Source organism: Delphinus delphis, chromosome 7 (assembly GCF_949987515.2).
Source record: "Delphinus delphis chromosome 7, mDelDel1.2, whole genome shotgun sequence".
NCBI lineage: Eukaryota > Metazoa > Chordata > Mammalia > Artiodactyla > Delphinidae > Delphinus > Delphinus delphis.
The window spans coordinates 30,189,796-30,333,068 of record NC_082689.1 but is presented as its reverse complement, the minus strand read 5'-3'; the positions used below and the strand labels follow the sequence as shown (position 1 = coordinate 30,333,068).

Below are 143,273 nucleotides of genomic sequence, written 5' to 3'. Positions count from 1 at the left end.
ACTTCCTGAGCCCACAGTCGCCTCTAGATATGGGCCTGCCAATGAGAGGGCCTAGGACCCAGCTCCACCCACCCGTGGGCCAGCAGCAGTCCCTGAATCCCCTGCGTCCCGGCCCTGCCCACTGGCAGGCGAACGCAAGCTTCAGGACACTGTGAACCCTGTACCCAGATGTGTCAGGAACCACGCCCCACTCCACCCCCCCCACCCCGCCCCCCACCCACCAGCGATCTGACACCAGCTCTGGGATCCCTGGGCCCTGCAGCCAGACTCCAGGAACCAGCTTGGCCGGCCAGTAGTGCGGCACCAACCCCAGGAGGGAGGGGGCAACAGCCCCAGAGTCTTCGGGACCCTGACTCCACCCACCAGTGAGCCAGCACTAGCCCCGGGGCCCGCTAGGGTTCTACAACCAGCCTCCTCGTGATCAGGCCCCACTAAACAGCTGCCAGCAGCATCCACACAGGGCAGGGCCTGGCAACCAACCAGACTAGGGGCCAACCAAGCCCACCAGACCACCCACATGGTCAGCCCACTACAACAGAAGGAGCCACGCAGCCCTCTTAGGGGAAATCCCTAGAGCGCATAGCTTGAGTGATGAGAGGGGAGGGCACTGCTAGGATGCATAGCACATCTCCTACAGAAGGCCGCTTCTCCAAGGTTGAGAAACATAACTAACGTACCACATACATAAAAATACAAATAGCAACTTAGGCAACATGAGGCAGCAGAGGAACACATTCCAGATGAAGCAACAAGATAAAACCCCAGGAGAACTAAGTGAAGTGGAGATAGGCAATCTACCTGAGAAAGGATTCAGACTAATGATCAGAAAGATGATCAAAGAACTCGGGAGGAGAACGGATGCACAGAGCGAGAAGTTAGAAGTTTTTAACAAAGAGTTAGAAAATACAAATAACCAAACAAAGATGAAGAATAGAATAACTGAAATGAAAAATACACTAGATGGAATCCACAGTAGATGAAATGATACAGAGGAATGGATCGGTGAGCTGGAAGACACAGTGGTAGAAATCATGCCACAGAACAGAAAAAGAAAAAAAAATTTTTTTAACGAGGACAATTTGATACCTCTGGGACAACATCAAGTGCACTAATATTTGCATTACAGGGGTCCCAGAAGGAGAAGAGAGAGAGAGAAAGGGGCTGAGACCATATTTGAAAACATAAGAGCTGAAAATGTCCCTTAACCTGGGAAAGGAAACATTCATCCAAGTCCAGGAAGCACAGAGAATCCCGTACAGGATTAACCCGAAGAAGAACACACACCACGATGCATTGTAGTTTTAAAATGACAAAAATTAGAGAATATTAAAAGCAGCAAGGGAAAAGCAACAAATAACATACAAGGGAGCTCCCATAAAGCTATCAGCTGATTTCTCAGCAGAAACTCCACAGGTCAGAAGGGAGTGGCACAGCGTATTTAAAGTGATGAAGTGGAAAACCCTGCAGCCAAGAATACTCTACCCAGCAAGGCTCTTGTTCAGATTTGATGCAGAGATCAAAAGATTTACAGACATAATTCAGGATTTAAAATTGTTTAGCTCTCTGGACATTATAATATGAAATCCTATGGCTTACTTTTTGGACATTTTCCTTTTAAACACATTTTCAGTTCTCATTATATGTGAATTAAAATAGAAGACTGCCTCTACCATATCAGGTAGGTGATTCGTAGCTACTCGTGGACTTTACGAGGGCAGACTACAACCCCTTGGTTAAAACTGCTATAGCAGGAGCAATATCGTCTGGCTCAGTGTTTCTCAGTGCTGGCTGCGTATAGAATCACTTGGAGAGACTAAAGGAGGTATCAATGCCCAGATCCCACCCTGACTAGGAAAATCAGAAAGTCTGAGGCCAGGCGCGAGTATTTTTTAAAATTCCTCCACTGGTATTAATGGGCAGCCAGGATTGGAATTCCTGCTTAAGAGCTCAGTTTTTGGAATCAGAAAGACCCACATTATTACTCACTAGCTGTTTAGTAACAGGCAAGTCACCTGAGCATTCCCTGCCTTAGTTTATTCATCTGTGGGCCAATAAGTAGAGCAGCACTTCCCAATTTTTTTCATGTCATGGAAAACAGAGAAAATACAAATATTTGTAAGAGCATCCCAGGAACTCTAGGAACCAGTAAGCAAATAAGGGGAGGCGACCTTCTCAGGTGCTTCGACTCTCTCAAGGGCTGAGGGGATCAATAGGCTGAGTACCTGTCCACACTCCATCCCCTTCGAGGCATGCCGGTTGGGAGGCTTTGCAGAGAAGAGGAAGTAGGGGGATTTTTACCCAGTCATCCCACCACAGACTATTCAAGCTAAAAGGGGACCTAAGAAAATGATCTGTTCTAACTCCTTCATTTCAAAGAGGAGGAAACTGAGGCTACAGGAGTGGGGTGACTCACTCAAAGAGTATGCCAGATCTGTATTGGGGATTGCCCTTGGTCCAAATCCAACCCCAGCCAGGAGGTGCTTACCCTCCCTTTGATCCCAGGGCAGCCATGGAACAACGCTTCCATGTCTTGTCAGGGGCTCTGACTTGCATCACCCTGGCTGACTCACCACATCGATTCCTCAGTCCCACGCTCTCCTTGCAGCCCGGGAGGCCAGCTGAGAGACAACTGTCTTAAAGTGTGGGTGCCCGTGCAGAATGACAGCAAGCAAGTTTCTTTGCTCTTTGCTTTTTCCTTTTCGATCTGAAAAGCTGCAGTCAATGAATGTGTGCAGAATTAAAGCCAGGAGTACGGGAACAGAGGTATAATCAGAGAGCCACTCAAGACTGACAAGTCCACAGCTCGGCATGTTGAAATCATTTGTCTAGCTGGAGGACTGTCTTCCCCCTTCAGGTTTACTTCAGTGGCGGGATGGTTGGGGTTTGGGGGAGCTGTTTGGGACCTGACACTTGAGCTGCTTCTGCACTGCTGATTTGTAACAGATGCTTGATTCTGGAAACGCTGGTTGCCCGGTTTACATGCAACTCAGAATTCCATCCCCCGCCCACCCCCCTCAATTCCATTTCCCCATGCTGCATGGAGATGAAAACCCCGAATGCAGAATAGAAAATGTGCTGGTGACAAAGAAAGGCCAAGAAGCCACGGGTTACACAGGTTTGGAAGTGGAAGCCAGGTGCACCTCTCCAGTATGGCTGCAGACTGCCTTTGAAACAGATGTCACCCGCTCCTCTGCCATTCTCTCTGCGTAAGGGAGATGCCGAGCTCCAGAATGGGAGACAATAGGCATTAATATCCATTGGAATGACAGCTGTTTATGACTCGCTTTGCTCAGGACACGTGTCCCCCAAGCAGAATGATTAGCGCTCCGGCAGAATACAATATTTGTGGATAATCAAAAGCGAATGGCAAATCGTTTGGACTAATGGGAAGCAGGGTCCTCATCAGCCTTTCTGGAAGTTCTCACCAAGAATAAATAATAACGTGAGCTCATAGCAGTAGCCTCCTTCCCACTTATAACACGGTGGATTTGTTTAGTATATCCTGGGGAAACTTGCCTACCTCGCCAGGGTGTTATGAGAATTAATTAATGTTTATAAAGTGCCTGGAATTCCACTGAAGAAATGTACCTTGTCGATGCAGATTATTATCATTCTATAGTGCCTTTCATCCCAGAATCTCAAAGTGCTTCCCCAACAATTAATTAAGCCTCGCTACACCCCTGTGAGGAAGGAGAGCGTCCTTCTGCCCTCGCTAATACAGCAGAGTTTCTGCACCTGAGTCACAGAGTCTAATGTTCAAGTCTCCCTCCAGGAGGGAGAGAGACCATTAGCAAGCATCCCTAAGTGCTTCATAATACATGACTTGCTAACAAAGCAAGGCAAAGCACTACGCCCGATTCTCATGGCCATAAAGACTTGTTTAATTTTATTTGGTCCCTAATCGTCTGGGCTGCTTGTTTTGTTTTTTTCTCCCTCCCCTGTAAAGCAGTAAGGTGCTTTTCAGATGAGAGCCCAATTAGCAGCTGTAACGAGTTACAGTGTTCTGACTATACCACCTAACCCTGTTCCTTAGCATCTGTAATTCCAGTAACAGTTTGTACCTGTCTCTCACCGTGCATATCCCAGAAGTTGACTTACCTTTTGCAAAAGATTTAATGGGATTATTAACAGGATGGACAGTCAGACGCCATGTTAGCAATCTAGAAGCTGCAGGCTTGTCTAACATATGAGCAGCTCAAGCATGTTCTGTGATTCCTTCTTCATTACAAGTGCAGTAATTCGTAAGCACAAATCTCTTGTATTGGCTCCTTTTAAAAGGGGCCTGGAAATCAAGTGAGCATGGGTAGCATTCCAGTGAGTGCTGGAGACAAATGAGCCTGCGGAGTCCTCACCAAATGTGTTTTGAAACAGAACTTCTGGCATCAGATCTGGACAGGTTTTAAGTCAGGAATTTCCTCAGGAGACCAACGTTCTAGTCATGAAAACCTGGGAGGAAAATCATGGTTTCCAACTCTAATCCTATCTAAGGGGTTGAGTCGCTGTGTGATGTCAGAAACATTCCCTGAGCTCACATAAAACTCCCAATTTCTCTGATGTTCATCTTGGAGCTGTAAGACCTGGGTGTTCAGATGAGTTGACCACTTGCCAGGTATGTTACTCTGGATAAGCCACTAACCTCCCTGAGGCCCCATTTCCTCATCTATAAAATGGGAATAATTATGGCCGTTCTATGTACTTTTCATGTTGTTGTGTGGATGAGATCATTTTTATGGGGAAGTGCTTTGTAAACCATGAAAACTGCACAAATGTAAGTGGCTGCTAAGAGCGGAAAGCACGTCATCATAAGAAACCCACAGCTATATGAGGACAAACGTGTTCATCATCATAATCACACAGAGGTAGCCACCTCCAGGTGTGGCACACTAACTATTATCCATGCTAAGCAGCCCTGATAAGGGAAATGGAAGAGCTCTAAGACTTGAAATCCTCAGGCATTGTCAGATGGATCGTAGCAGTTATGGTTCTGTTGATCTAGCTTCTTTCCTGCTACCCCACACCAACCGCCCTCATCTCCTAGTCTCCTAATTCTGTTGAGAATTCCTTCCCAGCACTGTGTCGTCATGGTGGGGCTTTCATGTATGGAGTCTCATCCTCACCCTCCTATGAGAGTGAGCACGTGACACAGGCTGGCCAATCAGAATGCTCCATCCTCTGGCCTAAGAAATGAGCATCAACTCAGGCATGGCTAATTAGAGCCTTTTCCACGATTGGTGTTCAGATGTTAGGAAAGAGAAGTCCTATTTCCATTGAGATTGCAAAGCTGGAAGGATGTGGGTTGCCTGCCAGCTGAACAAAGCCTGTTTGGGAATGTCACCAAGCAGAAACAAGCTGAGGCAAGAGAGGAACGTTACACATAGTACACGTGTGTACTGAGTGCGGGGCAATGACAGTGCCTTGACCACATTAGCTGGGTCCTGGCCCAGATGCACAGGGAGACTCCTGGTTTCCTGATTATATGAGCCAACGAATTCCCATTTTACTTGAGCTAGTTTGGGTTGGAGTGAACTTACCAATGAAGAACAGACAAGGGCTTCCCTGGTGGCGCAGTGGTTGAGAGCCCACCTGCCGATGCAGGGGACACGGGTTCGTGCCCCGGTCCAGGAAGAACCCACAGGGCACGGAGCGGCTGGGCCTGTGAACCATGGCCTCTGAGCCTGCGCGTCCGGAGCCTGTGCTCCGCAACGGGAGAGGCCGCAACAGTGAGAGGCCCGCCTACCGCAAAAAAAAAAAAAAAAAAAAGAATAGACAAGATTTATCAGTTCACCCTTGGAAGGGAGGTGAGCCTCCTAACCCCAACCTCTGTGATTGGTGGAAGCAGGTGCTTTGTGAATCTTTTCACAGTAGCTATAAAGTAGATAGAAAAGCGATTTGAAATGACCTTTTCATTTAAGAGAAGGTAGTTAACCTCCTCACAGGTCAGTTGCGCATCATGAGAAGTTTGGGGTCCACTCTCTTCGCCTGCTTCTTGCAATTGAAGCCATATTGTCAACCAGTAACTATTCTCCTGATATTAGGTCCTCTGTTTGGGCCTCCCCGTCTCTTCTGCTCTTACCCCGTCAGAAGTCTTTGTTCTCTCTGTTCTGCAATTTGCATCATATAATTCTCAATAGGGTTTGGTGCTGTCTCGTGACTAGATTGAAAGCTCTTTGGGAACAAGGTTGGAGCCCCTAAAAGTATACCATGCTGCCTGATACGTAGTGGGATTTTGCATTTATTAAATTGACATTGGCTGTGACATACTGCTCACTAGATTTAAGGGAAAGCTAAGGCACAAAAGAATGACTTGTTTATTCTGAGATTAATCTGATTGGTTAGACCAGTCAAGATATCTAAGGGTAACTGAAGTGTGTGTGTGTGTGTGTGTGTGTGTGTGTGTTTTAACTCACAGGCTTTTTGGTGACTGGATTGGGGTATATGTATACTGCATGGGTGCATGGTTATAAGCTCCATCTCTGGTTCCAGATGGCCTGAGTTCGAATCCTGCCACGCTGTATCATTTAGGGCTAATTATTGCCTCTCTGCATCCCACTCTCCTTATCTGTAAAACTAGGCAAAAAATAAACCCACCTCATTATTGTGAAAATTAAATTGATTTGCACCAGTAAAGGAGTCAGAACAGTGCCAGGTCATAGCAAATATTTAATAAATGTAAGCTAGTATGAAGAGTGCAATCTGGCCTGTAATACTCATTCAACTGTGGGAGGGTGTGTAGAGACAGAATCGATCAGCACCTCACTGCTACATAGAGGGCACTGAATAGTTTTTGTGACTGCTTTGCCTGTGAAATCAGGTGCTTGTTTCTCCACACTGAATCACTGTCCTGTGGGGTTGGGCAGCAGGTGGCAGGCTCATGACAGCCTACAATGGTGTGTCACCACCATAGCGAGTCACAGATGGTGTCTGAGACGCGGTTCTGAAAACCAGCAAGAGGAGACGCATCAGGTTTCGGTTAAGAATCACAGAGCTCTTCTTTTCGTGCTTGTCAATGTTTTTCTGGCTTGTTCCCTTCGTGAACGTTTATTTTTCTTTATCATGTCCCAATGGTAAGTGTTCACTGTCTGTTTTGGGACATACCACGTTTACTTTTTCGCCAGTTTCCCTCCTCACTAACACTCATCTGATCTGCATTCACATCCCCTTGCTTGCACGAGAAACATAGTTGTTCACGAGTGTCAAACAGACGAAACGATTCACAGGGAAAGTTTATGTGTCCTCGGAGGCCTCCCACAGGGTAACTTCTGACCCCCGTGCACTCTATTCACAGAGCTGTGAAATTTGTTCAGCTCGCTAACAAGTCAGACAGTATTTACAGAGGAGGGATAAGTCAAATGGGGACCATGAACAGATGAAGAAGAGCCAGTTGTTATGCTTCAAGTACATTTCCCACATTGGAACGCATGCGTCAAAGCCTAGCGGTATATACTGCATGCAAGGCACCCACGTAGGATAAAACTTGGTTCATTTACTACCAAGCGCTTTGTTTCTCCATTGCATAATCACTAATGTGCCCCCAAAGAGACAGCTCCTTCCACTTTCCTGCCAACGCTCAGGGTCCATTCTGATCTGTGATAGGGACATACCTTGATGCCACTCTTGTCTGTTGACTTGTCTTCCATGTACCTCACTGGTGAGGTGTGTGTGTTACTAGCCAGATTCCAGAGCAAGCTGGAGACATACAAAGGGTAACTGACCTGATGCCTTTGGGTGTGGAAGCGACTTCCAGCCCCGCCGCCCCATATTCTGCCTTCTCCCTTGCGAAAATCTCTGCTCTGAAAACAGAACTCAGTGCAGCTTGAGAAGGGCCTGGAGAGGACGACCCTTGCCACATTTCCCTCCAAGGCCTTGCTGTTAAATCTCCCGTAAGCTCTAGGAGCCGATTATCAGCGATCCACTTAGCTGGGCCTAAACACCTCAGCTGCCTCTACTGGATGAGGGAAATTGCTTTCAGGGATAGATGCATCTCAACAAACTTGGCTACCAAATGGATTTCTATGAAGAGAATTCCATTTTCTCCCGGCTTCCATTACAAAATTGGAAAATTTGTCACACTGGGGGGAAAACCCTCTCAGGAGACTAAAATGAACTTTGGGGGTGAAAAAAATTCATGTAAAGCCACAGCAATGGCATGTCTCTCGTTGCAATGCACTGGGGCCTGCTGTGAACCACCTAATGGTTCCCTGTTCCTTTGAATCATTGCCAGCATGTTGTAGAAGTGTTGGAACTCATGAACCACACACACACACACACACACACACACACACACACACACACACACACATCAATCTTTTTCCCACCTCGCCCAAATCTATTAGAATTGTCCCCATGACTGAAGGTCCCATTTCCATGTTCTCGCACCTCTCAAAACTTGGACTGTTTGCTCAAATTAGTCTGAATGTGGCATTAGGCTGCAACATAAGATTTTATTCATTCATTCACTTATTTATACCCTGCTTCATTCCTATAAACAATTTGAGGTGGCTTGCAGGGATAAAGATGATAAAATGGTATGTTTGCATTTCAGATTTACTTCTACTTGTTTGCCCTAATTAAGTCAATTTTGACATTTTAATGTCACAAGTTATAGCATTAAATAATAAATATTAATCTATTTGAGTTGCAAGAGTTTGTGAGGTTATCTGGCCCTTCCTCCCTCCCAATATAGCTCCTACCATATCTTGTCCAGTGAAATGGGGAGATATTTCTACCTACACTCTGTAACAGATGACTAAGAAACTGCACAATACTTTTCTAATGAAATGATCTATGAGAAGCCCTCATTTAGGACACGAAGCTTGGTGGGTTTCCTAGTGAGTGAAGAAAAGTTTGAGTCTATCTGGGAAGACTCTGTCACAAATAACCCAGATCATTTCCCACTGCCACTATCAGACGATATAGCATTGATTTCTCTCGATAGCAACACCTGAGGCATTTCTAACTCCTCTTTCAGGTTTTCTTTCTTTTAAGAAAGTTTCCTGGAAAAGTAAATCTTTGCTCTCTGAACCCCAGCTCCACCACCATCCCCTGACGCCTGACAAAAACTGCTTCTCTCGTTGTCACCCACTCTCTGATTCAGTAGAATTTCCTGGACTCTGGCCACAGAATCCCCCTGCCCCAAAAACTTCCCCTTTTCTGGGTCAATTCTCCCAGTTATTTGAAGACTTTGTAACTATGAATAAGGTCCTTCTCTTACCACCTCCTGATTTCCCTGCCCGCTCTGTGGGCCAAGGACACCTCCTTCTGGCAAGGACACATCCTCCCTCAGAACTGTAGTAAAGCCCATCCTATCATGTTGTTCCAGGATCACAGGGGCATCCTCACAATGTACAGTGGATTTATATAATCCGAGTTCACTAGATTACGCTGTTGTCACCCCAAGATCTCCGTGACTTACAGCGCAAAGGTTTGTGTTCTGCTCACAGCATGCGCCAGCTCATATCACCTGCGGCTCAGCTCTGCTCCTTGCGTCCTCTTCGTGCTGGGATGCAGGCTAACAGGCAGCCCTTCGCCGACACATGCCATTCTTGCTCATGGCAGAGGCAAAGGGCAGTGGCTGAACCTCACGATGGATCTCCAAGTGTCTGCTTGCAGGTGACATAGGTCACTTCCACTCTTGTTCCAATGGCCAAGGCACATTCATGGCTGAGTCTGATATCCAAGGGGCGGAGACATAACCACACCTTAGAGAAGGCACTGCACACCACAGAACAAAGAGGGATGTAACCCTTTCGTAGCAAACGAGGTGGATAATTGGGACCAATAATATAATGTCTCAGCTGGTGACATTAAAGCTTGGGGAAGGCTCCCACAGGGGCGCTAACTTGTTTATTCCAACTATAAAGTATCGTGGAGTTTCACTGTCTAGCTTTTGGGGGCATCAGCTCACTGCTATTTCTTCAGGCAGCATCGTGTGTCCTCCACAGAATTTCTTGTCCCTTCTTTATGCCACACTCTTCACTCCCTCCCTCCTCACCACACACACACACACACACACACGCACGCACACACACACGCACGCACACACATGCTCCCTCCCCTTCATTCCCAGGATCTAGTCCTTCCTCAAGCCTCCTCCTGTGCCTTGGAAATCTTTAGGGGTACAAGGCACAGATGCTCTTGCCTGGCCCATTTCCTCTGTTGGATGAGGTAAGAAGAAAGCCTCAGGTCCTTCTGGTGAAGGAAGGAAGGACACAGTGTAGGCTGGACTCTAGGAGACAGCTTAGACAGCTTGCTGTCCTTCACACACTCCCTCTGAATGTCTTTGGTTATGGTCGCTTTTTAAATAAATCAGATATCTCCCGCTGCAAGACTTTATCTTCTGCCAAAGGGTTTCCCTGAGTTTATAGATGAGACTCATATTCTCCCTGCTAGCAAAGCTTTTGTACCTTCTTAGGCTAAAAGGATACCTGTCTCCTTCACAACTTTGGTTACATAGAAATTACTTTTCTGTTAATTTATCCTTGAGAGATGTGCCCAGTAGTTGCACTTTTAAGATTTCTCAGTGTGTGTATGTGCATGTGTTCCTTTTTTTTTTTTGCTCTTTGTACGTTTTTTTTCAGCAGTAAATGAAATCCTTTCTGCCTCTTGGTCAAATGGGAGCCCAATGCAGGGACTCTTCCACATCCGTTGAACTGTCTCACCCCTCCACCACCATCACATTTTCTCCTCTCTGCCAACAGTGCCACTATTTCTTTATACTCTTCAGGATCTTTCTCCTGCCCAGAAGGTGCAGGTACAGGTGAGTCTCTTCAAAGTCCTGTGCCCACGGGTGCTTCTCACAGCATTGCACTGTTCCCTGTCATTCAACCATGACCTCACATCACTGGTTAAGACCCCACATAGTTTAGGCAAATAAATAGCCTGGGATTGTTACCACCCTCTGACACTTCTAAATCATCTCCAAAACAATGCATGTGTGCACCAGGACTTTCCCTTTTCAGTCTGCCAAATTATATTTCTAAAGTCACGTAAAGAACTCCAGCCTGAACACTGCTTACGCCACCCAGTCTCCCCTGGTGCAGAGCCCTCTATACCCGGAGTGGAAAGGGACCTTGAGACTGGCCCAGATCAAGACCCTAGGACCACTCAGGTATGCAGTTGTCTCAGTTTCCATCCAGAAAGATCATGATCTTTGACCTTCATGATGTTTGCAGTCCTGCCCCTGTGTCTAATCCTGCTGCTTTGGGACAAAGAGTGCTAACCTATGAATTGCCAGGCTTTTTCTTTTAAAGGATGAACGACGATTTGAAATAATGTAAAGCCAACCACCTAGTGAAAGAACACACATGGAGAGAGGGCTGTTTACACAAATGTCCATTGGGCTCACGCTTTATAGACTCATGGAGGAGAAGGAAGGCGAATCTTCTAGGGAGACCAGTCTATTCCAATCCCCTCGTTTTATAGAGGAAGATACAGATACAGATGCACAGATAAAGCATTGAGTAAAACTCTGCTTGCAAGGCTGATGAATGACAGAAAGACTTCTCATCCCTTAAAGCAACACTTTCTGCTTTACCATGCCTCCTCCTTGGGCTAATTTTTTCCAGTAATTTTTTTCAGCAACAGGAAACCAACAAAAAGATATTTGAGATATTTCTATTTCTGAGACTGTTACGTGATAAATAATGGCAACTTGTCCCCATTTAGATAGGAGTCGGTTTATTTAACCTAGTTCCCAATGGAGCTAGTAGAAAAAGACATTCAGTGGTTCCCCTCACCCAAGCACACCCTATCTACTTGTTCCTGGAGAGATCTGCCGCACCAACAGTAGGCAAGTTATCACTCGGGTAGGCGTGTGTATCTTACTATCTGGCAGGCCTGGGTCTTTCTCCGTCTTGCTCAATCTAACTCTGTGTCACGGATACCCTGAAGGACAAGCCGTCTCTTAGCATGGCCCCAACCAGGGAGCAATTAGGTGCTTAGTAAATGCTATTGCTTGGCAACATATTTTTTACGACAGTGGTGATACTGTCTTTTTAAAAAAATCAACATCCTGGTGACAGATCCCGTTTGGCCAGCTGATGCTGATTTGCGGTATGTTGCAAGATTTCTTTTGGCATCTGTCCCCAAGTTCTTTTGCAGGCGTGTGGGTAAACAGACCACGTGGAGAGAGATGGGGGGAGCCGGAGCTTGGACTCTGAGTGTTGCGCTGTGGTGAAAGTACAGAACTCGGTGTCAGAAGTTTAGAGCTTAATTTCCTGCTCAGCCAACAAGTCTTTGTGTGATAAATAGACTGGCGTCCTGTACCCATAGGCAGGCAGAAAGACTGTCTACACAGCTCTGGAGCAGGGGGATCTGTTGATTTTGCAATTAGCGAAAGGTAAAGAGTCTTGTCTGAAACATTTAGTAAGGATCCCAGACTTGACACTCCTTCCACTGACTGTAAGCATTGTCTTCCTCTTTAAACAACCCTCCCGCCACCACATTTTAAGAGAGCCTTAGAATTTTTTTTTTTAATCATCTCTAACGAATATCACAGCAGCGTTTGCACACATTGACTTTTTAAAATTGTTTTCATTGGATCTGGGTTTTCTCTGAACATGTTCCCCTTGAACAGAAAGGATCAAAATACAAAAGCGATGATAACCGTATTTCTGATGGAATTGCCCGGGTGAGTATTTTAAAAATAGTAGCAGAGGGCTTTCCTGGTGGTGCAGTGGTTGAGAGTCCGCCTGCCGAGGCAGGGGACATGGGTTCGTGCCCCAGTCCAGGAAGATCCCTACATGCCGCAGAGCGGCTGGGCCTGTGAGCCATGGCCACTGAGCCTGCGCGTCCGGAGCCTGTGCTCCGCAACGGGAGAGTCCACAACAGTGAGAAGCCCGCGTACCACAAAAAAAAAAAAAAAAAAAAAAAAAAAAAGTAGCAGAAGAGGCTTTGATTCTTCCCATCACAATGTTGCAAAAGAGTTTAAATACAGCTTTGCATTCGTTTAACTGAAAGCTGCCATTTCTCAGTGTTGGTTGGGTGTTGCATCTCAAAATGATGAGCACAGTTAACTTCAGTTACCAAAAAATATATATATATGAGTCTTAGCATATTTACGCGAGACTGTCATTGTTAAAATGATCCTACGAAAGATTCCACAAGGAAAAGATCTGCAAAAACCGGAATTACATAGAGAAATGTATGGGATGGGTTTGCATTTGATATGACTTATATTTGGCAAAAACAAGAAACATGAATACATTGAATTTTCCCGACCTGGGAAAAATCTGTCATTAATAATGGGGGTAATAACAACAATAACAATACAAATAAAGATTGCCATAACGTGACGCAAAAGCCCTTCATGATTTTTACACCTTTTGATCTAAACAGTAGTAGTTTCGGAGCTGATTCCAAACAAATAGTTCCAGGTCAATCTATACTTATTGCACTGGGGTCCTTACTCACTTAAAAAATATGGACTCCCTTCAAACAGTGTCTTCTTTTAGATTATTTATAATATACTTCGATTCACAAAAATGTGATCTCCTATGTTCTAGCTCAAGAGCACGTTTTTGCATGAGGCAAGGTACCCCATGATAGAAACACAACCCCATGGCCGTTGCATTGGGCTGCCCTGGGTAAGCAGCTGAAATGTGACTGGGATGTCTGGGCGCTGATGTTTCTTCTTGGTATATGTGTGTCTGCTCTGCTTTGGGAAGGCGGGAGGGGATGGACACAAAAGGTTGGGTATAGCGATCCTAAACTCTGAGTCAGCTTGCCTGGCCACGGATTTTCAGGCAATTAAGTAAATGGACTTGAAAATTAACTCATGGGCATGTGCAATGGGCCCTGTGCGGGTCCACTGGCGCTTGCCTTTCTTAAGGATGATGTGTCATTGATTCCTCAATGGGATCGCCTCGGTCTGGTTCTCCCATCTCAAAGGATGTCAACTTGGGTTCCAGGCAAAGAAGGATGGAAGACTTGGGTCATCTATTTCCAATCAAATGCATAATTTTAAAAAATTATTCTGAGACAGAGAAGCCTACTACTTAAGCCACAACTAAGGAAAAAATAATGTGTGTAAAAGTAAGATTACTGCTGCTTAGAAAAATGTGACTTAAATGAAAACTCACAAGACTAGTTTTAGGAAGCCAGAATTATCTGGATCCCCAGGGACAAAAAATAGAAAAATTTCCCCACTAATTCTTTTCTTTCTGTAAACATCCTAAAGGTTTATTGAATTACAGTTATAAGTTGAAAGAAGGCAGTTTGCCCTACTTGGAAGAAGAACATGTTAAGCTTTTTTTTTTTTAAATTGTAACAGAGTTTCCGAGAATTCTAAGAAAAAGCAATTCCTAACACTGTAAGGGCAATATAAGTTTGAATTTGGTTTACAAGGTTGACATTCTGGAAAAATATAATAAATTATGTTGATACTCTGGTAAGTTATTTGGTAATTCATGTTGCTGTAGTTATTTTAAGACCTAGTGCATAAATATCATGTTTCCATTCATTCAAAAAGCATTTACCCAGCACCAATCATGTGCCTGAAACTGGGTTAAACCCTGGGATTCTCTGATGAGCAATACTACTATTTATTTGATAAAAAGTAAAATCAAGCAACAACTATGCTCCATTGGGCCCCTGCTCTAAAAATTGAATAGAATGACAGAATTTGAGGGCTTGAAAATATTTTAGAGATCACCTAATCCACTGCAACCCACAGAAAGAAATATATTTTACACGTGACCTAGAACACATGTGTTTATGTGTGTATGAAATATATGTATATAAATGGAAACAGGTTTCATGAAACAATAAATGCTCTTATTTCATTCTGATCTATTGCATTTTTTAAAAAGTGTTGATCACAAATTTATAAGTTGATTTCATAACCCACTGATGGATCTCAAACTGGACTTTGAAAAACACCAGTGTAACAAAACTCCTTATCTTAAAGATGAGAGATTAAGCCTGAGCTAGGTTACTTGCTTATTATAGAGTCTTGGTTAATGGAAAGACTAACCCACATTCCCTGTCTGCTGTTTATTGGTCTCTATCACATTATCTTGTTTTGTTTTCCTCTTAGAACTCACTATCACCATCTGAAATGACCCAGCTCATGTTGACTTGGGTGTTATCTATCACTCGTACTAGGAGGTAAATCTCCTGAGAACAGTCATCTTCACTGAGGTGCTCACCATTATTCCACCCATGCAGAACTTGGCATATAGTACCTGCTCAATAAATATTTTTTGAGAGCTCTAAATTGGACCCTGCTTTAGATTCACCTGAATAGTTTGATAAGGCCATTACTTTGGAATAACAACATGGCTCTGATGAGTAAGGAAACAGAATCACAGAGAAATGAAACGATTTGACATAAAACACACATGGCATTAACAGAAAAGCAAGAACCAGAAACTAGGTCTCCTGACCCAGTTCAGAGCCCTGAGTTTCCTCTGACATGTCTGTCGTCTTACATTGTTAATTCAATTATTATGTTATTAGTCTGACTTGCCCTAGAATACTCCTCACCCCCAAAGCGCAACTTTTCTATTTTCCAAGGGCTAGGGTAGCTCAGTGTCAGAGAAGATGAGGCCTGTGTATAGGGTATAGCAACATGAAAACATGCTTCCAAATGTGTTGAAAGGTCAAAAATTACATTTCCTTCTTCTAAATTATGATCAACTCAAATGGGAAATCAAATGGGAAGTGTTTTTACATCCTAGATCCTAGTCAAATTCTAACAAAGAGACAAACTTGCTTTGTAATTTAACTTTGGGGGCTTGTTTAAAGGGAAGTAAATTGCTTCTGGTCAGAGAGGTTTTTGTTTAGCCAAGTTTCCAGTATGACTTTTAAAACTTGTTAGAAACTAAACTCCAGGACTCCATGTCAAAGAAAAAGAGAATGAGAGAGAGAGAGAGAGAGGGTTGGAGAGTCTGACTTTAGGCTACAGATGAAAGCCCAAATTCTGCCAAACGACCACTTTTGAAATAACTCATACGGCAACTTACCCCAACTCACCAAACCTCCAGTGCCCACTTGAGAAAACCCAGCTTCATCTGGCATAGGGTTAAAGGGCTCCTCATGGCAAGTGCACCCCAGGCTTTTTCTGAGTAACCCCAGCAAGCCCAAAGCGTCCCCTGCCCATCCTGGGTCTTCAGTAATTCAATGAGTCTAACATCAGAGGCGAGTGATTGAGAACAAGTGCCTTTGATCCTAAAAGGAAAGTTTCCACTGGATTTTGATGAGTGACATTGGGTGTAGGGTTTGGGACAGGCTGGGAATATTCTGTCTTCTGAATCAGACTCAGAAAATAATAAATACAAGATGCCAGGCATGCCATGTTTTATACAGTGACCCTAGACCAGGGTTTCCTCAAGTTTTTGTTGCCTATTTCAAAGTTGGGGAGGGGAAGTTTGGAGACTAAATGAAAAGTGATCATATTAATTGTGCTCTAGAAGCAATTTTCCATTTCATATTATCCCAGCATAAATGTGGCCCCTGCATTCCATTCACAATGAAAAACATCAGGGTACAGAGCTCCCAAGAGGGCTGGTTTCTGACTAATGTACCCAGGGGGAAAGCCTAGAAAACATTAAAGCGGTAGCTAGGAGTTTTAATGAAGTTAACCTGCTGAAACCAGGGGAGGTTTGCCTGAACAACACCTGAAAGCACTTTGATTATGGCATCGGCTTCAAAAGAAACGTGGTCCCTCATTTCTGAGCTCTGCTGCACTGAGAAATAGAATTGCACCTTTATGTTCAGGCTAATTTCGCTGCTTTGCTGAGGGCCAAAAGCATTCTTAAGCATTCTGAGGATGGAAGGGATGGGGGCTGGTCCTCTGTCCCCACCGGCCACGTCATCACAAGCCCAAATGGACAGAGGGTGCTCTGAACCCCTCAGTTTGGAACAGGTCCTAAGAATGTAAAGTCCAGCATGATAAATGCCTTCCGGTTCAGAAGAAAATAACCTCCCACTTTCTGCTAACATTGAGCCAATTCAGGTTCTACGGGTTGGCTTAAAAAAAAAAATTCAAATAATCCCTAGCCTTTATAAATTTCCCCTCTCTTAACACATAAACTCCCCTTAGCTTTTTAATATTACAACTTCCTGCTCCATTTCCTTTTATTTTGTGATGTGTTGCATTTGTTCAGTTCGGCTTTCTTTTCCATTTTTCTCTTCTGCTGGTCTCTCTCCTAAATTCCTTTCCTTTCACATCTCTTCCTCTTGGATTTTAGCTCTGCATATGCTCCTATTGTTTTCTTTTCTGGTCACAGCTGCCCCCTAATGGTTTGAGCTGCAGAAGGGAAGCTGGGGAAAAATATAAAATGTGCTTTTGCTTTTAACTTGGAATGTAGTCTCGGTATCTCTGGAAGGATCCCCCAAACCTGTATCAATGCGGAGGTGAACTGTAGAGGTGAACTGCAAAACTGAGAGACAGGGTGGGAGGAAAGTTTAAGTTTTCACTGAATACATTTGGTTTTAACTTTTTTTTTTTTTTTTTTGCGGTACGCGGGCCTCTCACTGTTGTGGCCTCTCTCGTTGCGGAGCACAGGCTCCGGACGCGCAAGCTCAGCAGCCATGGCTCACGGGCCCAGCCGTTCCGTGGCATGTGGGATCCTCCCGGACCGGGGCACGAACCTGTATCCCCTGCATCGTCAGGCGGACTCTCAACCACTGCGCCACCAGGGAAGCCCTTGAAAATTTTTAAATGACGTACATGTATTAATTATTCTGTTTTTTAAGTTTAGAAAATAAATAGAATCCAAGTCTGGAGATGGAAACGGAGACCGCCTCTACAAATCATTTCTTGGTCCCTGCAGAAAGCAAGCATCATTCCAATCCCCCTCCCCATCAGGGATCTCATCCGGAAACTAAGAGTTGATTGGCAGCTCAGTAAACTGCATAAGAGTAAATATGAAGTAGGAGAGTGGGAACTAATGACTATGGTGGGTGTGAATTAACCCACCCTGGAGTATCCTCAATAGCAAAAGGTCAGCTCCCTGACACTTGCCTTTCTGTCAGGACTTTCATGCTCAAATTAGCAACTATTGCCATCATAATGTAACAATCACCTGACATGTAGATGTCTAATTAAGGCACCTTAAGTCACAAGCTTACAAATCTGAAAACAGCAATAACCAAAAAACCAAAACCAAAAACACCCAAAACACCTTACAAATCAGTGGGACTTTAAGAGTGTAGGTATGCATGTGAAGGAAGGAAAAGGAATGCACACTCATGGAGGCAGGATGCACGTTTCCAGGAATTTTCGTCTATGAATTTAGTGAGAGAATGGGAATCCTCAGCTCAAAATATGATTTTCCTTACTGGTAACACATTTCAGATCATAACCCTAAAATTTCCCATCCTATCACCTATAAATGCCACGAAGTTACAAATAAGTTATTGGCCTGTGTTTGTGATTGTCAAGAAGAATCTGTATGTTTTTAGGGGTTAGGAAAGGCCTTTGTCCAAAAATCCAAAAATATCTCCTCTGAAAACCCTGCCAAGATGCCTAACATACTTACTTTCTCTTTGTAAAAAGATACCCAATATAAATACTATGAAAACGGAATATCCAGTTAAGCCCCATCCATGCATTTACATCTTCTTGGGGGAAAAAAGGTTATCAGTTTCAACTGCTGATCTGTCTATGAAATTAAGACTAAAACTAGCTTTAAATTCATGAATGAGGATGAAGTGCAGGAAGGTCCCAAGCCAAAATACAAAACTGAAAAGGGGTGGAAGTCATTCAAACCAACCCTTCCATTCCACACGTGAGGAAACTGGTTCCAAACTGGTTATCAGATTTTTCAAGGGTGAGGGAGACCTAAGGCCCATCTGCCCTGACCTCAGGTTTCTGCTGCCCCAACCTGCTTCTCTCCACTGTGGGCTGGAGCTGAGGCCAAGAGCCTGGAACACCGTGAAGGCGCTGATCCCTGGTGAGTGCTCCGGAAAAGCTGTCCAAGAGAGCAGAGAAGGGGCGCGTATAATACAAGCCAGCCCTTCTCTTCCACACCAAACAGACACCATACATTTTCAAATGATACGTCTGCTAATACTGGGGTTCCCTTTTGGGTGAACAAGTGAGGTAGTCTCAGAGACTAACAAGGGTATGAAATTCTAGGGCTTCTATGGGTAATCTCCTGCTCTGGTCTTTTGATTATCTAAACCCGAGCTGTCCAATACATTCAATAGCCCTTAAACTCATGTGGAATCCTCTTTTTTTTTTTTTTTTTGAGAGGCTAGGAAATTAAAATTGTTTAATAAAATTAAATACAATTTAAAATTCAGTTATCAGTCACACCAGGCATATTTCAAATGCCTAATAGCCAGGCGAAGAGCACAGATACCTCCTTCATTGCAGAAAGTTGTACTGGAGAATGCTGCTTTAAAGTGAAGGGTGGGGGCTTCCCTGGTGGCGCAGTGGTTGGGAGTCCGCCTGCCGATGCAGGGGACGCGGGTTCGTGCCCCGGTCCGGGAAGATCCCACAGGCCGCGGAGCGGCTGGGCCCGTGAGCCATGGCCGTTGAGCCTGCGCGTCCAGAGCCTGTGCTCCGCAACGAGAGAGACCACAACAGTGAGAGGCCCGTGTACCACAAAAAGAGTAATAAAGTGAAGGGTTGACAGGCTCCATTTTAAAGCACTGGTGCCTCAAATTGTATAAAAATGAGTGTAGCAGAGGAAGAGCTGCCTCATGCTTAAACCAAACAGAGTAGCGAGAGCATTATGACTTCTGTAGTTTTCTTTGCCAAGGATTTCAGGGACGTCTGAATGAATTTTGCACGTTTCACTCGTTTTGGGGTTTTTTTCCTTCTTTTTTCATTCACAAGTCTCCCTTCTACCTGATCTAGTGTCTATGTCTGAGGAAGAGATGAGAGACACACACAGTTTAGAGTGAAGGAGATCTCAGTACTTTATGGAAATCTGTGAGGATTCTGGAAACCCACCAAAAATAATATCTAATAGAAACTATGAGGTGGTGTTGATCGTTTAAAGAGTGAGTAGGAAAAAAGCCTATTGACCAGAAACCTGGTCTTCAGCTTCAAACAAAAGAGAATAAAAAATGAAGACCTATTACATTTTAACTGAAGCTTTGCCTCTGAGACAGATGCAGCTAAACATTAACTAGGGCAGTGTAGTGAATTATAGATTAAGATGCAATTATGTCTCTTATCTCCCTCTTTCGGGGTGAGAGCTTGTCAATGTCAGGGCTCAGATAAGGGGAAGCACCATGTGACAGGTGGTATCTATTGTAGAAGCATGAAACTTCTGGAACTCTTAGATCTTGTGTTCCCAGGAGGCAAGACCCCAATGTCTTACTTGCTTGCATACCTCCTGCATAGTCATGCTTCCACGAGCATTTAATAAGCACACTGCAATAAACACAGATGGAAAACCACACCTGAAACAAACCTCTAGTAACAACCAATGGTTGAGTGGGTGGGTGGTGAAAGGGCTGGATCCGGCTCCATAAACCCCGCCAGTTGGTAATTTGAACATGTTTTTGCAAACCTCTCACACCCATGAGGTGAGGTTCTTGGTGTTTTCAAAAGGCTCTTTGCTGTCACTTCTAAATAAATGTTACAAGGTAAACCTGGAAACACCACCGCTCTGGCATTTTAAGGGACATGTTCTTAGGGGCTTTTCCCAGATACTTGAAACGTCTGCTCCCTATCTGAAAAGTTCCTGGAGTGGAAAAGTGAAGAAATACTTGTCCAAGGGTCCTTCAATGGAAGGGCATATATCAAAGGTTATGTGAAAACACAGTGTCTCAGAACAGAGGTTCTCAATTCTGGCCTGATGAGCATTTACATCAGAATCACCTAAAACATGTGTTAAAAATACAGATTCCCAAACCCAAGGAATCTGATCTGCAGGAGGATGCTGCCCAGGGATCTGAATTTTTACCACTTTCCCTAGGTGATTCTGATGTAACCTTGGGTTGGGACTGTCGAGCTGGAAATGCCCATCTTTCCACTGGGGTGTGGCTAGGTTACAGCTTTCTCTTAGCATCTTTTACAAACCTGTTTTATGTTCCCCACATCCCTTCTTGTCAAAGGAATGGAATGTAGGATGGTATTATCTATTATTATTTCACAGTGAAGGATAATGACGTAAAACGTCCTAGGTGAGTCAGTGATTCTGCCAGGAATCTCGACTTCACTAGTTAGCTGTTTTCTAGTCAGTTCAGTGTTTCTGTCAACTAGCCCATTGTTTCTGTCAATGCTACTAGTCTTTAGTAGGCAGGCTTCTCCATGGGACTCACACGAGTGAAAAATATGGACTCACAAAATAATGAAAAGTACGGTGCCTGGCTCCTCACCCCTGCACCTCTGGTCGAAACCAAACCAATTGTAGGCAAACCCCTGAGATTCCAGTCTAGACAAAAACTGGGGCTGGCAGGTCTGAGCCAGTCCCATTCTGGAGAATTTCCCTAAAGATTCGTTTTCCATAGGGCACAGGTGGGATTTGCGTTTAGTCCCCAGAGTTCTTGGAAGTCCTGAATTAAAGCAATTCTAAGTCCCCCTGAGTCCATGGGCTCTTGTTCAGAGTGGGCTGGGGGAGATCTGGTCTCAGTCTAAATCTTCCCTGGTCTGGTCTTAAAGGGCTGTGAGCTCCTGGAAGTAAAATCAACGCCAGAAGTGCTACTGCAGGTACTGTTACCATTATTTATTGAGTGCTGCCCCCTAGAGGATTCAAAATGGTCTGGCCGCTGGGAGTCCCCAGGGCTCTGAACCAAAGACTCACCCTCTACCCAACTGCAGGAAATCAGGACTTGACTCAAGTGGACTGATTAGAACTCTTGCAACAGTCCTACTGAGGACTCCCAGGAAGTAAGTTAGCTCCTTCTTAATGACTCCTCTGAAAAATTAAAATCCATGATGCTGGGAATCAGGTCCAGGAACGGAACACTGAGACTGACCCTTCTCCCTACCAGACCAAAGACCCTCGAAGCATCCTGATAGGCACCTCCAACCCTGAGAACCTGAGGGCAGAAGTCCAGAGTTTCCTTCTTATGGTTTCCCAATGGGCTTCAGTTTACTTTTTCTTTGTCTCCCCTTCACCTGAACTCTGACTATAATGTTCTCAGAAACAGAATTCTTCCATGTTCGGCACTTGCTAGATGGGTTGGTGGTGGGGAGGTGATCCTAAATGACTCTCTTTATGAAACCTGTGTCACTGTAGATAATGTTATTTGTCCTTAAGTTAGTACCTTGGCGATGATAGAAGCCGAGATCACCATGTAAGTTTCAAAATCCAGACTGCCTCTTTACTCCATTAAATATTAGGGAGCAGTGGTCTTTCTTTACAACTGACATTTAAACAGGAAAAAAAGTAAACTTGGAGTTTTTAATAATACGGATGTGCTCTCAAGGCCAGGAAGGAAGGGGGGAAAGAAGGACAGGAGAGAGAGAGAGAAAATGAAAGGAGTGAGAGGCAGTCTTTAGGCCTGCCAGGGAACATGCTCACTGGAAAAACTCACCAGGCCTCGGTTAAATGCCCTTTAAAACCAGGCATCTAAGATTAACAGTGTGATATGCAGCCAGTGGATGTACACAGCACTGTAAAATCCTTGCACGGCTTGGCTCAACTATTTGCAAATGGCTTCTGATTCAATTTTGTTTTGGTTATCTCAGTGTAAATAACAGTTAAGTGGGAGTTACAGATTTTTCAAACACTAAAAGTGATAAACAAAGCTAATGGCAAGTCCAGATAAGGAGGAAAACCACCCAGAAGAATCCACAAGCACAAGCAAAGAAATAAATGGGAGAGTCAGATGCGTGTGTGTTTCTTGTCACCGAAACTTTATTTTTCTTAATCTGCAGAGTGGCAGAAAAGGTATCCGCAAAGTGTTATTTAGACTGTTCCTGTTAAGAGTCTGTATGATAATGTAGTAATAGGTGCCTAGTGAAGCGAGACGGTTTGAATCCACAAAGCCATCCCTAGAAACAAAGATACAAGTGTCTTCCCAACTGTTAGCTCGAGGCTCCCTCTAAACAGGCTTCACGCCTCCATTTAAAAATAGTTGGCATAATGCTGTTTTCCTTCTCTCGGCGTTGTGTCCACATCTCCGTGGGGAAGTGTGAATAGAAGTAGTTACAGTAGCATTTCGAGAAACCTTCATGTACCTGGACTTTTTTTGGAGAGTTGGGGGAATCCAATTTGTTTACCTGAAAAATTTCTTTGAAGAATGTCTTTCCTCTTCTTCTGATAGTTACAAGTTAGGAGCGCAGGGGAAACTACATCCTCACCCAGAGGAGAGGAGTATGTTTGGGACACAACAAAGGATCCGAGTAGTAAACGCAGGGAGTGTTTGGGGTTTTATTCAGCCGGGGCTGACCGTGTGTGTCGCCGCCACGCACTGCTGCCTGTGCGAACGCATGGCTGAGCTGCCGCCTGGCTCCCTACTCCAAACACCGTACGCCACCCAACTCCTCTTGTAACGCCATTGCGCGTGGCATGGTGTTGGGTTCTACGTGTGTGGCACGGGAGTCGGGGAATCGGGGGAGAACAAGAATTTCCTCCGTTTCCCGCGGAGTCTTCCTCGGGCGGGGGCCAGGCGGCCAAAGGCAGCGCGCCCTGGAGGTGCCCGGGGGCTCTCCTTCTCCAGGGCATTACGCACGGGCGGCCCGGCGCAGCCAGGCGCGGAGGTGCCCAGGGTGGGAGAGTGGTGGCCGGGTGGGAGAGTGGTGGCCGGGTGGGAGCTGCCTTAACTTTGATCCGGCCGCGGCCGACGGGGAAACCGCCGCCGCCCCGCCCGAACCGGGTGCCGCCGCGCTCTGCTCTTCGCCGCGCGCCTCCGCGGCTGCCTCTTTAATCAGGAACACAGAAGGGGCGGGCCCTGAGCCGGCGCGTAATCGGATAGCTCTGCCGCGGCTCTGACATCCACCCGCTGCTCGGCCTGAAAAGGCAGGGGGGAGACGGAGGGGAAGCAGAGAACGCGAGCGAGGCAGCAGCCCGCAGCCCGCCCCCAGCACATCCTCAGACGCGCAGACACTCGGCAAGGCGCTAGGCGAGGTGGAGGTGAGGGCGGGCGCGAGCGAACTCGGAGAGGGGCTCGCTCGCTCCCAGGCGATCCCAGCCGGCGCCGCTGCCGCCGCAGCAGCAGCCGCCGCCGCCGCAGCCGCCGCCGCCGCCGCAGCAGCTTCCTTCCTCAGACTCCCCTCTTGAGGCTGGCCAAGCGGGTGTAGCCTTTGGGGGAGGCTCCCGCTAGAGGAACCCGGTGAGGGCAAGAGCTGGGCGGCCGCCTCCCGCTCGGGCCGTCGGGTGGTCTGTGCCTCCACCAGCGTGTCGGTCCCGAGTGCCGGGGGATGTGTGTCAGTTTACGCCTCTGAGATCACACAGCTGCCTGGGGGCCGTGTGATGCCCAAGGCAAGTCTTGGCTTTTATTTTTATTATATTTCCCTTTTTTTTTTACGCTTGGCTTACGGAAAATACTCGTGATGTTGTAGGATAAAGGAAATGATACTTTGAGGAACTGGAGAGGGCATAGATGCGTTTTGTTTTTAAGAGAGGAAACCCGTCCTCTCTTCCCGGCTTGCTCCCTCTTTGCTGATTTGAAGAGCTACCCTCCTCCTGGTGAGGTGGGGATCCAGCAAGGATAAAGGTGAAGACGGGCCGCCAGGACCCAGGAGGGAAACACTGACCAGTAGAAACCTTTGCAGAGGACACTGTAAGGAAGAACATAAGAGAGAGAAAAATACAAAGACTTGTAATTAAACAAGAAATCTACAAAAACAGCTCTGGAGAAAGCTGCCTTCTCCAAAATGGATATGTTTCCTCTCACCTGGATTTTCTTAGCTCTCTACTTTTCAGGACATGAAGTGAGAGGCCAACCAGGTAAGCCCCTGAAAGTTGTTGTTTTTTGTTTTTTCTATTCATTTCAATATGCCTTTACCTTTAAAAGCAACTGCTAATGCAGGGGGCCACACGCAATGGCAAAGAAGGAAGATCTCTCAATACTGAATAATTTAGAGAGAGATCCCAGCCGGCCCTCCCTACACCACCACCGCTGCTAAAACCCAACTTTTCTCTCCTGCTAGGAGTGTGTGAGTGTGTGTGTGTGTTTTGAAACATAGACAGAATTTGGCGGTGTTCAGATGTCACATATGGACTGAATCAAAGGTTTAAAAATACTACAAAGCTTTTGCATTACAGTTTTGGGGAATTTTTTCCCCCTGTCTTGAAGCAGAACACATCTCCCTTGAGTTTCTTCAACCTAGCCAGTGAAATATAAATCATTTGCGTTCCCTCCCCTTAGCCACATTGAGCAATGTTAACTGAAGGGCTTGGGAACTGCAAGAGTCTAGTTTGGGTTTTCCAGTGCTGTAGCTTGTTTGCAGAACGTGTGGATGGGTCTCAGGATCACTGGGCTGAGGCTGATGGAGCAAGTGGTCTTGTGGCTGAGCTCGGGGCTTGGGGCTGGGCGCTTCTGGCAACCGAGGCGTTTGGTCATTCAGCTCTCTTTCCTGCTGTATTTTCTGGGGAAGAAAATCATGTGTTCTTTTAAAAATTATTATTAGATAACACAAAGTATGTTGCCCTCAAAGGTCTCTCATTCTTGTGAAGTGGTCAGAAACTTTTGAGTGGAATTTGTTCTCAACCACTGCCAAAAAGGGTGCGTGGACAGACTGCAGAGATAAGTACTGCAAGGCCCAGAACAGTGTGGGGCCAGTACTTGTGAGCTAGGGGCACACTCTCGGAGAAGGGCTGGTTCCAGGGAATCCAGTGGGGCATGTTCTTGCTTCCGCATACCACTCTCCCGGGTGAGCCTCTCTCCCCTCTGACAACAGTGTCGCAGTCTGACAAAACTCTTAAAAGCTGCTACAGGTGATTGAGAGTGGGGAAACCATGCCGGGAGGAAATGGGGAAAAGAAAGAGAGGAGAAAAAGCCTTCCTGAAGTGCCCTTACCCGCAGGCACTTCGAAGTCTGCCACTGCAGCGATAGCACTAACCCCTTGCACCCTCCCGGGCCCTCCCCCATCACAGCGGGCTAGTGGGAGCCCGCTGTGGGGGCCCTGGACTCTGATTCTCACTCCCCAGCACTGGCACGCACCCCACTCGAAGCTTGGGTGATTATTTGAGGGGGAGAAAGATTCGCGAATGCCCTTGTTATCCAAATCCACACGTTTGCTGCGTCTTCTCGGCCATAACTTGTCTTCAAAGCAGTTGAAAATCGTATCAAAGAGATGGGTGCAGGTCCCACTTGGGGAGATTTCCTGTGGCTCCCCATTCCCTGTTGCCTTAATTCTAAGTTCCCAGCTTGAAGCGAAATTAAATTACCTCCCACAGACCTGAAAGCTGCATAAATTATGTATGTTTGTGTGATTCGCTGTGTGTATATGTGTGTGTGTGTGTGCGTGTGTGTGCCCGCGCGCGCGCGCGCGCAGTGAGGATGCCCACGGTACATTATGTATTCAGGCACGGACTCTGGTAGGCCCCGGCGCGCGAGCGCGGGCGCGCGCGCGCGCGCACACACACAACTTCAGGTTCCGTGTGCTCTGAGGGGCGGGAGGGGTAGTAAAGCCTCGGGGGCCATCTCCTACCCCAGATGTTCTGACATCTGTCCCCGAGCACTGCGCGGAGTGTGTACGTGTGTGTGCGACGTCCGCTCAAACCCACTCCCGCTCTGCCACCTGCCTTCCGCGCTCTCTGCAGAGCCCCCTCCCACCGCAGCCCCGGGCCGCGCTGCGTCACTTCTAGAGAAGCCCAGAGGCGTGGAGCACAGGGCTGGTCGCCCTCTGTGAGGCCTCAGGCAGCCTCGGACCCAGGGTGGGACCTCCTGATGGGACGCGGAGCTGGGACCCGCCCGGGGTGGGTATTCTCACCCGAAAAGGCGATCGCAAGCCGCGGGCCGTTCCGGCTTTTCGTCGGAGCAGCGGACTGGCACCGGGGGAGCCGGCAGCGGGTGGCAAAGGGCGAGGCCCAGCTAGACTTCTGACTCACCCGGTGCGCGTCGGCCGGGAGGGGGCCGTGCCGGGGAGCAAGTGAGCAAATAACCTCGTGGCCAAGGCGGGCAGCCTCTTGCACTGGCGGGCGGCTGGGAGGCCCAGTGGGCGTCGCGCACCAGGCTCCCCCGTCCTTGCCACACCGACCGCCTTGCCAGCTCGCAGCGCCGCCGCCCGCCTGTCTCCCTCCCGCCCCGGCTCGGGGGCTCGGGGACTTGGGACCGCTCGGAGGGCCCTGCCCGGAGCACCCCCTCCTGCCTCGCGCACTCCACTTTGCGCTGCATTACCCCTGCTGCCCCCAGAGAGCCGGCTTTGAGGGGCTGGGGGCCCGAGCGCTGGACGAGCTGGGTGGCGGGAAGACTGGGTGGGATTCGGAGCGGAGGTTGGAGGCGCAAAGGAGGCAGCTTGAGCCGCGGGAATGAGAGCAACTTGCGCGGCCTCTAGTAGCGCTGCGCGCCGGGCGCCCGCGGGTGCGCGCGAACAGGTGAAGCGCACGCGGCGCGCGGGCATTCCACGTGGTGGGGACGTGGTGGCCCCCCAGCCTCCCCCCTACCCCGCGCTGTCTCTAACGCCGCATCGATTTGTTTGGGCTACGCAGCAGAAACAGAGTCGAGCGATCCATAAACATTCTATTAGGCAAAAATATTCCCAGCGAAAGCAAAACCGAAGCTCAAGCCTGGGCTAAGTGGGCCGCCTCCAGCTCCTGCAGCCTTGTCCCCTCCCCCTCCTGACTAAGGACACCTCCAGGGAGAAGCTTGCGGCATTTCCTTAACGCTGCCCATTGCCAGAAAGTTAAGTCGCCGCTGCGGTTCTCCGCCTGGGAGAAACCTCTGCAGTCGCCGGCGAGTTCTGCCTCCCCTCCCCCACCATCTCGCTCTTTGCTTTTCCGCTAGGGAAAAAGAAATATTCACGGCCAGTGCTTCATTTTCACTGATTGATTTCTCTTTGATATCAACAGAAGTTAATGGAGGCGGGGCGAGCTGTGATTAAACGGCTGCCTCCAGCCTTCGCCTCGGGCTAGCGCACCTCCGTTTTTCCCACCAGGTCCCCGGCGGCTGGATGGGGGGGCATCCACAAAGCTAATGTCCAGGGGCTGGCGGGGGTGGTGGGGTGGCATGAACCGCTCGCCCCTCCGGGAACCTCTGCGGTATGGGGGTGGGAATCAGCTTTCCGGGCCAAGCTTAGGGGATCTGGCTCAACCGTGTCACCGCTTCTGCGGCTCCGGTTGAATTTCTCTGGAATGGGAGGAGATCGGCGCTCTGGTTTACTGGCGTGTGCTCACCACTCGCCTCCCTCCCACCACCTCCCTTCCTTTCGGTTTCAGACGGAGAGGAGAGCCCCCTGGCGCTAGCCATTCCCCGGTCAGAGCCTGGCCGCGAAACTCCCCTTTGCTGGACTTAATCTCGTGGTCAGCGGGGGGACGGGCTTTTGCTCAGGAAATCATCAGGCCCTGACAATGGGTTTCTTCAGATAGTGGCAACTCCCAGCCCTAACGTTTCCGCACCTCCGGGACACACTGCTTGGGGCCAAAAGAGCCCGGACCCTGTAACCAAAAACCGCCCCTCCCTTACCCGCCCCCCCGCCCGCCCCTTGCCTGGAGAGCTTTGATCTGTGCTTGAGTTTAACACCATTGCCACGGACACTGGCAAACGCAGTCAATTCAACCTTCCGTCTGGACTGGATGATCAGATAAGAGGTGTAAATTAGCTGTGGGAGACAGGTCTGGTTCAAACAAATGCTGAAAGAGAAGCAACGGCAGTCTAGGCTCCGGATAGGAGTTTGAAGAGGGTTCCCTTTTTAGCCTGTCTCCACGAATGGCGGGATGGCTGTGGGCAGGCATAAAAATTTGCCAGCAGATCTATAAACTCCTGGATTCGGCACAGACAGCCTGCTCTAGGCTCTGGGGACTGGTCCCGTGCCCGCATTCAGTAGGTACGCGGTCAACTTTATCCCATAAGCAGCCACTGGAGGTAGTGAAGCTAGCGCCAGTTGCCAACAGAGCACACAGTGCAAAACAGTGGAAAGAGAAGAGCTCCCCATGAGGGCTCCAGGGCAAGCTCCTTCTTGTCCAAGTTGTGCCTGGTAGAATTGTGTATGCCCAGGCAGCACCGCAGGTCTGGACTTTTCATGTCATGCCGTGGAGCCCTCAGATTAAGCCACAGAGCACCCAACTGGCAAAATGAAATGTTGGAAGGCTGCAGTGACTGAGAACCCCAGGCTATCCAGACAGGACTCCTGCTGTCTACTAAATGGCTCTCATCTCCTGCTGTTGAATGTATAGTTCATATTCTGCACCCCAAAGGTCAGTTCCTATCTTCACAGTGTAGTCGAGTCTAGGGGTCGAAATGCCAGTTCATATGCAATGAGGCATGAAAGCAAATAACAGCTGGGGAGAGGCCCCCGGGGATCAGTGGGGAGAGACACCATAGACTGGATGGTCCTGAGGACCCTGTCTGGTGTTTTTCATTTGACTCAACTGCTTATTGAAGGAGCTGACTTTGGGTGACCCAAGTGTGAGACAGTTCTGCGTTGACACAATTCAGAGCCAGGTTCATCGGTAAAGAGTTTTCAGAATATATTCCCCAAAGTCCAGTTTGGGAAGACTTTAGGAGCAGAAGCATAATATCTTTTTAATTTCTTGCACTGATGAGAAAAGACTTGAAAAGTGACATCTGGGCAGTAGTTTGTAGTATCATTAACATATTTGAGGTATTTTATCATGTGACCATCATTTGCCACTGGATAAGCTGTGAGGCACCCTCTTTGAGTGTCAGATTTGTGTTTGATCCCTGGAAGTTAGTCTTTGTATGGTTCCTTCCAGGTAAGGCATTCACTTTTTTTTTTTATAATTAACCCATTCGTGGTATTGCGGAAGTTTGTCCTAGAGAGCCTACAGCCTTTTCCAAAGCTTTATCTGCTTCGATGAGAAATGGCTGAAGGCTTAATGGTCTCATTACCTAACAGGATTCAGTGGGGTTGGATTCCAGGACACAGTGGCCTTGTAGCATGGCTGGCCCTCCAGGAGAAAGCATCTTCTAAAGGTTTAGGAAGCTGTCAAGTTTAGATAAGGCTGAGCTCTGATCCTAGGGGACCTTGGTTGTATTAATAAGGAGAAATTAATTTTTAACCACTGGGAACATTGCCAAATTATGTGACCTTTGGCAGACCAGCTGTGCGGTAAAAATAAATCCCCCATCTTTGAAAACGCTGCTCCTCTCAAGTAGAACAATACCAACGTGGCATTTAGGATGGGGAAGAATGGGGTTGAGGAGACAGGAGAGAAATGGCAGCTGCGGAGGAAAAAACCCTCTGATGTTGTGACACATAGTTTCAGACTTGAGCCATCTAGTCACACCCCTACCACACCCTCCCCCCAGACACACACCCTGGTTTCCAGGACCCAGGAAAGAGGGCCAGGATGACAAGCGCCTGAGGTGCAGGGAGTGGAAACTGTTAAGTGCTTGCAGTTCACTCACACCCCAGCCTCAGACACATCTCTCATTGTTCACACACAGATTCCTGGCACGGGGCAGAAAAAGGAGTTTTCAAACAGGCAGAACATTTTTCTTGCCCTAAATGCCACTAAATAAGTTTGTCACTGAAATGTTTTGGGGAGACCTTCATCGGACTTCCCAGCTTCTGAAGCATCAGAGCCAGACCACCTGGATTAAAATCCAGCTCAGCCACTTGACAGCTCGGTGATCCAGAATCCTTAATCTCTCTGTACTTCAGTGTCTTCATCTGTAAAATGTATTTGATAATAACAGCTGATTTCTAGGGCTGTTGGGCTATGTCAGATTACATAGAGTACTGTTTAGTACATGTTAAGCTGTCTATGCAGAAGTCATTTAATCTTCAAAACAGCTTCAGTGGGGTTAGCAGTATCTGGTGATCATAGAAAGATAGAAAGGACACTAACACCCATGTGGTAAGTGGATGTTACTTTTATGAGTTTTTTTTTTTAAATAAATAGATAATTTACGCATTCTCAGCTCTTACCCCACTAAACCTTTGTCTGGTTTTATAAGCGTCAGATGATCTCTCGGCACACTGTTCTTCAGAGACGGATGTTCTCTGCTGGGTTCTCATCTTAGATTTATGTCTGTTCTTTGCATTTTTTTTTTCTCACCTGGGTTTTCTACTTTCAGTGTTCTCACCTCTACTGATTTTTTAAATCTCTCTCTTTCCCTTCCCTCCTCTTCCATTCTTCATCCCTGAAAAGGTGCTCAGCAGGGAGTGCTGCGTGGAAGGGGCTCCCTGAATGTGTAATAACTTCTACTCTGGCATTAAGGCCCCTCACCAGCTGAACTCAAAAAAGTCGTCATAAAGACAAAATAGCTTTTACCCAGCAAGATTCTTGATAATCCCATTTCCCTCTGGGTCTTCATAAAGGAGTCATGATCTAATCCAGAAAGAAAAGGGAGGAGGCTGGGAATAACAAAAGGAAGGCGTGCAGTGGGTAGGGCTGCTGGCCAGCTGAATGCACACAGCCAGTGATACCCTGCTCACCGCCTCTCGAGATCCCGTGATAGCCAGGGATCCGGGTTCTGGCCAATCTTTCAGCGAAGAAGATAAAGGGAATTGCAAATTACTGGACCAAGCGGCGATAATAATTGTTTTGATAAAGGGGAAAAATAAAACAGATGTGCCTAAAAGGCATATTGGGGGCCAGGGAGGGGAAGGGAGCCGGGGAGGGATGGGTAGAGAACTAAACTGACACCCAGCAAGAGTCTAGTGAGGAAGCAGTAGTTTGAATCTTCTTGGCACTACTGAAAACAAATATCTAGAGCTTGCCTTTGGGAGGGTAGGGGATGGAGTGAGGGGGCAAGAAAACCCTCAGATAAATTAATTTTACCATCATTAGAATTAAAATGTAATCTCTTTTGAACTTCATCATTATTATCTGAGGTTATTGTGTCCTATGAGATATAGTTCACACTAGCTCTACCCTGTGACTAGGTATTATCCCAGACAAGTCCTCTAAACTCTCGGTTCACCAATTAAAAAACATTTGCATTTACTAGGAGCTGTGGGTCGGGAAGGAAGGGGAGTAGCTGGATAAGCAGAACAATTTGTGACGAGGCTTTCTTAGAATTTGTGATACCTACGGATACTTTTGGTGTTACGCCAGTCAGTTATTAATTCATCAAGCCTCACTGAGTCTGACTTTTGGGAAAGACTCTGGTTTTGATGCTGTGTGGTTTGCCAAAGATGAACAGGTGGTCCAGCAGCATGGATAAGGCTCTCTCACACCTTAGAAGATGCTGAAGAGCTTCAACCTCAGAGGTTGGGAAAGGTCACTCGTGGTGTGGGGAGATCAGGGAGGGCAGAGGTGCCGTGGGAGCCTGGATTGAGAGGATAGACGATTTAGAGCTGGGAAAGGCATACCAGGGGAAGGGGAACTGGGAGCAGAGAAGGGAACACTTCTTGTCTGGGGAATACTCAGAAACTGCAGATAAGACGGTGTGGAGGTAAATAATTGCAAATCAGGTTGGATATAGTAGCTTGTGCCAAATGCAAGGCCCAAATTGCTGGGCCGGGGGGTTGGATTTCATTTACTAACCAATGGGGAGCCATGAAAGTTTCAACAGAAGCCTTTAGTTAATCAAAACAAATGAAAAAAATTATATTACCTTTTGGAGAGGCCCTAAAATTATTCTTCTTCTATTTCCTTCCCCAAATGTCTGTTGAAAGGGTCAGGAATTGTAATCCCAGATCTCTCATGATTGGCATCAAAATTGCATTTGCAATGAGGGCTGGGAAAGAGTGGACATAAATATAAACTAATGATATTATATTGGCTGCCCTATTGGAATTGTGTTTGCTTATGATATAAGATGACAAATAACGAGGTTACCACAGGTGGCATGATTTGAGGTCAGGGAAGGTAATCGCCTCAAACTACATTTTAACGATTAAATGAAGGTTCATTTTTCGCATCCAGACTGAGGGGAGGAGACTTCCCAAAGGCCCTATTTCCAGACCCAACTTCCAGTTCTCTCCTTGGTGAATTCATCGGAGGTGTTTCAGAAGAGGAAGTTTGCCTCATTCCTCACTTCTTTTTCCTTGCTCATCTGCTGGCTTCCTGTCCCCCTCTCTGATTCCCTCCATCCTGCCCTCCCGGACGCTTCTTTTATTCAGATTTTGAACCTTATCATTGCAGAAGTTCATAGGGATTTGCATTTGCTGCGCCTTCAGGAGTGGATCGCTCACTGCCACCCAGCCCCATAAATTGAATAGATTGCATCCCTTCCCAGTTGCCTTAGGAAGTGGTCAAACAGCCGCATTCCTGGGCTGATGGATTGGCTCATTTCTTCCCAGCTTAAGCCAAGATACAGATTTTATGAGACTGTCTTGTGACAGGCTGAAGTCGCTTTGAATAAAACAAAATCCAGCCTCAGCCCACAGAAATCACTCTTTAAAAGCAGCTTATCCAAGGTTAGTGAGCAAAATTTGGTTCAAACCCTGAGCACAGGACTTAGATGATTTGAGTGAGAGATTGGAAGAAACTCTTTTTTTCTGTCTTTCTTTTCATACATCACTGTTGTTGAGATGCTCACACACAGAACTGTGTATCCCTAATATTTATAAATATACAGCCACAGCCTCAGTTAAGAAAAGAAACCCACGTCGGTAGAGCTAATGTGATTGAAAGAGACATTTGAACTCTCCATAATGCAGGACAGATACTTTCATCTGAAGAACCCTGGAGTTTTGTTTCAGGCTTACTAAGCAAATGAAACAGAAATTAACACCTTGCATAAATATCTTATTGTCTAGGAAGGTAGAGAATCTTTTAAATTTCGGGTTCATCTATGGGTTACAGGATTTTTGCCCCCTCCTCATTATACAGGCTTTGAACTTTAGAACTGCAGCTGACCTTTAGAACTACTCCCCTCCGTTTATAGATGAGAAGACAAAGGCTCAGAGTTGTTTACTAACTTACCCAAGGTCACACAGCTTGCCAGTGGGGAGACCATACTTGAATAGCAAGGCTTCTTATTAGTTAAGTGGCAAGACTTCTCTTTTGAAATCATAGAAAGAGCTTCTTCTTTTCCTTGCTACCAATAATTAAATAAAAACAATGCTGTGGAAATAGGAACAGGATGGGATTGTGTTGTGAACAAAGGATAAATTATCAAGTAAATAAAGCGTATTATTTTGGGGGGAAATGAGACTGCTTTTCTCCACCAAGTGCCCTCAGGTATATGTATGAAATTGATGTCTTCTAATCCTTCTACTCTTTCTCTTTTCTATGGCATTTTAAAGTAACAAGGGAACTGAGATTTAGTGGGTTTCAAACCCACTTCCAGGAAGTCCTGATGTTCTTACAGAGAAGCCCCATCAGAGAGGAGGGGAGGGACTTCATGGCGGGGATACTGCACTGATTCTGGTCACCCTCCGTCCCCACACCCAAGAAGAGCTCCACTTTTAGCTGCTTTGCCCATTGGAGTTCTGGATAGAGTTCTGATCAAGGAAAACACAAACACTTCTAAAAATAACTTTGAAAACTACACACTTAATTCAATCCTCTCAATGAATTACAGTTTAGGAAGCTGAGACACAGGAAGGTCACAGGGAGTTGAGAGTCCACGTGCTGCATCCCCTCTTCTTGCTAATGTCAGCCCCCCTCCCCTCCTAGTAATCTGGTCCCCTTACCCCAGACCCACCTTTGACATCACCTGACTCTCCAGTCCCCTATCCAGCCAGCCTAAGTTTCCTGTTTTTGCCAAGGACTTTTACTTTCAGTTCAGCTAAAATGAGTGATCTGATTCTTCTACTGTGGGACAGCCCACAGCCTGTTGCCTGGTGTCACCTGGTGTCTCTGGCCATGGCGAAGTAAGCCATTGTAATTGATTATTTTCAAGTCCTGGCCATCCAGTGTTTCTTTAAAACAACTCCAGCTGAATTTCCTTAGGAGGCAGACCAGATTTTTAAAGAAGATCTGTTACTCCTTCTTAATAACTACTTCCCAAATATCATATATTACGAAGGAACCAGTGCTTCGTCTTAAATTGGGTTCTGTGGGCGGGTGAGTTCTTTCTGAAACTGGCCTTAGAATTGTAAGTGGATGGGTCCTGAATCCCTTTACCTGATCCTGGGCCGGGTTACCCCTAGGCAGCATCAGATGGTGCGTAGCTCACCAGCAAACAAGGGCATGTGAGAAATACAAACAAAAAAAGAGAAGATAGGAAGGTCAGAAATAATCTGACCTTTTATATGTCAAATTAAAACACCTAAGTAGTCATTATGGGGGAAAAATCAAACCTTTGTGACTTTAGAACTTAGCATCCCCTTGATTTCAAATTATGTCTAGAGGTGTCACTTGAATCCTTTCATCCGTGGGCCTCTTTATCTGACCTGACCTGGCCCATCCCTTACGTTTCCTTCCCAGATGTAGGAGAAAACCCGCTCTGAACCGTCCAGGCCTGGGTTTGCCTACTTCTCTTTGGGAAGTGAATTTGCCCCAGGTGAAAGGCTTTCACAAAATAGAGAAAGAAGTCAGTCGCTTGTCAACTTGCCAAACAGGCTCAGTAGCTAAAAATTCAACAGGGTCAGCTTCCCTTCTGTACGTGGAGATTGGCCTAAAGGCGTTTGCCCTTGAGTTCAGCCCCCTTTTGGCTGGGCTGGACTCCTCTGAAACACGATAGAGAGCACTTATGCTGTTCCTTTTGGAATGCAACAGAGACCTCCCAAGCCCTGGATGGTGTAGCTCTTCAGAAAAAAGTCTAGCTCATTTCTATTGGGAGCGTGTTTGTATTTCAGAAATGGAAGGGTTCCCAAACCTGGAAATGAAAGATCAGTGATTAAGAGGAAGTGTAGAAGGATTAAGCGTGTTTTCCTTACAATTTTTACTGATGAGAGATTTCAAGAATTCAGTTCTCTCCAAGCAAAATAGAGACAGAAATTCTAGTATTTATCTTGGTGGATATATGTCTGTGCAAATGATGTGTGATATTTTATGAGAGGGTGTGAAAGTGTGTACAGGACTAAAGTGTGAATTTCTAATATGTATACGTACCGGATATATGCTCGATATCTATGTTTGTGTGTGTTTCTGAGTGTGAGTGCCATCCAAACACGAGTGTGAGTTTATAAATGTTTGGATATTGAAAAGGTTAACAACACGCAAGCAAAGCAGATGTTTTAATGAGTTTTTAAATATTTTAATAAGTGCCTTGATTTTCTTCAGGTAAAGAAAGAGCAGGAAAAAAGAAAGGGGTTACTCCTTTTTCCTTTGGCTAAGTGAGTTTTAACAGCCGAAAATGCAGACTGTCCGCTATGGGATATATATAGTTTAATTTTTTTTTAAGTGAGGAAATGATGACTCCTGGTGTGGGTGAGAAATGAAACCTTCCTATGAGGAAGTTTCCTGTCTTTATTGCTGATTATGTGTGCCTGGTCTAATGACTAAAAGCTTAAACTTGGGGGGGTGGGGTGGAGGGGGCAGGGAACTGAGGGAGAGAAGTTCTTTCAAGAGTAATTGGAGGGAAGCAGGGAAGGGATAAAGAAGGAGGGAAGGAGTTTGGATGACTTGGTTACAAGACAGGAGCTCAGCTCAGATTCCATCTGCTGAGTTCCAAGGTGAAAAATGTGGTTTGGGGTGAGTTGGTGGCAAGGCTGCAGTTTTCAGCAAAACGGCTGGCAGAGGAGCTGTACCCAGCAGAAAGTTTCCTCTCCCGTTAGCTTGGTCCGAGCAGCTGGTGATGGGGAGGGGTGATCCCCACACCTCCACCTTTTCAGAGGGCCACCACTCTCAGCCCTATTTCGCGCCCACGAACCAGGAGCAACGGGCCACAGTTTGACTTGCTGGAAGTCGTTGGGTGCCCAGCATGGTGGAGTGGTGTGGACACCTGGAAAGACTGCGGGACTAGCCGCAGAGGAACGGGCGGCACCCGGCTCAACTGCTGGCCTCATCTCTGTCTGGGCGGGGAGGCTGGGCCCATTGTCCTCCTGGACTGGGGAGGGTGCGGGGTCATTAGTTAGAGGATGATGTGGTCTCTGCAAACCAGAGGAAATGGCCTGCTTTTGTTTTCCACCCAGTAGGAAATGGAACCTGAATCCATTAGATTCTGGGCAGTTCAACGCGGCACAGTTTGAGCTCTTAGAGGCGTGATGCCTAAAAGACTACTTGTGTGGATTTGTGTGTCCCAACCATCACTGCGCAGTGTGCCCATCTTTTATGCGTTTAAAGCCTGTCAGGCTGGTAATCTAAAGCAGAGGTCTGGACGACAGTAATGCCAACAGACACGGGGAATAGGAGAGTGCACCTGTAGAGTTAAAAAATGCATGACCCTTTCCCTCAAAGAGCGAGCACAGGAGAAAGCCCCGTCCTGTGGGGTAGCTGCTGAGCCCGAATGCATAATTCACGGACCCCGTGCTGCTCCATGCAGATGGCGATATTAAATCGTGATTGATGCTAAGAGAGGCACACATCTTAGGAAGTTCTCCTAGAGGCTTCTGAATATTTCCAGGTCTCTTGTGCCTTCCCATCTTCTGTTCTACCATGGTATTGAGCCAAACCCCTCCATTTCCCAGGAACCCCTCCTGGGGATGACAGAGCTTCACTCCCAAATATGAGATGCTTCAAATGTCATCACCCACCTCTTCTGCCTTTGAAGATCGCCCCCTTCCCTCCTGGCCCACATGAAGCTGTTTACCTCCAGCTGGGCACTGCTGAGGGGGAGGGGAGCAGCTACTCCCCTGCAGCCTCCTTTCCAAGGCTGGTCACCACTGGACAAAGCAGCAGCACACTCTGGTGGTGGTGACCAGGCAGGAGGGACAGCGGCAAAAAGCTTGCAGAAAACACAGGCGTCCACTCAACACAAAGCACTTTTGTCAAAACTCTGAGGTCAGAGCCATTGGATTCTCTAATGCAGATTTTTCCACTCAGTGTATAATGAAATAATAAATCAAATTTGTGGTGTATTTGGAATTAAGTGTTTGGGGGCTTTTGCTTTTTCTTTCTTAAAAAAAAAAAAAAAAAAAGCTGAAATCACCCTCCAGGGTCTGTTCTGGCCCAAAACTGAAAATGCTTCCTCCGCATCACATATAATTGTTACCAGGCTCACTTGTGGGTCGGCACCACAAAACCACTATTGTCAGTTCCCGGAGTCTTTACTTCTGACTCCCTGGGCTGGGCTGGGGAACACCAAATAACATGAAGGATTTATGAGATAAAGATAGAGATGCGAGGTTTGAACGAGGAGAAGATGGGCCAAGCAGGGGAGACAGGAACAGGCAGGGAGGCACGTTAAGTTTTCAGTTTTGTTGTTTTTTTAAAAATCTCAGACCATGTAATTGGGAATATTTATAAGCATTTTCTGGAATATTTTCGTTTGGCAAGAGTGTGTGTGTGTGTGCGCGCGCGCGTGTGTGTGGTTGGGTGAGTGGGGGTAGGATGAGCTGAAATAATCTCTTCCACTGAATGAGTAAGTAGGTTAGTCTTCTGGACTGCCATAAAAGGTCTGTAAAACTGTTTTAATCAGCCACTGGTAGAGAGGAGAAACAAGGAAAGGAAAAAAAAAAACACAGACTGTAACATATTTGAAGTTCTTTGCTTCGTGTGTCTTCTCTTCCAGACCAACCCTGTGGAGGTCGTTTGAATTCCAAAGACGCTGGCTATATCACCTCCCCGGGGTACCCCCAGGATTATCCATCCCACCAGAACTGTGAGTGGATTGTTTATGCCCCCGAACCCAACCAGAAGATTGTCCTCAACTTCAACCCTCACTTCGAAATCGAGAAGCACGACTGCAAGTAAGCACCATCCTGTGCCATGTACATCCACGAGACACACCCCCCCCACCCGCTCCCCAGGCTTCTGCCATACCTGCCGCCTCGTGGCAGCTCCCCTGGCCCTAGGACCTGCTGAACAGTGGTGATCCTGGCCCCAGAGGGAAACCTCAAGAGATTTATTTCTTTCAGTGGAAATAAAAGCCTAGTTGATCCCATAGTATGGAGGAAAGCGCCTTCCTGAGTGAAGAGTGTAAAGAATACACCCTAAATTCAAAGGCTGGCAGTGGAGGAGAATTCCACGTAGGGGCGGGGGGGGGGGGGTGGTGGAGTACACAACGCCAGCTCTTGACTTTAAGATTGACTTTCCCCTTGGAGATCTCCCCATTTCCACTGCCTCTCCCACATGTAGGAACCCCAGCAGCTTCCTTGAATAAAACAGTAGCCAGATTCCCCAAGTGGAGACTTCCTGTGTATCCAACCCTGGAGAATCAGGCTGTTATTTTAGGAAGCAGTGGCAGGTTTCCTTATAGAGAGAGAGCTAAACAGCTGAGTCTATACTGGTAGGTCTGAGATTCGCATTGATTCTTGGTATCCGTGCTGTACAGGTTAGAGTCTCAAAGCAGGTGTTACGGATTTATTTAACAAACACTCTTCTAATTGCTTTGTAAATATCAATCCATTCAGTTCTCACAATGGCCCTGGGAAGTTGGTGCCTCCATTTTGCAGATGAGAAAACCAAAGCCCAGAGAAGTTAAGTCACCCGAGGTGACTCAGCTGGGCTCACAACATTGGTCCTGCCATCTTGGAAATGTGTGGCTTAGGAGAGACCAAGCAGACGTTTAGACATCTGTGAGTGCTTTAGAAATGCGATGTTGCGACTTCCCTGGTAGTCCAGTGGCTAAGACTCTGCGCTCCCAATTCAGGGAACCCGTGTTCCATCCCTGGTCAGGGAACTAGATCCCACAGGCCACAACTAAGGGTTTACATGCCGCCACGAAGACCCAGCACGGCCAAATAAATAAATAAATAAATAATTTAAAAAAAAAAAAAGGAACGTAAAAGAAACACCATATTAACACCAAGGTCCCTATAAGTTAACGTGAGGGAGGAAGCAGCATTGTAATGTCAAGAGTGTGAATGCCCTTTGTACTGTCTAGTGGGCTCCACCTTAAAGTCTTTCCTCGCTGAAACCAAAGTGAGAGTTTTCTATACAGGATAGAATGTGCCAACGATCGTGTCCTGCTCCAGACGAGTGCCTAGAACATGCCACTGCTCTGATGGGTGTTCAGTGGCCCCTTATGGTGAATAAATAGTCTGAGCATTCCTTGTGAGCAATGCATTGTGAAGGCTGAAAAATTAATAAAGGAATCAGCTAGCAGGAGACGTACAAGGGAGCAGGTCTAGGTCTGGGCCTGGCTACCTTGTGGAGGAGAACAAGGCTCCTCTTTAACCAGAGTTCGATCGGGAGGCACAGTGAATCGATGTCATTGTTATCCTCCTAGGACTCCTTTGCACCTTCATAATGGTTTTTTTCCTAACAAGAGGTAGTCTTTGTTGAAAACCGAAGGGTTTCCCGGGTGGACGCCTCATGTGACAAAGAGTCATAAGATGGAGTTATAATCCCAGATCCACTCTTGACTCCATGGATGACATAGGGTAACTAATGAGTTCCTCTTTGTCTAAGTGAAATGCACAGCCTGTGTATATTTGCACAGCACCTCAAGGCTGCCAATTCCCTGCCAGTGAACTTGACCAAAAATTTCTGTTAGAAGAGCTTCTTTATAAGGTATAAGGCTTCTGGTGCCTCTGGCTGGGTTACAGAAGGTTGGCACAGACTGAAGCGTGATGTACTGAGAGCTTGGGTCTGAGCTCAGAGAACTTTGACTAATCACCTGTCTCAACAGAGGGCCAAAATCTGTTATGCTTATGCCAGCAAATCTCCCAGGAAAATTGCTGGGAGGTCATCTCATGTATATTCATAGTGGCAGAGAGAGAAGGCATGGCTTTGGGAAGGGAAAACTCAGGAACTGGTGAGCATGACTTAAAACATGTTGGAAGCACACAAGGCCAGGGAAGCATGTTCCTGCCCAGTTTGGGGCTGTGGCGTACCCCTTGCCCTCAGGACTCAGCCCCAGGGATGGAGCGAGCACAAGGTCTGTGAAGCCACTGGGAACAGAGGAACCAAGACGTTGCCTCTGGCTGGAGTTGGAGTAGGGGAAGCAGGTAAGGTACAAGGTTATGCTGAAGCTTCTGGTGCTTACCGTCAGTACCAAGAAGCTTCCTGTTGTTCTCCCCACTCCCCCAATTCCATGCTTCCAGCGTGAACTGAAAAGTTCAGGGAGGTCAGAAAAAGATCCTTCTGGAGTCTCCTTGCCCCAGTGCCAAAGTGTCAGCAAGACGCTGTTGGGGTCACGCCTCTGCTACTTAACCTCATCCTTAGTTCTCTTAGCCTCCCCCATTTCTCCTCCACTCCCCATTTCTCTCTCATCCTCATTAATTTCTCTACTTAGAAAGACACATCCGGTTCTCTCCATCTCTCACCCTGCAAGGTATTTTTAACAGTCTTCACTGCCACCTGCGTTCAGGGTTAAATGGGTTCCTCCTCCCCCACTGCCTTGTTTCACTTTCTTGTGAAGGGGACAGTCCTGAAGATTCTGTCCTGTTTCTCTTCTCTCCCGCTCTCATTTTCCTTCCAAGGGAGCTCCCGGGTTGGAAAGCACTTACTATCAGAGGAAATTAGCATCCTTTCTCTTTTCGTTTCGGTGCATGTTTCCAATTGGGTTTGGCTCTCAAGGCCCGCAGGGTAGACACGTACCAAGAGAAAACGGCCCAAAGGGCCTTCCGAGGAGAGCATGCAGCAGCAACATTCCCTGCAAAACGAAATATGAGTAAGAACGTCAGGGAAAAAAAAAACAACCAGCCCCGCTGTGCAAAAAGGGCAGTGGTCAGCATGCCTGCCCTTTTCTGTTTTCCCCTCTTCTTCCTTTGTGCAGGATTAACTGCAAAGATGGCCCCATGACCTGGGCATGGGCCCTGCTATGAGAGGATTAGCCTGGCTGGTGGCCCCTAAGCCTTTGGCGGCTTGTCCCTCGAAATCCACATCCTAAAGGTGGAGCCGGTGGGTGAATAAACCCCAGACAGACAGACCTTTTCCCCTAACCGTCGCTTGCTAATTTTGTTCCATTTAAGTCTGCCGTCTGCTTGGAAACTTTCACTCACCAGCCCCGGTTTTGCCTGAGTCAGTACAGTCCGAGGCCACCATCTGCAGTGAGCTCCCAACTCCTCCCTCTGGCCGTCCGCAGGAATCCAAGCCCCAGCACCCACAGGCTGCTCTGAGGCCTAGTCACCGACTGCAGGCAGAAACCAGAAACCCCTGTGGACAAAAGGGCAGGACTCAGGGCCATCTGAGCAAACAGGGAGAAGCCACTTCATTCCCCGCGGTGGGCAGGAGGACCGTGCCCCTGCCTTTCACTTGAGTCATCAGACAAGTGCCTGAACCTTAGGGCTTTAGAAGCACATGCATGCAAACCTGAGTATTCTTTTTTCCCTTTCTGAGATCTAAAGTGTATGTATTCTTGAAAACACCCACCTGTGTAGGATACACGGCTTATTCGCGAGCCCTCGCACGAGCCTAGCATCCCAGCCCATCCCGGAGGCCCAAAGAAAACCAGAATCAAGAGTCTAGGTCCTTTCAAGAACTGGTTATTTCCAGATGGATATCTTGAAAAACATGCTTCAGAAAGTGCGAAAACCACTAGGAAGACTTGACAGAACATTTCTTAGGCTGAAAAACCCACACAGAGACCTATACTGATCATTTGATGTGTATGTTCAGCACAACGAATCTCATTTACCATGCCTCATTGAAATTTCCAGGTTCTAAAACATACTCCTCTAAAGTTGCAAAGGTTCCTCTTTAGAAAGACTTCTGATTAAGAACATTCTAAGTCATGTGCCGTGCTTCCTTGTCTTCTTCAACAAAATTAATGCTAAGGTGAGTCAACTTTTCCTCGATGATTCAGGCTTCTAATTCTAAACTTGACAGAGGCTGGGTAATTTCATGTTTGGGTCAGATAGATCTAGATATGAGTTTTTGTTGACATTTTAAACTTCCCAGGCCTCAGTGTCGTCATCTGCAAAACTTTGACAATGGTAACTACTTTGCAAGATTTCAGTCTCTTGTTTACGTAGATACACAATAAATTCGCAACTGGGTTAGCGTCTTTGTACGTTGGGGGAATGTGTGACTTTTTTCTATCGATACTCTTGCTGTCATCTTCTGTTATGAGTATACCCCTCTGACCTCTTTTTACCCTTTTATTGTGGGTATGGATTTTGCTTCAGGAGGTTTCGGTGTCTGTTGCGAAGTGTTTAGTCTGGGGTCTAAGCTATTGTCCCAGGCCAGTGCAGTCCCAGGGCCAGCATGTCTGGTTTGCTTTAGTCAGCCACGCTCATAGCAGAGTGCGTACTAGGGTGGTCTCCCGGGGACAGAGTGTGAGAGCATCAGTGCATGGAGTCCTCGGCATTAGTTGAGCTGCTCACCATCTTTTCTTCTGAAACTATCCCCCCACGCCGCCCCACCCACATTCTGGATATTTGAGGTTTGGGGGGATATTGGGCCTCTAGCTAAGTGTGCTGGATAAACAAAGTGCCCTTGTGTTTATTTACGGCCAGAGGAGCTCTCTAAATCTTAGAAGATGCGTGTGCTTCTCCCAAAGTAGGGGATGCTATCTTAGGAAGGGGGCACTTTCCCAGGTTGATAAGTTGACTACGGGCAACAGAGGGAACATACCAGACCTCAGTAATCTGGCCCTTCCCCAGCGGGCCAGCGAAGATTCCCTGTGCTCAATAAACGTCCTCCACATACAACCACATACAACCTTACTACATCTGCAGGAGACCCTGTGAGGGCCAGGGGTCAGACTCTCCTCCCTCGCCCCTCCAGTGCCCCACGGCACGCTCCCCTCCATTCCCCCTTGGAGTCCTTGATTCCTCCAGCTCTCTTTCAGGGCCCCCTACTCGGAACTCCCCAAGCGTTGCCTATTGCCCTGATTCGCTTGCTGTTTGTTCGTGCGTGGTCATCCTGTGTTCTGAGCACGTAAGTTCTCTAAGGGCACGGGCCACGTGTGTCTCACCTCTACCCTCTAAGGTGCCTAGTCCTAGAGGGGGCTGAGCAGGGGCATGCAGATGATTGTGTCAGTGAGATTTTTACATCTGGGTTGCCAGGATGTAAGTCAGCATGGCATGAACCCGCATTGGAAGGTCAACAGAGGTGTCTTCCCTAGTCGTCCATCTTATGATGTGACATAATGACAGCAGGAAGGTAAGACACGGGATCACAGAAGTCACTAAGCTCTCTGTGACTTGGTCTTTCATCGGCAAAGTGGCAATAGACCTTTCATTCGTTCCTAGTTATTAAACATCTGCTGTGTGCCAAGCATGATGATAGCCTTGGGAATTCAGTGATGAGTAAGTAAATTGTACTCTTTGACCCTATGAAATTTAGAGTTTGGAAGGAGGAAGCAAGTAAAAAAATACGTGGTTACTGATGATAAAGTTGCCACATGTGAGCCTGACACTGCCAAGTGCTTTACATACATCATCTCATTCGATCCTTGCAACAAACCGTGAAATGGGAAGTGGTTGTTACTCTTCCCATTTTACAAATGAAGAACCTTGGGCTCAAAGAAGGTAAGCAACTGGCCCAAGTTTGCACTCTTGAAGGTGGCAGAGAATGGGATGAAGTGAGAGAGTGGCATGGACATATATAAACTACCAAATGTAAAACAGATAGCTAGTGGGAAGCAGCCTCATAGCACAGGGAGATCAGCTCGGTGCTTTGTGACCACCTAAAGGGGTGGGATAGGGAGGGTGGAGGGAGATGCAAGAGGGAGGAGATATGGGGATATATGTATATGTGTAGCTGATTCACTCTGTTATAAAGCAGAAACTAACACACCATTGTAAAGCAATTATACTCCAATAAAGATGTTAAAAAAAAAAAGTGCAGAGAAGGGATTTGAAACCAGAACACACTACTTTGCAACCTGAGCTCTTTACTCTCATGCTCTATTGCCTCCGCCAACACCATGCATTCTGACCGGGGACGTGATATGAGCCCTGGGATCTACCCTTGGCTGAGGAGATCAGGGAAGGCTCCCTGGAGGAGGCGATGCCTACACTGATCCTGAAGAAGTTAGCCAGGCAAAGGGGATGGCGGTAGCGCTGGTGGCCCAGGCAGAGAGCATCATGTCAAAGGCAAGAAGGGGAGAGACTTTGATGTCTTCAGGAACCACAGTAATGTAGGGCCATCCTAGTGGCTTGTTGATACAAACCCCCTTCTCGGTGAAGAGATGACTGGGCAATGCTATTTAATTTTATTGCCTGGCCAGACAACTTCCAGCATCTCAGCGAGGGGCTGTGGTCAGGAAGCAGGAAAGAGTGAGATGATGGGGACTCTCTGCTGTCCCACTCTCCCTGGTCAGAGAGTTTCTGCAGTTTCATACCCTATATCCAGGGACCATCCCCCCCTGCAATTTAATGCCTAAAAGTGGGGTATGGCCTGGGAAAGTCTGGGTAACACTCTGCATTAAGCTCCGCTCGTCAGTTTACTCCTACACAAGACTCCCTGTGTACACACATCTCTTTCCTACGAATAGAGGGCAGGAGGGCACAATGCCCAATTAGACGCGTGGCTTCAGCTGGTCTCTGGAACTCAGAGCAGAGTGAGAGTTCTCTGTGGTTCAAGAGGGTGTCTTGCACTCGGGAGAGATCCTAGGTTGATTACTCATGACATTGTTACAGATTTACTGCCCGCTCAGCCACAGAAATATTCTGATTCCCCCAAGGAACCAATGAGCAGCAATACTTTTCTGTATCACAGCAACCCTGCTAATGACAGAAACAGATCCCCTCCAGGTACGCGGTGCAATAAACGGGAACACTCCTGCCGCCTCGAGCTCAGCTGGCAGCCAACCCCACACTCACCAGCCTTGACCAGGGACTCCACCCAGCAGCTTAGCTCGCTGAAGAAGTGGGGGAAAACACCGCAGATTGTTCTCCGCCTACCAAGGTTAAAGAGCAGTTGGGACAACGGTTATTTTTGGCAGTTTGTTTTTAAATATGCTGTGTTGCAATCGCAACTCTCCAAATGCAAGCTTCACTGTGGATGTCCTTCCTAACAATGCATTTTTATCTTCTCATTGAGAAAATGACTTGAGGTTTTCTAGTACACAATCCCACTGTTCTGGCTCTCAAGCCTGGCACCTTCTCTGAACCCAGAGGTCCCAGAAGCCCAGCATCTCACCCCATGTAGCTCCATGTAATTCTCCCATCTAATTACACCGGGTGAGAGTCTGTCTTAAGAAATTCATTGGGAGCTCTGGGTGTGGAGGGGTAAACAGGAGAAGGAAATAGATGAAGTAGAGAAATTAGATTTTTCTAAAAAGGGATTTGTGTGTTTTCTGGTAGTCATGAGTCGTTTAGAAAAAAAAAGTATTCTCTTTGTTTTGTCCTTTTTAGTGGCGGGGCAGTTGAAACCTTTGGATCAAGAGAAACTCAACAGAATATTTAATTCCATTCTTCTACTTTTGCCTGGATAAATCATCCCAGAAAAAAAAAAAAAATTAGCTGCCCTTGTCTTTCCTTCTAGAAAAGAGCTTCCATAATCGTCCTTCATTATGAGACCTGCGCCTCACACCTCATCTCAGCTGATTGCAGAGTAGATGGTTGTATTTAATTTACATAATCAAAACTTTTTTTCCTAGAAGGAAAATCCGTGAAAAATGTTAGCTGGTTCAAAGTAAAACTTGAAAAAGAAGAAGAAAGAAGAAGTGTGAGTTGGGCTTAGGTTTAGGAGGGCAGCAAAAAACTCCACGTGATAAAGGAAAATTCGCATGATTTTTTATGCTTTTTCCCTGGCTTTGTAGCCAAGCATCTTGGCAGTCTCTATAAATGTTTCTGCTCTGCCCCATTAGGGGCTCCATCGTATGTTTGTAGGTGGTATGGAGGGATTGTCAGTTGGACAATAATAGCAAATATTTATTCAGCTACTGACAGGTGTCAGGTGCTACTACACCAAGAACTTTCCATGTGTTACTCTTATAACAATGCTTTGGGGCTGGTACTGCTGTTATTCCCATTTAACAGATGGGGACACTGAGGCCCAGAGAAATCACACAGATAATAATGGTAGGGCTGGGATTTGAAGCCTGCTGCCCAAAGCTGCCTTCGTATACCTGTGTCCTTGTGCCTAGAGCTGTCATCTGCTGTCCCAAGGCTTAGGTATTTGGGGCCTCTCTGATTTCCTTAGATATACTTGACAAGTCTTTTCTTTTCCTTTTCTCTTTCTTCCTTTTCTTTACCTCTTCCTGCCACGTGGTCACCTCCGGGTGCCGACAGGGCAGTCAAGGAGGGAGAGAGAGCTTTCTGTGTCTTTAAATGCGAGCTGGAGGCCTTCCTCTCAGTCAGTTGTCTCTTTCTGCCTCTCTGTCATCCACCTCCGCCCCTGTCCCGCACAGCCCCCCTCGCCGTCTTCTTCAAATTCCCTGTCATTCCCCCATCACCTCACTCTCCGTCTGGAATCCGAAGATGTGAGGGCTAGTAATAGAGTGTCAGCGGAAGTAATTGATTCCTCACACAGAGAGAATTCTCCTGCCTTTAGTGTCAGTGGCGCTGCACCGGAGTCGTGGAGGGTGAGTGAAGCCTGTAAACAGCCCACGGCTGAGCTGTCAGGGTGAAGCCAGACACACTGGGGAGTGAGTGAGAGGGAAAACGGTGGAACAAATCATTGTTTCGTTGGAAAGGAAAGGAGTCAATAATACTTCAGCCCAGGAACTGGTAGTTTGAAAGAGATGGTTGAGACCGAGGAGCAGAGGGAATCCGTGCGGCGGGTTTTAACGGGAGGATTTTTCTTGGTCTCAAGGTAGGAGGTTTTGTTCCCGCCCCATACCCCCTCCGCCCCGTTATCATCATTATTATCATTAAAATAATTACCGTAACAATTACAGTTGATGAGACCTCGGGTTTATAGAGCACCTTTCATCTAAATGTTCAAAGTGATTTATCCCTGTGTCATCCCTTTGAGAGCAGTAGGAGGGTAAGAAAGTATCGTTATTGTTTTGGTCTTATCTGCTGGGAAACTGAGGTCCAAGCAGATACAGGATTTAGTCCCAGCCCCCGGGCAGGCCGCTGGGTTAAACGTCGGGGTACTGACTCCTCTTCTGGGGTGGGTAGGGGGTCGGTCTCTACTGCCCTACTGCCCGCAAGGGCTCTTCTCCTTGTGCAGCCCCCAGAGCTCTTCCCTGGCGCTGATGCTGCCTCCCCACGCTGTGAGGACCCTGCCGGCCACCGCAAGGAGGTGGCCTTCGCGCCAGCCAACGGCTCTGCACGCAGAGCAAAGAGCGTGCTCTGGCTGTGGGATAAATAGAAGTGCTTTAAGGTCTGACTCACACCGTTCCCATCCCGTGAGGAGACTTCCTGCAATCTGGTTCCCTTTCCTGCAGGAGCTGGTTCCTTTCTAGGCATCTTTCTTTCTGGTCTGACTGAGCCTTCAGCCAAGAGCATCCAACATTCTGCACCTTCACAGCTTCTACTCCACCCCACCAAACGGCAGCTGCTTCTTTCGGAACAGAGGGGCGTTTCCATGGTGGGGAGAGGCGAGCGCTTTCATGCGTCCTGCGTGGACAGGCCTGCTTTTGCTCTGACAGCCCCGGGGCCTTCAGAACACAGCCATCAGCGAAAGCTTACCAAGCGGCCGTTTGGAGAGGTGGAAGCAGTCCCAGCTGTCTGGCCCGCGAGCACTGGCCTCAGTCTCCACCCTGGCGTGGCAGCAGCCCCTTCCTGCTTGGATGTTAGTGCAGACCCATCATTTCCACACCACCGTGCTTTCTGCATTTGCACAGTAGTGACAAGTTTGCCCCTGGAGCCGGGGCGAACCTCTGAGCTCTGTAACCTGAAGCTCAGGGTGAATGAAATGCAAGGACAGGGCCCGTCACACCTGCCACCTACTCCCCAAGCTGTCCCCTGCTTGCATTTCCGCATGGCACGTTTTTCAGACAAGTTTTGTACTTTCTGACTTTTGTTATGGAGGCTGGATGCCAGCAAAGGGGGATAGAAAAACGACTGGGAGCCTTGATCCCAGGAAAACACATAGAAGACTTTTTCGATGCTGTGATTGATTCCCTAGTGCCCAGCACACCTCGTTCCCAGCAGGCTCCCATTTTTCAGACAGATGGAGAGGTTATGATTCACTCCCACAATCAGACCCTCTGGGAGCCAGGGTTGGTGAGCACCTGTCCCAGAGGGAACTGTTCACCTGGCCAAGTTCAGGGACGCTGCCGGCACACCAGGCCGAGGAATGGTGTACTCTGATTTCCCCTCAGTGGCTTACCCATCAGCCCTGAGAGGCACAGAGGCGTGGTCCCTGTAGCCATTTATGAGACGAGGCAAACTGAGGCATGTTCGATTGACCCAGGCCAGCTTAGAACAATTCAGCAAGTCTCTGGCCCTGCTGCAGTTCACCTTCCCATCTGAGCACCAGCCTAGTGGTGAAGGGACACAAATTGTGGGCTACTCTTGTCTGCTTTCTACCCTATATTGTTACAGAATGCTAGCATGGGGTCCTCTGAGCTGACTGCAGAGGGTGAGGATTTTATAGATGCACAGAGCAGACAGAAAGCAACACTCAACAGTCCTGCTGACAACAGCCTGCCCAAAAGCCTTAAACTTCACATTAGCACCGGTTGCTTCGAAAATCCTTCCTTGCATAAGCAAATACGTCCCATCCAAGCCTGTCTGCAGGAGCAGAGGAGGTCTGTGGCCACAGGACCCGAGGAACGTGCTTGCTGGGGAGCCGGTCAGTGGAGGGAGTGGTGTTTGGCCAGAGGGTCAGGGAGAAGTGACGCCGGCCTTGCTGTGTGCCCTTGATTCTCTGAAAGTTCATCTACAGTGAGACTTATCAGACGCGGTGTCTGGAGCGGCCTCCTTCCTCACATTGCGAGGCGTTCTTGGCAGCCTGCTCTGCAGGAACAATGAGACCGGCGGGCCCTCTCCATCATCCCAGGGCTTCTGCGGAAAAACCACCAGCAATTATAAATAGATGTTGTTTGTAGTTTCCATTTTCTTGCCTTCAAGGTTTTTTGGAATAACTCCTTCAGTTTGTTTTGGGTTGTTCTCTTTGCATACTTCCTTTGCTGGGTGGTCAGATTTCCTCCCTTCTAAAGAGCCCTGGTGACCCTGGCTGTGAGGGGATTGCTAATAAGCTCAAAATATCAGAGATTCGGGATGGGAAGAAATAAAGGAAGAAAATGAAAGTGCTAACAGCTGCTATTAAAAAGGCACTCGGCACCACGCAAATACACAGACCGATGCGGTGTGTGAGTCCTTGGAGTTAGAGAGCAAATAATGGTAATAAGTTAGGTAAGACATAATAATGATATGGAGTCAGACAACACAACAAATGATGATAGCAGCAGCAGCAATAACAACTAACATTTATTTATTGAGCATTTACTATGTGCCTGGCCCCGTGCTGAGCTGTTGACATGCATTAACTCACCAAATCTAGGGAGGTTGAGTGCCTAGCTCTTCAAGACCCAGCAAATGGGAGTGGAGGTGGTTTTGAACCCAGCCTGGCTGGCTGGTTCCATAGCCTGGGTTCGGAAACATGAGACTGAAACGAATTCTCAAAAACTCAAGTGATGAAGCACTGTTGATGGGTTTGTACAGGAGGAGGATTTTTCGAAACCACCCTCTATAGCACTGAGGTTGGGGAACACTGAGACTGTCTGTAAATTTATTACTTTTCATTTCATCTTCACCTGTTCAGTTTCCAAAGCATCGTGTGTATGTAACTCTTCTCTCCCCCAAGTCTGCCATCCTATTTTGTAGAACCCAGGTAAGAATCAAAATGGCCAGTGCCTTGCAGGCACTCTCTAAGGCACCCAGTGCTGTGCTGGGCCTGTATATACCTTCACGAACCTTTCAACAATCCCACAAGGTGGGGCGTATTATTTCCATTTTATAGATGAAGAAACTGAGGCTCAGAGAAGATCAATGCCTTGCCTGAAATCATACCACTAGCATGTGCCAGGAACCAGCTGGGTCTGTCCACAAAACCCATGCACTGCATTTCCCAGAGTACGCACAGCCCTGTAGACAGATATGTTTCTGTGCAATTAAAAAAAATTTTTTTTGGGTCCCAGACCCCTTCCCTAGGAAAATGTGTGTACACACAAACACACAAAATTTCTGCGTAGGATTGTAGGGGTTCCCCAACCTACTGAGACTCATCTGTGGACCCTACTGGAAATCCATGGGCTGAAAAATATCTGCTCTAGATGATACTATAAGAGCGTATAAACACACAGGATACTGTTTTCTCACCCAATGGACCATATGTTCGCCTATGGGTATATATGTACTTATAAAAATACTTCAGTTACAAAAATTAATATGTTATCCCATCTGAACACTTACAAGCTGGATTTCTACTGGATGAGTCTTGAAACCGTGAATTCCAAATCTGTTCACTGCATCTATGGGTGATTTGTCTATTAAATTTGGCGAGTCCTACAGGCTTTGTTTAAACAAAACAGCTAGATAAAACGAGTGAGATTCTGTTAAGTCTCTAACTGAGACGGAGAGGTGTCTTTGCACCTGGCACCTTCTAATGTTACAGTGTTCTGGCAATCTGGCATTCCCACTGCTCTCCAATCTTCATGCAACAACGAGGCCAGAGGACAGAGGCGAGGTCCGTGTGCCCTGGAGTGAAACCGCCTGGGCAGAGCCTGCCTCTGGCCTTTCCTTGTCGCGTGACTTTGGGCAGGTCGCTTAATCTCCCTGAGCCTCAGCCTCTACATCTGCAAATGGATGGTAATCATATCAGGGCCTGGTGTGTATTAAGTGAGGATTGAATGAAATACTGTCTACATGGAGTGAGGATCTAGCCCACTGTGAAGGCTCAGTAAATGGGAGCTCTTCTCATTGATATACCAGCTTCTTATAAAAGTGGTACCAGTGAAAGGGAAAAATTCAAGGCTATAAAAATGGCTTCTTAAAAAACCCGACCTGACAGCTAGCTGATTTCTCCATAAGAACTGGATGTCCCTACTAAGCTGGAGACCAGGCGACCTGGCTTTGGGCCTGAATGGACCAGAAACTTCGGCATCATGCAGACCTACCTCACAGCCTCTTAGGCTCTCAGGCAGCTTCTTTGTGGAGAAAGTTGTGCATGACAGTGTTGTTTTTTCCTCCTGTTGTCCCTGCAGGTTTTAATGCAAGGATTAATAAGACAGTGTTTGTAGATGTCTTTGAGATTCCTGCAAGAAAGGCACTCCAGGAGGTGGTAAATTCTCTGGCCTGGATAATCTACTCATGAAATATGGAACTTTGAAAGTGTGAGAAAAATCTCAAATCACTTTGACAGCATTTTAATTATAGTTGATTTGTTTGCCGCTAATAGAGAAAACGCTGTCAGCATGATTTGAGATATTTCTTCCACTCAAAATGTTATATTTCATGTTTTCAAGTCACAAGGCAACATTTTGGTTTCCAGATACAACCAGAATAGCTGAGTGAGTGTGTTGGTGCCCAAATGCAGAGTGTAAAATGGACCGAACCCCTCAAAAGCAGAGTTCGTTCTTCTTAACATGTAACGTCAACCTCAGGTCCCTCAATCATTTATTCACTCAACAAAAAGTTAGTGAGCCCTCCTATGTGCTGGGCACCGTGCAAGTATTATAAATTCATCCGTGAAAAGGTGAGGTTCTTACCCTCGTGGTGCTTATTGTCTAGTGGAGGACACAGATTCTAAACAAAGAAAGTATATTGACAAAACCTTACAGATTATGGTAACAGCCAGAAAGGCAATGAGAGGGTGGTGAGGTAGAAAATAAGGGCATGCCAGATGAAATGAGGTAACTAGGGCAGGCTTCTCAGCGGAGGTGACATTCGCACTCAGAAGAATGAGAAGTTACCAGACAGAGCAAAGGCTAACAAAGAGTATTGCAGGCAGAGGGAAGAGAAAGTGCAAAGCCCAGGGGCTGGAAAGAACTTGCCATGTCCAGAACGTGATGGCTTAAACATTCATGATGCAAGTAGCATGAGAGGAGGTATTGCCTGGCTGGCAAAGTTTATGGCTTCAGGACTTGGTTGCAGAGGTGCTTAGATGTGTAGAGAAATCCCATAGAATGGGCACAGCGTTCTTCCTTGGAGCAGCTAAGTACTCTGCCTACGATATAGAAATCCCCTCACAAGCAGTTCTATGTGACATCCATAAAGGTAGACTCTGGATGGGGCTAGACATTATCCAGCCCTGGGAGAAGGGGCCTCCACGTGGTCAATCTTCCAGCACAGCCTCGGTTGGCTGACCCAGCCTTTGGTGGCCTGCTGGGCAGCATCAAGTGTGGGTAGAGTTATGGAAAGTAGAAAGCTTCTTTTCATGTCTGCCTAGTGATGAGAAGAAGAGATGAGACTGTTGCTTTTTCATATCTCTCCTGTGGACTCTTATAATTAATTCCACCATCAAGATTCCCACGCCCAAAATGTGGATTTGGGGAGAGAAATTAAGACTTTGAAGTCAAGAAAGAAAGTACAGAAAGCATTCATTAGACAAATGCTCAACATACAGGTGTCGGAATCTGTGAAAAGTAAAAAGGTACTTGGGGAACCATTTTAGAGAGAAAAAAAGAACTGGAGTAGAGATGGCTACTTCAGCTTAGGAAAGTAAATAAATAAAATAAGAAAAGGTAGTGTTAAAGCTTTGAAAGGAATTTTTTCATCTGAGGGAGATTAGGAACAATGAAATGCAAACACAATAGTTAATATGTCTGTTAGCTGGTTTCTGTCTCCTTCCAGAAGATGAATAAGAGGAATGGCTTTTCAGGTTATCCTACATGACTATCGTTGGGGTGAGCTCTGAGTTTGCAGCCCAGATTCCTTTACCAAACAAATGCTGGTTATTAGATGCTAGATGCAAAGTCAGATCTATTCCAAGGCCACAAAGTTCCTAAGTCTCCGCTAGGTCTTCACAAATGAACCTGACAACACTGAAATTTCTAAGGAGATTTACTCCAGCTGTAGCAAATCCCCGATAAGAAAAAATTTCCCCAAATGAGTCAGTCACACAGGAGGTAAATGAGACATTCTGTGTGGAGTCAGCATATCAGTTGGAATATGCCCTTCATACAAAAACCCCAGCCAGAAGACCTGGTGGTTAGCTGGGGCTTGTCTACAGGGCAGAACCCCGACACTGAAGGGAAGGGCGGGTGTTAGCTGCCTAACTGTGACTGGTCGCTTTCCCCTCAAGCAAACTAGATAGGAAAATCCAGCTTTTCTAAGAAGTTGAAGTAAGGACTGATTATTTACTTCACAAAAGGACTCACCAGAGGGGTCCTTTAAATAACAAGCTCAGAGGGCTTCCCTGGTGGCACAGTGGTTGAGAGTCCGCCTGCCGATGCAGGGGACACGGGTTCGTGCCCCGGTCTGGGAGGATCCCACAGGCTGCGGAGCGGCTGGGCCCGTGAGCCATGGCCACTGAGCCTGAGCGTCCGGAGCCTGTGCTCCGCTAATGGGCGAGGCCACAACAGTGAGAGGCCCGCATACCGAAAAAAAAAAAAAAAAAAAAAACAAGCTCAGAGAGAAACTGTATGATATGATTAATTTATATAAACCTTTTCCAAAAATGCCTCTCTTCACTATATGTGTACGTAGTTATGTAAGGATGTATTTGCAGCTGGCCGCATTACCCAAAAGGATTTGGGTGGTATATCCGTTGAGTACATTGAGGCAAGTTTATAGCTATGACATGTGCTGGGTAGCCTTGCTTCATCTCTGATTCTGTTAATCCCCTAGATTACTCCACAGGTGTTTAGGCAACCAGATAAAACCCTCCGCTTCTGATGAACAAGCCAGTGGGATGTCAGGGCCTTTTTTTGTCCTTCCTATAGAAATTGGCAACACAAACACTGGAGCTATCTGGTAGTCTGTAAAAACATTTTTTTAAAGTATTCACTGAGTGTGGGCCATGTCCCTGGTATTATTCTAGGTGCTCCAACAAGCTATGTCTTATTTAGTCCTTACGGTGATTCTGTGAGATGGGTGATGATTGTCATGATGATGATGGCATTTTTTGTCTGCAAAATTTTGACAACTGGATTATTTTTCTCAGCTCTTCTACTTTGGAAAAAATTCTTTATGGAAGTATCGTTATTTTACATATTTTAAAGAAATGCAGGCTCGCTGTAAACAATTCAGATAATAGAAGAAAGTAAAAATTACAAATTATCCCACCATCCATATATATATTTCACCACTGTTAATATTTTAGTCTATATTCTTTTTTTTCAATTTCTTTCTTTCTTTTTGGCTGCGTTGGGTCTTCGTTGCTGCACGCAGGCTTTCTCTAGTTGTGGCGAGCGGGGCCTGCTCTTCCTTGCGGTGTGCGGGCTTCTCGTTGCGGTGGCTTCTCTTGTTGCGGAGCACGGGCTCTAGGCACACAGGCTCAGTAGTTGTGGCTCACGGGCTTAGTTGCTCCGCGGCATGTGGGATCTTCCTGGACCGGGGCTCAAACCCGTGTCCCCTGCATTGACAGGTGGATTCCTAACCACTGCGCCACCAGGGAAGTCCCTATTTTAGTCTATATGCTTTCAGACTTTTTCTGTATGTATATGCAAGGAAATATATATACCTATATATATTTTAAAGCATACTTTTTAAAAAATCTGCTTTTTTTCAATGTAACAATATATCGTGGACATTTTTCCTTAAAAGCAAAAAAAAAAAAAAAAAAAAACTAGACCTATAGCACTTTTACTATAGCAGTGGAGTGTTCCATTTTATAAATATCCAAAATTCATCTACCCACCACTGCTGTTGGACATTTAGACACAATGCTGTTTATAAACAGAGCATCTTTTCACTTTTCACATGCTTTTTTTTTTTTTTTTGCGGTACGCGGGCCTCTCACTGCTGTGGCCTCTCCCGTTGCGGAGCACAGACCGGGATGCGCAGGCTCAGCGGCCATGGCTCACGGGCCCAGCCGCTCCATGGCATGTGGGATCTTCCCGGACCGGGGCACGAACCCGTATCCCCTGTATCGACAGGCGGACTCTCAACCCCTGTGCCACCAGGGAAGCCCGTTTTCACATGCTTTTTAAAATATATACACACAAAGATGCATATACATCTTTGCACAATTGTCTGATTATTTTCCTAGGAAAAAATCCTAGCAGTGGGATTGCTAGGATCAAAGGATGTGTACATATTAACTCTTTTCACATTTTTGCCAAAATGCCTTCCAAAATGTTTGAACAGATGTACATTCCCTCTTATACTGCATCTCTGCTCACTTGCTCTGTCTCTTAGAGAAAGTCGCTTCTGCACTACGGCTCAGCTGCTTGTCCTCTGAAATGTGAAAATACAAGAAATTCCCATGAACACTCATGAGGCACGTGCTGGGACACTTTATATAGATGATGTGGGTCACTTAAATTTCAGAAAAAACCCTAGGAGAAAAATTCTAGTAGCCCTATTTTGCTCTTATTTTCCCCATTTCTGAGGCTCAGAAAGGTTGAGTGACTTGCCTGAGGGGACCCAGCTAATAAGTCTGAGCTGGGATCCAAACCCTGTTCTGTCTAATTCAGGGATGAGGGTGGGCTAGAGGGACACTGGCTCCTCCAGGCAAGCTGGGTAATGTCTGCTCCATGGATATAGGTGCTTCTCCACCGTTGTGCACCCTGGTGAAGAAGGCATCACCAATACTCAGCTGAGAGTGACTGTCCAACAGTTCTTACCTCATCGTGGAAATACAAAGGAGGGGTTTTCCAGAAGGTTTGGGGGAATTTCCTTTGAGAACAAGCTAAGTGTCTTTTCACTGTTGTTTTGAAAGTGAGGAAGCACACTTTCAAAGTCAGCACCATCTCCCACACTGAAATCACAAGACCTAAACAGATTCCCCCACCCACCCCCGCCTTTCCCAATCTGTGTCCATCTCTTCAGAGCTCCTGGGGGAAAACCCTGCCATCTCCTCTTCTCTGGACTCTAACCAGCTTCTGCGATTCTTTGGACTGTAGGATTCCAGCCCTCTGGGGTTTAAGAATGAACTAACCCTGGTCTGCTCCATATACTCCCTTCGAAGGCCTATTTATCGGGAAGTGGCTGAGCCATCTGAAACATGGCTCCCAGGGGCGGTGGTGAGGCCTCAGGCCACTCCAGCTCAAACAAGCCACTTCTGCAGACCGCCGGCTCCCACAGACCCTGTGTGTGTGGCACATCCCAGGGAGGGTAGCCTTCCCGGTCCCTCTCTTTACCCCAAAAGAAGAGATTTCCGACATGTTGTTTTAACAGGTTGATGCAAAATAAATAAACAGGGAGAGAGAGGTAGATGGATGGTTTTCAGTAAATAATGGTACAGTGGCCAGCAATTTGAGGGAGCTGGTGGGGAAGAAATGTTCCACGTCAGCAGTTGTGACAGGAGTACTCCCTGGGAGCCCAGACAAGGAGCACAGACGCCGGACAGTGAGGATTGCCAGACCACACATTGAAGCTGAAAATGTGCCTCTGTACTGATGAAATGGCACAGTAGGTGCGCCGTCCCGTGGACCTAGCCAAGGGTGTCTTTGAGGTGTCTTCCCCAACCTGGGCCAGTTTGGTTCTCTTTGAAATGAACTCAGGCCTCAGGGTGGGGAAGGCAGCCCGCTCTGCCTCTTGCTGAGGCTAATAGTTATATGCTCAGAGATGCTGGGTCCCCAGGGACTCACCCCCTGCTTTTGGAAAAAGGTTTTTTAAAATTTTTATTTATTTATTTATTTTTGGCTGCATTTGGGTCTTCGTTGCTGCGCACGGGCTTTCTCTACTTGCGGGGAGCGGGGGCTAGTCTTCGTTGCGGTGCGCAGGCTTCTCATTGCGGTGGCTTCTCGTGTTGTGGAGCACGGGCTCTAGGTGCACGGGCTTCAGTAGTTGTGGCACATGGGCTCAGTAGTTGTGGCTCACAGGCCCTAGAGCTCAGGCTCAGTAGTTGTGGCTCACGGGCTTAGTTGCTCCACAGCATGTGGGATCTTCCCGGGCCAGGGCTGGAACCTGTGTCCTCTGCACTGGCAGGCGGATTCATAACCACTGTGCCACCAGGGAAGCCCCTGGAGAAAGGTTTTTATTGCCTTATCTAATGTGGTGCTGACTCCTTTTAAAAACATGTTGTTAACTAGATAGACACTGCTGTTGTGAACTTTGCAGAGTCATCTCAGGGAGGCAGGTGGCCCACGGTTGGGGAGTCTTTGTCACTAAACGTTAAAGAGAAGAGCAAATGACCCAGGAGAGAACTGAACTTGGGGAAGAGGCAGGAAAATAAACAAATCTCTCTGAAACAGCCCCCATGTGCCTGACTCGGTGCCTAGCACCTTCCTTACGTTTTTTCATTCCATCTCCATCCCAATCCCCTGAAGTGGATATTTTTATCCTCATCTTACAGATGAAGAAATTGACGCTCAAAGGGGTTAAGTAACATGCAGAGACACAGAGCTAAGAAGAAAAGACTAAGATTCAGAGAGATCATAATGGAAATAAAAATGGTGCTACGGCACAAAGAAAAAAATATTTGAGACATTTGATAGAATGACGCTACTGCTCTTATGTAAGCAAGAGACAAGGCCTTAAAGTCTAGCCATCCACTGAGGTGCTCGTTCTGTGTGGCTTTCAGAAAGCAATGCAACTTCCTATATCTATGTTTGCCAGTCTCTACAAGCAAACGTAAGTGCCCTTTGATGAATACAAAACACCTGAATGTCTAGAAGTGGATGGAGGTACCTGAGCTGGAGGGAGAAAATTGTCCTTTTCATCTCCTAAAACTGGTCTTTTCTCATATGTGCCCCTTTGTGCCATCCGTACCTAGGTATGACTTCATTGAGATTCGGGACGGGGACAGCGAATCCGCAGACCTCCTGGGAAAACACTGTGGGAACATCGCCCCACCCACCATTATCTCTTCGGGCTCGGTCCTCTACATCAAGTTCACCTCCGACTACGCCCGGCAGGGCGCAGGCTTCTCCCTCCGCTATGAGATCTTCAAGACAGGTCAGTGTGGTCATGGTGGAGAGAAGATGGGACTCCGCCCTCTGTGTCTGGCTACGGGGCGCTGTGTGCGGGAACTACGTAATAGTTATGTGCTCATAGATGGAGCCCAGTGGGTTGACACAGGTGGTAAGGGTTCTAATTTTATCCAGCCTAAGTAAGTTGATGGAGGGAAGAGAGGTTCAAGGTGAACCTGGAGACAGCCTGAGATGAAAAGCCAGTTTAAGTTACCAGCCAGTTTAAGAGGGCGAGCTGCCAGGTTAGTGCTTGGGTGCAGCATGTTGGGCAGATAAACATTGTTTGTGGCAACGAAAGAATAGGAGAACCTGTTACATAGAAAAACACTTTTGGAAAGAATTTGATTTTCGTGTGTCTTTTTTAAAAAATCACAATAATCTTCATGGTAAAAACAAAACTTGGTTAAACGTCCTCCTAATTACTTCATGATTTAACACAGCCTTTCTTTGGAATTACATGGGACGGAAGGACATCATCTTTTCAGTGTTAGGAGTCTAAAAATCTTACCATGACCCACCACCACCACTACCACCAACAAAGTCACACAGTTGCTTTTACACCCAAATATGGCTCCTAGGAATTCCTGCTGCTGTTCCACTGCATCACGTCTACCCATTGAACCCACACTTCCTAAATGCCGACGAAGCCAACACCCTGATAAAGATAGCAGAAAGAGAGGAGAAGCACATTGCCTTTCTTTTAAGTTGACCACTTGCTTTCCATTAGGTCCCCCTTAGATTACTTTAGATCCTGAGAATATGGGCCAATGCTTAATATCCATAACTGGGTAGAGACAACTTTGATTCACAAGTCGCTGGTTCAGCATCTCCATGGAAGCACTCCAAGCAGCGTGCCCTTCCCTCCCATGTGTGAGCTCATTATCTTGAGGCTAAGTGAAGTTTATCCTCCAGTTCCCTTCACCCCTGCCCATCCCCCCACCTCAGGGGCTCCCACCCCATCTACGACTGTGTTTCCCTCGCCAGCAGCCCAAGTTTTACAACTCATGGACAGAGTCTGCTGAAAGGGGAGGCTGTCAGCCTTGTCATCAAGGGGCCCAAGTCCGGCGCCTGTTGAGTTCAGTGTGAGGGGAACTATTCATATATATTTTCTTTTTCGCCAAACAATTCTTGAAAGGAAGTGGTAGCTGCTGAAAGCACTTTTTATATCCACTCTGTCTAAATATTTGCCAGATTTGTCTGCCTGAGAACAAGATCGTAGAATCCAGTGAAAGGTTGGAGCCAGAGTGGGAGCCGGGAGCGTCCCAGGGCACGAGTCCCAGGAAAGACCGTCTGCCCCGGGTCATCATGCAGCTGACTACATGAGGTCACAGGGACTGACAGTCTGTGTGTCCAGTGGCTCGGGCTGGTGTGAGGCACCCAAATCGCCTCATCCACATTCCCCTGAGTCCTGTGTGAGATTCAGATCAGTCAGTGCCACTGGCACTGATGGACCCCTCATTATGCCATCCTCTGCTGGGGACTAGTGGGGAGAGAGAAGAGAGAAGGAAGGAAACGGGGCGTTTGCCCTCTTCTGATTGGGGAGACAGTGTGTAAACCCACAGCACAGAACAGATGCACAGTCTATGTTATTGGATGAATGTGTAAATTGATAGGTAACTTGCAAGGTAAACTATTGTTACAATATGAGGCAGAGTGAATAACTGTGAAGGTATGATTGACATGCTGTGGATGTGAAAATGAGGGAGCTGCTGAGTGGTTTGCCGGTAGGTTACCTGGGAAGTCCATTAGGTAGCTAGGTCCCCAGTGCTGAAGCTGCCGTTCGGCTCCACTGTGCTGACCACGAAAGGAAAACAGCTCCAAGCAAGGGCATCCAGGGAGCTAGCCGCCGGAAGTCAGAACAAGGGTGCGGAGGACCATTCCAGCTCATCTCTGTTTCATGTTTCCCAACTTAGTATTTCACAAAGGATGGTGCCACATCCTCCAGAAATCGACACAAAAACGTGAATGTTAGCTCTATCCATCACGCAAATGTGAAGAGTCGATCTTAAAAGCCAAAACACACAGAAGGTATCATAACTCAGCATTGCTCTTTTGAGGACAGGCTGACGTAGGATTTTGAATGAGGCAGCAAGCCTAGAAACAAAGGAGCCAGCCAAGGAAGGTGGCTTGGGCATGGAGAAGTGGGGCAGTCTACTTTAAGGCCTGGGATTGCCTACAGAAGGAAGAAAAAGATTACTGCAGCAGCGGGAGGTAACAGACCGCCGACAACAGCCATTCTTCTGGGGAATGTAAGAAAGAGGTGAGAGCCCAGTGGCCTCGGCGCTGTTCACACATGCCATCATGCCCATTGGAAAGAATAGCTCTCAGCCTGAAAGTCAACCCTCGTAAAGCACGTGTATGTGCAGGGGGCGGGGTGTGCCAAGTTCAAAACTGAGAAGTTTAGGAAGATGAGTATTCTTCCAGGTGCCACGTCCCACACCCAGATCTCCACTGTTGGAGCCCTGAGAGAAAACACGCCAAGTTATGTCATCCACAGAACATGAAAGAAACGCATGAACATCCTGAAGAAATCTAAACAGCACACAGTTGTGTTTGCTAGTCAGATTCATAAAGAGAGAGAGGGGGGAACTGTAAACAGATACACAACTGTACAGAGGACTCTGGAAGCCTTCGACAGCACATCGCCCAGGCGGGGCTCTGCTGCAGAGTTATACTGACAGAAATAAACTCACAATTCAGTACAGATGGGGGTGAGTGGCTGGAGAGGGAGGTTCGTGTCTGCCCTGAATGAAGTGGCTTATGAAAGAGTCTGTGTATGACCAGACGGTCCACATAGAAAAGGGTAAACCAAACAACTCGCTGACTTAAGTGATCCCAAGTCACAAATCATAAGCAGAACAGAGAAAGGAATTTTAAAATAACTTAAAAAGTAACATTGAAACTGAATCACTGGAAAATGTGGGGGGTTTTGTGTGTTTGTTTCCTGTCTTCTGACCAAAGTTCAAGATCAAGTTTTCTTTTGTGGTGCCCAGTGACATTTTGGAAACTGAAATCTCGGGTTCTTCACAGACAGAGAAAACCTGGGGTGCCCCCTACTCCCACTTCCTAAATTGAAGAACTGGATTTACCCTTGTGGTCAGCCTCAACTCATCTTGGGATAAATCCACCATGTTTTCAATAGCCTTATGTGTGCAGATTCTCCTTCTGCTTGCAGAGTTATCATACAATTTACAGTGAAAAACCACGGAGTGGGCATTTTTCATACCAGAGTCCTTTGGTATGAAATCATTCACTGCAGCCAAAATCCCCCAGCTTCTATGGACAATTTTAGCATTGCATAAACTTGAGTATTTATTGACTGAGCTATTTTTTTAACCTTTAATCCTTTTAACACATTGCAGAAAAGCCTCTTGGATTAGGTAGATAACTGCAAGACTCAACCCTTGTCCCAGGGATGGTCACCCTTTCCTGAGATCTCTTCTCCACATTTGATATTCAGCTGCCTGCCTTCTGACACTGACCATAGTCCAAACAGCAAGATGGTGCAATTATAGATGGATGCACGATTGTAATGGACAGGCTTGACTTTTCTGCATGAAAAGGATAAAACTGTTTTTCTACTTCATTCAAAATAAGCCACAGGATACACCCGTGTATAGCCATATGTCAGAAGATAGATACACACTTTTTTTTTTCTTTTTGCCTTAAGGACGTCAGATTGAAAAAAGTCTCTCCAGTCCATTACAGGACCACAGAACCTTGGAAACTGTGGGTACTTTAGAATCTCACATTCTCCAGGCCTCTCTTGGGCTTTCTAAGTGTCTTTGCGGAAGCGCCTGTCCCCCATGGATGACAAGGACTAAAGAAAGATTCCACTATAAATTCCCCACTCCGGGGGGGTGAGGGTGGGGGGTGATTCCCCTTGCCTTGGAAAGGAATGACAATAGGGCAAACGCTAGGAGGGAGTGTCAGGATGCCTTTTCTAGAAGCAACTTGTGAATAGGGTTAATTTCCTCTGGCAAAGTGGCCGGGCAGCCATAAATGCTAACCTTTTCAAAATCCCTCTCAGCCACCTGAAGACCTGCCAGCTGGCTTGGCTTTGCTAAACTGCCTCATCCTGGACCATGGAGGAGGCTTTCAGAAGCTGGGGTTCTGATAGTAAAAACAAACTGGGGGAGAGGTCATCTCATCTCCTGCCTCCAGGCCTGGCTGCCCACTGGGCCACCTGGCCTCAGAATGATGGAACGCAGAGCCTCTGGGATGCAGCATTAGAGAACCTCTGAAGAAGAATCCTGAAAAGATTAGCTCTCGCCCCAGGTGTCCCAGGTTCCCACCCTGCCAAGGCTCTGCTGGCTGGAAGGGCGGAGGTGATGGAAGGGTGAGCAGGGATATTGGAACTTCCTGTCTGATGCTAAAAAAAAGTTTCCATCCCCTCCCCCACTTATTTGCATGGCACCTTTTCCAAGTCAGACATTTGCCACTTTCCAGAAAGCCATCATCAATAAAGAGACCCGTCCAGGGGCTGCTGCGGGAGCCACGGATAAAGACATTGCTGCGGGCTAAGATCACTGTATTGACATCACGCAGTTATATTTCAGTGGGATCCCCAGAGGACACTTCCTGCCAGTAAACACCTAGTTTATCTAGTATTTCTGTGTTTTTTCTTCATGCTTAGCGTGCCTATTATTCCGCTCATAAATCCTGCTCCCTTTTTCAATTTTAAAATCAGAACGTAGCGAGATCAATGCTAATTGGGCAGCGTTTACATTCATCGCGATAACTTGCAAAACTTCTGGCTCCGTGCAGTTCCCTGGGCCCGTGGTCTGGGCTGCAGTGTCCTGGGACCGTCCCAGGCGACCCTGGCAAATGGTGGCTGGGTTACAGCACACGAGGGCCCTTTTAATGTGACTCCACCTTGAGGCATTAGGGGAGACAGTGGCTGTAATCCTTTTACGAGCTCCCTCCCGCTGCGGTCCAAGCCTGCACCAGGATGCGAACGTGCGCAGCGTTTAATAAGACGCCTCCGTGAGCCCCGAGAAAGCAGACACAAGAGCTTAGGAGAGAAAAACGGCCGTCCCCACCACAAAAGAACCAGAAGCCTTCCAAATGTCAATGCACTGCCACATTTTTTCCAAACTTGCTGCTGGAGCGGCCTTTAACATCCCCAAACCCTGCTGTGATCCACCAGCTACAAACCTCAATTGTTAATTGTCTGGCCGCTACAGAGCCGCTAGTTTTAATATAGTCATGACATGAATGAGACCCGAGCTCCCCTTTGCCCCTCCCCTGAGGCACCTTGGATCTTGGAGGGAGTTGGGGGCACCAAGTTGGCTCTGGTACAATGGGGGCCAGTGTTGAGGTCAGCAATAAATAAGGGGTAACATTGTTTTCCCTGCTGGCAATCAGCAAGCCTTCCTTGAGGATTGAAATAACTTACATTTCTGGAGCAAGCAGCTGAGTAATTGAGAAAGAAGACTCTGTTCCTCTTTTCAAGAGAATCCATCTCTCTCTCTCTCCCTCCCTGTATCTCACACACACTTCTTTCTACACCACCCCCCTCCCAAATCCTCCACTGCTGCTGTTACTCTAATATGCAGAGCAAGCCTGCTCTACTCCCTAATTTCTCTCCTAAAGATGGTCTAGGCTTTATGGCTTGAAACGTTGATGTGAAAAGTATGTTGCTTCAAGGGCCACTCCAGTGGAAACAAAAACTTTGTGAGGAGGGAGATTTGGGCCCAAACATTTAAATAACCCACGTGACAGAGACCACAGAGAAAGGCATCCTCTTCCACTCTCTTAACGCTATCGTTCTCATTTACATACAGGCTCCGAAGATTGCTCAAAGAACTTCACCAGCCCCAACGGGACCATCGAGTCCCCCGGGTTTCCCGAGAAGTACCCACACAACTTGGACTGCACCTTCACCATCCTGGCCAAACCCAAGATGGAGATCATCCTGCAGTTCCTGACCTTTGACCTGGAGCACGACCCTTTGCAGGTGGGAGAGGGAGACTGCAAATACGATTGGCTGGACATCTGGGATGGCATCCCCCATGGTGAGTGATGGCGCCGTCACCAGGCATTTCTCAGTGGCTTCGCCTTTGCCTGCTAATTGCTTTAGGAGCAATAAAAAAGAGAGAGAACAAAGACTTTAAAGTTCCTCAGGGTTTATCTATGACCCATGATGACTTTCTCTTCTTATCCTTCGCCAAGGATGACTTCAGAGACATTGTAGAAAGACAGTTTTCTCTCTTGGAGATATTTCTTTGGAGAAGGATAGGAGGAGACTGAGTAGATACTTGGATGAGGATGAGAAAACCTATAGGTAATGTTCTTTTCTGCTCCGAGTCATCAGGCTTGCCATAGAGAGTGACTCAGCGACCACCCTCTATGCCCAAATAGGACTCTAGAGCCAGACTGACTAAGTTTGAATCCTGGCTCTGATATTAGCAGCTCTGCAACCTTGGGCAAGTTCCTTAACCTCTCTGTGTCTTATCTGTATAAATAAGCTGCTATTATCATCACTGTAATTACTGTCATTTTATTATCATTTATATAGTCATAGATGCATAAAAGGTGCATCCCCCAAGGCCAAGAGGAACCTGTACTTCTCAGGTGGAGACCAGCATAAGTCTGGGGTATATTTGGGATCAGCAAGGAAACCAGTCTTTCACTTTCGTAGTCTTTCTAAGTATTTTGCACTGTAAGGAAGACTTGATGGCTAAGCAATTTCATTTCCTGAGAAAATCATAAGATTTAGTCAGGAAACTTGGGTTGGAGTCCCAGCTCTGCTATTCCCTAGCTGTATGAACAAAGAAAAGTCACGTGCCCTCTCCAAACCTCAATTTCTTCTTCTGTAGAAAAGGCATTATAATGATACCTTTCCAGTCCATCTCCCAGGGCTGTGAAAACAGAATGAGGCCAGGTCAGTGAAAATACTTTCTAATGTGCAGGAAAAACATTAGCCATTGCTCTTAAAACAAATCTCTGGTTGCTCTTTTATGCCAAGGCATCCAAAGTGGTGCTCCATTGAATGACTTGTGATTGTGGGAAGGGAGAATGTATGGCCAATGGGGTTTGGCATGTCCATTTCTGTGACCTCTCTTTGTCCTGCATGTCCAGTCGGACCCCTGATTGGCAAGTACTGTGGGACCAAAACACCTTCTGAACTCCGTTCGGCCACTGGGATCCTCTCTCTGACCTTTCACACGGACATGGCAGTGGCCAAGGATGGCTTCTCTGCACGTTACTACCTGGTTCACCAAGAGCCGCTAGAGAGTGAGTTGGGAACCTCTGTCCTGTCCTCCTATCAGGGCTGTGAGGGTGTGTGGGGAAGAGAGGCTGACCTGCAAGAGAAGGAGGTGGGAATTCTCCAGAATTTGCAGTGACATCTGAGCTCAGGGGATGGGAGCTGTGTCCTCTTGCTAGGCAGAGATTAATGAAAATAGGATAAATGTCAATCTGGCTACTCATTTCTTTAAAGAAAAGGTATGGGGACTTCCCTGGTGGCGCAGTGGTTGAGAGTCCGCCTGCTGATGCAGGGGACGTGGGTTCATGCCCCGGTCCGGGAGGATCCCACGTGCCGCAGAGCGGCTGGGCCCGTGAGCCATGGCCGCTGGGCCTGCGCGTCTGGAGCCTGTGCTCCGCAACGGGAGAGGCCACAGCAGTGGGGGGCCCGCATACCGAAGAAAAAAAAAAGAAAAGAAAAAGTATGTATACCAAGAATCAGTTATTCCCGTGGAATGTCGCAGGACCATCTCAAGGTTCAGAATGAAAGGGAGGTTAGTTAGGATATTTATATCGAGTCCCCTCCTGTGCTAAGATTTTTTGAGTCTGGGGCCATTTTCTTCCCTCTTCAAGCCTCAGTGACCATTGTCAAAAAACTGGGCAATTTTCAACCTCTCTCTATATATGTATGTTTTGACATTAAACATCTCTCGCCCTGGCTAGAGTTTCTCTCACTAGGCTGGTACACTGCTTGGACTTTCAGTTCATTCTTCTAATAAACACAGTTTTTTGAGCTTCTACTATGTGCAAACAGAGAAAGTATAACCCTGACCCCAGTGGTCATGGAACCTGCTGTCTTTGAACCCAGACCATCACTCTCTTGCCCTGAGCTACGTCTTTAAATCAGCTCCTCTTGGATATGTGCTTAAGATATGCTGCCATTTTCACCAAGCAGCCCAGATGATAACTTGAAGGACTAAAGGAACACTTTCAGGATGATTGGAGCTGGGCAAATCCTGCTATGGCTGTAGACAGCTTACCACATGCATACCTGCAGACATGGCAGCCTGGCCGACTGATGGGTTTTGTTCTGAGTTTTGCTTTTGTTTTTTTCCTCAAAGAGCTCATGAAGATTGAGTGACAAGAAAACAGTATTGTGAGTTGCACCAAGTTCTGCAAATGGCCCGTGTGGTCACAGAGCTACAGAGTAGGTTTGATACCTGAAAAAGATTGCTGGTCCTTATCTGACACATGCACACACAAATATTGACCAGTGTCCGTGGAATCCATAGGAAGGACAGCAATTAAACTGACAGCGCAAGCCCAGGGGAAGTGACTCCTGGGTCCATTTGCCCAGACAGGTGGTGCAGGATAATACAGAGTGACACACTTCTGCTTACAGAGAGGTCTCCCAAAGACAGGTATTTATTGCTTTGTAACGTCTGTCTTCTGTGCCAGAACTCATGAGACAGTTGAGTGAAACAAAGAAAGAAACAAAAGTGCCTCCTGGGTGTTTATTAATAAAGCAGGCTTCCCACGATGTATCAGCCCACCCAAGTCTATCACGCGTTTACCTGTATTTCAATAAGAGTGCATCTGGAAACTGTGAGCATCCGTAGCCTGTAGCACTAACAGTTCTTGTGCTTTAGTTTGTATTTTTAATTTGTATGATGATTCTTATTTATCCAGAGCCTGATTTCTTTTAGGTCAAATTTAGTTCCTTTCAGACCCAGAGGGGGTGTCAATCTCTGTGACTTGGCGTAGTTGTTTTTAAAATGTGAGTGTATAATTAGGTCTTTAAGATGAGGGAGTGCCTGCAAGGACTCATCCCTAGAAGGGAGCAGCGTTCTGGGGGTCCCAGGGGTTTAAGATGGAGAGACCTAACTCTGCCCTTGACCATTTCCATCCCCCAGACTTTCAGTGCAATGTCCCTCTGGGAATGGAGTCTGGCCGGATTGCTAATGAACAGATCAGTGCCTCGTCTACCTACTCTGATGGGAGGTGGACACCTCACCAAAGCCGGCTCCATGGCGATGACAACGGCTGGACACCCAACTTGGATTCCAGCAAGGAGTATCTCCAGGTACTGACTCAGATACCAGAGGGTGTGCAGAGTGTGTGTGCATTGGTGGGCAAGGGGGCTGGCTCCTTCGCTAGAGTGGACAAAGAAACACAACATACTTGAGAACTTCTTTCATCCATCCATCCATCCACCCATCCGTCCATCCATCCATCCAAAGAAATCCATATTCCAGCCACAAATAGACTATACCAGGCACTGTGCTAAGTGCTGGGATAAAATAGCAAGTCAGATGGACACTGCCTCTGCCCTTGTGAAGATTACCAGGCCTTGGAGAAGTTGCTTGGCTGGGAAGCTGTTTGCACTGTCACTATAGTTATCCAAGGAACTTCCATAAACAGTTACAGAGCGTCCTCATTCTCAGCATAGGGAGGCATCAGAGACTTAGGGGGCATTTTTCCTAAGGGCAGGCATGAGAAGCACGGCAGCTTCTCATGATCTTTGCTGTTCGGAGGGAGCCCTCCCAGGAAGGTTTTGCCTATAGCTATCAGGAGAACACACGGGAAAATGTCACTGCCAGGAGTGAAACTCCAGTTGCTCCGATGCCCTGCAGCATCTTTTCAGACTATTGTTTGCTTTCCTTCTTTCAAGACTTGCAGCTCCTGTTGAGTAATCCTCCCTTGCACTACACACTGGTCCAGCTCTCATCCCCAGGGAAGAGCAAGCTGCTAGTTCCATGCTAGAGCAATGACTGCTTTCATGACACACGGCAGACAGCCTCGTGACCCACTGACAAGCCTGTCCTAGCTCTGATGCGACACGGCGACCTCTGCTCTGAGAAGGACGTCACAGAGCAGACAACAGGAAAGGGAGAATGACCACTTAGAAACTTCCAGGGAGTCCACAGAGGTTCTAACGCCCAACCCTAAGGCCATCTGTCACTATCTCTCCTCTGCTTCTCCAATAATGCTTCTCACCTTGCAGAGCTTCCAGAAAGTTCTCCTTTCTAGCCCGCATCCTGTTGATTGTAGTCCTCGTTTTGGGTCCTAATCATATACTTTCTCTGATTGCTCTCCACCTGTTTATGATACACATACACAGCATTGCGTACTCCTTTCGAATGCTTAATGGTGCTGAGCACATACTAAGTAGCCAATAAATGCTTACTGAATCAAATTTTACCGGTGTGTGCTGGCTAAATTTTGATCACGCAGAGATTGCCACTAAGAAACACTGTGGTCAGCAAAGGAATAACATCCAGCAATTTCCAAATGTGCTTGGTGTGGTGGGAGGGGAAGTGCCTCAAAATGTTGGCCCTCCTCATCGGGCAAAAGGTCAGGACGCGGTGCATAAGCTTAATTGCTTGGGCAGACTCTGCATGCCCTCTGACCCCTTGGTGACCTGAACCACTAAATACACAATGGAGTGAGGAACTGAGGGCAGGGGAAACAGCTCCGAGCTGAGACTTTGGCAACTAGGGCATCGAAAGTGAATTGGCTTGAATTGGACTGGAGCAGAGCGGAGTGGATTGGATTGGATTTAGCCGTTGTTCCTTTAAACCAGCATCCACTTTCACTATCCGAGGCAGGTCGTGGTTGAGTAAGAAGGGGTCGTGGTTCTAGATGTTCAGTCATTCCTTTAAGATAAACATAATCCTGTCTGTTCAGATTTGCAAAAAAAAAGAGAAAAGAAGAAAAAAAATCAAGTTCCAATTTCTAAAGGTGTCCAATGTAGTTCAAATATATTGAGTTCAACTGTCCAGGGGACGCAAACAGATACTGATCACCAACACCTGTGAGCGAATCACAGACACGGGTTGTGAGCTGAGGATTACACGTGTGTCCTTTGAAGAAAAAGCCAGATGCAGCCCTGTGTCAAGAGAGTCAAGGCCCCCTTCCTTCTCCGCCTGTCTTCCTCAGGTGGACCTACGTTTTCTAACCGTGCTCACGGCCATTGCGACGCAGGGAGCGATTTCCAGGGAAACCCAGAATGGCTACTATGTCAAATCCTACAAGCTGGAGGTGAGCACTAATGGTGAAGACTGGATGGTGTACCGGCACGGCAAGAACCACAAGGTAAACCCGTTTCCCCGCTGCCTGGGCACGCCGGGGTGGGGCAGGCGGGCTGGCACAAGAAGGGCTGCAGAGCCACCGCACATGGCCAAGGAGGCCTTGTTCCCTGAGGCTCCAGTAATTGATGGAGGCATCAGAATGCTGGCCCTGCAAATATTCTTTCTTATGCTAAAGTGATTGGAAAACACCTTTGTCTCTCCGACAGCCTGGCTGCTGTCACATTGCACAGCAGAGAGAGAAAGAGAGCTTGCACGGTGCTCTCTGACTGCAAATGAAGGAGAAAATGTGTTCCCCGTCTGAGTCTCCCCATACAGGATTCATTGAGCATTTATGGCCTGAGTCCCTTCCACGTGCTGGGTTAAGAATCACAAAACATCATGAGACTGCCGTTCGGGAGTTACCGAGGTCTGGGAGTAAAAGGGCACAGATCCTGAGAGGGAATCACAATGTCCCGAAGAAGAAAGAGGATAATAAGTAATGAGGAGAAATTCGGTGTGTCGGGGATGGGATCTGAACTGGCAGTCGTGTGGCAGCGAGGCATTGAGTTCGCTCGGCTGGTGCCTTCGTGTCTGGGGCTCTCGGAGGTGTGTCCGCACGGGCGATGTGGGGCTTTTGTTGTACATGTGGACGAATGTCTGGCACTCCGCTTTCCTAGGACACGTGGCACTCTGGCGGTGATCAGGCCCGCAGCTGGCGCCCGCAAGGTGCATACTGGGTGTTAGACTCAGCATATGGGGGGCTTATTGGAAACGGCTGGTTGTCTCACGTGGGCAGGGCAAGAACTCCATTCGTTGTGGGTTGGCTCTCGGGTCTCAAAGGAGAGCGTCATCCTTCCCAGTGGAATCGGGAACTGAGGGAAAGGGTCTCTCCTCTTACTGCCACAGTCCCAGCAGCCCCCTGGTCGGTCAGGTGTGAATTATCAAAAGGCGACACAGGTGGTCCAACCTGGAGAAGCCAAAGGTCTTTTCCAAACAGGGCCCCCTTGGCTCCTGTCACTGCCCCAAGGCAGCTTGCTCTTGCTGGTGTAACTGGAAACTTTGGACCCAGAAAATCCTAAACTATAACGTTGGCACTGTTTCACTTGGGAAATCTGAGTTTTTAAAGGAGTGGATTTTAAAAAATTAAGATCGCCATAGTAACATGGCACAATTCATCTGAAATCATGGCTTCTAGATATTACCAGGTGTCTCTCTCTCTCTTTCTCTCCCTCTCTCTCTCTCTCTCTCTCTCTCTCTCTCTCTCACACACACACACACACACACACACACACATCCCATTTCACAGATAAAGTGAGAGACTTAGCAATTGAAAGACTTCCCCATCTTGACGAGTTGAGCCAGGGCTGGTTTCTCATTGCCTGCCTTTGTTTCAGGAAGAGTTACCAAATGTCACTTGGACATGGCAGGCCAGAGTCTGGCATGGGCTGCTGGGAGCACCCTGGACTGAGTCCTCATCCCAGCCTGCTCTGTTTCATACCCTTTCTCTCCAGCCTCCCTTTTCAGTAAGAAACTGGTAGAACCCAGAAGGTCAGCCAGGCGGGCGAGGGCCAGCAGCTGGGTCGGGGTGGGTACGGGGGAGGGGGAAGAGATTCCCCCAACCGTCTCCCTGTCTAGGCTCAATGACTAAGCACCACTGGCCGGAGGGATACTGTAGCATAAGCCAATTTTGAAAGCGTGCAGATGGACCGGGATGCTATTTAAAACACCATTTGCTGGAAATCTGCTTTTGGAAATACCTTAGCACTGCACATTTGGATAGAATGCTGTCCTCCCTGGCTTTATCCCTGGTATTCGTTCTGCAGGGAAGACATCCCTGAGGATGGAATTTAGCTCTCTGGGCTCCTTTAGAACCATTCTTCTCAACTTCTTCATATCAGATACATCCTCCTCTCTCTCTCTTTTTTTTAAAAAATACATGTTACATGTTATTTTATTTTTTAATTTAATTTAATTAATTTATTTATATTTTTGGCTGCGTCGGGTCTTAGTTGCGGTATGTGGGATCTTAGTTCCCTTACCAGGGATCGAACCCAAGTCCCTGCATTGGAAGGTGGATTCTTAACCACTGGACCACCAGGGAAGTCCCCCTCTCTATTTTCTCTCTCTCTCTCTCTCTCTCTCTCTCTCCCCCTCTCTCTCTCCCTCTCTCTCTCCCTCTCTCTCTCCCTCTCTCTCTCTCTCTCTCTCTCTCTCTCTCTCTCTCTCTCTCCCCCTCTCTCTCTCTCCCTCTCTCTCTCTCTCTCTCTCTCTCTCTCTCTCTCCCCCTCCCTCCCTCCCTCCCTCCCTCTCTCTCTCTCTCTCTCTCTCTCTCTCTCTCTCTCTCTCTCTCCTTTGCCTCCTCTTCTCACCCGTGGCTAGATTTCTTTCCCTAGGAGCCAAGGGGTAATTTCATTTTTATTTTGTTGTTGTTGTTGTTTGGCTTTTTAGCGAATCAGTCCTGTGCACATAAAGGATGCCTGGGCAGAGGAAAAGCCCTTTCTGTCCCCATTAGAAATTCATTCTCTTGGTCCCTAGAAGGAGGCAGGAGAATGGAAAGCCTGACAATTAAGCATCGCCCCCGCTCCCCCCCTCCAGCCCCACATGCTCCCTCGTCCTCCCTCGGGTGTGGCAGGCAGCTAGGAGACCTGCCAGGTTCTCGCCTCCGGGGGTGATCTCTGCTGCTCCTTCATTAGCAGATCTACTCCCAGCCGACTGTATTTCATGTGCAGATTCCGCACCGTTCATGGCGCGTCAGCGCGGCTCTCTGGCTGTTCGGGTTGAAATAGTTGAGTGAACCGTGCCAAATAGATTTGTCAAGTCTGTTGCAGTTTGATTCGATGCCATGAACGGGAGGCGGGGTGAGGAGGGGACTTGGGGGCAGTGCGGGGAGAGGCTTCGTCTGCGCCCCGGGCGCTACCACTGAGCTTCTCTTTGTAGCTGCGGGATGGTGGGCGCTGTGCTCGTGGTGCTCAGTGGTGGGCTTGAAAGCAGAATTCAGCCAGCAGGACCTGTGAGCAAAGCCCAGCAGAGGTGGAGGCAACAGGCTGCTCTACTCCGTGGGGCAGGGGGAGGGTTTGCAGACACGAACCAGGGCACAGGGCGTGAGGAGGGGATGGTGATGTTTGGGGCAGAAATGTCGGAACTTGATTTCAATCCCCTGGTCACTGTCAACACCAGTGCAGTATACCAAAGACCAGGGAATTGGGGAAGTCAGAGAAAAACACGATTAATGAGCACTCAGGGTAGTGGAGGATGGCTGTGCTATTCCCTTGCAAAACAGTATTTACAGTTTGGACCCAGACTGGGCTGAGGCAAGGCCTGAGCCTATGGGGGGAAGACTTCCTCGTGGCCGGGAAGCAAGGATGACCGAGGAACTCTTTTGCAGCCTCCCACAGCCTGTGAGCAGCCTCTTCTTAGTCTCTTTCCATCCAACAGGTAACGATGAGGCTGCCGATGAGAAAGGCATTACGCTGTGGCCGGGAGTGTTGCAGATGTCCTCCTGGCAAAACACAGCCCAGTTACGCAGGCCACATGTACAGCACATCTCCAAATCCTCATCCAACTCCACATGCCATAGAAAACAGAACCTATGGGCTTCCCTGGTGGCGCAGTGGTTGAGAGTCCGCCTGCCGATGCAGGGGACACGGGTTCGTGCCCCGGTCCGGGAAGATCCCACATGCCGCGGAGCGGCTGGGCCCGTGAGCCATGGCCGCTCAGCCTGCGCGTCCAGAGCCTGTGCTCCGCAACGGGAGAGGCCACAGCAGTGAGAGGCCCGCGTACCGCAAAAAAAAAAAAAAAAAAGGAACCTATGATTTTCATTTGGGAGGACCCTCCTTACACGTATTTATGGAGTAACCACAGGCAGAGAGCTCTTCTGCCTGTTAGAGCCCATGTCCAGTCCACGTGCCCCCTTACATTATACAAATTGCTTCACATATATTTCTTCAGAAACCACAAGCATAAACTACTGCTTTGGTTTCGCCAGCTGTTTTAATAACACCCCAAACATAGACATAGTGTTGTAAATACAGTAGTAGAAGGTTCGTGTGTGTGTCTGTAATTACAGGCACAATTATGAACACACGGACCAAGGGAGGGGTGTGGAGAAAGATGGGCGGAGCTGGAAGGCAGGAGGCCTTGGCCGGGGTCCTGCTCACCTCTGAGATGCTGCTTCCGTGAGTCTGCACTGGAGGCAGTGAGACTGAGGCTGGTGTCAGGGCAGGAGGATAGAGGCCATGCCCTTATATGTCTAAGCAAAAGCCCTTGATTTCGGTTCTCCTTTATTCGGTAGGCATGGGCATCTTTCTTGCTGACACTGCTCTGGTCACCTTGCTCTTAGTCACAGTGTTGCTAGGCTGTTCTGACGTATTTGGAAGAAATCCCGGCTAAAAGAAAGGGTCTGTCGGATGCTACCTGTGTCCTGATGGCCAGATTGAGGATGGGAGGGTGAGGACGGAGATCAGGTAAGGTTTGGGTCCAAGAGTTTTCAGAATTACCCTGTAATGAGTAACAGAAATGCACTAAGGTCATCATTTTAATGTAATGATGACTTCCAAGGGGCTTGGAGAACCCTCAGGCACTGGCCCATTTGCTTCAGAATTTAACAGTGTTTCAGACTGTGGAATTGAAGCTCTCAAGGCAAAGTAATTTGCCCCAGGGACATGGGGAACCGTGGAGTCCCTTGGAAGGCACCGGTCACCAGGCTTTGACTTCAGACCGGTGTTTCCATAATCTGATCCAGGTCTGGCTCACCATCTTGCCTCCAGAGGGAAATTGGCTTCCTCCATGTTCCGTCCACGGGTCGAGAGGTGTGCATATTCATGGAGATCTGAAGTCAAGTCGGTTTGGTGGGCATGGCTCCTAGCACGGGCTCAGCATTTTGGATTTGGGGCCCCATCATAGAATCCTGAGATGTAGCGTTGAACGAAGCTGCTTTGCGTTTGATTTGGCCACGTCCCTCCAGAACAAATAACCCCCCGCTTCAAAAATCCTCTGTACTACATTTATTTTCCAAATTAAAATGAATTGTTGTGAAAGCCATTTGAGAATTTAAAACCCTCTGTGAAATGATCAGAGACTTAAGAGGAGAGAGAGTGGTGTCATAAAACCACACCCCCAAACCAGTCGGCTAACAGTTAGAGCCACGTGGCCAGACCTTCCAGGATGACGCACTACGCGACCTTGGAAATTTCTCTTCCCAGCTCCGTGCCTCAGTGTTTCCGCCTGCCCTAATGGAATGGTGCTGTAGCTACTGTTGGCAGAGCACTTTGGGATCCATGGCTGGAAGGCTCTCTGCAGATATAACTAATGTATTAGACCCGCAGAGCTCTTCTTGAACAGAAGGAAGTTATCAATTTAAAAAGTAACAAGGGATCTCCCATGGGATATTTACTGCCTCCTTTAAAGTCATAGGTCTGGAAAGGACCTGGTGAGTCATCCAGACTTCTCCCTGCATCTGATGGGGCCTGTGCTTGGGCTGCCTCAGATTAATGGTACCCCTCATTCTTCAGTTAGGAGTGCAATTATTCCTCCAATGAAAATTTTTAGGTTTTCAAAAAATACCTTTTTTTTAAGCTTCCTGGTGGATGACTGGTTTTTCCTTTTCCTTTTCCTTTTTTTTTTTTTTTTTTTTGCGATACGCGGGCCACTGTTGTGGCCTCTCCCGTTGCGGAGCACAGGCTCCGAACGCGCAGGCTCAGCGGCCATGGCTCACGGGCCCAGCCGCTCTGCGGCATGTGGGATCTTCCTGGATCGGGGCACGAACCCGTGTCCCCTGCGTCGGCAGACGGACTCAACCACTGTGCCACCAGAGAAGCCCCCTTTTCCTTTTTATTGTAATAATTTTGTTTACTGTCTATAAGATTAAGACAATGACTCAAACCATCAGCTAGCACTGGGCATCAGACTTTAGAAGTCATGGATGTGATTGCATCGTCTAGGGTTATATATGTTTAGAAGAGGGCTGATGACCTTTTCAAATTCAAGTCCCCCCAGTTTATCTGTTCCCCTCAGTTATAACCAAGAATAATCCAGGGCCCTCGGTAATTAAGTTTGTCCCTTATCCATTTGCCATGGGATGAGCTCAGACCTTTAGCCTTTCCACTTAGGAAGCTCCAGGGAAATTTTCATTATACACAAGCTTGGAACCTTTTCTCCATCAGGCCCCCATGGCTGGCTTCACCCAACTCCCATGGGTGCTGAATCGTCTCCGGGAGCTGAGGCCAGCCTCCCTGGTGCTTACAGCCTTGATGCTAAATTCCTCGTGCTTCCCAGGCCCCACTGTACGTAGGGGCCAGTGGGGCAGAGCAGATAGCAGGGTATGTGGAATGGCGCCGTGATTTTGCTTGGGCTGTGAAAACACACGCTTTGCCCTAACCTCAGCATCCCTAGATGAGCAGTGGGGTGAACGCCTCTCCAGGCGGACTGTCAGGTTCTTTGCCATCACCGGTTCCCTGCTCTGTGCTTTCCTGAAATTTCACCCGGAAAAGGAGTGCAGGTGGCAGGTAGCTTCAGCAACCTCATTCCCCGTAGCTTTTCTGATCTCTTTTCCCCACCTGGAAGTTAAAGGTGCCTCCTTAAATAATGTGGCGGTGTCTTTGTAGGAGGTTTTCAGTGTGGAGGCCCTTCCCACCCAGGTAGAATGTGTGTTTCTGCCCCACCTTCACAGGAGGACTTCCGGCCCCTCGTTGCTCTGATGCTCCACTCTCTCCCATACCACCTCTCCTCCAGCCCCAAATCCCTGAGCTGCCCTCCTCGCCTCTCCTCCCTCATGCTTTTCTGTCTCAAATCCTGAAACCCTGATCCTGTTAGTATGCTGTGTTCCAGGGCTCAGTGTCTCGTGGGGGTAACGTAATCCCGCAGTAAATCTAACGGCCCCCGCCAGGCACACACAGAGGGGGATGTGCACATCCCAGCACCTCAGCCCCCACCCCCAGAAAGAAAGCGGTCTCCCTGCCCTACAGCCCCCGACCAGCTCCTGCTTGCTTCTCTATCTCCTCCCTCACATCAGCAAAACTGCTTGATGACGAAAGCAGCCCTGAAGTGAAGGAGGAGGAGACAGGAGGGCATCATGGTCATAAACGAGCATTTGGTGGCTAGGGAATTTCTCTGCCCTACCCGCATCCCTTCCCTCCCTTAAATTCTCTCTCTCTCTCTCTCTCTGTCTCTCATATGTGTGTGTGTGTGTATATATATATATATATATATATATATATATATATATATACACACACACACATACATGAGAGAGACATCCTTTCTGATTCTGTATCTGGCTAAGTTCCCACATTCACTAGAATAAGAGCAGCTTTAAAAAATTTTTATAGTCTTTAAGGAAGAGTTTTAAGAGAGAAATGTCAGGACCATGATTTACAAACAGGAAAAAAAAGGTCCATTACCTTAGCATCATTTCCCGAGTGCAGCATTCACCCTCACCCACACCTGTTTGGTGCAACAAATTAATTAAACAGAATGGCATTCATTGATTAACAATTTATTTCTACGTGTAGCCCCAATGGCTAGCTTTAGAGAAAATGCAAGGGGAGGAGGTGGGAGTGGGAGGGCTGGGACTAGGTTCTGCAGTGAGGATGAGTCGGTACCATTGTTTCTGAGACAGATTTTTTAAATGCGCTCCTGGTTTCCCCCGTCTCTGCCCTCGACTCCTGTCATCTCTCTTCTCTGCCTGCTTTGTTCTCCTCCTTCAGTGTCTGTGCCAGGGAGATTGAAAAGGAGAACTTTGGATGTGACGCAACATGTATTAGTGGAGAGAAATATTTATTCTTTAAAAAAGGAAGAAGAAGGTCTCCTGCACAATTTCTACCTCAGGGCTCCAACACTATGTTGTCTTTGAAAAATTTCCTGCTTCTCTGCAATCCCTGGAGCTGGCCACGTTCAGATATTTACAGCAAAATAGAAATAAACTATAGGTCACAGCATAGGGAATGAAGAGACAGGCATGCGCAGGTGCAATACTGAAGCCCTATCAGGAGGGAGGCTGTGCACAGAATGAGGGCCTGCCTCGTGGCGGGAGGTTAAACAGCCAGGAACACTGTGCGGCTGCACCGTGTCCTTCCGCCAAGGAGCTCAAAGACTGACGGACATGGAGCATCTATACCGGCCTGGGCACCCGGATGTTGATGGCAGAGATGAACGGTGTATGGGAGAGGGATGTAGGGCTGGCAGAGAATCCCCCCACATAGCGGCCTCCAAGGTAGGCCGTGAAACACTCACTGTTCTCAGCAGTGCCTGCGTCACTGCATACTCTTCAAAGAGGACTTTGGAAGGGGTCAGCAGGGAGAGGTGGTGGACTAGAAATGGGGTGAAAGAGAAAAGATGACCTCAGTGATGCTTTCTGGCTAGATGTTTCTTCTCAAAGTTTATATATTATTTTCTTTAATGTGTTTTTTACATAGTATTAGAGTCCATGCCTTACGAGCTCACAGGAGTGGTCACAACATGTTGATTTTCTTTTCCTGGGGGGAGAAGATGGCGGAGGGGGGTGAAGTTGTAGATAATAACCAAATTGGGATATTGGAAAGCAGCCAATTTAACTGGCAGATGCCCCCCTCCCCCCTGAGGTGCAAATCAGAAAATGCATGACGTGCTGCTGGTTTCTGATTCTGTCTTACTGAAAATAAACCAAAGGTCTCAGAAATCAATTGGAAAGTGTTGGATTATGTTCAGAATTCAGCAAGGCACCAAATGGATTATCCAAACCACTTCTTGTCCTGAATTGTTTTTTAAACTTGGTTTATAGAAGTGTACTTGAAGAAATCTTTATGTTCAACATAGCTTCATAAATATATATATATATATATATATATATATATATAAGTCATTACAACATTATCAACGCTATCCCCACCTCTTAAGAAGGTTAGGGTCACTTTGAACACACCTCTGGTTTTCCTTTGGGCAGGAAAGCAACCATATTAACATTTCTCTTTTAAAGTTAACAAAACTGTATACCATGTGTGACATGCAGCTCTTAAAGCAGATGTTAAAATGTGATCACCACGTTTGATATACGTCTATCTGGGGACGCCATACGCTGACGGGCCGCTGAGTTTTCTCAGCAACATGGACTCCTCACTGCAAAGTCATGGCCTGAAAATTCCTGGCCTCGAGGTGGGACTTGAGAGTCAGTGGCTTTCAGAACTTGAACTTCCCCAGTTGAACAAAGACCTATTTATTGCTTGTGACGTGGCTTCCAGTCCAATATCTGTCCTTGGTATCGTGCAGGCCCTGGAGCCAGCAGGGAGGGCTGGTAGAGTTTAATGTCTACCTGCAAGTGTGTTATCGACTTTATTTTCCTGAAGGAGAAATCAAGGTATCTAAGGTTTATTGATTGGCCTATAGTGATTCAGTGAGTCGGAAGGGAATAGGGAGTAAAACCAATTCCCTGGCATCATCTCCCAAGCACACAACCCCTTACCTTGCAATGGCAGGACTGGAAGTCAAGGTTCCATCTCAGAGAATTTGATCAGAAAATATATGAAGGGTGATTCTGAAACCACAGAAGCATTGAAAAAGTCATAAAGATGTATAATGTATGATAGCATTTACCAGCTATAAATAGGGCAGTGCAAGGAGAAAAAATAGAGACCTTGGAAATCCATTGGGTCAGGAGAAATAGAAACTGCTTAATATTTCATTAAAAATGGATCTTCTTAAATTGCACTTTGATATCTTTGGGCGAAAGACGATATGTAAGAACTAAGGTGTTGTTATGTATGACTCTTCGTTATTAATCATTTGGACTGTTATTGAACTAAAACATCAACAAGATATTTTCTCCCTCTGAGTGGGGCAGTCACCATGTGTTTTGGGCACTGTTTGAAGTATATGAAAATCCACTTCACTTGTCCACAAAAGCACTTTGGCTACAAGGGACAATGGTAACTAAAATGCCATGCTAGAAAGTGGACACTTCCGGGGCAGTTCTAAATGAGAAACTCTTGTGAAGAAAGCCTTAGAGTCTGGGGGCCAGAGCGGACCTTGCAAATCAGTTCATGCAATCCCCTCATTTAATGGAGGAGGAAATTGGGGCCTGGGGGAGGTACAGATATTTGCCCACACCTAGGAGCTAATTAACAGCAGAGTCTGGTTCCTGGTTCAGTGGTGTTTGGACTTTTTTTTCCCACTACACCCACCTCAGAGTGAGAGGTATACAAAAAGTTTATTAAAATAAGATGGTATTCCTTCAGCCAAGGGTCCAGAGAGCGGAAGGCAGATATGAGCCCAAGGTCAAGAGCAAACAAGACACCAAGAAGGACCTAGGCTTGGAAACGGGAAGGATAATTTGAGGTCACATTGAAAGAGGCTTCATTGGGTTCCAGGGGTGGGAGAAGAGTGAGCAAAACTGAATAGCAGAATGAAGGTCAATTTGAGCACCAGGTAGATGTCCTCAGGGACGTCAACCACGTGCCTGCCTCCCTTTCTGGCTGAGGCCATTGTAGACAGAGATCCAGGGGCTCACCCAAGCCTGTGGCCACACGCATCCATGGGAACACCAGCCCCTCCCCAGGTGTGTACCCACACGTGTGTGCCCCCCGTGCCCACGGGCAGCCGGCCTTCCCAAGGCAGTCCACAGGCAAAGTCGTTTCCTTACTAAGGCAGGAGAGGAAAGGTTTCTTGGTGTTGTCCGCCAAGGCTGAGAAATGAAGGGGTCAGATAAGATAAAACTGGATATTAAAAACACGAGACGTGCTGTGTTTCTAAACGGCACCAGCGTGGTGTGTACGCTGTGGATTAGCAGCTGTGTTAAAGTTCAGAGCCACTCAACACTCCAATTATATATTCACGTGGGAAACCAAGCCCCCGCCTCTGCCCCCTCGCTTACGGACGCCTCAGCATCTCCTGTTGGAGGTCACACACAGCCACCGTCACCATCCTCAGGGAGTAGGCCAGTGGGGACCCACCACTGCTCACAGCAGCCGTCTGAAATGAGCAGAGGGCTGCATTTGCTTCTTCCCTGCCAAAGCAAAACAAAACAAAACAAAGCAAAGAGCCTCTGCCTCACGCTGAATTCCCGCAGAACTGATTAATCTCTTTCCCTTGGATTCAGTTCCTCCATCCCTCTCCTCAGAGCTTCAGAGGAAGCCAAGGAACGGGCATGGCGAGGCTGAGATCGTGCTGGGCCCTGGGCCCTCCTGCCGGTGGCCCCTCCCCAGATTAGATCACAGAGGTTCAGGCGCCTCTCTCTTCCCCTAGGCCTTCTCCCAGGTGTCTGGAACTAACCCTCTTTCCTTCTGCTTTCGTGGTCCTTCTTCTTCCTCCGCTTTGTCTTCTCGCCCCTCTGTGTCCTCAATCACTATGCAGGAAGCAGCCAGACCGAAGCTGGGAGGGATAGGTGGGCACACAGTCCCGCCTTGGTTCTCCGTGCGGTCTGCAGGGAGCAGAGGAGGAAACTGGTGGACTGGGACCAGGACAGAGGCTCCCCAGGGGAGGAGAAGGAGCGGCAAGGCTGGTGCGGGAGGTCCCCTGGAATCAGTGGGCTCAACACCAGGAACGAGGGGTTGCAACTGAATACCGTGGTCCAGGGAAAACTTGTTTCCTCCTCTCCTTCCCTCTGTTTCTCTTAAACAGGCCACTTCCCCTCATTTGGCAAAAGCTATGATGGCTCTGAGCCTTCACCCCCACCGTCAGTGGGGGCTCTTAACAGCTCTAACTTTTGACCTTAGTAAGTGGGAAATATAGAAGGTTCAAGGTTGCCAAATGGCAGAGTTCCTGGTTACAGTTCCTGAGGAAGCAAGGACCACGTTGTTCATTAGCTCTAAGCTTCTGTGCTGCTCTTTGCTGTTACTCGGGTCATTGTACGTTGGGATTATGAACACCCTGGGAGCAAGCACATGACTGAACAGCAACTCTACTTCCATTCCACCCATGCTTGGGGACGACTCCTAGCCACCAACATAAACGCTGCAGATGTAGACGAGACGAGAGTCAAGGGAGAAAACCACAAGCCTGAAATCTAAAAATGTGGCAAGGGCTTGAGATCTGGACAGACATCTCTGAGCCTCAGTTTTTTCATCAATAAAGTGGAAATAATAGTACTTACTTCCCAGAATGTTGTAGGCCTAATTATGTTTACACAGTGTCTGGCTCAATGAGATTCCAATATACCATTTTCCCCATTCCCCTTATCCCAGGTCTGTCAGTGCCTAAACAGCTCACATGTTATAGGTGCCAGGAGCTGAAGGAGCTTGTCCCCCTACCCAGGAGAAATTGCTAGTTGTTGCAGAGTTGCCTGTGAGTGGACTTACGGTCACATGGTTGTTAGAGCTATGACAGGTATGATCTAGAAGCGATGGTTAGTTGGTCTTTCCCTTCACGCTTATCCAGGGAAACCAAGAGAAACTTACATATACTTGTTGCAGCTACTCTTTCCTTTTTTAATGGAGAACACAAAAAAGCCCAAAGCCGTTATTGATTTGGGCCATCTGGTAAGCTAGGACTTGCTCCTACCATGTTGGATTAGAAGCTACTCTGGAAAGCCTTTCCTCCCATAAGAGGTGCAGTGGTCAGATGGGGACAGGGATGGATTTCATTACAGGGCAGGGTCTACAGTGAGAGAAAGCCAGAGCAGGGCTCCAGCGGCCTGTCTGCAACCCTGACCCTACAACAAAGACCAGAAAGAACCAAGCAAGTGTTGACTGACACGGGGGCACCGGGGGTGGACAGCTCCCACCCTCTCACCCCTCCACGGAGCAGGGAGACCTCTAGGGAACTAACAGAAACAACTGTGAAGCACTTTCTGATTATAAAATACCCGGAACTCTTCCTCTAGGCCTGAAACCTGAGGAAAAGGGAGAGTCAAGTTCAAGCTAGTGAGAGAGGTCCACAACCCTAAAAGATGACATTGTCGCTCCATTTTTTGTTTGTTTGTTTTTTGTTTTGCGGTACGCGGGCCTCTCACTGTTGTGGCCTCTCCCGTTGCGGAGCACAGGCTCTGGACGCGCAGGCTCAGCAGCCACGGCTCAGGGGCCCAGCTGCTCCGCGGCATGTGGGATCTTCCTGGACCGGGGCACGAACCCGTGTCCCCTGCGTCGGCAGGCGGACTCTCAACCAATGCGCCACCAGGGAAGCCCTGTCGCTCCATTTTTAAAGGATATTCTACTTTCTTTTTCCCCTCCCTCCCTCCCTCTCTCCCTCCCTCTGTCTCTCTGTCTCTCTCTCTCTCTCTCTCTCTCTCTCTCTCTCTCTCTCTCTCGACTTCTGAAAGTGTTTTCCTTTCATGGTGCCTTCCTCTGCTGGCCCTCAGGCCCAGAGGCAAAATTTTCCTTCCCTCCAAAAGTTTTTGTGAAGACCATGTATTGCTTTCAACTTAGAGCAGTGTGAGAAATTACATTTTTTTCATGGTGTTTCTAAAACAGCACCAAACAACAAACCCACTGATTATTTCTAAGCTTAAGGGAAATAAAATTGAACAGACCTTTCCCTCTCCATCAGAGGCTGCGTGGCTCACCTGCATACGGAGATTTTGCTATAACATGGATTCGTGTGTGATGTTACAGGTCTTCCAAGCCAACAACGATGCCACGGAGGTGGTTCTGAATAAGCTGCACTCACCGCTGCTGACACGCTTCATCAGGGTCCGTCCACAGACCTGGCACTCGGGCATCGCCCTCCGCCTGGAGCTCTTCGGCTGCCGGGTCACAGGTGAAGTGGGGCTCCTGTGAGGTCGGGGGGCTCTGCGCCCCCTCCCAGCACTCTGCAAACGGCTTGATTGTACCACGTGACCTTAGCAGAAGGCTGGCTTTTACCTGTAACTCCCTGTATGGGTATTGAATGCACACTGACTCTAGACCCTGCCTTGCCGGCTACCATTTCTTCACGCACACTCCACTCACTCATTTGCTGCACAAATACTTATGGAAGGCCCACTGTGTGCCAGGCCACACATTGGGAGCTGGAAGTGAATAAGAGAAGGGAACAAGAAGATGGGGTCTCTGACATGCTGGAACTTTCAGGCGGGTAGGCAAGATAGATAATAAACAAATGTAAGTACAGGGGTAATTATACACTAAGATGCGTGTGTGAAGGAAAAGGACAGGATGCTCTGAGAGTGAGTGAGGGGACCTCACTGAGTGTTGATTGAAAGTTTGGGGACAGCCTTTCTGAGGATGTGACACTTAAACTCGGGGATGAGTAAAGAGTAGTCTGATGGTGACTGAGGGGAAGAGCATTTTGGGTAGAGGGAACAGCATGTTCCAGGATGCTGGCAGGACGCAAGGCAGTAAAGAGCTGTGGTAACACATGTGAAATTAAGATCTGGTCCCAGGAACGGTTCCATGTAGTTCGGGAAATAATCCCCTGAGCTCAGCCTAGCTGAGCTCCCCTGCACTCACTGCCCCTAGGAGGATCAGTAGGGACTGTGTCACCAAGGATGTGAGAGTCTTTGGCTAACAACATGAGACACTCGGCCATGCCAGGCACCATGCTGAGATCTTTTATATTGTAACTAACAGAACCCATGCAACAACCCCCAAGAGGTAAATACTGCTGTTAGCCCTCCTTTAGGCCTGGGGAAACTGAGGCACAGAGCACTTCGATTATTTTCCCAAAGTCAAGCAGCTAGTAAGTGACAAAGCAAATGGGAATCCAGCTAGCCCAGCTGGGCTCTTAACCACAGCGCTATCCCACCTTGAAATGCAGAGAAATCAGTGCTGACTTCAAAGTGTTGATAGTCAGGTTCTTCGACAGTTCCCTACTGGTTGGGGGTACCCAGTTAGCAGGGTGCCAGCATGACCTCTTGTACCTTCCTCCCTCTCCGCAGACGCCCCCTGCTCCGACATGCTGGGGATGCTCTCGGGCCTCATTGCCGACTCCCAGATCTCTGCTTCCTCTACCCGCGAGTACCTCTGGAGCCCCAGTGCTGCCCGCCTGGTCAGCAGCCGCTCAGGCTGGTTCCCTCGGATCCCTCAGGCCCAGCCGGGCGAGGAGTGGCTCCAGGTAGACCTGGGAGCGCCCAAGACTGTGAAAGGCGTCATCATCCAGGGAGCCCGCGGAGGAGACAGCATCACCGCCGTGGAAGCCAGGGCGTTTGTGCGCAAGTTCAAAGTCGCCTACAGCCTAAATGGCAAAGACTGGGAGCACATCCAGGACCCCAGGACCCAGCAGCCGAAGGTAGGATGTTCCCGGAGGACTCCCTAACCTTGCCCCAAACAGGGAGGTTGATTTGGGGGATGTTGATTTCCCATCTAGATGGTCATCACCAACCCCTGCCCGTCAAACAAATACTAACTGAGAGATTACTTTGTGCCAAGCCCTCTGCTAAATGCCTTATTTTAGCCTTTACGACATCTCTAGAAGGTAGGTCCTTTCGTCCCTCCCATTTTAGAGATGACAAAACTGAGGCTTGATGTCATGCCAGGGTCATACAGTACCTGTGGTAGAGCCATGATTCAGACCCAAGTCTCACTCCAGAGCCCAAATGCCTAACCACTACTCAACACTGCCTTTCTACTGTCTTGGACACTCTTTCTACCCTGTTTCAGATAAAGTGTCCTTGGAACTGGCCAGACATCCAAAGGGGATGTGGTTTTTGGAGGCTCAACTGTAGAAACTAGTGACTTACTTCCAAAAACAACTGTGTTTTTCTGAGTGTTGCTGCACTCCTTTGTATTTTCCTGGGCTTGACTACTTAGATCTTTCTTGCCTCTCACATGGAGGCTGGGAAGAGGCAAGAGAAACTAACTCCAGTCCAGAAGCGCAGGCCAGTGTAACACCCCCTTCTGCCCTCGGAGGAGTGAAGGTCAGCCCTCAACGAGGGGCACCGAGGAGCCCCAGGAAAGGGAGAGGACATCACAGCCCTGTCCCCCTCCAGGTTAATTGCCCAGTCAGCCAGGCGTTCCGATCCTCATTGCTAAGTTACTCCTCATTTTCCTCAGAAGAGCAGGGCCCCTAATAAGGAAGGGGTATCACATGTCTCTGTTTAGCAAATGTTTTCCACTCTTAATGCAGAGGCAAGGTCTGGGTTGGAGGTTTTGCAGTGCTGATGTAAACTCCCAGCTTATAATTCCAGCGGCTTGGAAAGGCTCAGTGCTTGGTAACTGGAACCTTCAGTGGATGGAGCAGAAGTCGGACCACTGGCTCCCCCAGGGACAGCTGACCCTGGCGCTTCTTTTTTTTTTTTTTTTTTTTTTGCGGTATGCGGGCCTCTCCCTGTTGTGGCCTCTCCCGTCACAGGCTCCGGACGCGCCGGCTCAGCGGCCATGGCTCACAGGCCCAGCTGCTCCGCGGCATGTGGGATCTTCCTGGACCGGGGCACGAACCCGTGTCCCCTGCGTCGGCAGGTGGACTCTCAACCACTGCGCCACCAGGGAAGCCCCACCCTGGCTCTTCTTGACTATTCTGGGGGCCTTGGAAAGGAGATGATCTTAGCCAGGGTCAGAGCCTGCCCTCCCCGTGACAGTGCCCCCCTTTTGGAATTGTGGGCATCCTGCAAAATGAGTTGGCTCTGCCTCATTCCTAGATGCTAATCAGCTACAGCCCCTGGCACACCTGCACACCAACAGTCCCCTAAGTCACTGGTTCACAGGTACGCTCTGGGTTGGGTCCCCCACCCGGCTTCAGCCAGGGCAGCCCCACTGTCATCCATTTTATGAGGTGTGGCTTTAGGTGAGGTTTCTTTTGACAGAATTTCTTCCACTAAACCAAGGTTGGGGGAACACAGTCTTAGATTATCAGGGTGTGACCAGTGGAAATTGTCATTAGCCTAGAAAAGGGATGGTCACTTTCCCTTCAGCCTCTCAGTGACCTGGCATTTTCTAAACCTAGACTTTCAAGCTGGGACTTTCTAAATCTAGACTTTTAAGCATCTGGGAAAGAACTTCTTTTTCTAGTAAACCGAGAACTTCAGAACAGGCAAGACAGCCTAAATGCCCTTCACTCCTCTCCAGCCAAATCCAGCTTAAGACTCACGCAGAGCCGAATTCTGAGTCCTCAGTTTCACTCCAAGGATAGAGAACAGAACCCAGCAATTGCCACTTTCATCTGCTCCCCATCTGCCGTGTTTCTCCCAAATGAATAAAAACCTTGGTCTGAGAATGGGGCTCCCACGGACCAAAACGGGCAGTGACCATGAATTAACTCTGAAGCTGCCTTCCGGTTGGATGTGAGGGGTGAGGTGGGAAGGGGAGGAGGAAGGAGCAGAAGGGAGGAGTGAGGAGGGCTCCCACCTAAGAAGGGCTGAGCAGCCTGTCTCCCCTGCAGCTGTTTGAAGGGAACATGCACTACGACACCCCTGACATCCGGAGGTTTGACCCTGTCCTGGCGCAGTACGTGCGGGTGTACCCTGAGAGGTGGTCCCCTGCGGGCATTGGGATGCGACTGGAGGTGCTGGGCTGTGACTGGACAGGTAAGGCCCTCTTTCCGCTGTGGGTCTCACTCACATGGTCTCATGACCCCGGCTTCCTGGGATGGCCTGGGAGGAGGTCAGACCACGACGGGGATGGGGCAGAGGGGCAGCCATCCCTGGGGTGAAGCCCCATCAGTTCAAAACGCTGCTGCCTCCTGCCTGCCCTGGGCTGCACTTTGTTCTGCCTCAAACCACCGGCACTGCGGCCTCTGGACTCAGGACAGCTCCTCGAGGGATGTGCTTTGTCATTTTTAAAGGATCATTTCAGTCCTCCAACCCCAGTCTCTCAAAAACAAATCATAACCACACACTGCCCACCCAAATTCAATTAGACCCTGACTCTTCAGGCCAGAGGGCTGTGGCTGTTGATTTAGGGAAGAAAAAAAAATGCTCATGATAATAAAGTAATCGGTTTATGTCTGAATCTGGCCTCCAGATGTCTGTGGCTAAGAGACTTCATTTTCATTTCGAAGCCACATCTGTAAAAGGCATTTATTTGCTCAGGAGGGACCCTGTTGCAGGGGAGCTGCCGAGAGCCCGACTTCTTCCCCGTGTGCCGCAGGAGGCTCGCTGGGCTCCACCCTGCGTCGCAGGCCCTGGGAGCACCTCCGAGTCTCCTGAACGAAGATGAGGCCCGCTGATCCTGGCCACCCTCCAGGTTTCCCGGGAAGCACCCCATCCACCCTTCCGAGTCGGGTCCGCCTCCCCTCCAGGCCCCGCCCTCCTCCCCGGGGCAGGGCTGGGACAGATCCCAGCTCAAGCGGGAGCCGGAGCCGGAGCCGGAGCCGGAGCTCGCTCGCTGCCTGCCAAACGGAGCTGGGGGTGGGGTGGGGTGAGGCAGCAGGCAGGAGCCCGGCCCCAGGTATCTCCATTTTCCTGTCTGTGCCGTACCTGTCAGCAGCTCACCCAGCAGGGGATCGTGGAGGATTAGTAAGAGCATGTCGGAGAAGTGCTTTCGGCTCCCGGGGAGAAAAGTGCTGCCTGTGTGCCGTTATGATGGCGCCGAGGAAGTGTCCCGTTGAGGCACGGAGGCTGGGAATCGGGCCCAAATTAGCCTTTCTCACCTTTCAATGGAAGGCAGCCCCAGTGAACATATTTTAGTGGGAAGACACTTTACTCCCCATCACGGAGTGAGGCAAGGTTCCCTGCAGCCTGCTGAGTGTTCCTCACCTGTCCTCTTGCAGGAGCTGAAAACTGCCCTCCAACAGTGACACAAGCTGGCTTCTTCTGGCCAGAATCAGAGGCTTAGAGATTCAGGGGCCCCGAGGGCTTCTAGGCCAGTGGCTTTCAAACGTTTCTGAACACCATCCACAATTTAAAATAAATTTATATCACGAGCCACTCGACTTACAAGCATGCGTGCACACAAGCACACACACACGTGTGTGCTTATGGGATATAGCATATCATGAAGCACCTGGACTCGGGGGACAGATCGCCAAGTTCAAGTCCTGCCTCTGCCGATCTCGGTTATCCTAGCTGAAGAAGGGGGGGGTGACCATAGTATATCTACACCCCCCAGGGTTATCATGAGGATTCAATCAAATAATGGATATAAAATACTTAGCCTGCTGCTTGGCACCTAATAAACTTGTTACAGTAAGTAAGTGTGACTGAAACAAAAGGTTCCCAAAGCGGTGCTCATCCTTGCCGCGTGAGTATACTCTGAAATATTATAGCCCCTATTTTAAAACGCTAGTCCTGACTCATGAAATTGATCTACAACCTGTTGACAAGAGTGACATACAGTTTGAAAAAAAAGTCACCGATCTAGGCCAATGCCTCCTTCACAGAGAGGGAAACTGAGTCCCAGAGAGAGCAGCCACTTGCCGGAGGCTGACCAGCTACTGACTCATACTTCCCCCCTGTCCATGGTCCTCTGTGCCACGCCTCTTCCCAGGCTGGCCCTGCTTTATGACCGGCTGGACAATTGCTATTGGCCTTTTCCTCCTATTGCCCCCTGCCAAGCTGGCCCAAATTACACCGGTGATGGTCAGCAACAGGTTTCTCATTTCAAAGTCCTCCTGGCTGTTCCTTGGAAGATCAGAGTAGGGGCTCGATACCCTCCGCCCAGCCTCCTTCCCTTTGAAGTCTCTGACATCTGTTTTCAATTGCCAGGGAGCGTAGTTTGATGGGCAGTTAGCTCTAAGTGTCCAGTACAAACACAGTGGACACAGAGGCCGGCTACCATTTCCTCACTTTCATTCACACGGCCTGCCCTCTCATTGCCTCACCCACCCCCTGTGCCCCTGGATTGAACATTATCTCTCTGCCACCCAGCTCACCCACTCCGCTACCTAACGTTTCCAGGAACCTCTCTCCCAGGCCACGTGGCTTTCTGCTTGTCAAATTTCCATTCATTTCTGTGACTCCTCCTTGTTCCCTTCATTCCTACCCCAAAAGGATAACAGGGAAAATAATGGGCTGGGTTGAGTTACTGCAGCTAAATAATTTGACAGGGCTGCTTCACCTGTTCATTTGTTTGGATTTCAAATGATGACTTCTTGCCTTGCTGACCACGGTTTGCTTTACAACGGAGTTTGCGATTCTGTGGCACAGTAACAAATATGAACTTACAAGTTAGGACGCTTTGAGGTTATTTGCCCAGCCACGTTTGGTCACCTGCTACTTGTATTTTGAATAAGTTGCCAACATTGACAGGGCTGGAGATTTTCCCTGGAGATTTTGTTTGTTTGTTTGTTTCATGCGAGGGGAAAAAAAAGATCTTTTTGCAAGATCTGGCCACACTGGGCCACCTCGCCTCGGTTCCTCAACCTGCTGGAACCAGTCACGTGGTGGCCTCCTTTAAACCAGGTGTGCAGGACCCTTCTGCCATCTCCTGTCCCAGCCTTTACTCTCCCAGCCCCCAGCAGGCCATCCTCCCTTACAGTAGCAGTTAGCCTCCTAGAAGCATTTGAATTTGCCACACCCTGACCTAAAGGCACAGCCCCAAATTATTTCCACTGAATGGAGTCTGAGTCACTTTGAGCCCATATTCTTTTCCATCCGGTTTTGGGCAAACGCGAACAACGATGTCTGGGGTCGCACCTCCCAGGCTGTCTGGCTTGGCCATGACTTCAGCCGTTGTGCTTCTGGTTATCTTGTAATAGGTGGGCCCCCAGGTCGGGTTAGCTTTGGTTCCGTCTGACTCAGAGAAGGCAGAGAAGAGAAGGCCCGTGCCACGCGCAAACAGGGCCCGTTCCACACACAAACAGGGCTGAGCCCGAGACGCGACAGCAGTCACCCAAGGGGCTGTGCTCAGACAGGTGTTTTCCACAGGACGGAAGCTCACTGCATTAACCCCGATTGTTTTCAGACCATTTTTGATGGGTGTCCTTCATTGCTTATGTGTGTGTGTCACCCACATCTGTGTCTGAAACAGAACACCCAGAGCACGTTGAGCCCTGCCTGTGGTCAGTGTCGCCCACATTCATTACTGCCTGGTGCGCATGGCCTTTTTTTGAGCCGGCCTCAGGGCCTCTGCTGTGGAGTAGAGTGTGGGTTTGTGTTCTTGCCTCCATTACGGCTATTTCTACAGCTTGGGACCGTTCTCCTTAACACAGGCCATGGTCCTGACGTCATCACAGCACACAGAAGTGACGTCATGGGTGTGTGTGTGTCCATCTTGGATTTCCTTTTTTCCTTCTTCTTGAAAGGCCCACCCTTGGAGAGGAGACTTAGTATTTGGCATCCTCCTGCTGGGTTTTGACACAGGCTGCTGCATGTGGTCTTCACTCCCCTTCCTTTGCCTTTCTGCAGACTCAAAGCCAACGGTTGAGACACTGGGACCCACCGTGAAGGGCGAAGAGACCACCACCCCGTACCCCATTGACGAGGAGGCCACGGAGTGTGGGGAGAACTGCAGCTTTGAGGATGGTGAGGATGGGGCCAGAGCCGTATTTCATCCAGGATGGTATGGGTGCCGACCAGTCGCAGTGGAGGCTGGCCCATGGCTGGGTCCGGGACCTGGGGGTCCCCTAGGTCAGAGGTCAGGGAAGTGTGGTACTTAGGGGCTTGGGGCAGTGGCTATTTCCAACCAATCTAGAAGCATTCAGATATTGGCACAACCAGTACAGCCCTACATCAGCTGAGGTAAGGGGCCATCCAAAGAGGATGGCTCCCTTGAGTAGTCTCCTTTCCTAGCCCTCACTTCGTATCTTTAGAATGCACAACTGTGATCGCCCCTCCTGCTAAGCTTGTCTCCGGGGCACAGTCAAGGGAAGATCCGGCCGTCATCTGGGTGACTTGGTCAGTGGAGCGCGATAGGTTAACTCAGCAGTTAACCATGATTTAATTGCGTTGCCCTGTGTCTTTTACCACCACCGGTTGAGAAAGCCTGACAATTAGGATTATAAAATAGGGCACCGCCTCCTCCACGAGGCGAGCACAGGCCAGTGACAAAGACAGAAGTATGAAAAGGCACCTCACCCCTTCCTCAAAACTCAGGGCCACCTATTTGCGATTAGTCTCTTCACACGGGAAATCGACTGCATTTTCATTTTATCTTCTAAGCATATCCAAGTTAGAGAAAAATAATAATTGGAAGAGCCCAAAAGGACATCACATTTTCAATCTTCCTGCTAAGGTCGCAGCATATGAGGACATTCCTTAACAAACTACAAAGTTTGGAACACCTGGCATTTGGGGCTAGAATTTAATGCTTGACAGCCTCAATTTACAGTAAATTACCGATCGTTATTAAACGTTCATTAAACCAAATGAGGGAAGATTGGTGAAGAGGCTTGGGAAGTGATGGAGACATAAAGACGTAGCGCCGAGTCGGTAGGTAGATGGTGAAATCTGTGGGTTCGCACCCTTAGCCACTTGACAGTATGAGAAACTGCAAGGATGCAGTGGACGTCTCCCCAGCATGGCTACAAAGAAGAATGGGAGGGGAGCCAAAAGTAAATGCTGAAGTTGTGTGACTGCAAAATGGTAATTTAATGCATATGCTCTCAGGAATGTGCTCTTGTACATTGCGTGGGCCGGGGGACACTCTTGGTCAGGGATAGTTGAATACAGAATTCTGACATTTTAATGAACTTGTTTTTGTTTTATGAAGAGGAGAAAGAGACTTGGAGAATCTTCCAAGACATGTTGGAAAGAGTTGGAGAGCCAAAAGTGGGGCGCTCTCATTTACTGTGTGCTGTTGGATCAGCAGGGTTTGCTCGGTGCAGGGCAAAAGGAGGGGGTTTTGTCTAAATGGCAATCCAAAGGAAAATGTAAGGACTTTCAGAAGTTTAATATAATTTTCCCTTCTATAGTGGTTTGTTTCATTTGGGGTTTCTTTGGTGGTTCCTCCCCTCTCGCTTTTTTTTTTTTTTTTTTTTTTTTTTTTTTTGCCAAAGATCTCTTTGTGGAATTGGGTTCCTGAGATACAGTATGCGTATAAACATTAGAGAGGAATTATGGTATATTGAATTACTCCATATTTTTGAACGGAAAAATAGAAACTTAGAAGTTGTCGGGAAAAGGGGATGGGGAGGGCTAAGGGCGGACTTTTCCAAGCCACAGGTTGATGCTTCTGTAATAGATTCCATGTGTTTCTTCTCAGCTCAAGCTGACTTTGGCCAAGGGTGGGCAAGTATTAAATATTCTTTCTTGGGAAGGGGAGACACGAGCAGGACCCGGTGGCAACCTGCTGCCAAGGCCAGCAGTGCCCTTCCCCTCAGAGGTGATCCGTCCTCGCCCCCCGGGGCGGGAGCAGTGTGTTTCCACCAGTCGACTGTTCCCTTTAGACTTCCTAACCTGCCTTCCCCACGGAAATTCCTCTCTGGGAACCCTGAGAAGGGAAGTGAAAAGGCCAAAGACCCCACTTCCTCCCTCCTACCAGCGTTAGCCAACACTCTTCCGCTGTCTCCGCAGCTACTGAGGACAAGAGTCCAAATCTGGGTTCCCGTTTCCTCTCTTTCCCCACCTCCACCCCACCCCCCGACTCAATCACGTGTTCGGCACCAGCTCAGACTGGATTTGTAGAGCTGAGTGGAACCTCCAAAGAAACCCTTTGGGTTCGGTCTGTTCGCTTAGAGGTGAACAGCCGGGCAGACGGGGGCGAGCCATCGTGTGGTCTCTTAGATTTCCATTCTCTGCCGTCCCTGGAATCCTGGCGTTCAGGCACTCGGAGCCATGTAAAATTATTTTTCCTCCTGGTCAGCGCTGAGCTGGGCGGCAGGCTGGTCTGGTGCCCTCAATTTGCCCTAACATGCCAAATCGCCCGCCTGGCAGTGCCTCCCCCGGCGATGCTGAACTGACCCGGTCTTCTGAAACAAGAGGCCTGGTACAGGGAGGTGAAGGGCAAACAAGCCTCCCTTGTTTCCAAGATCACTTTCTCCTCCCTGGCCAGCACCTCCCGCATGTTGAATTTCAGCCTCTCCGGATGCCAACGGGCTGTCCATCACTGCTGACAGCCAGGTTGGCAGGATCCTGCCTTCCACTGAGGCAATGGGGAGACATTCTTCTCTGGCATTTTAGGGAACAGCAGTTTCCACATTTGTCTGCTCTCCAGAGTGGACAGAAGAGGCCGATTAGAGCCTGAAGCCGTTTGGTGGCCTCATTTAGAATCGCTTACTATGGGAACCGCTGGCAGCCTTGGCTTTCATGCCTGGGAAGGATGAGACCAAAGGCTGACCCTAAAGCCAGCCATCGCCAAGATGAGTTAAATGAATAAGCAAAGGGAGCCTCTTCTTTCTCTGCCCTCCCCTTAGGCCCTGCCAGCCGTTTAAATAGCACCACGGTGGCTGTTCTCCGAACCCATTTCATTTGCCTTGTTTCGGGGGTTTTGTTTTCCCTTTTAGACAAAGATTTGCAGCTCCCTTCAGGATTCAACTGCAACTTTGATTTCCCCGAGGAGCCCTGTGGTTGGATGTACGACCGTGCCAAGTGGCTCCAAAGCACCTGGACCGGCAGCTCCGGCCCCAGCGACCGGACGTTTCCAGGTAAGCCAGCCTCGAATTAAGCGATGAGAGAGCTAAGGCCAGCCTGCGCCATGTTTTTCAGCTCCACATTCCCTGACAGGCTTCATAACTTCACAGAACAATCCTCTGCTCTTTGCCTGCAAACCACCGGCCTTTACTGACAGTGTCACCCGACAGAATAGCTGGCTGGCGGTTCCTGGCCCTCTCTTGTGATCACAGAGCAGCCTGGAAGCTGGGAGGGAGCGAGAGAGGCCAAGATCAAAGAAGAGGAAAGAAAGAGCAATTAGGAGGTCCTAGGAGAGGGGATGAGTCAATGTCCCTTTGTTGCCGTAGCCAGCTCTCGATGCCACCATCACAGAGCCCCTTGTGACTCCAAGCTGGACACTTTTCCTAAAATGGCTCATTGGGAAACTTCTGGCCCCAAGTCTGACTGATACTTTCTGGAGGGTATCATCACTTCTGTTGAAAACCAAGTCGAGGGCCTGAAATGCTGCCACACCCATGGGTGTCTAGCAGAGCTGCCTGGCACTTGGCCTCCTGAAGAGTGTTGCTGCCAGTCGTTGGAATATTGTGAAGCCGCCCTCTTGGTGTCAGAGAGCCCGATTTCAGAGGCTCTCCTGGCACTGTTGGTAGAGAGGGGCTGCCTTTAGCCCTTCTAAGCAGGAGTTGTCCACTCTTTCCATTGTGGCATGCTTTTACAGTGATGTTCTGGTAAATGTTTCACGACCGGCTCTCCAGGTTTAAAAAAAAAAATCTACTTTGTAATTAATGTTCGCCACTGTCCGTGGTGTAAATCCTCCCACTGTGGTTGAATGCAAGCTACCAACATGACATCATCGGAGGTGGAGTTGAGAAGTACAGCAGCACAGCCTTAGATAGTTTTTTTCCCTCACACAGATAACAGAGATATAAATAACTTCTGAATCATGCATACCAGTAAAATGTATTAAAATAATTAGGAAGTATTGCATTTTGAGAATTTATTTCCTTTCTTTTTTAATATACTTTATTTCATTGCAACTTTATAGAATTCAATTGTTAACAATGCTTGAATTTCACAGTAGGCTTGCAAACTTCCAGAAAACTCCACAATCGGCTCTCACAAGCCAGTACGTAGCATACGTTGCTCTAGCATGTCACGTGTTAGCTTTCAGTGTTCCTGGATCTTGGGCCCCCTGTAAGCGTTTGAGAGGGAAGGGCTTAATTCTGGAAATTAGTAGATCATATGTTGCCTGCCTAGAGAATGAAAGGGGGGAGGGACCTCCCCTTCTTCAGAGTCCCCCAGAGCCGCTCTGCTGCCCCTCACCCCAAGGACTGGCCGTGTCCCCTGTCTCCAGGGACGGCAGTGGGATGGACGCTCTCCGCGGGCTGCCTCCTGCGCTTGCTTTCCCGGAGGGTCACAGCATCTGCTCCGGAGAAAAACATTTTCATATTTCAAGTGTTTATCTCTTCAGGATTTGAGTGCTCAGAGAGATTAATATCTGAAGATCACCACGGCCTCAGGCAACAGGAGAGAACACTTACCCTCATCCCAGCGTTAATCACCCTCCCCCCCTCGCTCACTGCAATAATGTTTAATTAATATAATGAGCCTCCTGCATGTTGGAAAAAAAATACTTATTTTTATAACCCAGCCTGGATTTTTCATTTCATTTCCTCTCCTTTGAGACTTGGCCCAATTAATTGGTTGTTTTCCCAACCTCCACTTTTTATCCAAACGTAAAGAAAATTTGCCGTGGGGGTGGGGTGGTGTACGTGTGATGTTTATGCGTGTGCATTTGTGCACTGTGTGTGTACGTGTGATGTTTATGTGTGTGCATGTGTGATGTTTATACGTGTGCATTTGTGCGCTGTGTGTATATGTGTGATGTTTATACGTGTGCATTTGTGCGCTGTATGTATGTCTTTCTTTCTCAAGGTATTTGTGGGTTTTGTGTGTACGTGCATATGTTGTTTTTATGTGTAGATCTTGTGTGTTTGTAAATATGTATATGCATGCGTTTAGTTTGTGTGCATGTATGAATCTGTGTGTGTGTCTGTATGTTTATGTTTGAGTGTGTCTGTGGTTTATATGCACGTGTATGTGTGTGTCTGTACATTTATGTTTGAGTGTGTCTGTGGTTTATATGCGTGTGTGAGTGTGTGAGGTGTTTGTATAAGGGGGCAGCTTGGCAAAGGCACGTTGAATAAAGGGATGCAGGTGATACAGCAAGGGGAGATTTACTGGCTCTTATTCAGCATCCATCCTCAGGTTCTTTCTAATTATTCCACTTCCTCCCTTGCACTCTTCTGAGCAGATTTTCTCTAAGAATGCCTGAGGTCAGCCCTGTCCAGACTCCAAGGCCACCAGTTAGCAAGTGACACTTCGGGGAGAGCTTAAGCTACTCTCCATTTGACGCGGTTCCCCTCTGCCCCCTCTTCGCCCAGCCCTCACCCTCACCTGATGCCCCGTGGGTTGACCCCGGCTACTGGCTGGGAATCCTCGTCCTGCCCGCGTTCCACTTGATTCATTACACCCTGCGGTTTGGGAAGGCTCTTCAGAGCAATCTTGTAGAGCGGGCAGAAGTCCAACCTTTAGCTGGCTGGCTGGGGACAGAAAGAAAATTAGGGCCATAAGGAACTGCTAGATCTAATGTTGTTTCTCCCTTAAGAAATCGAAAAAGAAAATAATTACTTTCCTGTTCCAACGGAATCCCTGAAGTTAGGAAAAGTGGCCCTTAGATGTTGCCTCCAGAAAACAGAATCATAATGTTGTCTTCAGAGTCCTTCTGTCCATCCTCTGATGATTTAAAAATCATTTGCTGTATTTCCCATTGTCCTTCCCCTTACAAAACATGATACTGGACTCTAAGCAGGAGAAGATAGAGAGCCCTTTCTGTTCAGGGTGGTCCTTTCTTCTTCAAAAAAAAATTGGAGCCCCGAGGAGAGCAGTTGGGAGAAAGGAAACAGCTGTGCTTGGTTAGGGGCAGGGCAAATGCTAACGGGTTCAGAGTCCCGGGACCTTCCAAGTCAAGCCTGAAAGTGCTGTGTCACCCGCACTTCGCCCCTCCACAAAGAGGAGACCACTCCACTCTTTAAGAAAAGTGTGCCATGTGTTTTATATCCTTGTTAGATAGGTAAACAAAAGTAATTACATAAGAAAGGAGGTGTCCTCACCCAGTGCAGAGGGAGAAGGGAGGAAAACAGGCAACAGCCATGTTGAAATATCATACACAGACTACTTGATTAGAAGTGTCTGTGGAAACTACTTACATTCCTTAGATGTTTTCTGATTTAGTTCTTTTCTCATGTTTTGTTTTGTTTTGTTTCTTTTCCTTTTAAGTAAGCAATTAGTTCTGTTCTTTTGGCTAGTGGTAATAGTTGCTTAAGGCTGACAAGACACCCACTGGTTTTATTCCACTGTTTTTGTTTTTCAAGATAGTCTTTCAAGACATTCAGAATTTCTTTTTTTAGCTCTTTGCTTGTGGCTTAGAAGCCTGGAGTGTGTTCATACCAGCCCCTGGGGACCCTGTTCCGAATTCAGTGACCCCTGGTGGTTGCAGAGGAGCTAGTACCTTGTTCTCCGAGAAAGCACTTTGCCTTTGCACTGTAACTACAATGACACAGAAACTGTCTCCCCTAGTGGAAGCAGCTGTATCTCCCACAGATATTCGTAAGTGCATTGATCAGAAACAGAATTTTGAGGAAGATCAGATTCAGCTCTTTAAGGAACAAGGCAAAAATGCCTTGAGATGCTATGGTGAGCCCGTGTGTCTAGACCTGCCCTGTGTAATACGGTAGCTGCTAGCCACACGTGACTACTTTAATTTTAATTAAAATTAAATACAGATAAAACTTCAGTTCCTCCATCACATCAGCCACATTTCAAGAGCTCAGTACCCACTCTGTGTGGGACGGTGCAGATAGAGAACACGTCCATCATCACAGGATGCTGTCTTGGTCAGCACAGCTGGAGCACCTTTTGGCGTGAAGAATAGCTTCCAGGGTGCTTGCTGACTCTGTTGCTCCTTGGTTTGGTGTAAACCAAGGGAAAATAATTAGGGAGATGTGCCTTCTCCATGATCCCTTGGTGGGAGTGTTCAGTGCCTGGCATTTTTTGTCACTGTCATTGTACGTCAGTGAGTAACATCATAAAGTAACATCCTATTAGACAGTATGGGAACTATTTCATTCAATCAAAAAGAGTAAATACGGGGCTTCCCTGGTGGCGCAGTGGTTGAGAGTCCACCTGCCGATGCAGGGGGCATGGGTTCGTGCCCCGGTCCGGGAAGATTCCACATGCCGCGGAGCGGCTGGGCCTGTGAGCCATGGCCGCTGAGCCTGCGCGTCCAGAGCCTGTGCTCCGCAACGGGAGAGGCCACAGCAGTGAGAGGCCTGTATACCTCAAAAAAAAAAAAAAAAGAGTAAATACTAAGTAATAGCAATAATAGTAATAATTGTTTTATTTTTATTGTTGTTCTTTTGTTGTTCTTGTTGTTGTTGTTATCTTCAGGAAAGAGACAAGACTAGGGATAAAGGGTACTGTTCCAGGTCAGCTTCAGAATCCTCAAGTGTGTGGTCACCCTAAATGTGCGTTCTTTTATATATTTGTTGACCTAACGAAGTATGACTACAATATTACTTCATTTCAGTAACTTCAAATCATGGAAGTGACATAAAGAAAACAGGCAAAGGCTATTTGGAATAGTATGCCTTTATAAAAGGACAGAGCTTTGGCTACCTAGCATTTATATGCTTATTGGATTGAGAGACCAGAACCTTTACTCTGGGTTCAAAAACAAGTGAGAGTAAGTCAAGAATACAAGGTTCTGGAATATTCAAATTTTACAAATGGCGGCTCTTCCATCAGATGTAAGTGGTAGTCCTGTTGACTTTTCGTAGGGCTGTTTTGATGCAGATTGGGCCACTGAATAAACCCCATGAGAGTGGAGGGCCAGAACTGTGGTTCACTATGGGACATACACACAAAAGGATTAAGTGTGAGTGGGTATGGTCAGTAGACAGTCACAAAGAAATCAGTCAAAGTGACTCATGAGTCAACTTGCTTACAGTGGGCTTGATTTTGGGCGGTGAGTTAGCAGGGACTCTGTGAATTAAAAAGCAACTCTCTTAACTCAAAAGACCTTCCTCATAGGTGGGACCGATGGCAGCAAACAATCCAGACACGGGATTGGCATCAGCTTGAACTGCCTTCAGAAAGAGGGTGCTGTGGCGTGTCTGGGGCACAGCCACTACAGATAGGGAGACGGGAACTTCTCGGGCTTAGAGCAGGCTAGATAATTAAAGACCAGGAACAGCTGGGCTAAAAGAAAGCCATATTTAAGGAATAACTTCAACTGGAAAAGGAAAGCATAGAGGCCCTTCTTTAAGGAGCATAGGAAGGAAGACATCTCTGACTTTGTAGAAAAGACAGCAGTAGAGAGGAGAAGCTCTTCCTTTTATTCTGAAAGTCATGATTGGTTGAGTGTGTAAGATTGATAATGAAGGGGCAGAGTGATAAGAAGACTGAGTTGATTGCAAACCTTCATGAAAGCCGACATACCAAGAAAGCAGCTCAAGATAGACTCCTGCACAGCCCAGGCCTGAAACCTCAAATGTCCACAAGATGGTCAGTCGCAAACCTTGAGCACATCCTGCCGAGTTCATCCAAAGCCAGTGTTTCCCTTAGCCGGTTGTTAATTTGAGGACCTTAGCAGAGATGGTCTGACCTCGGGAGGCCAGCTGAGGGGCTGACTCATGTCTTAAGCATGACCTATACAAAGAGACCCCATCTCCTGCAGCACTAAGTATTCTTTCAGATGGTTGTTCTAGTAGGAGGGCAAGATGCTAGCCAGGAGATGCGTGTGTTGGACAGACGGTGTGTTTGGCTTTGCGATAGCCTGGAGGATCAGACTGGTGATTTATCTCAGGCTTTGGTAAGGTGTCGGCACCACTGATTCCATGGCTGTGGGGCCAGAAGTGGTCACGTGATCCGCTGAAGCCAGATGTGGTCATAAATCGCCAGGTGAAATGTCAGGAGACCCTTTCTAGAGACAGCAGCAGGTTAAGACGCTGAATGACCTTGTCCTCTGCACTTCCTCTCTGCCCTTTTGAACTGTTGTTCATTCCCATGTGATTGTTTTCCCTGCGTCATGGGCAACAACAGATGTTTTGAGTCAAGAACCTAGCAAAACGCCTCCCAAACATGTCAGGTCTGGGGGGGAGACGGATTGTATCTCTGGAACATTTTTTCTTCATTCTCTTTCTGCTGCTAAATGTATCTCCTCTGCATTGTTTCCTGTTGGAAGCTATCCATTGCCGACATCACTGCCATCAGCTACAGAAACAAGAAGACAGCCTCCGGCAGGGAGAGCTGACTCTTAGCTGGCCATGTTTGGGGACCTCTTAACAATCCAAAGGGCTTTTCCCCTAAAGTCTAAGTAAATCAATAAAGTAGCCCACCCATGCCAGGCCAACCCTTTGCTCTATCAAGTCACCAACAGCCACTGTCTGTTAAAACTTCCTCTGTGTTTGGCAGTGGTAAGCCATACATTAGAATGTTCTAGAAGAACAAACTCCACTGATAGCACACGTGCTTCGCTCACAGCACATATATGGGTGCCATAACTTCAAAGAACTGAAGCACTTAGCTTGGCGAAGGGTCAACGTGGAGACCTGCCACAACCAAAGCCCTGGATAGCGGCCATTTAAAGAGGCAAGGGTTGTGTTTCCTGAGGAAGTGAAGACCAGGGTCTTAATTCTTCGCGAGTGAAAATGTTTCTAAGTCAGAGGACAGAAATTGGCTGCGCTCCGTCGGGAATAGAAGGAGGACATGTGTCTAAATGACAGTAGGAAAACTTAAAAATGAAGTTAAGAAGTTTCTGACAGTTAGGGCTGTGACCCAGAAGACACATTGCCAGCATGGCCTATGGAAACTCCTCCTCTGGAGAATTTAAAGCGAAGGGTGGACAGCTGTTCTGCGGATGTTTTCAGCATGGTTCCTCTGGGCAGCAGGACTGGCCCCATCTAAATGGTCTTTTGAGGTCCCACTCTCATTCCAGAATCATGTATTATTTTATTTCATCTACTGTAGATTGACCCAAAAGCATGTGGTAAACAGTGTCTGATGTACAACTTGAGGCTGGCTGGTTTCTGGAGTTAGGATGGATCTGGGAACCATCTTATTCCAGAGAATATCTTTACTGTCCTTGAGCCAAATCTTACTTCCTTTGAGTCTTAGATCGGTCTTCCCAGGTTATGGGTGCTCTTTGGACCCTTTTTCTTTCTAAAAGAAACAAAAAGGCCAGCACAGGAGGCAGTGGGTTTAGTGATGGCAGTGGAAGTGAAGAACAGAGCATTTATGGAACGTTGTTCGTGTGCAAAGCACCTTACAAGGCTCTTTCCATTTCCTCCTCCTCACGACCCTATGCAGTATTGCTGTTCTTATACCCATTTCACAGATGGGAAGACTGAGGCTTTAAAAGACTAGCGAACATTAGGATTCCAGCCCAGATGAGAGGCGAGTTTCTGGCGATTTTTCTCAGTCCAGTCAGGGCTCAGATCTTACTTCCATCACTCTCTAGCAGTGGTCTGGGACACATGACTTCAATTCTCTGAGCCTCTGTTTCCTTTTTGGTAAAAATGGAGAACGTAATACTTAATTCACAGGGAAGATTACGGAAGGCAACAAAGCCACCCGTGTGATATCTGGCACACAGAGGTGCTCAGGTCACAACAATTCTCTTGCCCCTACTCTTCCTCTCCCCGTCTCTGGGCTTTTCCTGGCCGAAGCCATTCCTTCATGATGTCCTGCTTCTAATCAGTCCCCTGTCAGTGACAGACAGGGACGTTTTGCAGCTCAGCGTCCCTCTGACTGATGTCTGCTGCTAATTCCTTAAATTTACATATCATCTTTCTTCCCTCGAGCTCATAGCACTTAACAGACAAGTGGGGAACAAATGATTTCACTAAGTGAAATTCAGAGGCCTGCTTGTCTTGAGATTCTGCAAACTAGTGGATTAGCTCAGATGTCAGCACTGAATTATGATCCTTCAGCTGCTCGTGCTTAGCATGCCACCAGCATTAACTCCCTGGTCTTCCAGTGGTCCTTTAAATCATGCACAGTGATTATCATCTTATTGTGAGAGAGAGAGAGAAGAGAGGAGAGGAAAGGGAGGGAGAGAGGAGGGGGCCAGCTCAGGTCCCCGGGAGAGGCAGTCTGTGAAACCTTTGGCCTCATCGTGCCTGAAGTTTTAGCAACAGGATGGGTAAATAAAACAGACCGGATAAAACCCAGCCAGCCCAGCTCTTTACACCTCCACACACATTTTACTTACTAAATTCTAACCATTATGCTATGATTCCCCTGCTGCTTAGGAATGTAAATTCACACAAGTGACAGTATTTCTGCCAAAGCAATTTTCAGGCAGCCAGTGGGTCTTATTTGTGAAACTGTGAAGGAAGAAGGCTGAATGATAAGTCTCTGAAATCTGGTTTCCTTTATATACGAGTGGAAACAGTAAAGGCTTGGAAATGACTGGAGCGTGGGAGCGTTTGGGGGGTTCGCGCTGGTAGCTCAGTGGACTGGATGCTTCCACAGGTCACCCTGTTTTGGGATCTACCTATTGACTGTAGGTATATTCACTTTGCAAAAGCTATTGTACCTTTTTCTTTATACATACTCATACTGCAGTATAAATGTTCCGTAATAAGAAGCAGAGCATCTCAAAAAAACATCCCCTCACCTTTGAAAAAGGCTGTTGGCTCAGTAGACTGGGAGGGAACTGTGAGAGAAGATTATATGAACCTGAGGGCTTACCGGAGGCCAGGTGGTTCCCCCTCTGTTCTTGTTTCCAATGGGCAGCCTCACTGCATTCTTAATCCATGTGTTTGTCATTCATTCATTCATGGGAACAAAATTTTCCTGAGTGGTGGCACATATTTGTCACTGTCTAGGGGCAGGAAGAAGAAGCATTATTAACCCTTCTGTGGGTAAGGCCAGGACCTTACATCTAACCAGGGCGATAGGAAAGACACACACCAAACAGTTAAATTACATACAAGGCAGTGGGTGTTTACCCGCTGAAACACATGAAAAATGGTCTCCAGTCTTTTTTAAAGCAAGGTAAAATCAGTGGTGTGGTCAGTAGATGCTCGAGTTGTTGAGAGAAGAGAGGAATTAATGTTGAAATGTGCCAGAATGGTTAGGAGAAGAACTGGCGAAAGGGGTGGGATGGGGGTCGGGGAGCAGAGAATTACAGGTAAATGGAGAAAAGGCAACAGCGCTCAGCAGAGAAGCCAGTTTGCCTTGAATAGCATGTGATTGATTACACGGACTTGGGACAAGGTACTGGGGTCACAGCTGAAGTGAAGGGCCTACTGCATGAATGTGGGGAAACCTGGAGTCAATCCAGCTGTGCTACTCACTAGCTTCTCTCCCTTGGAAAGTCACTTGAGCCTTTCTGAGCCTCAGTTTCTACATCTTGTGCAAAATAAGATTAGTAAGACCTAGCTCGCAAGCATATAGCAGTGATTAAATTATGAATGCATATCAGCGTGCTTTGTAACCTGTAAAGCATTATGCAGATAGGACTTAGAATTATTACCCTTAATAGTGGCAGTAATGAGATCTGATAGGAGAAGCGTAGGTTCAGGAGTTCTTTGCGTGTCTGCTTGTGGCACCAGTGTCTCCTGCCTCAGCAGATCGCCATCATTAAAATGCTCTGCTCCAGACAGCTGCCTACTCATCTGTGCTGACTTTGGCCTTGAAGAGGTCCCGTGTTGTGGAATATTAGACCAACGTGGTTCTGGATGGTTAAGGAGTCCCAAACTGGAATCCCGACTCTGCATCCTAAGCTGGTCTAATTTGACTTCAGGGGAGGGTAGCTTCTAGAGCAATAACCCTGGAGAATCTAACCAGAAGGGACTTAGGGGAGACAGGGAGGAGGGAGAGATGTGGCCAGGAGGAGGAGAGTTGAAAGAGCTGTTTCTGGGCCACTGATGACTGTCACAGGCTCCGCTCTCACTAGAAAGATGATGTCAGCAGGAAGAGCAACAGCAAACCGGTGGTCCAGGAGCACCCTGTTGATTCAGGGCTCTGGAGTGCCCGCCTGTCCTCCCCTGATAAGCCCGGGAGGTTCACAGTCCCTGTTGAGTAAGAGAGCTCTGTGCCCACGTCTCAGATTAACCTGATCCTGAGGTGTCTGATGTGCTGGGTATGTGGTGCCAAAGTGCCCCCCATCTTGCAGAAGTGTTCAGCATAAGATGTTTCAGGGCCCAAAGGAGGCCGTGAGGCTTTCTTCTCAGATGCCATCCTGTTCTCCGTGCAAGTGGCCGGAAAGCTCCTCCACGAGCTGGATTTGCTGGTGTGGGTCCCCAGACCTGTGTCTGCAAGGCATGGGGCCTGCCAGCAGGAACGGGAACTCGGCCTCCCACACAGTGCCTGATGTATCTAAAAGCTAATCGGCCAAAAGACACGCTCTTCAAACATTTGGATGGGTGAAACCTTCATTTCCCAATATGTGTATGTTCTCTGCTAAACACTTAGCCTTTGTTAGTGATGATGACAGCACTTGTTTTCATTGGGGCTGCGTTTGCCTGGCTCTCTAAGGAAGGCCAAGTTCAGGCCTCCCCAGGCTGGTCAGGGAAGGGATCGGGGTCTCAGGCCCCCTGAATCACCCCTGTGCTGCCACCATTCCCTGTTCTGCTTAAACAGGGATGTGAGTCTTCCGAGTTGCAGTTACTAGAGCCCAGGCACCATCCAGTAGCACCGTCGGAGACAGAAGCTTTTAAATGTCTTCCATTTGGACGGTGCCCAGCCAAGATGATAAAGGCTTGAATTATAAACCACCTGGCCAGAAACATCCTCTAGTCTAGCAGCCATGTCACCACTTTATTATCCAGTTCATTAGAGTGCACTGGCCCTTTGGGTAAGCCGATGATGCGTAAAACGTAGGTCTGGCCTCTCGGAATCTAGGGGGGGAAAGACAAGTACAGATACAACCAGCCAAGACCTACGGCCAGCGGAGCCGGGCGCCGTAGGTAAAAGGCACAAAAGAAGTGATGCAGGGAAATAGGCAGGAGGGACCTTCTTGACGGAAAGACCCAAGAAAGGGCTTCAAGAGGATGCAGCATTTGAGTCCGGGTTCCAGAGCCCTAAGAAAGGGACACAGGGCCTGGAGAACTAGTTCATAAATAAAAGACACCCAAACTCTGCCCCAGCTTCCCCCCGGAGGGACCACAACTGCCAACTGGTGTCTTTCCCAATGATTTACCGGGAACCCCTGTTTGGGTTTGTTTCCCCCCAGATGACAGGAGTTTCTTGCGGCTGCAGAGTGATGGCGGGAGAGAGGGCCAGTACGCGCGGCTCATCAGCCCACCCGTCCACCTGCCGCGGAGCCCCGTGTGCATGGAGTTCCAGTACCAAGCCACGGGAGGCCGCGGGGTGGCGCTGCAGGTAGTGCGCGAAGCCAGCCAGGAGAGCAAGCTCCTCTGGGTCATCCGCGAGGACCAGGGCGGCGAGTGGAAACACGGGCGGATCATCTTGCCCAGCTATGACATGGAGTACCAGGTGGGGTGGCGACGGGAGACCGTTGCGGAGATCCGAGGGAATCGTTGTGATCTGTGTTTCAATATTTCAAAGGGCCGTGCCCATTCATCTTTAGGGAACGCGGTTAAGCGCCGCTGTTTTCATTGTGTTTCTCATGTTGCCATGGCAACTAAATGACACTCTTATTTGTTATTCAGAATGTGCCTATCTCTACACCCAGACTTGGTTCTTTGTTCCTCCTATCGCCTTTTATATTGCTGAAACCTTCTCCGACAAATGTTTCTTCTCTCCATTTTATTTTAGATTGCTATCAGGTAGGCTGACAAAGGGACGCAGAAGCCAGGGAAATAAACACAAACAAACCCTCCACACACAAGGGAAAGAAGCCTGTGGAGCCCCTCAGACTCCGAGGAGGAGAGGGAAACAGCCTCCCACCCCTGTCCCAGCAAGTGTGAACACGGGAAGGGGAGGGTCGCTGTTGGTGCTTAGTGGCCAGCAGACCAGAGAGACTCCGAAGTGAGTGATATCTCTCCCAGCAGCTCCCGGAGTTGAGTTCTATTATCTCTGCCCCACAGAGCAAGCGCCGAGGCACAGATGGGTATGCACAGCTGGGGCTGAAACTTGGGTAGGAGTAGGCATACTGTGGAAGAGGTGACTGAGAACCAGCCATAGCGTTAACCTGCTCCTCCCCAGACGAGAAACAGCAACAGATGGCTGGTGAGGCAGCCAACTGCTCGCTCAGCTTGCCAGAGGACATGTGCTCGTTTGCAGAGAGAACCTGGGGAGGGCGAGAATGAGGGCGGGCGGCATGGAGACCACAGAGCAGAGGGGCTCCTGTGTGCTGCCTGCAGTCACTCTTGAGCTTGTTAGGCAGCCTGAGTCCCTCCCCCCCGCCCCCCCGCACCTGCCTTCCCACTTATAAACCTCAGTGCACGGTGTTGCGAGTACCTGTTGGCATTTTTGTGTCGCCCACTAAACGGTGAGATTTCCTGGTCAGAGGGTCTTCTCTTATTAGGCTTTGTAACTGTCATGGTGCCTGGCACGTAGTAGGTGCTCAGTAAACTAGTGGTGAAGGAAAATCACTTCCCTACTCTTGTAATAATGGAGCCATATGACAGTGTTACCCCCAAGGCGACACAAACCTGTATACTACATTTCTCACCTTACCCCCACCTGCTCGTGTCCTCTGAGTTTCCAAATACCTGGATCGGGCATTTGAAAGATTTATGAGAAAAAATATCAAAAATGGCTAGGGAAAGTTCGATTCTCCATTAAACGTGCTCTGATTGTGGTCCTTTTAGTCAGTACATTCTGGTTACTGGACAACAATATCCATCACTTTGTTATATATGTATTCTTTAATCACCTCAAATATGCATTTGATTTGAACCAACTCTTTTTAAATTAAGATTTCAAGCACCATAGCCATGTGGTCAACAGATGTGTACCAGGTGCAGTAACGCACACGCACACGCACACACACATACATTTTAAGCTGCAGTTAACAGAAAATTGGAAATCTTTGCACTGTTTGGACAAGGAAGCTCAGTTAACCGTGGCTCTTTTTCTTCCGGCTTCTAGATCGTGTTCGAGGGAGTTATAGGAAAAGGACGTTCGGGAGAAATTGCCATTGATGACATTCGAATAAGCACCGATGTCCCGCTGGAGAACTGTATGGGTACGTGAATATCTGTCTCTTTGTGGCTCTTCCAAGGGCTGGGATGTACAAGAAGAGACAGCACATCGTTTTCAAACACAGCTCTTACCCAGTGGGTGGGGCAGCTCCAGTCTGTGCGGGAGGCGAGCTGTGAGTGCAGTTATAGCTTGGGCTGCGTTCAGGACGGGAGAGGGGTGAGATGAGGTGAAGTCTTATATCCCCGTTCCCATTCAGAAATAGATACGCACTAAGTATATGAAGATTCAGGGTGCCAAGACCCCATCATCAGACTCCAGCTTTTAGCAAAGAAAATGCTAGAGGGTGAGAGCAACTGTCAGTCAGAATTACATGATGGAAAGGTTTGATGGATTTAATGGAAGCCTTCACTGGTGAGTGAAAATAGTACATATGTTATATCAGAGTGATAACACAATTACCCAAGTAGCTCTTTTACATGAATGAATTTCAGGGCAAGGTATGGCATGTGGAGTAAGAGTTTAGATTTTGCTTTGAGGCTAATATCTCTAATGCTTAAGATGCCAAAGTTGTAAGTTTAAACATTGCATGCCAGGTGACCAGCATAGGAAGGACACTGTCACCTTGGACAGAAGTGCTGAGCACACCTAGTAAAATGTGTGCATCTCAGAGCCATGGACATTCCCCAAAGCAAGAGGAAATCCTGACAAGGAACGAGACCTACTTTCAGTCTGCAGAGTAAATATAACAACTCACCAAGTGCTTTTCTTGGCACGTGGGTCCCAGGTGTGTGTGTGCCTGATGATGTCAGAGCACCTGGGACCACCCTAGTCTCTTCAGGCAATTCTCGGGGCCCCAGGCATCTAAAAGTAATCCAGGCTCTGGGAAAGTAATCTGTGGTAAGTGACTGATTACAATGCTTCAGGGACCCATTACTCTATAAAGGACTTTTTGTTCCAAAGCAACTTTGAGAATCTTTTCCCCACCTACCCGGCCCCCATGATGATGATGTGTTAGACATGGGCTAGAGCATGTGGAGGACATGGGATACTTTCCGTGGGATAGTATAAAGACCTTGATGAAATTCATCTTCATCATACCCTTTGTTCACCCTATTTCTTCCCCTTATCTAACTCAAACTTTTTTCTGTTTTTTTTCCAGAACCCATATCAGCTTTTGCAGGTGAGAATTTTAAAGGTAAAAAAAGTTCTTTTTAAATTTCTGCATGCCTTTTCCTTCCCCACATGTGATACGAATTTGGTGGAGGCAATAAGCCTCCAAATTTGACAAAGCTCATAAGAGAAAATAGATGCCACACCTTCTCACCGCTAGGTGGCGCCAACAACACCTGTAGATGCAGGGAAAGGGGGATTGAGATCCTCACTGTCTCTTCTTTAATTAAAGTTTAGAAACCTGTAATAGAGACAAATAGGTTACAGATAAACCTTTCAGCCTTGCACTGTCCAACAGAGAGCAATGAGGCTGAACATGCATGAGTGGTGAGAAACGAGAGGCTGTGGGGAGACTGAACAACAAAAAAAGTCAGTAGTAAATTAAAAGTGAAATGAGGTGGCCATGATTTATTTTCGCCTGAAGATGGTTTCTTTCCAGTCACAGGGTACCAAGGCAGCGGTCTCAATTAACCCTCAGTGAGGTACACTGGTGGGCAGTTTTGTGAGGGAAGAAAGCTAGGGGAAACACACAAGGAATGATAATCCAAAGGAGGGAAAGTTGCAAAACTCAGGAGCTGGTGTCTGATTAAGGGAAGAAGGACTCTCATTCGGTGACTGGAGTTAGAGCACTTGAAATACAAGACGGAAGAACAGAAAAGGGCATTTTATCCCTAATAAGGTAAATAGAGAGCAGGGCAAAGAAAGAGGAATGTGGGATGCTTGCCTTATCCAGGGAGGGAAGAAAGACCTCCAAACTTGGGAATGCTAATGTCTGTGCTGCTTACTGCAGTGCATTTCACATTTCGCCCTCTTTGCAGTCCTCCTGGTTGACACTGCTAGCGTGTCCACCCGGGTTCCAATGCGAAGCATTTAGAAGCCACTCTATAAATGCTTCCCTTGAGTTGGCTGCGGGGGAAAGCGCACTCAGAGACACTCACCCTCACCTAAGGACGGAACCCGTTTTATGCAAATCATTGTGAGGGTTTCGGTGCCCTGTTTGTATTGGCTGGCCTTAACCCCACAGGTGACAGCATTTCACAGGTAAGGGAGGTCATTTTCGTGTCTGAAGTCCAGACTCATTATCTTCACTCTCAGTAACCTGTCCAGCTCCTGGCTGGAGAGAGATGACTTCCTGGGTTGCCACCTAGATGTGCTCTGTGACTCCAGATCATCTCACCCAGTTTGCCACTCCTCAGCCACAGCCCTGAGACAGCAGCTGAGGAAGAGGGCAGCAGCACGGGGAACGGCAGACCTACCTATGTAGAATATCTTTTCTTTCCTTTTCACCTTCCCTTGCCTCCTAAACCCCATCCTCACTCCCCCCGGTACACATTTTAAAGTATTAAGAGTATTCATGTGCATTTGTTAGTGCTCCTTGGGTGTGAGATTTATGTTAATGTGAATCTAAAAGTATTGGAAGGAAAGCTGAGATCAAAACTGAACGGCTTGGAGTACAGTTGAATTCAAGTTCTAACTTTTGGGACCCAAGGTAACATGGACGCTCGGGCAGTGAAACTTGCTTATGTTGTTTCACATGACTTTGACTGACTGTTGAGACTCAAAGCTCCCAGGAAAGGCTGGTTACAGACTTACAGCCCGTGCTGCAGACACTGTGCTGTGTGAGCACACATGTCTGGGTCCGTGAATGACACGTACGGTGGCTAAGCACTTTGCTTCTGTAAAAGAATAAACAAACCAGGGCACATGTGCTGTCCCAGAGGCTGTGTTTACCATGTGCGTCACAGGCCGGTCATGTTCTCTTGTAAAAAATATATATATATAAATAAATAAAACAGCCTCAGAGCCGCAGTGCTCATTTAGCCAAAATAAACACAGGGCTTAGGGACTCGAAGGTAAGAATTTCCAGTGCACTCCCGATGGGCTGCTTTGGGGGTTAAGCAAAGGCAGCCCACGAGTGGCATGGATTGGCCCACGGCTGTTGTCTTGAGAAATAACGAACATCTTTGGAAGGAGGAAACCAAGCTGTGGGGAGCAGAGACTCGGCTAAGGAGTCAAGAGCAGGATAGGAGTGGACGATGGACAGTTTCAATTACATCGGCAAGTTTTACGTGGAACTCTGACTCGGTAGCCAGATGAACCCAGGGCCAGGGAGGATTCTATTGGGTTGAGGCACCTCTGACCTCAGCAGACACCTCTGGATTTTGACTTGAGCGAAGCCTTCCATTTGGGCGAGGAAAGCGGACCATTCGCTCTATCTAACCTACTCACCTCTCCTGGTCAGGGCAGCAGCAGCCCTCTCTTGCGGGGGGTGTGGATTCCTTGGGGCTTAAACCAGGCTTTCACTCAAAAAGAGAAACAGAGAAATCAGGTTTGGGCAAGCAGGATATGGAAAGTTGATGGTGAAACAATATTATCAACAGGCGTATACATTGTTAGTATGTTTTTTTGAATTGGAGTCGTTTTTCTTTTCCATTATATATTAACCACGAGACAGAAGCAATCGTATTCTTTAGGAGAGATCTATGTGTACCAGGTAAATCTTTAAGGAAATGCAACAAAAGTGGCCTCTGGACCGGGGCTTATTAGATTGTCTTAATCTTTTATATTTTGAAGTGTCTTTCATTTTCTGCCTCTTACTCATTTCTTGCCATAGAACATTTTCTTTTAATTCAAATCGCCTTGTGTCTTCTGCTTGGGGTGTATACTTTGATTGCATACTGAGGTATGAGTCAGTAGTGAGGAGAAACAAGCCACGGAGAAAAAGAGAGCCATGTAGAGAAGGGGCGAGGAGGAGAGAGTGAATAAGCTGTGTTGTCATGTGATGTCTAAAGAGACATTTTTGTTGCTGCTGTTCTAAACAATGTAGCCTGGGTGTGCTTTTCTTTTTTCTTTCTTTCCTCTTTTAAATCTCTGACTATAGACAAAGTGCCGTCATGTATCTTGTTCTAGAATTTGAGCTTTTACAAATGAAAAACTGTGTGTAAGGGTCGGGGGATGGGGGAAAACCAAAAAGGGGTGTAATTAAGGTGATGGATTATTTTTTCTTAACCAACACTTTCTTCTTTCAATAAAAGTAAAAAGAGTAATGAGGAAGCCAGTAAAAATATATAAAGCCCATAATCAGAGTTCTGTCGTTGTTAACTAGCCAGTTATTTTTAGCAGGTCGCAGTGGAAGCAAGAGTTCTTATTCATGTTAGAGGCTGTGGGCTTTGAACAAAGCAGGAGCAAAGAGACAGAGCCTGGTACCCTACCCGTCAGAGACCCATGGAAATCCCAGTCCCCGGGTGGGGGGGGGGGGCGGCGGCAGTGAGAGTGAAGGATTCAGAAGTGCTGCGTCTACCACTGATAGATGCTAAAAGGAACATCAGTAGCTCCTGTTCAAGCCTGTGAACAGGGGTTTTATGCCTCAGACCAGCTCTGAGGGCTGTCGGGCCCATCTCTTGGGTCTCACCTTGTGCAGTCCTCGGCAGTTTTCAACCAGATAAAACCAGGAGAAAGTGGACAGCACAGGCTATCTCCTGGGCATAGAGGGGGCCCATTTTGAGCTAATGACAGAGCTGGCTTGGGGTTGACCCTATGCATCAGGTTTTCAGTTCTGTTTACTTGGTACCAACCAGCCCATCTCCGCCATTTCCCACCCCCATCTCTCTGTCCCCACCCTCATCCCCGGTCAATCTACCAGTCGGCTGCCTCCCGAGGCTTTGTCCCCCAGGGTGATGAGCCACATCCCAGGGTACAGGACGTGGGGTTGGCCTCAAATTCCCTCTTTCTGTGGCGGCCCTCCCTCCCACGGCTCTCTCCACTAGAAGCAGTTGCGAAACACATTGAGGGTTAATGGCGTTCCTGCAGTAATCCTCTGATGAGAGGCCGAGTATTCCTAAACCCTGCCAGGGCTCCAGATAGGCAGCTGTGGGGTGTGACTCCTTCTCCTTGGCCCCCTCCGCCTGATGCGCCCAGCTGCCAGATCAGGGCTGGGTATGGCTGAGCCGGGAAGCCTGGAGATGAGAAGTGTGGGACCCGCTCACTGCCTAGCTGTGGCTGCCCGCCTGAGGGGACGCCGAGGCATCCTCTGTGAGGTTCAAGGCACAGAGGCCTGACGCGCTTCCTCCCCCCGCACGTTTACCATTCATCTAAACAGCCATAACATCAGTTTCTCTAGGGGAGAAGGAATTTCTTTTCGCTGGCTTTTCCTCTCTCCAGGAGCCGGAAGGACAAGCCTTAGTTTAAAAGAAGTAGCCTAGGCACAGCGCAGGGAGATCAGCTCGGTGCTTTGTGACCACCTAGAGGGTGGGATAGGGAGGGTGGGAGGGAGCCGCAAGAGGGAGGGGATATGGGGGCGTATGTATACGTATAGCTGATTCACTTCGTTATACAGCAGAAACTAACACACCATTGTAAAGCGATTCTACTCCAATAAAGATGTCAAAAATAAATAAATAAAAGAAGTAGCCTAAGTGCCACCAAAGAGAGGACAAGCGTCTGAGACTTCAGCCAGCCACGGATCTGAGTTCAGGGGGTTAGACAGATGTGGGAGACCACCAGGTCTCCTGCTAACCAAGTGGAAACCTTCCGGCGATCCCCACACACACCGAGTGCAAGGCAACCCAGAAGGGTCATTTCACAGGGGTATTTTGCCCTCTGCATTCTTCTTCCCAACAGATCAGTGGGCGTGACCACATTCTTCGACTCTCTTCTGTAAACTTTTCTAGAGAAGCCAGCCTTCTCTTTTGTTTGTTTAATCTCACAAATTACATAAGTCTTTCATCTGAAATGCCCCTTCACCAGCTCTTCATTTTCAACCTATGCATAAAAGACCGCAGACAGGCCAGGCCTGAAACAGTTCCGATTTGCAACGAGCCTTTTTGTTTGTTCCCCTCTGAGAAAGATGATTTACCTTTGGTGTCTTTCGAAACATTTCTTTTGGAAACTTGGGTGACTCCTCCGGGTCCGGAGGACATGTCATAAACTTAGCTGTAGGAGATGTTGTCTCTTTCCGGTGATTCAGTGAGAACTCGACTGAGACAGTCCTCAGACAGCTTCCAACAGACGTAAGAGGCAGAAAGGGGGAGGGCTGCTTCGTGTTCCATCCCTACGTGGTTAGAACAGGGGTCTGCACACTTTTTCTGTAAAAGGACAGATCGTGAATATGTTGGGCTTTATGACACTCTGTGTCACCACTAGTCGCTGCCACTGTAGCACAGAAGCAGCCAGAAGCCATATGTAATGAGGGTGGCCGTGTTCCAAGATGTGCGGAAATAGGCAGTGAGCCAGATTTGGTTATCTGACCTCTGGGCTCCAGCACGGGCGGAGGATTTGGTCCACGTGCTTCCCGTCCTGACCCTGCCACTTCCCAGCGGTGTGAGCTTCCTCTGAGGGCTCTGGGCCATCTCTAGGGTTTCACTGTGTGCTGCCCGCCCCCCCCCCCTCAGTTTTCCTACAGGTAGAACTGGGAGAAAAATCACTTATCCTCTCAGGTTCTCAGCTCTCCCATCTGAAAGTCATGAAGAATAAAGATGATTCACCGTATAGCCCAATGCCCGGCACCCCGGAAGTGTCCGTTCATTATAGCTGTAGTTATGGTCACATTTCCCAATTGCTTATTCATTCTGTAACCCTATTTGCACAATAGGAGTGGAAGAAAGCTACCAACAGTGTCATTTTTTCCCCATATTTTCCTTCCATGCATGGCTTCTTAGAATTTGTTTCTCAAACTTCAAATTCTCCACCTTCACATTACCGCTTTCTCCAGGTGGCTCAGAACTTTGCAGGTGGAAGCCTGCTCAACCTTGCAAATACACTTGGAGTTACTGACTATTTAAATTTCTGTTTCTCATTATCTCACACGATGAGAAAACTTCATGGAAAATTAGAAGGTAGAAATTAATGGAAAATAGAAGAGGCGTTGAAAGCAGTTTTCAGTTGGGGGGAAAACAAGGTATGTGAGTAAGTGGGGGACGTTAGAACAATCAGAGGGGACGTTCAGGTCCACACGCCACCAGTGCTGGGCAAGGTTGAAGTCCCCTGCATTCCTTCTGCCATCCTAGGGGACGTGGCCCTGGCTCCTGTGTTGTGAAGCAAAGGCCCAGCCATCCCATAGGGCTGAGGGGGGCAAGTGGGGCTAAAATGCAGCCACTCACCAACCTGGGTACCTGGTGCAGGCAGCATCTGCCCAAAGAGGGCACCTTTTTGCAATTTGACACAGAGGCATGGTATGAGCTAACAGGATCTAACACTTTCCAAGAATAGCTATTCTATGAAGTACCATTAGGTCATCAACATTTTTTCCAGGGAGTCTGAATGTAGGTCCAAAGTTCATTCCTCCATTCATCTGTCCACTTATTCATCTAATCACCCACCCATCCACCCATCCACCCATCCATCCACCCATCCACCCATCCACCCATCCACCCATCCACCCATCCATCCATCCATCCACCCATCCACCCATCCATCCATCCATCCATCCACCCATCCACCCATCCACCCATCCACCCATCCATCCACCCATCCACCCATCCACCCATCCATCCATCCATCCATCCATCCATCCATCCACCCATCCACCCATCCATCCACCCATCCATCCACCCATCCACCCATCCATCCACCCATCCATCCACCCATCCACCCATCCATCCACCCATCCATCCATCCACCCATCAGACATTCCTGGGATTGCTGCTGTTATCTGCAAAGGCTCTTTGAAAGGGGATTTAACCCCTATTGATCTATCACCTTCCTTTTCTCTGGCTAGCAAACCACAGCCTCGTTAGCACACAGCCCCTGAAGACTGCCACAGAGCCAGGTTCCAAACCAGCGAACCACCAGCCTGTGGGAGCTGAGTCTCTTTAGCTGGAGAATGTCCTAAGAAACTCTGGCCCCGAACTGCAGGTCATCAAAAATTGCCTGAGGGGGGTGAGAGGAGGGCTGTTAGGTGTATCCTCTCTTTTCTGACTCCTTTAACAATAAAAGCACAAATTCATATAGTATGTTTTCTCATTTCTCCAAACAACTGTCCAAGGAAAAAGTTTAAGGAACCAATGTGACATCCACCAAATGGCTTTTGTCTCTAAAATTTTCAACATGGCAATCATTTCTGGGGAGGGGAGTGTTAGCGGGAAAGGGGAAGAGGGCTTTATAATAAAGTGGGGTTTGTCTTCCAAAGGAGAGCAGAACTTGAGGCGAGGGGTCTATCTCTGATTCTGAATCTGTAATCCACAGAATGCGATTTCTTCTTCTCCAGCGGGTCCCCTAGATCCTCCCCACCGTGCCCCAACTTCGTCTCTTCATAAGCCACACTTTAGGAGTCACGTGAAGGCCCCAGCCCCGGCGCGTTGAGCCCTAGGGGATGTATTTAATGTTGAGAACCAGCATTTTGGCTGAGGGAAAGCAAACCTTTGAACCGAGACTATGCGGTGTTGGTGGGAACGTGAGCAGTTGTGACAGTTTTCTGCTTGACAAAAATTTGTGCTCCTGCTTTGTGGTCTAGTCAGGCGCTTCTGAGGGGAAAGTTAATCCCTGCGGATTTACCGCCTTCCTTTCCCCTCACAGTGAGCTGCAGCCTCATTAGAGAATGGGTTTCACCGTGGAGAGGCGGTGGCACAGAGGAACTTGGAGCCCATCCCTGCACACTTTGCTGTTGCTCGTGCATTCTTCTGAGCCCACGTGAAAATCCAATGGCAGGATGGTTGCCAGGCAGCAAATACTCTTGGTGACCTGAATAATGAGTTGACACCAGTTCCTTGTGACTCACGAGCTGGCCATTTCAAGGAGCCATTTTCAGTGCCTTGCTTTCTCTTTCAGTTTCTGTGCATAATTTTCAATATGGTCACAGAGAGAGAGGGAAGGAGGGAAGGAGGAAAGGAGGAAGGGAGCTTTCGCAGCTACAGTAATGAAATGATTAAAAGATGGAGGGCTTCCCTGGTGGCGCAGTGGTTGAGAGTCCACCTGCCGATGCAGGGGACGCGGGTTCGTGTCCCGGTCCGGGAAGATCCCACATGCCGCGGAGCGGCTGGGCCCATGAGCCATGGCCGCTGAGCCTGCGCGTCCGGAGCCTGTGCTCCGCAAGGGGAGAGGCCACAACAGTGAGAGGCCCGCGTACCGCAAAAAAAGAGAGAAATAGGAATCTTCACCTCAGTTCAGTCTTTTCCTCACGAGCAGTTATAGAGAGCCTTCTTGGTGCATACCCTGAGGTAGAAACCAAGATGAGAGCGAGTTCTTCTGCTTGAGAGCTCCGCGTCTCGTGAGGGGGGCGTGAAAATATAAATGAGGCTTGTCTGCATCTTGAGCAGAGATCCACCCACAGAGTAGGACCAACGGCGCACGGAGAGGGCAGCAGCAGCTCCCGCCCGTGGCTCCCACCTGGGGTATCACAGGGATGGAGGCGATACATCTTTCTGGACCCCTACTTGACGGAGGCAGCTAGGAGGAATGTTTCATAGGTTAAGCATACACCATTTTTCAGAAGTAAGGATCATGTCTGGTTTTGGCAAGCTCAAAATCTCCTGGTCCCACTCTGGGCCAGATTCTCATCTGATGTGACTGGTTGGGGGAATCAAGCTGTAGCACCGTTTTACATCAAATGGGACTCTAGCCAGTCGTTCCGCAGAGTTACCCTGGGCTTAAATCTACAACGTCATCTCCATGGCAACCAGAGGCTAGCCAGTGAATGTGGTTGCCTTCTAAATCCTCGGCTAGCTTCTCTTCCGTCTTCTGTCTTTTCCGTGATTAGAATGTGCTCTCACTTACTCTCGCTCTCACATACCTACTATCATTTTGCATTCACATTTCTTCGTTGCAACTTCCTTCCAATCAGTTTTTTAAATCCTCCATTCAATTAAAAAAATGAAGATGCACTACTCATTGCTTGACAGTGGTAATTGACCTGTTTAGACAAGACCAGGCTGATTTTCAGTGGGCATGGAAGCCTTGGCAAACCAAAGTGGAATTCGCCTTCAAGTCTAGCCAGCCTAATTAATACATTGTTTGAGAATGCTGGCCAGCCAGACCAAATATTGTATTTCCGTGCATTCGGAGAATCAGTGCTATGGAATCCCAGAAGTCATATCAGCATCACTTACTTGCATGTATTCCTCTGTGTGTGTGTGCGTGTGCGTGTGTGTGTGTGTGCGTGCATGCGCGCATGTGTGTGAATCGTAATGCTTCTATATATTATACAGTAATTGTGGTTTAACAGAAAGAAGAAAAGAGTTTTGGAATCACACAGCTCTTGGTTGAATATTGAACTTCCCACTTACTTGCTGTATAACCATTCATTTAACCTCTCTGAGCCTCTATTTCCTCACCTGTAAAATGGGTCTGACAGTACCTACCTCATAGGGTTGTAAGTAGGAAATAATATCAATCATTGAAAAGTGCTTGGCACACACTACTCAGGACCATCTTATTCCCCTGTCCCCTTCCCTCTCCACTCCAAAGCATGTGTGTGTTTCTTTTCTTTTCTTTTCTTTTTTTTAATTAAATTTGGATTAGTCTGCATGCTCTCAGCCTAGCAACACTCTCTGTGTCTCTCCACCAGGAGGCACCCTCCTACCGGGGACCGAGCCCACAGTGGACACGGTGCCCGTGCAGCCCATCCCAGCCTACTGGTATTACGTTATGGCCGCCGGGGGCGCCGTGCTGGTGCTGGTCTCCGTCGCGCTGGCCCTGGTGCTCCACTACCACCGGTTCCGCTATGCGGCCAAGAAGACCGATCACTCCATCACCTACAAAACCTCCCACTACACCAACGGGGCCCCTCTGGCGGTGGAGCCCACCCTAACCATTAAACTAGAGCAAGACCGCAGCTCGCACTGCTGAGGGCCGAAGCAAGGACGGCACCCAAAACAAACAAGAAAGACTGCAAACACGTTGCCTCGATTTTGCACTTTTTTCTCCTCGCCTAGTCTCTGTGTGAACGCTCAGACATCTCTCTCTCGGGGCCCAAACCCTGTGCGCTCGTATCCATCCCGACCATTCTCCTTGGGTTCTTTTGTTTGTTTGTTTTCCTTTTGTTGATTCCAATGCTGCATCTTGGAATACGAGAAGAGATCCACCCCTAAGCACTTCACCACTCAAGGCTCAGCTGGTTTCCTTCCAGAGACTGGTTCCCTGTTTCTTCCCCTTGCCTTATCCCATCCCTCCTCTCAGTGGGCAGTCAGTCTGCCAGGAGACTTGAGGGGAGACCCGGGTCTGTGTGTTTGTACATGGTATACATTTGCGCGTGTGACTAGCTCTGTGTGTGCATGGGTGTGAGAGAGAGACTGGCTCATTGCAGGTGGGGAGTGTGTGGGTGTGTTCAGAGAGGGCCCCCATTAACTCTTGTGTTACTTCTCCGGGGGTACATGTTCCAGAAAATAATATACTGAACTAGTTTTGTTTACTTGGAGAAGAGATTGAAGCTTTTTGTTGCCTTATCTAGCTCTGGCTGGGTTTCTGTTGGCTACCATTATCATCTCCAGGTACCTAGAAAACTAGAGGCCATGTGAAAAGAAGTGTGGCCCTTCTCATTCCTATCCCCATGCCCAACCCACCTGACCCAAGAGGAAGGTTCCGCCACTGCACTCAGACATGACCCCTTGTCCTGTCTCGGGCGTCTTTGAAGTCACATGACAACAGCCATTGGGTGCGTGTGGAACCATCTCTACTTCCAACACTGAAGCAAATCTGTCTCATGTTGCCTTATAAAAGAGAAGCTCATAATGAATGTTTAGCTTTTATTGGTTAAGTCCAATCTTGGAATAAGTCATAGAGAATAACAAATCTGAGGCTGATGTAGGAAAAGCAGTAGCCTGTTGAGAGCACGAGGAGATGGGGGAGAAGGAAGGATGAAATGTTGTCTTTAAAAAACGTCCTCACCCCTGGGCATTCATTGTGCCCTGCTTAGGATGGGATAGAGTAAGAAGGTTAAAAAACGTATTCTTTGGTGTCTTATTGATCATTGTAATAGCGTTTGTAAAATGTGGGGGGAAAGGGGTCATTTGCTTTCCTTTCATGGTGTAAATGGGTGCCTGAATGTATAGCCACTAAAATATATGGCTGTTCACCTGACTTATTTGAATATTATGAGAGAATAAAAAGTTATCAGTTTTCTAAAATGTACCAGTGTACTACCCCTTAAAGCGTTCATGGCATCTGGCAAATACACCCTTAGAGGCTGGCCTGGCATTTCCAGATGTTGCTGCATCATCAGGAGAAGGTATAATGAAGATAAATCCTTTGCTGCCCATTCGTCCTCTCTAAACAGCGCAGGGAGAGGGATATTAGAGATAAATTGCCTAGTGATATTTACGAAGGATAGATTCGATAATGAAGTCAATTTCATTGATAGAAAATGCGTATTTTAACGAGATTCTCAGTGTACTGGGCTCAGCCTTGGGGGTGTTTATTTCTCACCTTCCTGCTAGGAATCCACTGAGGAAGTGTAAGATTCTCTCCAAAGATGGTTGCCTGGGCTGAAAGCCTCCAGGTACCTTCTGAGAACAAAATACTAATGATTATTTATTTTTTTTGGGGGGCTGCTTGGGAGAGAGAGACTCTTAGCATTCTTTCGGAATATCCACATAGATCCCTCCAACACACACACACTCACTTTTGCATCTGCTTTGTTTCATCCTCCTGAAAGAATGGTGCTCTCCCACTCTTATTCTATTTCAAAGAGCTGGTCTGTCTCAACCACAGCAGCCCTGCCAGGAAAAAAGATGAAAGGCTAGAGCATGAGCTACCTTGAGATTTCAAGAAGTGTCTTACCCCAGCTGAAGATGGAGAAAGAAAGACGGAGTGAGGGAGGAGGGGTGGCAGGATACCATGGATACCTTGTGATGACTTCCATGCCAATCACTAAGGGCTTTTTGTCTCAGGTATCTGTATCCAGTGATGCATTTGGGGTCAGGCATCCCTTGAAATGATTGACATCCCTATAGGCACCCCATGGAGGCGTGGTGTCAGGATATTCCGAAATTACACCTGGAAAGTCTAGCCAGTGTAGGAACTGTCTGAGTTACCATACACCCTTGAGGATTTCCCTTCTTTAAAAGAAGATGACAACAACTTTGTGAAATTTGCTGTATCTTTATCTGATGCCCCATGTGGCATCATCTTTATGTACATGCTGTCGTTGAGAATACGAGACTGCTCAAATCTCTGTGACTCCCATGATGCACTTCAGCTGGGGTTGTTACACTTCTCTCTCTGTCTCTCCCTCTCTCTGCTCTTGCAGCCCAAGTGACTTTCATAGTATTATCCAGGTACTATGCTAAAAGGGAAGCTCTTCTATTAAATGTCATGCCTTGCAGCTTTAAAAAGCAAAATCTGTATTTCATGGAGGGAGGGAAGGGTCCCTCTCTTCCAAGAAAAATAGACCGGACAGGTGAATGCATGCATGCATGCTTAGAGCTGCTTCTCAGAAGACAAAGAGGTGATGGCAACTATTTAAAAATTACTGAATGAATGAATTGAAGGTCTAGCTCAGGCTGGTACAGTATTTGCCTTAGTAGAGCTTTCATGTTAACAGCTCCAGGAGGGGAAACCCTTACCTCTGGGTTAAAAATCCCTTCCTTGGTATTACGCTAGCAATTGCTATCCCCTAATTGCCAGTGAAGGCAGAAGAAAGAATAAAAAGGATCTTAGCATTGCCATTGACAAAACAGAATGCTGAAAATAAATTGTCTTTTCCTTTGTCCCACATTTTTGGGATTAAAGCCAGGATAGGATAGGAAATCCAGTAATATTTCTGAGGTTGATACCCCATCTTTAAGAAGACCCTGTCTTTAAAAATGAAACTAGCAGGCAAGTAAACACCTGAATAATCGAAAATTACCAAAGAACAACAAGAAAACTTAAATATTTTTACTTCCTATTCTTATCCCCTCGCCCTATAACTGTGACATCTCTTGCATTGCTCAGTTGCCTGTGTGTCAAAATAACTTGTGGACGTTGGAAACTATTTGAATGTGTATTGTGTGGAATGTAATAAAGTGATGATATTTTTATACAAACATCTGGGGTTTTTTTTTCACCTTGGCTTGAGAGAACAAAGTTGAAATGTAGGCTGTGAAAGAACTGATGTTTCCACAGTTTATACATCGCCTTCTGAGCCACAGGGCATTTCTATGGGAGGTAGGTTCTCCTTGAGGCTGAATGCCAGCTTCTCCTTCTTTTATTTTTTATTACTGCTTGTTAGGAGTTTTATCCAATTTGTGCAGCTGAGCCAATTTTTATGATTGGTGTGGGATTTTGCAAAAGTTGCTAAGTGCTAAATTACTCAATGTGATTCCACAAAATTTCTCTTGATGGTAAATCCCCGGAGATTGGACTCTACTTTCAAAGGGCCCCCGGGGGGGCAGGTGGGATGAGAGAAGCTGAATCATGTACTCATCTCTGCAGAGACAGATAGCTTCCTTTGGAGAAGAAGTAGTGACGTCTCACGCCTTGCCTACCAGATGATTACTTCCACGGGGACGTCGATGTCCAATTTATGAGCACTTTCCCAGACAAAATGGGAACTTGTAGCATGTTCAGGCTCAAAGATATTCCAGACTTTGGAGCAAGTAAGGAAGATAATAATATGATTACTGTGAACCTGGAAATATCATGGAGGAACATTTTATAAAAGGAACAATTCTATGACAACTTTGAGGAGGGGGACTTGGGGAAACTTACTCAAAAGCCAGAGCTTACTGACGAGTATTTTTCTTTTCGGTCTCTTTCTTGAGTAGTTAGTGATATAGTTATATAAAATAGTTCTCTCTGAGGGGTATTAGGGGCAAAAAATCTAGGAAAGACAGCCTCCCAGCTATTCAGTGTTTCTAGATGGTGGTCAAAAGAGGTGGTGGAAGAATTTTCCATCACTCCCTATTCGTGGGGTGTATTAGAAGCATTCCATCAACCCAGGAGCCTTCCTCGGAGTCTGAGAACATCCCTAAAGGTCCCAAGAAAAAGGGCTTGTCCAGGAGATCCTATTTCTGTCAGAATCCTGCTTTTCTTCCTTTCTAAACCTAGATCCAGGAAGGAGTACTTCTTACAGCTATAAACCTGCCCAAGTGGTGGTAAAGGAAACAGGCTTCTGGGTTTTCAGATCTTACAGGAAGTGTTGTAAGTACAGATGGCTCAGTCTAGATGTCACTGTCTGTCCTCTGCAGGAGAAAAGAGCAGAATGTCCATGTTTAGAGCATTGTTTGTTCCTCTAATGACAAGCGTCATTACCCATTTTGTCTGCATAACATTTGGCCATTCTTAAAGCCATTTGTTCCCATTAGCAAAAGATGAAATGAAAGCATCTCAGAAGCATTTATTTCCAGCAAAGAGCCAGGCTCAGTCAACATTTTCATGAGCTGTCCTGGGACCAAACTTGCCCGAGTGAATGAGATTAGCCATCGCTTATGCTTCGTTAGCAATACTGCCTTGGGAGCCACCTTTGAGAATTTCATCATTGCTTTTCCCACCTTGGTTCTGGTCCCAAGGCTTATTCTACGTGCACTCTCTCTTCCCCAAAATAGCAGACTGTTACGATTCTGATCTTAGGTGTCAAACACAGCACTGTTATCAGTATGGTATTTCAGACCTAACCCAAGCATAAATGTTACAGAAACTGTATTTCCATGGGTCATAAACACCAGATGTCAAGGCCCAGGATCGTCTGTCTTGGCTCCTGCCTGGCCTTATGATAGTTTAAATGTGCGTTCTTGCGGGTGAAGCAAGACTCTGCCCTCCTAAGCCCAGATACCCGCAGCCTGGCCAATCGGCTGTGGCCCTGTGTTTGTTTTCATCACCTCTCTTCGCTGACTCTGCAGTTGTTTTGCACGAACATTGTTGGCCTTTCTGTAATCTCTGATGAAAAAAGCTTCATTTTTAAATTTTAATTTGTCCGTGTTATGGGCTCCACATCTGAGCCGAACTGCAGATCTGTAGGTGCGGCTTGTTTTCTCTCTTTGATTGTGTGCATCGCTGGGGCTCTTGCAGCTGTAATTTGCCTTTCATCCACTTCAATGACGGCCCAAAGAAAACACAAAAGAAATCCAACCAGAGGAAAAGGAGGGGAGAGGGAAACACCAGCCAATGGTCTTATAATCAGCAGGGGAAAGATCGGCTTATATAAATAAATTAACAGCTAGGAACAGTGTAGGATTTAATGAAGCCTGACACAGATCAGGTGCACTGGAGTATGTCTCGAGGTTCGATATAATCAGAAACCTGCGCCTTTAGAAGGCGTCAGGCCACAGGCCTCAGCCAGACGACATTTGCACTGTGTGGAGGAGTTCCTTTTGGCCCCAAACTTAAGCATGGAAGAGGTGCAAGATTTGGGGACTTGCCAAACAGAAAACCCCCTTTTAGCATGGTTTCTGCATGGCACAGGGCAGACAGAATCTTGGTGTTTCAGGGCAGACAGCAGAAACCATTCTTGCCCCAACCCAGTGGACAGGACCCCCAGAATCCTTCTGTTCTCTTTCCAGTAAAGTAATTGTTCTTGGGCTTTGCTGTCACTGACTTCCAAGCTCCCAATAAAACTGAAGTCCCACGGCATCGGACCAAGAAATAGGAAAGGCCATTTGAAGAGTCAGCAGCAGACGTGCTGGAGGCAAGACTGGCCCTGGGTGGGGAAAACACCTATTCTTGGAGGCTCATGACTGGAGTCATTATGATACTGAAAAAGGCCGTTGGGGAAAAGTTTAAGATGGTCTCTGGTTAGGTTTCTTTTCATTTCTTTTTAACTTACAAGTTATACGTGACTATATCCTCAAAAAGTGCAAATAATTTTTCTAAAAAGAAGCTCATTTCACTGCTAACCAGTCCCAACCCCCTCCCCAGAGGGAACCATGAGAAATTGTTCGAGGTATGTATTTCCAGGCCTTCTTTTATACCTTTACAAATGTATATGTTCATGTCTAATTACGCAGTTTGCTTTCGTTGGGGTTAGTTTGGTTTTGTGTAAATAGTATCAACATTTGCTCACGTGCTGGATAACCTGCTTCTTTCCATTTGATAAAGCCTTGAGGATACTTTGTTGCACACCGACAGGTTTACCCCATCCTTTTCAGATATTGTCTAGCATTTCGTATCATGTCGCTGTACCGCAGTTTATTAACTGCTCCCCTACTGGTGATCATTCAGGTTGTGTCTAGGTTTTCTTTCTATGATAAACAATACTGCAGTGAACATCCTTGAGGTTGCCTCTTTGTGCAAGTTTCTCTGGGATAGAATATCTGGGTCAAATGGTGTGCCTGTTTACATTTTAATAGATGCTTCAGGTGGCTGAGTTTTACCTTTAAAATGAACCTGCCCCCATTTGAGAGGGTAACAAACCAGCGGACACCCTGCATTATATCCCCTGTCATGTGCAGAAGCCACATAATCTCTGTGACTATCTCTCTCTCTTTCTCTAAAGTGGGCGGAGTGCTTGCAAGGGAAGACTGAGGACAATTTTAGTTGAAGGGAATTTTAATCACAGGGACTTTTTTTAATGCTGATTTGCGGAGAATGTGAGCCTGGCTATAAGATGCAGCTCGCTGGAACTGTGGCCACCGTAGCCCGGGAGTTAATTCTATCCCTGGTTCAGCAGGCAGAGCCCTGTTCTCCATGATTAATGAGTTCCACTTGGTTTCTTCAAAGAGTGACTGTGCTGTGCCTTGCTGTTATTTATTTATGTTTTCTACTAAAAAATTCGTGTCAAAAACATCCTTTAAGGTCAGTGCACGTTATTGTGCTGCAGACAAAAATATTCCAACAGCCGCAAGTAGGCCCACGTGCCAACAGAAAGTCCCTAATCCTGTGGCCTTGTGCCCAAGGGCCCCATAACGGCCCTGAGAAGAGCAGGCCTTCCTGGCTGAAAGGAGGCACCCAGCTTCTTTCTGAGGAGGGTCAGGGCTAATGCGACCTGAGGAAGGGTAGTAGGAAGTGCGGTGGCTTTCCAGCGGGAGGTTTCGATGTGCAGGCAAAGCTGCTAGCCCCAAGTGGCTCCAGAGAGGAAGGACAAGTAGAAGAGAAGCCAAGGGAGCCATTAGTTCAAAACACCGTTTCTTCTAAGAGCTGCTACCCTTGTTTCTACTGTGCGTTTAGACCAAGGGTTCAAAGTAGTGTGACTTTGACGCTGAGCGTAGTGGATAGTGTGACGGCCATATATGAGCTTTGCCAGCTTTCTCCAACCTGCCAGAAATCCAGGACTGCTGCCTCTAGGGCTTGAGACTTGGGTATAACTCTTGGTGGCTCAGGGGAAAAAGTAGCACAAGAGTGAGGTGTGGGTGAGAGACACGGGCGTGCACACACACACAAGCTTGTTTTGTCTTCTATGTGTAATTGTGCAAAATTGAACCCTTTTAGTATCATTGACTGACACACCCAAAGGCAAAGGCTCTGATCCAGAACGGGAATGGTAGGGACCACGTCTTGGCTTTCAGCAGCAGCAGTTTCTTTCTCAGGCGTCAGGACTCATTAACCGGATGCTGGACTGGATTTCGGAACTCGCTAGAGAGCAGCCAACTCCAGTAATGAAGGGAATGCGGAGAACGCTTTGAGCCTGAGGTGGCCTTGACCGAAGTCCTATTCTCAGTCGGCCTGCTGGTTACTGAGGCTCCTTTCAGCACAGTCTGTTACGAATCTTTTCCTCTCTTTGCATCTCCCTGCTGCCACCAAGGGGCTGGGAGAAGGGATACAAGGACCCCGAGGGCCGTGTGGTCTTCCGTATCGCTTCTCTGGGCCACTTCCGACAGCTGGTACCGAGGTGGGAAGATAGTCACTAGGACGGAGACTGGGGCTGACGTGGGTCGTCAAAGGAGCCCCCAAGGTGCCTCATCACCTCGGCCAACTGCACACCAGGATCGCGAGCTCGGGAATGGCGTCCACGGGAAGCCCTGAGCTCTCACCGGCGTCATCATTTCCGGGCTCTGAACTCCTCACAGGGCCACCGTCCCCTCCTCTTTCCCCAAGAAGGACCTGTTTCCACCTACCTGTCTACCTCTGGGTCGGGTGTGGTTCATCTTCAACCTCCACCCTCCCCTTTCTGCAGCTGCCCCCTCTCTCGGTGGCTCCTTTTCTTCTCTCTGGCATTCCTGCACTTTCTCCACCTCCCTGCACCACGGCCTCCTGCCAGAAGAGCCCGTCAGATTCCCAACACAGAGACTTCATTGCTTGCTTCCTCCAAGTAGTTGCATTTTTACAGGAGACCAAACCTAAGGTCGGAGGAATTACTCTCTTGTGTTATAACCGCAGTTCTCAGCCACCAGCAAACTTTTGGGGGAAATCATCTCTTGAATGGGCAGAGAGAGGTACCTCTTTGGAAGCCCTAAAATCTTATCACAAGGTCATGGATCCTTGTGTTCAGAAGAGCCCAACTTTTAAGTAAAGCAAACTCTCTTGGTGAGATACATGTGTGTAGAGAGTTTTTTCCCAAAGACCTACAACAGAGAGGGACAATCTTTAAGAAGACATTGCTTTTCACATTGGAAGTGCATGCAGTTTTGTTTCTTCTCCATCCTTTCACTTGTCCCAGGTAATACCAAACCTCTCCACCTGTGCAGTGTTTCCATTTATGCACTTCTTGAACCTTGGGACTGGAGGAGAGGAGAAATGTGAACGCCTATTGGCAAACTCCCTGAAATGTGAAGATATGAGACTTTTTTCCTAACATCTCAGGAAAAACATCAAGAACGCAGTGGAAGGGGGACACTTTTCTCCGAACTTTTCTTTTTCCCACCTTCATACCCTCAGAGAAGGTAGCCAACAAAAGAAGGCCCTCTTTCTTGTGGACACACCCACTTACAGTAATGGAGACTATCTCTGATTTCTCAAAGACCTAGAGCAAAGCAAAGATTCCAGAATTTTCCTCCCTCAGCCTTACTGGTTTTTTCCAGCCTGCACAATCATGAAGCCTATGTTTATAACTACACACTTCTGTGGCGTCTCCTTTTTCTTATTTTCACGCCATCGTTGGGGCTCAGTGGAGCCATTCTGGCCTCAGCGGCTCATCTGCCTCTGCACTTGGAAGTGTTATTAGGTCATTTCACGGCCTTCTCATTTGCAGTCAGTATTTCCAATTCATTTTAGTGTTTCCTCCTGATTATTCAACTAAAAATAATAGAAAATCACGTTCAAAGTCTTCTGGTATCACAAACCGAGCCCCCTTTTCTTTTCCAGCTTGAAACCGTTTGAAAACTTAAAAAAATATATACTTTTTTCCATGACTTTGCATAGATTTGGCTATAGCCCAAGAGATTAAAAACCCACAATAAAGGATCTTCTGGTGGTGTTTCTAAACTCAAGCCAAACCCAGCACGGGATGAATGGCTCTCAAGTAGCCTGACTCTAATGGAGGAACTTTGGCAAACGTTCGATCTACATCTGAACTTTTGGCTCCTTCTAGCAACAGGGGATGAACAAACTGAATTAGGGAAATTAAGTGTGGTAGGGAGTAGGAACCTTCAGCCAATACTAAATATTACACTGAATTAAACACGTTGAAGGGCCAAGAAATATCTGCTAGTCCTTCATGAGTTCTCACTTATTGAGATCACAGTGTTGTGTCTCCTGCTGGGATCAGAACAAAGTGACTGACAGAATTTTCTGAAGGCTGCTCCCCTCTGAGAGGTCCAGTGTGATTTAGTTGGCTCGGGGGGTTCGGGAACTTGGAATCAAACTCAACAAGGGCTCTAAGTGGCCAAGAGCTAATCCCAAATAAATCACAGCCCCGAACAAGGTGTCGAAAAGGTGGCTGACTCTCTTCTACTGCCGAGCTCTTCAATGACTTACTGCATTTTTCTACCCTCCTTCCTCAATTTCTTCGTCCTTGAAGAAGACGCGATGACCCCTGGTATCCTTGAAAGCGAATGGTTTCAGTGATTTCCTCTGTAGGCATCTCTTCAATCCTTGCTTTAAAGGCTGGTTGCAGTTTGGTGGGTTGAGTGGACGTGTGGGTTAACTGGCTTCTCACCAGGTCTTGTCAGCCCTGCCTCAGCTAAGGTGGAGGCTTCAAACTTGGGGAACCATTTACTAGCTCTGTCAGTTCCTCAGTTGCCCCTTAGCAGGACTGGTTCCTAAGCTAAACGAGCAAGTATGGAAAACATGGAACCTCATGGCTTCCTTTCACCTGTCCTTTGCATGGTCTTCTCCTTCCACGGGCACCTTAAGGTGGATGCCTTCAGGTGTGACCACCTCCAGGAGAGGACAGACCCGGGGTGAAGACGGGTGGCGAGCCCTTTTCTGTTGAAGTTGCCTTGTCTACAGCCAGCCGCCCTTTTCAGGGAAGCCTCAGCAGAAAGGCCATCAGAGCTTTCTCATTTTCTTCCTGTAAAGATGAGTTCTCAAGCAGGAAGGAACATCAGTGCTTACTTTACAGAGGAGCAAGCTGAGACCCAGGGAGGGTCAGAGACTCGTCCCGGCTCTCACACCTGGGCGAAGTGGCAGAGCTCAGGGGAGAAGGAGGAAGCCTGCTCCCAGTCTAGCGCGCCTCCATATTCCGTGCTGCTCCCCTTCGGGTACCGGCCTTAGAGTGTGTCCGCTACACATTCTGGATGGCCAGCCTGTCATCAGCTTCCACCGGGCCTCTTAAGCCACTGCTCGGAGTTGGTCTGGAAGGGACTCTTCAGAGAAAGCCAGCATGCGTTGGTGTCCTGATGGGTGTGCCAGTGATCCAGGGACGGATGGTCTTAAATCATTTATCTAAAAGTAGCCAGTGGTTTGGGGTACACTCCTCACTCTCTTAACTATCTTGTGAGGCTCTTTTTTTTTTTTTTGATGTAGAAAGTAAACAGAACAATGTCAATGAAAATGTACTCACAGCAGCCACGGCATAGGAGATGTGGTGAAAGGGAAGGTCGAAATTTTTCTGTAACTGCAGAAAAGCAAACTAACCCCAAAGGACCCTAATTTAAGAGAAAAAAGAAGAAGAAAATAAGGGAGAGAGAAAAGATAAAGTGTGTGTGTGTGTGTGTGTGTGTGTGTGTGTGTGTGTAAAGAGAGAGAGAGGGTGGGAAGGAAACTCTAAATGAGAGAGGGCATTCTTGTTTTAGACCTCAACCACACTCAGGGAGAATTTTCCGTTTACAGGTTGGAGTGTCTGGGGCATTTGTCTTGCATGGCATGTGTGATCTTACAGTGCCAGGCAGTGCTCCAGACCCTCTGGGAGAATCACATCTTTTTAGAGGAGGCAGAGCTCACGGCTGTGTGTGGCTGTTCCCCATTTGTGCTGTAGGGTTGCAATGTACTGACAAGGGTGCTGGAGAATATTTGACTTGTGAGCGGGCAGGGCAATCTCTGAGTGCCTCAGTGGATCTGATAAAAATGAATACAAGCCCCAAACCAAGAGATCAGTGTGCGAGTAAACAGGCTCGGGTGCCGGGCTTGAGGCCATCGCCATCCCTCGCAGCAGCCTCCATTCCCTCCTCCTCCCTCCCACATTTTTTCCCTGCCTTGGCACAGCCTCATCTGCCCAATCCCTGCCCCAGATTCGTCAGCACTTAGAGTCCCCTCCACAGCATCCCGCTTTTTTTTTTTTTTTTTTTTTTTTTTTTTTGCGGTACGCGGGCCTCTCACTGTTGTGGCCTCTCCCGTTGCGGAGCACAGGCTCCAGACACGCAGGCTCAGCGGCCATGGCTCACGGGCCCAGCCGCTCCGCGGCATGTGGGGTCTTCCCGGACCGGGGCACGAACCCGTGTCCCCTGCATCGGCAGGCGGACTCTCAACCACTGCGCCACCAGGGAAGCCCCACCCCCACTTTCTTTTATGCTATTTTGGCACGGGTGAGTCCTTGCTTCCCAATCACACTGAAGGGCCTCGATCGTAGACACCGGGTCCCGTACATCTTCCTTTCCCAAACTCCTCCGTGTGGTTCCCGGGCACGTAGTCAACCCTCTTAATAAGTGAGGGTTGGTTGATCGGTTGGTTAGTCAGTAAGTGAAAACTGCCGTTTGGAGAACAATGTAAATCAGCCTTCCCTGTCTGGGGACCATGGGAAAATGTGAAGTCCCAAATTTCAGATCACGGCATCCTCACGTTCATGAGAAGTCTCCGTGAGTTCCCATCCAAGTGGTGAGCCAGCAACGCAGGCAAACAGCCAGGGGCTGTGTATCCAGCCCACTAGGATGGAGACAGGGCGCACCCTTGGGGTGGGTTAGGGATGATAATGGGGGTTTGCCTGAGTGCACACCTGCGGGAGTCGGAGGGGAGAGGGTGTCCTCTGGCCCTAATACAATACTGAGTGTCGGAATTCAGATTTTGGAGTCAGACTGATCTGAGTTTAAATCCGAACAGGTGCCCAGAAGGAAACAGGGTCATGTGAGGACAAAGGTTGAAAGTGGAAGTCTGTGTGGGTGGGAAGATCCATGTTCCTGATCTGTGTTCTCTTAAAGGTGGGGCTCCTTCCATTCTCCCTCATCCGTCTCCCATTCACAAACACACCCACCTACTAAAACAGAGTCCTGGAAGGTCCTCTCCAAGTTTTTCCTCATTAAAAAAAAAAAGTTTAATTCCACGTCCCTGGTCTCCACAGTCTTTTGCCATCTACCTCACTTCCCCAGCCAGGTCTCCATCCTGTGGCTGTCATGTCCCCTTCCCAGGGAGGTGCTGCCTCCTTCACTCTTTGCCTTGAGCTCCTGGGTCACCCCTTCTCCGTCCAACCCGCCCTTGCCTTTTTTTCACTAGAACTACAGGGACCCGGTGGACATCCACCCTCCCTGCCAGCATCCTGAGGAAACAGGCTGAGGCTTACCTCCTGGGCTCAACAGAAAAGGAAAGTGACCCGTGCAGGGCAAAGAGGCTTCTGAGAAAGAAAGCTCTTAATCAAACACAGATATCAAGAATATTAGCAAGGGGACTAGAGAAAATTGCTATCAAAGTAAATTGCTTTTTGTACAAATGTTCCCTTTACTGGGGTTTTCCCCAGTGTGTCATTCTTTCTTTAAGGCTTCGTGAACAGATGCTCTTTTGAAAATGTTGATTAACTTATCCTTTTTTTGATCCCTTCCCACTCACCCAAACTCCTGGGAGCAGTGATTATGCAAAAAGCCAAGTCGAGCCTCTAAAGTGTTCTTCACCTGAAGTAGGCTTTGATCCTCCAGGGGCAGAAATCTCAGCCACATCTGGGCCATCAATTTCATAGAACCTTAAAAATGGACCTATTCTTGGGAGGTCATCTCATCCAGTCCTCTGCTCACAGAGCCAAGAGGCTGTGATCTCCTGGGACAAAATGTTCTCATAGTCATTACCATCCTCTTACCCGTTTTCCACTGAGATCAATGCCACATCTACTCCTTTCCAGCCCATGATCAATAGTGTCTTAAGAGTTCTTCCCTGAGGGTGTGAGATGGAGCAAGGTGGCGTTCTAGCCTCCAAGAATTTGTCACATCCTTGGCAAAGACTGAATCCCTAAAAGCAAGAACAGGATTAGGCCCAAAAGTCACTGGCAGGAGCCCCGCAGTTTTCGTCCTGGGCTAATCCACATATTCTTATCCAATGTTCTGCATCTTTTAACCGTGAAGCTGTTGACATATGAGCATCCCATAAAAATGATTAATTGTTGGAAATGTGATGGTTTTCTTCTGTGTGTTTTTTTTTTGTCATAAGGTTAAAAAAAAAAAACAACTCCAGGTTGATTTCCACAAGCCAGATTTGATCCCTATGACAGACACCACCTGCCTCTTGATTCATTTTTACATCTTCATTCCAAGGACACAGCCTGCGTTGTAGAGTCCTGGAGAATAACACAGGGGCTGGGCATTGAGGTGGGGAAGCTGTCATGGCCTGCAGGTACCAGTTGTTGTGCTATAAACATGCCAGGAACAGGCTGGATTTTTGGAGGATTGGTGCCACGTGGCAACCATCTTTTCAAGTAGGGTCTTAGCAAGTGGTTTTCCGCATCCCTTACTGGCGACCAAAAGGATGAGAATGTGCTTTAGCACTTTGGCCAGGAATGAAGAAGACTTCGAACATGATGAAAACCACTGTCTGCAGGGCAAGACTGGATGTCAGGTATGGCAGTGATGGATTGGTCCTCAGTTCAGGTCATAGTCAAGTAGATCTTCCCCGAGGTGTTGTGCAGACGAGGGAGAAGTTCAGGCTGGTCTGAAGTTCTTGTATTCCTCTTGTTTGATACTCTAGCTGTTTGGAATTTGAGGTTTGTGTTAAGCCTTGATTTTTTTAATATAAATTTATAGTGCTGACATTGAGGTAGTTCACCTGACTTGGGGTTGAAACTCCTGAAGGGCCACATACATTCACTGGAGCCATTTTGACCTGACAGCAGACACAGGTATAATTAACTTGTGAGACAGGAAGAAATGATAAGACCCTTTTCTTCACCACATATTTGATTTTCTTTTTTAGTGTTTTACCATTTTAGGCAGGTAGTTTCCATTGGCTCTGATTTCTGTAAGGTGGACAACATGGTGAGTAGAGACCTGAATTATCCTCCCCATTCCCCAAAAGATTATCATAAAAAAAGAAAAAGATAGACAGTGATAATACTGGAGAAAATTCAGAGTAAATTAACTTAGCTCTGTTCAAGCCTGGGCGAGTCAGATTGGATGCCCATGTTTGATCTATTCTACACCGTGAAGAAAGCCAATGGGAAAAATAGACTGGGGAGAAAAGAGAAGGGATATTAGCACAGACGTGGAGGTGGACAGGCGTTACAACATTCTTTCCAGTTCTAGTTCTACATTAAAGCATGTAATGACGAAATGTGATTTCCTTAAGTTACTTTACATTTATTTGAAATCCAGAGGAGAAAGACTCATACTTTGTGCCCGCTTAGATGCACGCATATGAGGAGGGGCAGTTTGCTATCTCAGATGAACGTCGCAGTCATGGCAACTGATGACGGACATGAGAGGCCACTGAAGGTCCCTTAGATAAAACTCAGACCTACGTCGGTTGTAAACAACAGTCACTATAAAGACACACGGGAGCATTTACTTGGCGCTAGAGGCCTTTCTTACTGTTTCTGTTCTTCTGGTTATCGTTGGAAGTAAAGACAAATCATTTGAAGGGGAAAGAATCCAGTAATGTACATGATAACTGACCTGGAAGCAGAAAGTGACTCTAGCTGCCTGCAGTGCTGGGGAGTCATCTCAGCAAGGTAACATCTCTGCCTTTTAGCCACAGCAATAGAACTTGTTATAACTTGATTTGTTTTGTTTTCTCTTCTCTTATAGTGGACATCCCAGAAATACATGGGAGGGAGGGCTACGAGGATGAAATTGATGGTGAGTACTGCTGTAATTTAGAAGATAATCATGACAGTCAAGTTTGGCTATAAAAACAAAAATAATGTCCGGGGTATTGGAGGGCCAGAATTTAGAACTATCAGCCAGGAATATAAGTGAAAATGAATCCAGAGAGGAGTGAAGAAACTATCAATTGCTCTCTCAAGGTCAAATTTAGCGATTTAGAAAGTTTATTGAGTTCCCTCTGCCCAATCGGAAACAGGTCTCCTACTTTGGGCAACTTTCGACACTGATGAGCTTCAAATCTGAATAAGCCCTTTAGAAGTGAAAGCCGGGCTTCTCTACACATGTCTCTGCTTGAACCCACTGACCTCCTTCCAAAAAGGGCCGAGTGAATGAGCGTCACTGTGAATATTCTCTCAGGCCTGCTGTGGTTTCCAATTCCATGGCTTTCAGGAACCCTTCTCACACTCTCCATGACTCCGAGTTGGGGCTTGTTGCAGGATTTAGGTTTCTTGTCCACACTGCCCGTCTCATGTTATCATATTTATTCCAAGCTCGATTTTCCTACTTCAAATACACGTACTTCATAAGGCTGAAGCAAGAGTCCTGACTGGAAGGGCACTGAGCAAACACGCAGATGTGATACCTTCCCTCGACTCAGAGCAACGCAGGTCTCTCTGGGAGTCTCTGAGTGCCAGAGTTGATCCCCAAGAGAGATCACCAAGGTTCCCCTCAAAGAACAGCTTTAGACCAAGATTGATGCCTTTAAGAAGGGCAGTTTATAGAGCAGCTGTTTTAAACCTGACCTTAATCAAACACTTCAAGTGTAGCTATAGAAACAGAGTGACTAACCCAAACAGCACCTTGTTAACTGATTGCAGACTGTCCCTGCAAAGCCCGGTCCAACGTTCCTATTATGGGCAAAACTGCACAACTGGCCTTCACAGAGAGGCTGCAATAGATCAAGCAGCAGAAGCCCTAAGATGGGGTGGAAAGAGTGAAGGATGTGGATGGAGAAAGCCTGATTTATACTCCTAGTTTAACTGCTCGTTAACTCTGGGAACTCATGGTACCTACTCACTTCATCTCTTAAAACCTCTGTTTCCTCATCTATTTTTTAAAATTATAATATCACCCTGCCTTCTTCATGGGATTATTAGGAAATCCCACAAAATTCTCCATGAATATGGTCATGCCTTGGCCACACTATAGAAATATAAGTATATTAGTTTGCTGGGGTGGCCAAAACAAAGTACCACAAACTGGGTGACTTCAACAACAGAAATCTATGTCTCCAAATTTCCCTTTTTTACCAGTCATACTGGATTAGGGCCCACGCTAAGGATCTCATTTTAACTTGATTCCTTCCATAAAACCCCTGTCTCCAAATAAGGTCACATTCTGAAGTAAGGGGTTAGAATTCCACATCTGATGCTGGGGTGGGGGTAGGTACATAGCAGTAAGGTTAAGATTTAGGTCGAGAGGTCTGGTGGCTCAAAAAAATCTGCTGCTTGGATGGCCAGGAATGCTAGCTTGGGAAACTCACTGTGTGAAAATAGCCCCAGCCTGTTCTTTGATTTAAACTGAAGCAGTTGGAAGTCAGGACGAGGAGGCAGAGAAAGAAGGGTGCCCAGAACACAGGGCCGCCCCAGGCGCTCCAAGGCTCCCTGAAGCTTCTGTGAAAATCTGAGCTTACCTAATGTGAATCAGATTCTTTAAGTATCTAAGCCTTAGACCATACTTACTATGTGCTGGTCACCGAGCACTTTGCAAATATTAATTCATTTAAACCTCCTAACAAGCCAGTGAGGTTATTAGTAACGCTATTTCACAGACGAGAGAACTGAGGCAAAGAGAAGTTAAATAACTTGCCCAAGGTTACAGAGCTAGGATGAGGCAGGCCTGGGCTTTGAAGCCAAGCCATGTCGCTCCAAGAGTCTACAGCTTAGTCCTGGGCTCTGAAGAACCTCTGAGCCAGGCTGGGGGAGCCTCAGTTATTTCACCCTGAAAGAAGCAGTGCATGCAGTCTCTCGTGTCCTTTATGTCCTAGATGAGTACGAGGTGGACTGGAGCAACTCTTCTTCCCCTACCTCTGGGTCTGGGGCTCCTCTGGCTGACAAAGAAAAGAGCTGGCTCTACACCCTGGATCCCATCCTCATTACCATCATTGCCATGAGTTCGCTGGGCGTCCTCCTGGGGGCCACGTGTGCAGGGCTGCTGCTCTACTGCACGTGTTCCTATTCAGGCCTGAGCTCCCGCAGCTGCACCACGCTGGAGAACTACAACTTTGAGCTCTATGATGGCCTCAAGCACAAGGTCAAGATGAACCACCAGAAATGCTGCTCAGAGGCCTGACGGATTTGCACCCAAATCGCATCTGACGTCTCATTCCAGCAAGAGGGGCTAGTGAAGATGACAATTTTTTTTCCTTTGGAAACTGAATGCCATAATCTTGATCCAACCGATCCAGAATACTGAAGGTGTGGACAGAACAGACAGGCAAGTCGAGGGAGGAGGGGAGATGCAGCCTTTCAGGGGGTTGTGACCCACCTAGGACCACGTGGCTGAATCATTGCTGGGATAAAGACAGGAGCTCATCTCTTTGGGGGTCACAGTTCTATTTTGTCTGTGAGTTTGTTATTATTATATTTCTTTGGTCTATGAGCAACTCAAGAGGCAGAAGAGAATGACTTTTCCGGTATAGAGCAGAGCAGGGATCAGTAGTCTCTGCTTTCTCTTTCTAATCAACACTTGGAAAGCAAAGGGTCTTTTCAGACTTTCCATCTCTAGAAAAACAAATTCCAAAACAAAGCCGTTCAGTTTAGCCCATCCTCTGATCGTCTTATGACTTCCGGGATTTGCTGTGGTATAGCTTCTGCCAGCCAACTTGACAAGCTGCCGTTTCCAGTCCTAGCATTTCAGTAGGATGTTGTTGCCTTTAACTTTTTTTATCCAGGGGAAAATTGCCATTTGAGGGTCAGCATGAACAGCTCTTTCTTACATGAGATTTAAAACAAACCAGAAAGGAAACTTCACACGTCAAAATCCATAGACGCGCCTCCGTGTTAGAAGCGGACAAGCCTTAACGTGCTTTGTGAATAGGAGCCATTCATTCAATCTAGACCCAGAATTTGTGGCTGTGAGGCTACTTTGTGGGGCCTCTGGGGGTGGTTTTGCTTTTCCTTTTCCTTCCTCCTTGTTCTTCTAAACATACACACATGCACACATACACACATGCACCATACGCACACACACACAAGCACGCACACATATACACACATGCACTCGTGTGTCAGGTCTCTAAGCCCCAGGAAACAGCATTATCTGATATTCTCTGAGATGGGGCTGGGGAAATATAGGCTACTAGTATGTTTCTCCATCAGTGAGATGTAACTGGCGACCACTGGCCGGAAAGGAGAACAGTGGAAAGAGCAAAACAAGTCCATCCTCTGGGATTATGCAAAGGCTGAGAGGACCGTAAGAGACGTTGTGATAAATCCGTCTCTCCGACAGGCTGGTAAACACTGACTTCTCCTTGGGATGACAGCCACCACCTCAACCTTTCAGAAGTATCAGAACTAGGATGTCCGTGAGCTGGTTGTGACCAGAAGTCTGCAAGCACTACGGACCAAAATGCTAATTCTGCTTCAACCCCAGAGAGACCTATGTTCTTACACACACACACACACACACACACACACACACATTTATGTATTTTTTTATTAAGTGCCTTGAAAGAAAATGAAGAAAACGTATTTTCCTTCTACGTAGAAATCAGTGAATACCATACAAGCTAAGGCATTCCTCTGTTCCTCCTCCCTGACCCAGAGGCTCCACGCCCAGTTTCCCCCGCATAGCTGATCCTCCTGATGGAGTAAGCCCTGCCACCCGAGTGCTAGTCATAGCCCTAGATGACTCTCAACTGCTCTAGAAGGGGAGGCATCCGGAATTGCATGAAACTGTGTGAAGGATAAGATTGTCCATGTCAGGATCCAAATCTTGACTTTGTAGTAACGCCTAAGGATTGCCTGCGTGCTGGAAATACATTTGAAACCCAGACAGTGTGCCCAGCCTATTGCTTATCAGTGGTTAAACTGTCGGACCATTTTTGCTGCTATGGTCACCCACAATTTCATTTGTCTCATACCCGGGTGAAAGGGGAAGGTTCACCTGGCTGGTTCCTTTACATGATAACTTATGGAAATGCTAGTTCAGGTGGTAATGTCACAGTGTTCTGTATGCAGAGAGGGAGAGTTCATGCCGACAGCTATTTATTCATATGTGTGTGTGTCTTTGCCAGCCCTTGAGTTCTCTGTATCTACTGTGTATGTGAATGGTCACGTGGGACTCAGTGATGTTGTTGTGACATTGACCTAGGGCCCGAGAGTCACCGCTGATCTCGGCACTCATTGGCACAGTGGTAGTTAGAGGTGAAAAGTAAAGCTGTCAAGCCCAAGGACTTAGCTTCAGGGCCCCCCTGAGCTGGGCGTGCGGCAGAAGCAAGTTCTTAATTAGCCCACCTTCCTCTTCGGCTTTCCGTGTAACTCAGTGTTCAGGAAGCTAGCAAGCCCAGGGGGTTCCGGAGTTAGCCTGCAGAAGAAGAGAGTTCAAAAGCTAACACGGGGTGGGGTGAGGGGTACTTCCCTTGTGGTCCAGTGGTTAAGACTCGGCACTTCCACAGCAGGGGGCGCGGATTCAACCCCTGGTCGGGGAACTCAGATCCCACATGCGGCGTGGAGCAGTCACACACACACACACACACACACACACACACACACACACACCACACACACAAAGCCGACGCCGGAGGTCCTGGCCCTCTCATGTCCCTTGGGCCATTGTACAACTCCCCAAAGACCAGCCCCGCCTCTGGCCTGCAGTTCACCTGTAAGTTATGTACAACTCGACCTGCATTCGTCTAAAGTCCTGTCTCCATACTCACCATTGGCTGGTTTGAGGCCCCGCGTGGGCTCTAAATGCTGAACAAAAGCAGGGCATCCAGGGCTACGTGTAGATACCTCACCAGCACTGGAGGCTGGTCTGCTGGAAGACAGAAGGACAGTGGGGCCTGATTATAACCTGACCAGGGGACACCCCGGTGCATTTGTTGTCTCTATCTGCAAGTAGGCTAGCTGACCCCTCTCCTTGAGTCCTTCCCTTTGGGAAACCTACTCACAGTACTGATCTCCTTTTTTGCCTTGTACTGAATGACACATTACCTCCACGCTCTTCCGGACTAGGCGGTCAGCAGGGCCACAGGGCTGCTTCCTCTCTTAGGTGGAAGTGGGGAGTTGACAGGGATGAGAGTCCGAGGAATGAGCATGAATGGCAAGACAACAAGGGAAAAAGTTAAACTGTCACACAGAAGGTTAACTTTTCCAAGGTCTGCAGTTAAAGGTATTTGACCGTTCGCTGGCTGAGCCAGACCAAGGGAACTTGAGAGCTTCTACTGTGATTCGTCAATGTAAGAAATAAACAACCATGTCAAACTGTGTTTATATGATTTGTATAAAGCCTTTTTAAGATTACTATTTAAATAAACATTATACCAGAGATATTTTTCTGCGTGTTTCTTTATTGGAGACAAAGAGACTTGGGTTCTGGGTGACCAAATCATCCCAGTTTGCCGGAGACGTTCCTGGGTTTTAGCACTGGAAGTCCTGTGTCCCGGGAAACCCCTCAGTCCCAGCCATATCAGGATGGTTGGTCATTCTCTTGGGACAATGTTTCTCAGCACTTTTATGTGAAGTTAGTAGGTAGATTGGCTAGCTGGCTTTTTTTTTTTTTTTTTTTTTGCGGTACGCGGGCCTCTCACCGCCGTGACCTCTCCCGTTGCGGAGCACAGGCTCCGGACGCGCAGGCTCAACGGCCATGGCTCACGGGCCCAGCCGCTCCGCGGCATGTGGGATCTTCCCGGACCGGGGCACGAACCTGTGTCCCCTGCATCGGCAGGCGGACTCTCAACCACTGCGCCACCAGCGAAGCCCTAGTGGCTTTTTATAAGGTGAAAATATGATGTAGATGGGTAACAGACTACCTGGCCAGGTGGGCTACTTTAGCTCAAAGCCTTGCCTGGTAGGTTTCCGAGACTGTGATCCCTACAAACATTCCTCCTCCGTAGACATCGCCAGTCCCTTGCAATTTTTGACTCTGCTGCTGCCTTCCTGCTCAAACGTTTGCTTGTCAATATCTCTGGTAATTTCAAGGTCTATAACATTGCTTCTCAAAGTGTGGTCCCTGGACTTGCAGCATCAACCTCACTTGGGAACTTGTCAGAGGTGTACATTCTCGGACTCCACATCTACTGAATCAAAGACTCTGGGAGGAGGACCTAGACATTTACATTTTAACAAGCCCTCCAAGGGGGTTCTTATGCACCTTCAAGTTTAAGAACCTCTGGTCTAGGAGAAAGGAGAAGTAGCCTGGCTTCACAAAATGATTAGGGACCTTCTCACCTATGGGTTGTTGAATGCAAAACAAACTAGACTTTGGCCAGAGAAAACTAAAGGAGGTCAAGTACACTCTTAGGTCGTACAAGTTTCCAGAGGATGAGGAAGGAAAAGCCTTACTATGAACTTCCCACTACCCCACACACGGGAGACTCAAAGCTGTGAACCAGAGCCGAATTCGCCCCCATCCGGAAGTTCTGTTCACATTTGGTTCAATCGTGTATTCAAAAAATGTTTTTGAGCACTTCCCGATTTTGTAAGCTCTTGGAGCTTATACTCCAGTGAAGTGGACGGAAAGCAGACAGCCAAGCACAAAAGGTAAGGATTGCTTATGGTAAATTCAATGAAGGCAATAAACACGTAGCTCTGACAGAGAATTACTAGATATTAAAGGTATAATATTTGTGTCACTTGAGTTCATATTTGCAAAACATGGCTATTTATTACTGATGTTACAGGATTTGGGTTAATAAATTAAATACAACTTACCCATTTTATAGTCGACAACACTTATCATAATGAAACCTAATGAATCTGATATAATATCAATACAATATATCTCTTGGAAACTTTTTTAAAAAAGAATTACCAGGGTCACTCCCTGTAAACGATTGATCAAGGAAGACCTCCCTGAGTAGGTGATGTTTAAGCTAAAACCTGCAAAGACAAGGAAGTCAGCTAAGCAAAGTAGCTGGGACAACTTTTCCCAATTGAAGGGACAGCATATAGAGATCCCGCTTTGGGAAAGAGTCTGCGGTGTCCCTATGACCACAAAGGAGAGCAATGAAAGAGGAAGCATGATCAACGGCGGGGTGGGGGGGGGAAGGGTGTCGAGATCGGAGAGGCAGGTAAGATTCTCTAAGGCAGTGAGGACGTGCTACCTTGCATCACTCGTTGGCCTTCCTTAATTTACAGAAAAGGCAGCCCTCAAGTGCACCCCGTCCCCATTCCTCACTGGCCAGTAAGGTCACCCCATTCATATGGGGCTTCCCTCTCAGCCCCTCTTGTGATCTTTATGCTATCACGTGTCTCCTGAGTTGCCTGCTTCTATCGTTTTACTGACCCTCACGACAATTACAGAGGTGAAAATGAAAGCAAATTCCTACTTTCCTTTAGTTGAGTTTGTGGATATTTTTAAAGCCCTCATAATCTAAGATCTCCTGGTCTCTAGCCATCTAAGGTTTACATACGATCTTTTTTTTCCCCCCCTTATCTGCATCCTTCTGGAAATGTTTATAGAATCCTCAGGGAAGGCAGTGAAATGAAGCTGGAACAGGCCCATCCTTGAGGGAAACAGGACCCATCTGGATGCCGACGCGCTTTTGCCCCTGCAGCGTTAGTGGTGGTGATGGAGGTGGGGAGCGGGGCGTGAAGAAGACATGAAAAGATGAGTCCATTCCAGTCCTCACAGGCTTCAGCATCCAGTCGCAGGCTGAGCTAAACAAAACTCCTAAGGAAATGTTTCTGCAGTTTATCCAGACAATGATGCCTGTGTCCCCTCTCTTCCCAGCCAGAAAACCCCATAGGACAATTTTGTGTGCGGGGAGCGCTGTTTCGGTCACAGCCGGCTTCCAAGTGCAGCCAGAGAAAGAGACCCTTGGCCGCAGGTGAGCGGTCCCGCATCCCTCCTCCTGCACACTGGCGCCAGGTGAGCAGGGCCCCTCTCTCCACAGAGGTACCGCCCGAGTCGGCCTCGCCCACGTGCACACAGAGGTGCCCGGAAAAGTCCTGCACCAGCAGAGAGGTAAAGCCCAGGCCCCTTGCCAAACCAGCAGGCCCAGGCCGCTGTGGTCAGGCGTGGCCCCTCCTCTACCCTAATTCAAACAAACCTCCCCTGGAAACCCGGGCAGTTCTGTTTGCAAAGGGCTGGCTGCAGCCTCCGCGGCTGCCCAGGCCTCTCAGAACCGTCAAGAGCCAGGTTGCCGTAGTTTGGAGCACAGCTCTGCTAATAAATTTCCATCCCCAAGCCCTTGACTGCCTCCACTGGGAGCTGAAGCCCAGCCTTTCCGAGCGCCCCCCGGCAGCCCTGCTGCATTGCCAAGCCTTGACTCCAGGGCCCTGGCAGGCGGCCTTTCTGGATTTGCCTTTTTTCTTCACCTTTCTCCCTCCTCCACTCCCTCATCTCACCTCTACTTGAGCATTCACATTTCTATTTCCAGTCAACTGATTTTAGAACCTATGGGAGTTCAGAGAAACCTTTAGAGGGTTTTGCAATCCACCGGTGCTCCTCGCCCCTTGAACTTGGACATGCTGAGGAGGTGGGAGAACACTGGTCCCAGAGCTTGGCACCCAGGGTTCTCAGTTCTGCCTCTAGCTCTGTGACCTTGGGAAAGTCATGCACATCTGGCGTTTTCCAGGTGTGATGACCTATATATACTATCAAAAGTAAAATGGATGGCTAGTGGGAAGCTGCTGCAGAGCACAGGGAGATCAGCTCGGGGCTTTGTGTCCACCTAGAGGGGTGGGATAGGGAGGGTGGGAGGGAGACGCAAGAGGGAGGAAATATGGGGATATATGTATATGTATAGCTGATGCACTTTGTTATACAGCAGCAACTAACACACCATTGTAAAGCAATTATACTCCAATAAAGATGTTAAAAAAATAAACAATAATAATAAAAAAAAAGTGAACATTTGAGTTAAATGAATTTTGAGCCCCAAACTCTACCATCCTAGCCGATGGAGTAGTTCTTTTCGGTCGTCTGAATCTGTGCTGTACAAAGCAGTGAGGATAAAGCTTTGCAGATGCCTCCCCTGTGCAGAGAGGCTGGGAGCGCATCTTCGGGCTTGATCCTACTGTGGAGCTGGCTCAAGTCCAATCCCTCGCAGCAGAATTGCTCTTTGTCCCATAGCCCTTCACTAATAGCTCTTTACATAGAAACTGACATGCTGACTTGTCTATCTCCCACTAACTCTTATGGGAAGGATACATGCATGCATTCATTCATATAATCAACATGTTTTATATTAAATGCCCCCTATGTGCCTTGCTAGGTGCCAGGAGACAATGATATGCATAACAGATGTGGTCCTTGCCTTCAGGGAGCTTACAATCTAGAGAGAGAGACATAGGTAAAGCCCATAAGCACACAAATCTGTCATGACAATCACGGCGGGAGCTA

The 143,273-nt window shown here is 47.7% G+C and overlaps 1 protein-coding gene and 1 long non-coding RNA gene across 3 annotated transcripts; one reads left to right on the top strand and one right to left on the bottom strand.

Annotated features, from left to right (window-relative positions):
• Positions 1-23,885: 23,885 nt before the first annotated feature.
• On the top strand, positions 23,886-139,248 carry NRP2 (neuropilin 2). Of its 2 annotated transcripts, XM_060016241.1 has the most exons (17): positions 23,886-24,797; positions 38,488-38,665; positions 58,530-58,711; positions 64,512-64,742; positions 65,809-65,964; positions 67,827-67,996; positions 69,853-70,008; positions 83,498-83,642; positions 84,760-85,109; positions 87,198-87,342; positions 91,102-91,218; positions 94,137-94,277; positions 105,542-105,804; positions 107,365-107,461; positions 108,578-108,598; positions 133,686-133,736; positions 135,751-139,248. In XM_060016241.1, the coding sequence occupies exons 1-17, from the start codon at positions 24,725-24,727 to the stop codon at positions 136,053-136,055; spliced, it is 2,781 nt and encodes a 926-aa protein (XP_059872224.1). In that variant the 5' UTR covers positions 23,886-24,724; the 3' UTR covers positions 136,056-139,248. The 2 variants fall into 2 exon arrangements, with proteins under 2 accessions (XP_059872224.1, XP_059872225.1); XM_060016242.1 differs by lacking the exons at positions 133,686-133,736; positions 135,751-139,248 and adding an exon at positions 118,088-121,385.
• LOC132428050 (uncharacterized) lies at positions 95,421-97,069 on the bottom strand. The gene is made up of 3 exons (XR_009520062.1): positions 96,931-97,069; positions 96,697-96,842; positions 95,421-95,662 (listed from the first exon to the last, which is right to left on the bottom strand). It is a non-coding gene; the product is annotated as an uncharacterized lncRNA (long non-coding RNA).
• Positions 139,249-143,273: the final 4,025 nt, after the last annotated feature.

What these genes read in the sequence shown, in the direction of transcription:
- NRP2 (XM_060016241.1), top strand. Translation starts at nt 24,725, where the DNA reads ATGGATATGTTTCCTCTCACCTGGATTTTCTTAGCTCTCTACTTTTCA. An exon ending in CTTCGGCTGCCGGGTCACAG is followed by an intron (nt 83,643 to 84,759) that starts GTGAAGTGGGGC and finishes CCCTCTCCGCAG; the next exon opens with ACGCCCCCTGCTCCGACATG. An exon ending in CAGCGACCGGACGTTTCCAG is followed by an intron (nt 94,278 to 105,541) that starts GTAAGCCAGCCT and finishes GTTTCCCCCCAG; the next exon opens with ATGACAGGAGTTTCTTGCGG.